At 35.2% G+C, this 114,345-nt stretch overlaps 8 protein-coding genes across 14 annotated transcripts; 2 read left to right on the top strand and 6 right to left on the bottom strand.

The window, feature by feature from the left end:
* Positions 1 to 573: 573 nt before the first annotated feature.
* On the bottom strand, positions 574 to 11,296 carry LOC128217122 (tubulin polymerization-promoting protein family member 2-like). 2 transcript variants are annotated; one of them, XM_052924034.1, is made up of 4 exons: positions 11,188 to 11,296; positions 6,140 to 6,343; positions 5,433 to 5,607; positions 574 to 1,439 (listed from the first exon to the last, which is right to left on the bottom strand). In XM_052924034.1, exons 2-4 carry the CDS (start codon positions 6,337 to 6,339, stop codon positions 1,257 to 1,259), a joined length of 558 nt encoding a protein of 185 aa, XP_052779994.1. In that variant the 5' UTR covers positions 6,340 to 6,343; positions 11,188 to 11,296; the 3' UTR covers positions 574 to 1,256. The 2 variants fall into 2 exon arrangements, with proteins under 2 accessions (XP_052779994.1, XP_052779985.1); XM_052924025.1 differs by having other exon boundaries at positions 11,134 to 11,288.
* Positions 11,297 to 11,588: 292 nt separating this feature from the next.
* On the bottom strand, positions 11,589 to 16,383 carry LOC128217118 (uncharacterized). The gene is made up of 4 exons (XM_052924014.1): positions 16,249 to 16,383; positions 14,917 to 15,130; positions 14,086 to 14,260; positions 11,589 to 13,910 (listed from the first exon to the last, which is right to left on the bottom strand). Exons 2-4 carry the CDS (start codon positions 15,111 to 15,113, stop codon positions 13,695 to 13,697), a joined length of 588 nt encoding a protein of 195 aa, XP_052779974.1. The 5' UTR covers positions 15,114 to 15,130; positions 16,249 to 16,383; the 3' UTR covers positions 11,589 to 13,694.
* A 136-nt stretch (positions 16,384 to 16,519) lies between these two features.
* LOC128225060 (tubulin polymerization-promoting protein family member 2-like) lies at positions 16,520 to 22,420 on the bottom strand. The gene is made up of 4 exons (XM_052935070.1): positions 22,325 to 22,420; positions 19,952 to 20,155; positions 18,796 to 18,970; positions 16,520 to 17,169 (listed from the first exon to the last, which is right to left on the bottom strand). The coding sequence occupies exons 2-4, from the start codon at positions 20,149 to 20,151 to the stop codon at positions 16,990 to 16,992; spliced, it is 555 nt and encodes a 184-aa protein (XP_052791030.1). The 5' UTR covers positions 20,152 to 20,155; positions 22,325 to 22,420; the 3' UTR covers positions 16,520 to 16,989.
* Positions 22,421 to 26,601: 4,181 nt separating this feature from the next.
* LOC128244685 (pre-mRNA-splicing factor RBM22-like) lies at positions 26,602 to 38,052 on the bottom strand. The gene is made up of 9 exons (XM_052962724.1): positions 37,992 to 38,052; positions 35,623 to 35,676; positions 35,030 to 35,192; positions 34,618 to 34,718; positions 34,091 to 34,263; positions 32,539 to 32,739; positions 31,083 to 31,333; positions 29,445 to 29,594; positions 26,602 to 27,382 (listed from the first exon to the last, which is right to left on the bottom strand). Exons 1-9 carry the CDS (start codon positions 38,043 to 38,045, stop codon positions 27,234 to 27,236), a joined length of 1,296 nt encoding a protein of 431 aa, XP_052818684.1. The 5' UTR covers positions 38,046 to 38,052; the 3' UTR covers positions 26,602 to 27,233.
* Positions 38,053 to 40,622: 2,570 nt separating this feature from the next.
* On the top strand, positions 40,623 to 56,954 carry LOC128246915 (WD repeat domain phosphoinositide-interacting protein 4-like). 2 transcript variants are annotated; one of them, XM_052965464.1, is made up of 12 exons: positions 40,623 to 40,751; positions 44,659 to 44,768; positions 46,360 to 46,434; positions 46,753 to 46,857; positions 47,201 to 47,300; positions 48,314 to 48,408; positions 48,866 to 48,939; positions 49,378 to 49,500; positions 50,764 to 50,849; positions 51,302 to 51,403; positions 52,054 to 52,172; positions 56,042 to 56,954. In XM_052965464.1, exons 2-12 carry the CDS (start codon positions 44,723 to 44,725, stop codon positions 56,146 to 56,148), a joined length of 1,032 nt encoding a protein of 343 aa, XP_052821424.1. In that variant the 5' UTR covers positions 40,623 to 40,751; positions 44,659 to 44,722; the 3' UTR covers positions 56,149 to 56,954. The 2 variants fall into 2 exon arrangements, with proteins under 2 accessions (XP_052821424.1, XP_052821414.1); XM_052965454.1 differs by having other exon boundaries at positions 40,635 to 40,769.
* A 1,670-nt stretch (positions 56,955 to 58,624) lies between these two features.
* On the bottom strand, positions 58,625 to 81,654 carry LOC128246899 (dnaJ homolog subfamily B member 12-like). 2 transcript variants are annotated; one of them, XM_052965443.1, is made up of 9 exons: positions 81,441 to 81,654; positions 77,136 to 77,313; positions 76,601 to 76,746; positions 76,187 to 76,318; positions 75,704 to 75,751; positions 75,440 to 75,495; positions 73,266 to 73,375; positions 61,702 to 61,865; positions 58,625 to 61,443 (listed from the first exon to the last, which is right to left on the bottom strand). In XM_052965443.1, the coding sequence occupies exons 1-9, from the start codon at positions 81,571 to 81,573 to the stop codon at positions 61,334 to 61,336; spliced, it is 1,077 nt and encodes a 358-aa protein (XP_052821403.1). In that variant the 5' UTR covers positions 81,574 to 81,654; the 3' UTR covers positions 58,625 to 61,333. The 2 variants fall into 2 exon arrangements, with proteins under 2 accessions (XP_052821403.1, XP_052821399.1); XM_052965439.1 differs by lacking the exon at positions 75,440 to 75,495 and adding an exon at positions 74,905 to 74,987 and having other exon boundaries at positions 81,441 to 81,653.
* A 1,494-nt stretch (positions 81,655 to 83,148) lies between these two features.
* On the top strand, positions 83,149 to 99,048 carry LOC128246871 (DNA-directed RNA polymerase III subunit RPC4-like). Of its 4 annotated transcripts, none has more exons than XM_052965378.1 (9): positions 83,149 to 83,215; positions 83,508 to 83,609; positions 93,353 to 93,454; positions 94,044 to 94,249; positions 94,885 to 95,018; positions 95,340 to 95,589; positions 95,897 to 96,006; positions 97,125 to 97,283; positions 98,641 to 99,048. In XM_052965378.1, the coding sequence occupies exons 2-9, from the start codon at positions 83,530 to 83,532 to the stop codon at positions 98,752 to 98,754; spliced, it is 1,155 nt and encodes a 384-aa protein (XP_052821338.1). In that variant the 5' UTR covers positions 83,149 to 83,215; positions 83,508 to 83,529; the 3' UTR covers positions 98,755 to 99,048. The 4 variants fall into 4 exon arrangements, with proteins under 4 accessions (XP_052821338.1, XP_052821349.1, XP_052821359.1 ...); XM_052965389.1 differs by having other exon boundaries at positions 83,159 to 83,235; XM_052965399.1 differs by having other exon boundaries at positions 83,161 to 83,215; positions 83,513 to 83,609.
* Positions 99,049 to 99,897: 849 nt separating this feature from the next.
* On the bottom strand, positions 99,898 to 105,928 carry LOC128246947 (dynactin subunit 5-like). The gene is made up of 6 exons (XM_052965529.1): positions 105,857 to 105,928; positions 104,549 to 104,617; positions 104,208 to 104,326; positions 102,851 to 102,962; positions 102,532 to 102,634; positions 99,898 to 102,087 (listed from the first exon to the last, which is right to left on the bottom strand). Exons 1-6 carry the CDS (start codon positions 105,902 to 105,904, stop codon positions 101,981 to 101,983), a joined length of 558 nt encoding a protein of 185 aa, XP_052821489.1. The 5' UTR covers positions 105,905 to 105,928; the 3' UTR covers positions 99,898 to 101,980.
* Between the last annotated feature and the right edge of the window lie 8,417 nt (positions 105,929 to 114,345).

Raw genomic sequence — 114,345 nt, forward strand, 5'->3', positions numbered from 1 at the left:
TGGGTTGTTTCTAGCTCATTGAAGTGTATGTGTTTCAAACAAACTTGAAATAATGCTATCCAACTGTCGCATGCGGTTTTCTCGATTTCTTTTACAATGATATATTTAATTACTTGCATACAATAAAAGTATACAGCAAATACAAACAGTTTGCGGTATGTGCCCCTTACTAATGTGTCTGGTTCATGAGATATTTGGAAATCTTTTCCTCGCAGAGGCGCATGTCCACGCGTTCCAGGCAAGCCAAATCCTTGAAGAAAAACCGCTTGTTCCGGCTAAACATGGGCGTCATAGTGGTGGGATCTCACTACCAGAGAGCTTATACGCCTTCATTAACTGTTTGTATATCCGCTCGTCCGCCATGTCACATGTCTAGTATGCCAGTCATTTAGTAGACTGTAGTCATAAGGTTTGCTATGGGGGTATTATACGAAATATAGAGTGGCGATATTCTTGTATACATAAAAGGTGCATCATTTCTATTTGCTAGCGCGTTGAAATGAAAGCAAAATCCTTGCGATATAAAATCTTAAGTCAAACCTTAAATAACAACATTCTTATACCAAATCATGACACAGCTAAAATAATATATTTCAACACTTTGAAACAATATAATGATACAAACCACTGTTTTCAAACATATGTAGAAATCATTTAACAACATCATGTGTCATACATGTGGGCTGCTCATGGTTGCTTTAAATTAAATTCAAAATATCGTATTCAACATCTCTTTGAAACATCTTACTTGACATGTCTTTGAAAAAAGCACTCGTGAACCATGCTGCTGGCTCTTTAAATAAATTGACTTGTTCCAGTTTTTACAGATCGCACAAGACTTTAGATTTATGTAAACGGAAAAGACGAAAATTTGGTCCAAGAATATTTATTGCGTATACTGTATAAAAACAAAAATAAAAAATACACACAGATAGTTTATATATTGCTAACCATTCCGAACCTAAAATTATCAGCAGTTATTCTGCTTGAAAGAAATACGTACTTAGTTAACATTAAATACTTAAAATAATATAAAAGCAAACCAATATTTGGGAGGAAATAAAATGCTTATTTCTATGCTTGTGTACTCGAATGGTAAAAAAAAATGGTTATCACACTAAAACGTTTGCCAAATAGTAAAAGGCTTGGATCAATAGATAGACAACCAATTAAAAGTGTGTAAGGCAAACAGCACTATTAAAACTATACAGCAAGATATTTATTATGTAAATCTCCCAGAGTAAAGTAGTTGTTAATTATTTTTTCTTGTCAAATGTATCCTTTCCCTTGTAGTTTCCAACATATCCGGAGTTTTCCGCAATATCTTCCCGCCCCTTAACCCCCTTTCCCTTCCCATCGGCGTCAAAGCGCTCCTTGTGTGCGCCAGTGTACTTGGAGGCGTCCGTCAGGCCGCCCACATTCCCAGTGGCTGATTGTTTCTGAAAAACGTAAATTAGGGAAGTACAGAAATAGGACACCAGAACCAGTCTGTATCTAGGAGAGCCATGCTACATTTGAAACGCCTGTTGAATATATGTTTAATTAAAATTACTAATACAACTATTGCAGCATTTCAGCAAATGTCAGAATGGCCTAGAGATTGAGTGTCCGCCTCCCGACAAAGAGGTTCCATGTTCATTCCTGGTCGAGTACGTTCTTGTCGCCCCTAACATAGACACTCGACCCAGTAAGCGGTCTCGAGAGTGTTTAAAATAAGCTGTATGCTTTCTACACAGTCGAGCTAAATTTATTTTGTATAAAGTATATGTCAGAATATAAACCGACATTGATGGTAGTATTAATAGAACATGAAAACGTAAGTGAACGCAAAGCATGTCTATGAATAATGTACAAGGCCGTTATGAGCCAGATTTGGTGATATTTCGTAAACAGATGCTGTAGAATACATGCTGTTCTTTGGTCACAGGCAATGAATCGTTAAATATTCATAACATTTATAACGGACAAATTACAATCAAGACTGTTAGCAATTGCTGTTATGCATGCTCAGTTATTCTTTATGTGCAAGATTCATTCAATATATAGAATACATTGCTTGTGTTAAATTGAAGCAAAAGAATACGTGTATGAATTATTCACACATTACTTAAAACATGAAATACTATATCTACTAAAAAGATATCCCTTATATATGTATTATATTGCTCTCAATTTTCCCTTGCGGACTATATATTAAATGAAATGAATGAATGACTGAATGATTATTGAAATAGTGTGGCGAAAGAAGTGGCGGGGCGAAAACACGTATGCGGCATATATTCGCCCCGACACGTGGAGCATTTTCCCTGCCACTTGGTACGTTTTCGTCCGCAACGTGGCGCACTTTCTCTTCGCCATTTGGCACATTTTTGTCAAGCCATGTGGCGAGATTTTACATTTTCGCTGCGAATAGCGAAAACACGAAATGGCAGAAATCAGGCTCATAATAAATCAGGCATCCTTTACGCTACTACATTACGGTACTAATCAGTAGCAAGGCTAGTTTTGATGCAAATCATTAATGACGCCGCGAATGTTTTTGAAACATGACTAAAAGAAAGCATATCCAGTTCTCCAGCATACCAAGTTTGAGGTACCTGAATACAAGCATTATTCAGTTATTGAACGAAATCGGTTTAACAGCTCAAGATCACCACGACGTTGACTTTTGACCAACTGACGTCAAAATACGAATAGTAAAGTACAGGTCATGTTTGAGGGACTTATACAAAGTTCGAGGTCCAAGCGTGTTTTGTTTTTCAATTATTGATAGGAAAGTGCGTGTTTCAAGCTTACGGTCACAACAACCTTGACCTTTGTCCCACTGACCACAAACGCAATATTGTTCATCTGTTTGTCATTACCAACCTACCTACAAAGTTTGAGGTCCCTTAGCTAAAGCGTTATTCAGATATTGAATGTAAACCGATTTTCAACTGAAGGTCACCACAACCTTGACCTATGACCCACTGACCTCAAAATTAACATCTCATTACATGACACGTTTAAACCATTGATACTTTTTGTAGCCATTCTCAGAAATATCTGATTGTGATTGCCTAGCCAAAATTCAAAGATTGTTTTTAATCTATACAGTATTTCGTGCATGTGGCTAGTTTCTTGGGATGCTTACTAATCACAAATATTTTCCAGATCTAGTCAGTTACGTTGGACGGATGTTATTGTTTGACATGGCTTAGCTTTAGCCCTGTCATTTTAATGTTCGCATATGGCTTAGTTTTCGTGCGATACTTAATACATTTCTATTTGATGTTACAAGCCCTATACCTGTCATCATCGCACATAATCAGATTTCGTACGTAGTCTGACTTTCATTTTAGAGGCCCTGAAAACCCATGCATTCAAACTCTCCCACTTCATTAAAATGCTCTTCTGTCACTCTTATCGAAAATTACGTTTTCGCCCAATTCCTATTCCTATCGCTAATTACTTAATCCAGGGGTTTCAAATGTCAACTCCCAACCTGAAATCGTGTTTTGATCATCCATACGTGGTCAAAAAAACACAAAAAGAAATTGATACAGGTCGGGTCAGGTGATCTCCCCTCCCTTTCAACATTTGCGCATTAGCCCCATTGGCTCCCAAAGAGGTAGCCAGTTAACGACTTTACTAATACAGATCTGCTATCCGTCACTAACAGTTCTTTCTACTGGAACTGGGTCAGGCTACTCTTAACAGTTATACGGACATTGATTCCGCTTTTCGCCTTATCCCCCTTCATCCCACTGATCACCATCTTCTTGGTTTGAAATTTGACGACAAATATTATTTGGATACAAATGGGTTTGTCTTCTCCATGCCGGATTTAGTTCTGCGCTCCACCACATTGCTACCACTGTGCTCCAGAGTCGCCACATGGATCATATTCTTGATGATTTTTTGCTAATGGGACCATCAAATTCTCAAACATGCCAAACAAACTTAAGACAAATTCCTACAATTGTGTTCACTCATATTGGTTCCATTAAACAAGAAAAAAACTGAAAACTGAAACTCTTGTCGTAACTTTAATGGGTTTAGACCTAGATTCTATGTTCATGGAGGCTCGTTTGCCTCGGGACAAATGATTTTTTTAAGTTACGTTTTCTTCTTTCTTCGGCTTTTATGTCCCGAAAAATTGCGCTCAGAGAGCTGCAATCGCTACTAGGCTTGCTGAATTTCTTTTGCCAGGTTGTTTGACCAGGCCGCTGTTTCTTATGCCGCCTGACTGATCTCACCAAGAACATTTCCAAACCTCATCACAGGATCACTCTGTCCAGGGAAAGCCGAAAGGATCTCCATGCTAAGCAATTATTTGTCGAACATTTCAATGACATCAATTTGCTCCTGCAGAGACGTAAGGTTACTACCGTTTCCTTACATTTGCACGCCGATGCATCTGGACTCCTCGACTACGAGGCTATTTCCCAGTTTGATTTGTTTTTGTACTTGACCCGCTCTTTGGCAGCCTTGCGACATTATCTCAAAGAACTAACTCCTAACTGTGTCTTGAAATTCGGGGCCCGAAACTGACCAAAACTATATAACACGTTTATAATAGTTTGATAACACTTGAATAAATGCTCCTTTTTCATGTAATCAACTTGTTTGTGTTTTTCCCTTCATCCATATATGTTCGCCTTGGACTGATTTCTTAGTTCGGGCAATATTTAAATCAAAGTAATACATGTATTCATTTATTTATCTAATTTTAACCACAAACATCCTATATGTTCAAAGTCCCAGTCCCAGTATCTTTTAATGTAAGGGCTGCCTTTAAATGCCATAAGTGACACGAGATCGAAGTGACAGCAATTCGCAGTCAAATCAAGACAATGGAGACTTTAATATGTCGAGTGAGATACAAGTGATCCGGGTGCTATTACCCAAGCTCTTAGTTCATTAACGTTTTCGGTGTAAAGCACCAATACGGATACAACTTACCTGAGTTGAACCAGTACCGGGTACACCATTTTCCCAGTACCACTTAACCACTGAGCTATCGGGGCGGGAAAGACCATTTACCATTTTGCTTTATATGATAATATTTATTTTTGATTTAAACTTTGAAGTAATTCGGTTTTTAATTTATATTTTTAATAATCATGCTTACACTATCTTAATTTAATATTTCAATTGAACGCTAAATTACATTAATTCGAAGGAAGGGATGTAAAAAGACAATGGTACGGCCATACTGTTCTACGTAATGAGTTGTCGCTGAATTTTCAAGTTAATCTCATTTACTCAAACATAGATTATTTCAAATAAGCAAAACATATTCCGAAACTTTTTTCTGAGCTTTGCGGAGTCCAAGTCTAAGGTTCGTAAACCTAGGGCTGAAAATTTAAGGTATGTGCACTATTATGTTCAGAACCTATTCATTCATCTATGTGTAAGTATTGAAGTAAGTATGACTTTTGGTGACATACCGTGGCTTTGACATGTGGCCCTCCGCCGGTAATACAGCTGCAGATGTCGGCCTTGATGGCTTCCACTTCCGGGTCGTTGTCGGCAATCTTGTTGTTTTTCGTCTTGCGCTTGGCGAGCTCGTGTGCTGTCTTTTGTACGAACTTGTCCACGTTAACTTTGTTCACCGTCATACACCTGAAGAAAAACACGCCAGTTGAAGATAGGGTTCAAACAAAGAGCCGTAAAACTATTTCTTTACTAAGCTTATTTCCAGACTGACAGTTTCACGTGCCGAGCCTGCTATTCTTTAAATTTTGAGGGATTGAAGGAGAATTCGGTACTGCCCCCTTCTGTTCCCAATTATCCTTCATTTTTTGTCCCAAACTGCAAAACTATTTTGAAAGTCTGCGTACCGAGTAAGATTAAATTTTACGTTCCGGTCAACAGCGTATCATCCTCTCCGAACACTCCTTGATAAGCCCATGAGTGCAGCATACCACAAGAGGGCTTTCTAGTATCATTGTTAGGCTATTAAAAGCGAAAATTATTTATTTTTTTAAAACGCATTTATTTGGAATATCTTGAATGCATGAATGTAAGATTTAATGGGTTCCTTAACCTTAAAATAAAGCCACTTATCGACCAGTTCTACGTATATGAAATGGTGTTTATATGACACTGTTGATACCAACCAATAAACAACCATAAAAGGCGTATAAATACATACGGTTTCCCTTTCTCCTTGACGGCCGGAAAGACGCTGGCATCACATATGGACTTGACGTCGTATTTCTTGTAGTTCTTCTCCAGGCAGTCCGCCACCATTTTGCCGCTCGCCTTAGATGTCATCTGCGTCTTGTCCTTTGAGCCGGCTAGCGTACAAAACTCCTGAAACTTGGCCACAAGGTCGTCACCGCCGCCTGCCATTCTTCTGTAAGCAGGAACAGGACATTTTTTAGCAGCCAGACAAAATTCCCCCGAATAACTATTTTTTGCATAGGCGGGCAAAATCCTCCCATATGCTATTCAATGTCAATGCTGTAGATGATTTTTCATTTGTTTTATTGTGGAAGTCAACTTAAATAAATGTTTTTCTATGTGTTTGAAAAAAGGTGTTGTAAATTACGCTTTATTTTAGCAAATTCATATAACTTACAGTCTCTTTAGTATTGCAAATCGAAATCAGGAATGTTAAAAGAATTCATGCGTTGGGTGACACAATGGGACGTATAATGGTAAACGGTTTAAAGACTTTATAAATTGTGTAATATTCTCTTTTTGAAGAGTTTTGAGGCTTTTAAAGTAAATAATATTTGAGATAATTAAGATAAACTACCTTTTGTTTCATAAAATTATATTTAAGTAAGTATTTTAGCTAAATGAAATAATATACTTTTAGTACCTGTGAACAGAATTGCTAAAGAAGTACTATCATGCTTTTCGCGCCTACATCTTTTTACGCTTACATTCTACAGAGCTGCATCAATCCTACTTGATGTCTTGTCGATGGCCGTAAAACTTGCGTTATTTTATTTCATATAATGACAAATTTTCCCGCGACTTGCGTATAAAACGTTTGAACATTTTGTTTTAGACAGATATACTATGCTTGTCACATTGACTTCCCTTTATACATAAAATAATTTATCAAAGATCAATACAAACGCCCTAGACATGAGGTTCATTTGATATACCTTTAGAATCATACCAAAAGCATAAACATTGCGTTGCAATTGACACAGATATTGAGGAACAACGGTCGACGTGTGGCAAATTTTAGCGTGACCTTCAAACTTCGTTCAATCAGACAAATGCACAACAATTCATATAATAATATGATAATTGAGTATCAGAGAGTTAATGTTCTCTTTAACCCACTCGCATGACATTTATATTATTCAGGTATTAGCCTTAAATGTGAATTGACAGTGCATGTCTATAGATAAGGTTTATTTCCGATATACCAATAATGGTGATTAAAGTCGGTGTTTACTGAAGATGTCTCGCTGTTAATCTAACGCATGTGAGAAAGCAGCGAACAAAAGTACACTCGTAACTCGAGTTCGACTCGATAACTTGAGTTAGAGAGCGGACAAATTAAGCCATAACTCAAAAGTGAAAGAAGCAATCGTGATGGTTGTAACACTCGCTTTAAATATTATGCTTATGAAGACTTTGGTGTTTGCACTTTTTGAGTGACAATCTAGGATATTTCAAATTTTGTGTTCATATTTTACGTAGATCGATTCTGACGAATGCACCAAGAATAGTTTCATAGAGTATAACTTATGTCAGTCAATTTTCCCACCCAGGCTAAATTGTTAAACTACAGTCAGTAGTAAAAAGGAGCATGTGATTGGTGTTTGCATTTTTGTGTTGGCCAATGGCAATCGAGGATGTTTCCAACAGTTTACGTAGATGCATAAACAATCACCCAATAAGTTAAACATTCCAATTTTGCCGTGCGGGCGAGGTTGCCAGCTCTATTGTATGCAGATGTCCAAAATGAAACTCTAACATACACATAGCAACGTTTTGTAAATCGGAACTTTAAAACTTAAAATCATATACAGCTAAATGAATCAAAGCTTGACGATTTAGGGGCATTTATCATCTGATTTGTATTTAAGCAAATTTGCTGATTATCGAACTCGTTCAAATATGAATATGAAAAAATGGTCGTATTTGTGAGTAACAAGTCATGAAATATGTGGAAAGGATCCGCCTGTCGCCCATGCAGACGTATTAAATAAACATAGGTTATTGAATTTCATAGAAAACAGGCATATAAAACAACAAGAATCGTTCGTTAATAGGACCATCTTTTTAATGCACGTACCGTATGATTGCTTTTCGAAATCGATATATCTGTGTAGGTGTATATGTATTTGTAAAAAAACTTAAGTCTAAAGTTTTTCGTTTAGGAAAAGTTTGTTTGGTTTACCGGATAACACTTCAACTTAATTTATGACATTCACTCGATATAGAACTGAAATTCTTCATCCTACGATATTTGTCGCACGCGCGTTGATACCAAGGCCCATAACTCAGATTAAAGCTGCACTCTCACAGATTTACCGTTTTGACATGATTTTTGGACTAGGGCACTTGTGGCCTAGTTCATAGCCATAAACGCGATACCTGCATTCTCAAGCCGCATCTGGGGATTCACTGACGTAATGTATTCATACGCTGTATTTTGATTGGATTGCGGTTAGCGAATTTGAATAATCAAAGTAGTACCAGAACTGATAACAATGAAAACATCCAATAAAAATAATTCTCCTAACAATTCAAGCAAACTGTATGTTCTTTTAATGAAGCACAAGAAATTCATACGTAGCGAGTGGGTTAATCGGGTTAACTACATGAATGTTCTTGCATACGGTCAGATTATATGCAATAAGAATATGAATATATTGGAAAATTACGCATCGATTTTTTTCCGTTCAATGCTCTGTATTGATAGACTGGTACCCACTTTCTCTTTTATTCGAAATGAAACCAGTATCAGCTAACCGCGGTGCCCGTCGCGCATTCGAAATGTCTTGTGAATTCATACGTAAAGCGAATAAAGCGTGCGGTCTAAGTAGAAAACAACCAGGAAAGTTGGTTTAAAAAAGTATTGTTATCCTTTGTATAGAATGTTGGTATTCCAAAGTCGGTCCCTGTTCTTTTTTTCGACATAATTTGCATGTTTCCGTGATATTTTCTTTTCGATACAAAGTTTTTTTAACTAATCATCGCATGGCACTTAGCACTTTTTTAAATACAATAGATTTTTGGTATTTATTGTTCAAACACTATTAATGTTGACTAAAAACCATATGCCGCGTACCTGTATAACTATATATTTTTTAGGAAAAGTAAATCAGGGTACCAGTCTACTTATTGACCTCAAAATGTACTCTGATCAGAGCGTCCGAATGATTCAGACATGTATGTTATCACTACTTCCGGATGCTGATGATGTGAATTTTATAGTGTTTTATTGAGGAAATATAGCCGACATTGAATGATTACCACCATCAAACGGATTTATTTTCATCTTACCGTGGGTAGCATTTTTATTTTGACACGTAAATTTTCAAGCAATACAAGTTCGTTTGAAAAAATCATGTGATTTCAATTTTGCAAAATGGAGATAAAAAATATCAAATATGCGCATACTTATTTATAGAGTTTCATTCTAAATGAAGCCAAATGTATTAATATGGAAAATTCCACCCAGTAAAAGTAAGTCTTCATAGCATAGTAGATACGACACTTCACTGCATTTTTTTTTTTCATTTTGGTATTTTATTTACAATAACGATATCAAAGAGTAAAATATTTTATTAAAAAAGTGTCCTTAGATTCGTTACAGGAAAAAAAAACTTTTTTGGTGCCAATCTGGTGTACAGTCCCTTTCGTAAACAACAAGTGAAACCAATGCTGTATTAATTTGAGACAAACAAAAAGAAGACAGCACAAAGCTCAAAAAGTGTGACTAATGCAGGGATAATTCTATGTCAGATTTTCAATGAGATAATTGCTCCCATTTGTCCAAAATTGGTGAGAGAATTTTAATTTCAGTGAGATTTTTTTATAATACTGGATAAAAAAGGTGACAGGTTTTCTATATAGTATATAATTTCATCATTGAAAATCTTCTCTGAAACTGCAAATAACAGACCTTTGATATAAAAGGACTTGATCAAATTAAAGAGGTATGTGTGCCAACCACGTAAATTAATTTGTACAAGTCTGATTTAACGACTTTGAGAAATTCAAAAGAACTATGACTTTATCTGATTTAACGCTTTAGCCCCCCCCCCCCACACACACACACCCACACACGCACACCCCCCCCCCCCCTCACTCTACGCACACTTAACTAGATTTTTCAAATTTCCTTTGCAGCTTGCAAGCAGTTTTAGTCTTAAGTTTAAGCTAGCCCATCAAACAGTGACCCCTTGTGATGTGAGCCGATTTTGTCAATGCTTAGAACATGGTTGTCAACATTCCCCTAAATGAAGCCCTAGTCCATCAGTGCTTTCATCACTTTGATTTTGTCTATGAATGAGCCAAGTCCTGCGTAAATATCTGCAAACCAGTGATATAAGCATGTTGACAAAAGATCAGATCGCAGATCTTCATATTTCCGTTCGAAAATAATTGTTTAAAGGCTAAAAGCGTTACTAACGGTTTAAGAAAAAAACACATAAAACATCATTTTTTTAACTAAATTATGAAAGTCTGCGGTCCGATGTTTTGTCAGCAGTCTTTTATCAGTGGTTTTCTTGCACTTTCGCATAAATTGGCTCTTTTGAAGACGAAAAATAAAACAGTTGTCAAAACGTTTAATCTTTGAGGGTGTAGCTTTAACCAGAATGCCAGATATTGATTAATTTATTACAAGAACGTTCGAATGCAATTCTGTAAAAGTTCAGTATATGATAGACGTTATTCATTTCGGCTGCCCCTCTTGTTATTTTATGGCATTTGTTTTTGTATATATGCTTATTTAAATAAGAATTACATAACCTTCAGACGGGATATATTCCGACTGCATCTCAGTTTTATTGTATATGCAACACATTTAGATGAAAATAAAAACTCATTTGAATAAAAAAACTTCCTTTTCCAAAATATGAAATTAAGCAAACTTAAAGAATCCAAACACACGTTCTCCTTTTTGCAGTAATAAATTCCTTTAATCAAATTACAAAAGAAACTTACACAAATTTGAACGTTTATATATATGCTTAAAACTTCCTTCTTTAACAAGCGCACCTTTCAAAAGCAGGGCAAGATCGCTATATCAGCTAGAGTTCATAGAATGGGAAATTGCGCTCGACAGTATTGGAAGATCCATTGTAACCAATGTAAACATCCCGGTTGCTACAAATAACTGTCACGTGAGTGAAAACACTTATTGGAGGTAGCTTGGCTCAATAGTTCGTTTTTATTCATAGCCAATGAATACATTATATTTACAAAAGTAAGTAAACATTAAAGCCTAAATTCTCTTCAGCTTATATGGGAATGCGTGTCTTTACAAGTAATTTTATTATCAGCGGGTCCTATTTCAATAACGTATTCATTGACAAGTTCAAGGTTATTCACTTATTGTATTTCATGTATTCTGATGACCCTCAGCTGGCCCATAACTCACTGTGCTTTTGTAACAAATATTTGCCACTTTCATTTATTCAGCGCATTGGAATTTCAAACGGAAGTTAACATATTTTTAAGAAGCTTCTTCGATGGCAGACAGGTGACAAAACGTATTATTTTTTATCTCGTTACAACGACTTTCGTATTTCGTTAAAAAACTTTGTATCTCGTTTAAACGACTTACGTATCTGGTCAAAACGATTAAAAAAAGTTAAACGACTTATGTATTTCGTTTAAACGACCAAGATATCTTGTTAAAATGCAAAATGACACGCTAAAACAACTAACGTATGTCGTCAAAACGACTTGGTTTCTCGTTTAAAGCTGCTTCACAGACTGACCATCTTAACAACTTTTTTATTTTGTCTTGGAAAGAGCAACTTTTTGCGTAAATATCTGCAAACCAATGATATAAGATTGCTGACAAAAATAAGATCGTAGATTTTCATATTTCGGTACGAAAATCAATGTATTATGGCTTAAACGGTTAAGAAAAATGCTTAAAATATCATTTTTGGTACTTAAATATAAAATCTGTGATCTGAATTTTGTCAGCAGTCTTATATAACTGTGTTTTTTTATGGATTTTTGTAAAAATTGGCTCGTTCCAAGACAAAAAAAAATAAAAAAAAAAATGTCAAAACGTTCAATCTGTGAGAGTGCAGCTTTAAACTTTCCTTCAACCCATTCTAGTTCGATTTCGGTGTACATAACGTAACTTTGATCTTGGACAATTATATAAAAACGTCTTATGTATCACGTTTAATTGATACTAGAATCGCCTTATATACCCGCGCATCAACATCGATGGAGTGTGGCTCTTGTATGTAATTCGAGTGAAATTATTACACAAGTCTGATTGTCATTGACGCGAGATGCGTTAGTCGCGTTTATCGAAATACGCAGTCGTTTGAATGAGTAACTTAGTCTTTAAAACCAAATACGCAAATTGTTTTAACGAGATTGAATAATAACACGAATGTCACATCATTGCCACCGTAAGCTTCAGATGCTTATGAAACTCGATGAAATATTTCTTTGGGAAATGAATAAACTTCAAGCATAAAGCGTTTTAATGATTTAAAGGGTGAACTTTAATATCATTACGACAATCAATACTTGAACATTACGACAATCAATACTTGACCAATACGACAATCAATACTTGAACATTACGACAATCAATACTTGACCAATACGACAATCAATACTTGACCAATACGACAATCAATACTTGAACATTACGACAATCAATACTTGAACATAACGACAATCAATACTTGAACATTACGACAATCAATACTTGAACATTACGACAATCAATACTTGAACATTAATCATAAACCCAAGCCCATATCTCACTGATCCATTCATCTACTTCAGGTGCAATATTATGGAAATCGTTGAGATACGATTTATTTACGTCTGTTTAAATACACCACAATAAAACCAAGTGCAGAACGTATGCACTATATAACTCAATCATTGACAATAGCTTATCGGTTACATGTTCAAAATGCCACGACAGTAGATCTATATAATCGATCATGAATTGATAGTCAGCTGCTTGTTTTGTATAAATAAAACCTTTGAAGACAAACCACAATGTAACAAGATACTAGGACGCCCTCAGATATTAGCTGCACTTTTTCATTGACTGATATTCTGATTAGAACCCTTATGGGTTGTTTTGTACGGATTTATTTTAGTTGTAAATGGATAAATGTAATCAATAGTTTGATTTAAAAATAAGTTGAGAAATAAAAAGGTTCCATTGGAGCTTCACAAAGTGTAACTAAAAGTGAGAACTACGTACAAATTTATGTAATTGTCCAAGGTCAAAGTTACGTTATGTACAGGGAAGTCGAACTAGTATGGATTGAAGGAAAACAAACACCGTTTGAATGAAAAACGGGCATTTATTAAAATGCCATAACATATATAGAAAAAATAAAACCAGTTTCAGTTTGCTATGCCTTTACAACTTCGATAAGTGAGCACGTCCAACGCACACTTTTCATAAACAATGTTTGTCCAAAGTATTTGGAAATCGTGTACAAAAATCGATATAAACACCTTTATATCATCTTAAAGTTCCAGCAGAAAGTGGCATTGCAAGAGGCCTATGACAGGTTCCCGTAGTCCCGCTTCGCAATCACAATAGGCTTCCCATGTCTCAAGTCAAATACGTGTTTCATGCCCTTGGGAAGGTCAGGCCGCCTAAAGCGGTAGTTCATGTTCTCCATCGTTCGGTTCGGCTCCGCTTTCTCGTGCAGCTTCGCCCCCGGTTTCCCACCCTTCCCTTGCACGGGATCTCGACCATCGTTAGGCTTCTCAATCTGAAAATTAGAAAGTGTGTAAATGTAAATGTAAATTAATTGTTTGAAGAGGTACGAAGAATTCTCTCAATCTATCATTTTTCTGTAAACATCCAAAATGATTTTAACGTCCTTCCGTAAAGGCATTTTAGTTCATTCTCACTAGTCATGTTGCCAAGTTGTACTAATTACTTACGGTTCCTGTCAGCATTACTTTTGTATTGCGGACGATGTTTTCCAACAACTCCTTGGTAACGGTAACTCTTGGATCGTCCCTGGGTAGTTTTGTATCGCCCCTCTTGATCTTCGTGATTTCGTGGGCGAGGTTTGTGATGTAAGCGTCAACATGAGCAGGGTCCACCCTAATGTGTCTGAAATAATGAAATATCGGAAGTATGAGTGTATTTATATACGTGTATGCCAACATGAAGTATTTTATGTTATCAGGGATGAACTGAATCATTCCAAGCTGGTTCTGCGGGTTGAACCGTCATAGCCAAAGCGTGGCTTATCAGCACACTAATTCAGTGATACGGCGACCAGAGATCACGTGGCCAATTGTTAGCCTTCCAGCGCGTCTGTTCTCATAATTTCTTCAGAGATATTTGCTTGCAAATTTAAAGCATAATTTTCTTCCATCCTCTCTGTCAACCACTACACGTTTTCATACAAAACAAGTAATGTATAGTACAGTATATAGTTTTTGACGGCATTTAATAAGTCGTCCTTTTCACAAATTGTGGTTTATTTTTCGCGTCCCTCATTCAAGCTCGAAGATGTCATGGCTTAAATTGTTATCACGAAAGAGGTTCTAATGCTAGCTACTACCCATCTATTAGATCCGTAAGTGTTTCAATCAAACTTGAAATCATGCTTAAACCAAAACGCTCTCCAACTTTCGCATGCGGTTTGCGCGAGATCTTTTTACACTGACATGTTAATTAATTTCACGTTGACCGACCATTGTAAATAAATTAATAAATGTATACAGCAAACATACAAACAGTTTGCGGTGTGTGCCCCTTACTGATGTTTTTTGTTCATGAGATTCTTGAAAACCTTTTCCTCGCAGTGGCGCATGTCCACGCCCTCCAAATCAGCCACGTCATCCCAGAAGAATCGCCGGATGTTCCGGCTACACATGCGCGTCATAGTGGTGGCGTCCTCACTTCCAGAGAGCTTGCACGCCTTCATAAACTGTTTGCAGACCCGCTCATCCGCCATGTCACCTGGCTAGTATGCTATTGTAATAAGATGACTGAATTAATAAGGTTTGCTATGAGGTTTTATATGAAATTTAGGGTGGTAATATGCTTATATATAACACGCCTCACACATAAATGACGCAACGCAATTGATCAACGACTGTCACGTGATGACCCCATATTTTTTCCATATTGAGTCACCAAATTTATATCGTACCAAAATGGCGTCTGTTTTCAGATTATGATGTATATTCCGATAAATAAATGAAACATTTAAACATGTTAAAGCCTAAGTCACACATTCAGGAGTTTTACTGCCGTCCTTGATAGGACCATTCCCGATTAAAATGTGTCAAAAGTCTGATCAAGATCCTGTGATTCGTGGCTGGAAATTCACACTTTTATTAAAATTTGTAAAAACATTTATTTAATCACGACAACATATTGTTCAGGAGGCGTCCCGATCCAGCCGTTTCCAGCAGAATTCGTCCCGATTATCCCGTTCTAAATCCGATTCTGATCCGATTTGTATCTGTCATGGTAAAAAACGACCGAATCTGTCACGACATAGTCACGATTGTAATCCGACTAGACAAAATCGGCTGAGTTTCCCGAATGTTACGGGACGCACCTAACTGTCGGGAGTGCTTGGCCGACCTCTCCGGACCATTCCCGATCCGTAGGACTCTGTTACGAACATATACGACTGCGTTCAGACAATGATAGGACATTCCAGATCAATGAGGATAGTAATCCGACTTTTTCGCTTTTCGTGTCGTAGCGCTGTCTGATCTCAAACGGGAGCCATAATCGGCACTGTGTGAACGCCGCATAACAGGTTGTCGATGTGATATATAAGTTATGGTTTTAGAAGGTGATTCGATATAGGATATACGAGGCGCAGGAACCCGAATAATGTTTCCTGCGCCTTTTATATCCCATATCGGGTCACCTACTAACCCCGTAACTTAAAATATATTGAAAGTGCATTATCGCGTAAAAATGAAAGCAAATCGTCAAGAAAGCAAAACTGATTATGCCTTAATTAACAAGATTATTATGATAATTTCAAACAATAAACTGTTCTCAAATTATGACACCATTTGATTAATATAATACATACAAATAGTTTGAAACAATATAATAGTACAAACCTCTCTTCCCTGAATCGGACCTGAATTCCACTTCAAGAGTTTCCAAAGTTGAACCACATGTATGTATCATTTCGCAACACCATACGTCATACATGTGTTAGCCATGATTGCTTTGTATCCAAACCAAACATATTCCTTTACATGCCTTAGAAACAAATGACCCGTTTTCCACGCTGCCTGCTTTTTTATTAAATAGACTTGTTTCAGTATTCACGGGTCAGACAACGCTTTCGATATATATATATATATATTTAGAAAGGACAAAATCCGGTACAGGAACAATATTTATTACGTTTATGTAAAAACAAATAAAAATAGCAAGGCACACAAATATTTTGAAACATGTTTGAATATTGCTTGCCTATTTTTTTTTCATTATATTTAAAAATATCAGCAGTTTTCCAGGTTGATCCAAATGCATGTACGTACAACTTAAAATAACATAAAAAAGGGTTGGCAAAAACGCGCACATGATTGTGTATATAAAACTAGAATGGTAAAAAATGGCTACCACACTAATACGTTCGCCAGTTAGAATAAAAAGGCAACCATTAGAAGTGTGCTTAGCAAACAAAATAAGCGAATTTAAAACTCTTTAGCAAGACAGATAATATTCCTGTTTGTAAATGTCATTGACGTCAGCATACATGCATTCATACATAGATATATACATACATGTACATACATAAATCGAATACTTAATTATCTTAACTTTTCCAGACTATAAAAGTTCGTTAATAATTATTTCTTGTCAAATGTATCCTGTCCCTTGTAGTTTCCAACATATCCGGAATTGTCCGCTATATCTGCCCGTCCCTCAATCCCCTTTCCCTTCCCATCGGCGTCAAAGCGCTCCTTGTGCGCACCAGTGTACTTGGAGGCGTCCGTCAGGCCGCCCACATTCCCAGTGGCTGACTGTTTCTGGAAAACGCAACATAGGGAAGTGAGTCAACGATGAGGTTGTATTGTACAAGCCTCTAAAATAGGACACAAGTCCTGTGTTAATCCAGGAAAGCGCCACCGGTGCTACATTTGAAACGCCTAAATATCGATATTTAATTAGATATGTACAATGCACCTTTTCTGCAACCGGCATCATATAAAACAACATTTATTGATCACTTCGACTTTGTGAATGAAACCATTAAGAGGTTGGTGTTACAACTAAATGGAAACGTGAGTGGATTCAAAGAATATCTATGAATAATGTAAAGGCCGTAATGAGAGTTTCACACCATTTGGTGATATTCCGATAACAGAAGCTCTAGAGAAAATGTTTGTCTTTGATCACAGGCTATGACGTGTTCAGTTAGTACTTAAATTTGTAAACAATAAAACTTAATAAAAATCTGGGAAATGAAGTTCATTGGCCGTGGCTGATTTTAATTTGATCGGGAGACTTTAAAGAACTACAAGTATTACCAGTAGTGTTATGAAGAACTACAAGTATTACCAGTATTGTGTTGTATGAAGAACTACAAGTATTACCAGTAGTGTTATGTATGAAGAACTACAAGTATTACCAGTAGTGTTATGTATGAAGAACTACAAGTATTACCAGTAGTGTTATGTATGAAGAACTACAAGTATTACCAGTATTGTGTTGTATGAAGAACTACAAGTATTACCAGTAGTGTTATGTATGAAGAACTACAAGTATTACCAGTAGTGTTGTGTATGAAGATCTACAAGTATTACCAGTAGTGTTATGTATGAAGAACTACAAGTATTACCAGTAGTGTTGTGTATGAAGAACTACAAGTATTACCAGTAGTGTTATGTATGAAGAACTACAAGTATTACCAGTAGTGTTATGTATGAAGAACTACAAGTATTACCAGTAGTGTTATGTATGAAGAACTACAAGTATTACCAGTAGTGTTATGTATGAAGAACTACAAGTATTACCAGTAGTGTTATGTATGAAGAAATGTTATTATCATAATATTGAAACAAGTAAAACTTGGTGGAAAGATAGACTGACTAAAATATGCTCTATGAAACTATTTCAGGTGCGTTCGTAAGAATCGATCAACAGTACGTAAAATAACTGAACAGAAAATTATTTTAAAAATCCTCGATTGTTATTGGCCCACACAAAACAGCAAATACTAAGAATCATTGATGGCTGATTCTTTCCGATATTTTGTGTTTTTGCCTTTTCGTGGTAAAGGGGCGAAAATTGAAGATGCGTTTACAGCGCTGGCCGGGTGAAAATGCGCTAAGAAGGGGACGAACATGCGAAATATGAATAAGATTTTGGCTAGGGCGAATGAAGATAAAGATTGTATATACTTTTTCACATGCAAGTGTAAGATATTTTATTTGCCAAACATATAGCAATTTTCAACAGCATAACAATACAATAATAAAATAAAGCTTTTCACTTATGTAACATGGGTGTGAAGCTGAGACTAAGAACGATAGAGAATTTGGGCTTTGTGGGTCGTTAAGAATACACACGATTATACATTTAGAACCTGTTTAATTTCATTCAGCGATTTGGAAGTTTAAGTTTCGAAATACGTATGACCTATGGTGACATACCGTGGCCTTCACCTGCGGCCCTCCACCGGAAATGCAGCTACACATGTCGGCCTTGATGGTTTCCACTTCCGGGTCGTTGTCGGCAATCTTTGTGTTTTTGGTCTTGCGCTTGGCAACCTCGTGTGCGGTCTTCTGTACGTACTTTTCAACGTTAGCCTTGTTCACCGTCATAAATCTGAAGAAAAGCACGCCAGTTGAAACTATGGTTCGTTCAGAAAAGCCTATTTTCCGTCTGACTTTTTATGTAAAAGCTTCACTCTCACATCAGTTGACAGTTTTGACCCTTTTTAATTAAATTGTCTCAGAATCAGCTGATTTTGGCATCAATGCCTTAAATTCAACGATAATAAAGATAACTCTGTCTTGTAAATTGGCAAATGCTCAATTTGTGTATAATATTTTTTCTAGCGAACAAATGTAAAAAACAACGATTTAATTTACAACATTTTTACAAACTTCAATACTATACCAAATTGTATTTTCCATGTACATAATGCTACTTATAAAATGTGATGTTTAAATTGTATGCTATACTTTTCAAGCGTGTCAACTAGCGGAGCCGTGCGCGTATGGACTGGCCGTGCAACCGGGAAAACTAGTTGATGTTATGATCTAATCCATCTTGCTTTTTCTATTTGTTTGCATGAACGTAATTAGAACCGACATCAATAAATACTTTTTTAATACGTTACCTATTTAAAACTCTTTGCTTTTATTTCTAAGTCACCAGACCAGTGGTAAGTTTTGTTATATTATATAATTATGTCTGTCATCATGTCGGAAAATAGCTTTTAAATGAAGATTATATTAACTTGTATCTTGTATCTTGACACAAACACGTGCCGTGCCTGTCTATAATTGTAAGTCAAGTTTTGCGTTTTGATGTACAGTGCACAAACCTCTCGAGTTCTGACCACTCATTAATAAGCCAATAAAATACTGCATACCAAATGAGGGGGGGGGGGGGATATTTTAAACCCGATTGATTGGGATTATCTTTAGAGATGAATGTGCATGAACGTGAGAGTGTATGGGTTCCTGCCATTTGAAAAAAGGCTTCTGGCAAGTAGACGAATCTGCTGTCCATACATGACACTCTAAACAGCAAACTTTAAACGACCAAAAAATACATACAATCAGTAATTTTAATACATACGGTTTCCCTTTCTCCTTGATAGCCGGGAAGACGCTGGCGTCACAAATGGACTTGATGTCGTATTTCTTGTAGTTCTTTTCCAGGCAGTCCGCAACCATTTTGCCGCTCGCCTTGGATGTCATCTGAGTCTTGTCTTTTGATCCGGCTAGCGTACAAAACTCCTGAAACTTGGCCACAAGGTCGTCACCACCGCCTGCCATTCTTCTGTAACATGGAACAATACACTTCTGTGGTTACGTATTGGCGGCAGACAAATTTCGCCAAAATACCCCAACCATTTTTTGCATAGACGGACAAAAACCTCTCATATGGCACTGATAATTTGGAATGTCATTTTCCATTTTATATTGTTTAGGTGGTATAGTGTTTATTTTGTTTCTACATTTAACCACAATTCTATTCAGTAACAAAGTAAAATATATGCTAAACATAAACATGTTAAAAATATGTTAAATGATACGTAATGCATATTAAGCTGTTTTTTGTAATTTCAGAAAGTCACAAAAGTAACAGTGTTTCTTAACTGCCTTATCTTACTCGATGTCTTGTCAATACGTCATTTCCTTTCATACATATAAGACGGTGTTTGACAAACTTTCCCGCGGTTTGCGTAAAAAACGTTGGAACGTTTTGTAACAAATCACACCGCCATTTTGTTGCGTTTTTTTTGCATATTCGCTATTTTTATATATAATTGAGCGTAGATCAATATAAAAGTGATAGACATGAGGTAAAGAACCATGCCAAGAACTTATACATTGCTTTGCAACTGACTAAGATATTGAGGAGCAATGGTCGACGTATGGCAAAATCAAACGTGACCCCCCCCCCCCCACACACACACACACACTTCGTTCAATCAGACGAATGCACAACATTTCATATAATGATATATAATAAGAGTATCAGAGAGTTATTTTTTATATATAGTTCGTACTTATACGCACGTTCATGACATTCATATTATAAAGGTATTAGCTTTTAAGTATGAAGTGACAGGGCATGTTTATAGATAAGAAATCCCAATAATGGTGATTTATGTGCGTTTCGATCTATTCTCAAAGAAAAGGCTTGGAATTTGAATAACAATTTAGATTTTAACCAAGATGAACTTTCAATACAATTGTATTTCGTTTAAAAAAGTGTTATAGTCCATTAATCATTGTGAATTGAAATTCGTGTTATTGAACATAATAAGTATAGGTTCGTGGCCTCGTTAAAATTCATTATGAATTAAGTTAACAAGGCTGCAAAAAAATGAGCACTGTTTATAATAGTGTACATGCGCGTTATAGACAGGGCCGCTCCATCAGGAGAGTTCCAAATACCGCTAATTTATACATGTTCGGGATGTTGTTGCTGTTGCTGTTGCTGTTGAGTTTATAAAGGTCTAGTACCCGTGCCCTATAATGGCAGCATAATGTCTTTACACCGTCACATTCCCAAGTGTGACTTAAGCACCGGTTGATGGGATATTCGCCAAAAGAGTAATTCTGTAACAAAAATGCCGCGAGACCTGCGACATATTCGGGATTGGGCCCAGGGTTTGTAGTATAAAGGGCGAAATTTCGGGGCGGATATAGATATAAAAAATTCACTTGGACAACTTTAGCCCCCCCCCCCCCTCCCCCTAAATCCGCTAGCATATTTCACGGCAGAAACGAATATTATAAATAGAGATTCAGAACCAAATGACATGCGTAGTACATGCACTATGTTGGCACACAGAGCATTTCTCTTGGGTGCTGCGTCACATATAAAATGTGAACATATATCACATAAAACCTCAGACCTGTACAGATTAGAAACAAACAAATCAGTTGACCTTCAAATGTTAGCTTAGGTTCTGTTGGTTAATTGATCCTATATTTTTCTTGGCTTCGCATTTAGAAGTAGGGTAATTTGGAAATAAGCGATAGCACTTAACATATCCCCACACCACATCTTAAACATAAAATAGCAATAGAGTTCAAGGATATTCGTTCGCATTTTGATCAATATGTCTGCCTGCTTCCCTGGGAGCAAATGTTGCAATTTAAGTATTGATATTACCACAACGAATGTTCTAACCTACATGCGTCTTTGTATAAAGAACATCTGCGAACAAGTAAATTCGGTCTTACACGAAAGCAATGCAGAAAGTTATTCAAGCATCTCACAGCGCAAATTCATTAAATTACATTTCATCAGATATTATAAAACGTTTATATTCAGTTTCGATGCGTATACTAATCATTGAATTGCTTACACAGATTATTATAATTTTGTCAACGATTATTATATATACATGTATTCTATTGCAGCATACAATGATACAGAACATAAGCATTCGATCTCAAATAGATAATTATATTATATAATTTCATAACATACTTGTCTTTTAATATTCCACAAGAGATTTCCTTCACAATATTCTCTCAGCACGCACCGTTCAACTGTGTTGGTTTCTGGGTGTGTTGGTTTCTGGTGTTTCAATGTGTTGCTACAGACTATTGATTTGGGAACTGGACATGTTATGTGTCCGGACTTAATATTATATACAACCCTGGGATTATTAGTCTTTCATGCCATAATCTCTCGCGAATTCTCTTGTTATATGTTTGTATAACCGGTTATTGAACTTGTCAAATTAAAGTCTTCTGACCACAGAGTGGACAGCGCAAATCGATCGTTAAAATCTATAAACAGACAACAACTGACAACTGTAATAAATTAACGATACATACCAGGGCGTGTCCAGGCTTAAGTATATAAGAGGATCGGAACTTTGAAGGGCGCAACTTTAGACGTGCCGCTATCCCCATCCCGACCCCTTTCTCCCCAAACCTGAAAGCTATATGGTTTAAGTAAAGTCTTATAAGTTAAGTGAAGTTTGGGGGGGGGGGGGGTCCCACCGTCGTTTCAATCTAAAATGATGAATTGTTGTTATTTCTCCGATATTGACGCAAACATATTCACTTGGACAATTGGGGGCGACTTTGGGCGCCCTCCAGAGCCACAAATGCATACCGATAATGAACAGAAACAAGATTACGGATTCAATTTTAAGCCATAAGCTGGGCTGATACGCACTTTTGTAAGAATTTGTTAAGATGTCTGAGCTTCATTTCTTTTGATGGTAGGTTTTAATGTAAGGACGTAAGTGGTTTTCCACCTTTAATCAATAACATTATTGGTGATTTGAAAGTGTTCACTAAACAAAGTATGGCGTGTTTGCAACAATTCGAGAATATATTATCATTTTGGTATATTTCTTGAAAATAAAGTTCACTACTTAAATTAAAATCAAATCACGAACGAAAAGTGAACTGTTTCCAGGACGGTTTTTTACGAATAAACCTATTAATATTGCAAAATCCCAGGTGCAAAGGAAGTTTTAACAATTCATAAGTTGCGATAGTGATCATTATTCATCCTACAGCCTCCGCCGTGTCAAATAAATCACCAAATGGTAAATGTAAATTATTCATAGACATGTTTTGAATTCCATCACGTTTCCATAAACATGCCATTGTAACCAAACACTTCCATGATTGAAAAATGGAGGCGACATTGACATAAATGTCAGTAAGAAAAGGCGCAATGATTTTAATTGAACATCGATTCTACCGATCCAAGTTTCAAATTAATATAAAATCGATTGCGCTTTCCGAAAAGAGTTATTCAAATATTGAAATGAGTGACTCAAAAACAAAGTTTCTTAAATGCAAGACGCAAGACTTTTAAGGCGAAGCATTAATTAAAAATGCAGGGGCTATACATGTTTGATCTTCGTGAGAAATTAGTTGTATTGTGTGTACATGATAACATCCTTCCACCAATCCTTGCAAAGGCGGACAAAATGCTTGCCCATGCACTTTTGTATGTATACGTAAGTAAAATATACGAAATAGAATACTGTCTAACTTGTATAATATAATATAATATATGGTAAAAAAATTGAAATGAAAAGAATGAATTTCATTTTCAATCATGTGTCATGTAATATGTATACCACAATTTAATTACAGTAAAGAGTAATGTAGAAAATAAATCAAATCAGTTTAGAGAATTGTAATGCAAATAAAGCTTAAATCTGATTGTTCAAAAACAAATAACAAAAGCCAAATGGATCAATATACTTCAACATGTTTCTCATTCTTTTTTTTATATTTATCAGACTTCGTCTTATAAATTTATTTAAAGATGGTTATTATTTTCACATATAGTTTAATTGCAGGAATTGTTTAAACTTTGATATTCATATTATAATTACTGATGATATTTTACAGATGCATACATGTTTTAGTGTTAAATGGGGATACCTTTAATACAATGATACACATGTAACAATACCACCATACCCATATAAGGGGCGGGGACTGTCTTGTCCTTGAAGTATTGCATTTCTCATCCGATTGCAGTTGAAAGAGCAACACTTTAAACTATTATAGCTTAATCAATATTGTATTTTATGTTATTCATTTTACAGATTAGAAATAAGTAGGCATTAAACGTTCAAAAATAACACAATAATTTGGGGTCACCAGGGCTAAACCATTAAACAATATCACCAATGTGTACATCGGGTACCTTACATGTCAATTCCCTGGTTACCTTTTCAGCAGGCGTATAGCTTGCCTCGAACAGGAAAAAACTGGAAATACATTTAAGTATTGAATATCGTATCAGATGTTGACGGCGTGCTCAAGCAGGTCAGGGAAGAATGTTGCCTGCTATTGACACACTAATGACGCAAATATTGGGTTGACAGCTCCAATTAAATACCAAGAAGGAAAGAAAAGTTTTGTTTACAAATTCATGTCCGTAAAAGGGCACTATATGTAATCATTCAAAGTCAATCTTATGGAACACTGATCACCCTCAAATGATCTTTCTTGTTTTTAAAATATCCGACCTTTTTGCCTATTTTGACAAAATGTCTCCTTTTATTAATTTGAATAGTTTCTTACTCTTCTGCTGAGCCGGTGAGCTAAGTGCTTAAGGTAATAAATTATACCGCTGAGAAGTGGATCATGCGTCATCCGAATACGTGAATAACAAATTCATATTAAAGCAGTGAATATTATCAACCACTACGCCAGGCTATATATCCATGTCCCATCTGATCAAAATAGACTGTGTGTTAGACAAGCATTAGAGGACATTACGCCCCGCAGTATGACCTTGAACGGCATGCTCGTCCAAGATTAATCAAAATGTAACACGCACATGCATGCGCTATTTTAACTTATACAAGTAAAATGTACTTTACTGTAGAATGCAGCCAAAGAAGGGTTTGGCTTTAATTGTAAGATTGTGTATCGACATTCAATTATCATGACACGAATGGGAACCTTACTCCGCAATCAGTATCGGAGGTTTTTTGTCGGAAATGGAGAACAGAGTGCGTTATACAACCATAGGACGAACTATACACCCTTAATTAACTGGTCAATGTAATGGTAAAATGAATAACAACTGTTTTTCCACGAGTCACAAGCAGAATTTGTATAGGCCGATGTATATGAGCCATGAAGGCCTTTTTCAAATATATCTTGATGAATGATGACCGTCATATTTTTTACTAAATAAAGCGTTCTTCAAGATACGATAATACGGTATTGTATCATGTGGACGTATATGCTTATACACAATGGGTCATCTTAAATAGGCTAGGACTGGGGTACAGGATCACTGTGGAAGTTTCATACATGTACGGGATGCAGACAGAAATGACACCGAGAACTGACATATATCTTAACATCAAAGCATTATTCATTATAACATAGGCAATGTTTTTCCCATGATAATGATGATCTTCCTATGGTTTTGACAAGTTTCCAATGATTTGCTTTTTAAACAACTATTATTCTTATATACCATGGTACACCTCCAAAGTATGAATAGTATATTATGAAATGTAAATATGATTTGACATAAGGAAATTATTACGTCTTTAAATTAGAATACCGGTTAATAGTTGGTTTATAATGGCTATGTAGAACTGTTTGTTGACTTTCTCACATTGCATAGTCAATCTTTGGGCTGAATTCATACAACCAATACACAGACGTAATGGGGATAAGCAAAATTTCTGTTGAAAAACATGTTTACAACATGTACATTAACTTCTGTTTACTGTATAGAGTGAAGTGAATGTAGCAATTTGCTATTAAAATGTTGAATATACTCGGATTTCTGTTTAGTTGATATCAAATGATCAAGTGCTTATTGATTTTCACTTCAGAATAAACTGAATAAATCAAGCCCAAATCATCATTAAATAAGAAACCCTGAAGTGTTTGCTAAAATGTCATTGAATGCCTGAAATCACAAATGACTGTGTTTATCTACCAAGCTCATTTTAGAGTGTATCTCCACGGGATCCAAGTGATCGCACATAACAAATGTCAGAAGACCTTTCCTATCAGCAGGACAAATGTTGAAATAACCTCACTAAATCCTCGGTAATAGCATAATCATAAATACATTTAATATATTACCTAAGTACAGTCATTGTTTATATAAAACATTGTTTTATTCTGCATCCATTTTATTTCTTGCAGAAGTATTTAAAAGTTTTACTGGATTTTTAGTCATTCATGTACAAGGACTTTCTTATTGCAGTGCCAGAATAGAATAAAAGCACACTCAAGTATATAGAGAAACACAGTTTAGGGTTTTATTTGACAATAGTTCACATTTTGTACAATATAAAACCAATGCTCATTTAGAAATACATCTCATAATTCAAAGAGAACCATTTTAATATCACATTAATTTACAAGAATGTTGACGGAAAAACACACTTATAAAATATTCATGTATTGGGAATTAAAATATTCATAACATAGTTGTATGCGAGTGCCTGAAATGTTAGCCCTAACCTGAACAAAAATATCTTCATTTCCTACACTTGATATTATTTTATTAAGTATTTTAGTTTATAACAGTATATTTAAAACACTATTCACTGTCTTCAAACTTACTGCAAATGGCATGCATAGTGTTATTTCCTTTCATTGAAATAGCACAGCTACAAGTCTTAAAACCACCATTTTAAATACAATATTTTTAGACAATGATAAATTACAGATCATACATTAGATGGCATCATTGCATACTTCAACACTTGATGCTTTTACATTGATGTTTCATCAGGACATGATCAAATGAGGTAACAACCCTTTTCCAGCCATGCCCAGCAGACCGGTGCACATTTGTTGCTGTGTTCACAGTCAACCACCTCTCCCATCATGTGAAGCATAATTTATGACCATTCATCCCCCTTGGTGAACCCCTATCCTATCTTCTGTCCCTGTGTGGTGGCCCCCATTCTGTTGGGGTCCTGCGATGGGTAATGCATCTGGGGCACATTTCCCCTGGGCATAATGCCTGGTGGGGGTCGTAGGGGCATCATTCCTGGGGGTGGTGGTGGCAGACGCACACCTGAAACAGGAAAGGACACCATACATATAAATACAATCAATGAGAGTAAGCATAGAATTAAAAAAGTTATAAACATATAATCACATTCATTCCTGCACAGAAATCTGACATTTGGAAAAGTGACCCATACATTGACATCAACATGTATTATCTATTAGCTCAACAATAATGTTGATTAGGCCAAAATAAAGAAATATTTATACAATAACAATCAGCACTGCTCAGAAAACCTGTTTTAAATTTAGCACAAGCACTTGTGTTATTCACACATGATAGAATTGTAGTATAGTCAGATGCAAATGCATGGCTTTCTACAAAGTCACCAACTTCAAAATTGAGATCTGAGAATTCTTAAATGGTGCAAACTTTCTATACAGTACTTAATCATTGTTTATTGGTCTGCCCGCAACTATTGGCTTCATTTAGGCTTGACCCCGCAGTGATACCATCGCAATTTAATGTTTTTGTTAAAATGCCATGAGTGACATGAAAGAAGAGACTGTAATTCCCAGTCAAATCCAGATATTAGGGGACTTTATGACTCAAATCCAGATATAAGAGGACTTGATGAAACAAGAGTGAGATACAAGAGATCTGAGTGTGATACCATAGATCTTTGCAAAGAGACGTCTTTGTTCTTTAATGATCTTGGTGTACAAGGAATACAACTTTACTGGGCTTAACCAATACTGTACACCATTTTCCCAGTACTACCCTTTTAATGCCGAAAGAAAGGCAAGGGAACTACTTGAATCATATTTTGACATCTTTAGGGTTAACTCAGTTTGTAACAGTGAACTATCATTTTTATTTCACTGATAATTCTCTATAAATTACCGAAAGCATATAATAAAAGTTTTTTCTTATAACCCAACTTGCTTACCCAATTTAAAAGCCTGACCACCCAATTGCAAGAAGAATGAGTGTGTTATACTGGGGATCAAAGGAAGACCAATACAGTCAAAAGCTGATTATGTATAGCAAAGGGAAGTAACCGCTGTATCGTGTTTAGACATGTACTAGTTAGTAGTGGTGTTTAAAACGGGTCACAGTAGTGACAAATATGGCAATTTTAAAACAATCCCTGTACCCCCAATTGGCAGTTTGGGCCAGAATATATCTCTCAATACCTGCATCATCCATGCTAATTGAAAGGGTTTTCAGTTTGGCTGGTATTATTGTAACAAAAAAGGGCAAGGCTAAACCCATCCATGGTAGACATGGTTATTTTTCTGAAGGACAACATGGCTCTGTATTGGTAATTTCTGCCTGCATAATTGATATAAGTAATGGCAATTGTAAAATGTTCTATAGATTTAAAGTTAAATTCTTTAAACGTTTACTGATGGTGTTGTTAAAATTAAAGCAGTTTCACAATGTTTTTACGTGACATTGTTATTGAACTTATGATATTAAAGGCATTTAAAGGCAGATTTCTTAGAATGAAAACATGTTGATCTTGTTCTGAACATCAGTTACAGTTATTGTTAAAATTCAAACAGCTCATACAAGAATCTTGTTATACACATGACTATGATTTCTAGAATAAGCATTCCGAGTCATGTTGAAATAACTGTAATTGAGTGAATTGGAACATTTTTCTTAAGATTCATTTGAATTTGCTAACTGTTAAAAAGAAAAATGTTTTCTGTTACTGTTATAGGCAAATGTTGTGATGTTTTTTTGTCAAAAGTTAAGAGTTCTAGTCAGTTTAATGTATATACTTTGTAGAATTTTCTTAATTTTTTCTTAAATATAAATGTTTATATTTTGTCAGAAGTTAGTGATCTCCAAATTAAAGACTTCATGGTTTATGAAATATAATTGACCATACATGACACCAAGAACCACTAAAACATATCTCTTTAACTCATTTATGTACTTATCACTATATTCATGGATTCATTTTATAAATCATTCACTTGTTCAGTTTTGATTATATAATCGATGATTGATCCAAATGGCTTGTCCAATTATTTTCAATGACCATTTACGTCTTTTGTCCATTTTTCAATTATCAAGACATGGATGAAGATTGAGCTCTGTTTTATCATGTACATACCTGGAGGTGGGGGTCCCCTCATGAAGAGGGGCATCATGTGTGGGGGTCCCCTTGGGGGCATAGGACCTCGCATCATTGGGGGCCCCATTGGGGGAGCACCACCCAGGTTGAAGAAGTTGTTGGAGATTTCCTCTGGGGGTACTGGCAGAGCTGGGGAAATTAAACAATGTATAAAAGCAAGTGTTTAATCATTCCTAACTTAATTCATTCAAATAGTTATATAATGAGCAACAAGTCTATGGTAACTTAACTCATTAATGTCAGCTTATTTATTGTTCACAAAACATTTAAACAAGAGCTGTCACAGAGACAGCGCGCTCGACTTTTCCGCCGCTTTTCAGTGTAAGGATTGAAAAGTTTTGGCAAAACATGCATGGATCACTGTTAGATTAGGTTTCAATGCAATACATGATGTGCGGAGATATTAACATAAATGTGGTTACATGCAAAATTTTAACCAGAATTTTTAAGTGTAATAATAAAGGGCCATTATTTGCAAAACACAGTTTTCTAACTTGATTATTCAATTAGGTTAGGTGGTTGAATACTGTTGTATAAAGTCTCAATGCAATTCATCCAGTAGTTGCTGAGATATTAACCTATGTGTGCTTACATGCAAAACCTTAACCAGAATTTCTGAGTCAAATAATAAAGGCAAGTTTTTGCATTAAATGCAAACTAGAGTTATCTAACTTGGAAAATTAAGTAGGTTGGATGGTTGAGTACCATTGTATCAAGTCTCAATGCAATACCTCAGGCAGTTGCTGAGATATTAACCTATGTGTGCTTGCACGCAAAACCTTAACCAGAATTTCTAAGTCAATGATAAAGGCCTATTATTTGCATTAAATGCAAACTAGAGTTATCTTACTTGGTTAAATAAGTAGGTTGGATGGTTGAGTACCATTGTATCAAGTCTCAATGCAATACCTCAAGTAGTTGCTGAGATTTTAACCTATGTGTGCTTGCATGCAAAACCTTAATCAGAATATCTAAGTCAAATAATAAAGGCCTATTATTTGCATTAAATGCAAACTAGAGTTATCTAACTAGGTCAGTTGAGTAGGTTGGATGGTCGAGTACCATTGTATCAAGTTTTAATGCAATACCTCAAGTAGTTGCTGAGATATTAACCTATGTGTGCTTGCACGCAAAACCTTAACAAGAATTTCTAAGTCAAATATTAAAGGCCTATTATTGGCATTAAATGCAAAGTAGAGTTATCAAACTTGGTTAATTAAGTAGGATGGATGGTTGAGTACCATTGTATTAAGTTTTAATGCAATACCTCAAGTAGTTACTGAGATATTAACCTATGTGTGCTTGCACGCAAAACCTTAACCAGAATTTCTAAGTCAAATATTAAAGGCCTATTTTTGGCATTAATGGTTAATTAAGTAGGTTGGATGGTTGAGTACCATTGTATAAAGTCTCAATGCAACACCTCAAGTAGTTGCTGAGATATTTACCTATGTGTGCTTGCACGCAAAACCTTAAACCAAGGGCCGACGCTTAGGTGAGTAGTATAGCTCTCCTTATTCTTCGAATAATCGAGTTAAAAATGCATGCACATTCCAGGATCCTCAGGTTATCACTAATCACTTTTTCTGAAAATTGATACCATATAGATGGTCATACCTCCTGGGAGCCCTGGTACCGGTTCTAGCCCAAGGTGTTCATCCTCCCTTCCCTCTTCCCGGTCTCCGCCCTGCTGTCCTTGTGACTTGCCCCACTTGATATTCAACCGCCGTCCATTCAGGATCAGCTTGTTGAATGACTTCTCTGATGCTGTCTCTGCTGACGATCTCATGGTGAACTGGACGAATGCACACTGCTGCTTCGAGACAACATTGATGGAACGGATCTCTCCAAACTGGTAGAAGTAGTCCCTGAAAATATAGTTTTTGTACAATGGACGTCCGTTTTAACAGTTCTGTTTCAAACAAAAGACAATTTGACCATATTTTTATAGTACAATACTCAAAAGCACTATCTTTATGAATGGGATGAGTTTTTTCGATAACTTGAATAATTTAGTATACTATGAAATCATTTATATTCGTTAACATGAAATTTCGTGGTTTGCCGAAAAATTACAATTTCGTGGGTACTTGAATTCGTGGTTTTTCATTTTTGAAAAAAAATCGAAACTGCGATCGTCCTAGATAGTCTGCGTTATCTCCACACTCTGGCCCATGATTTCCGTCTTCTATGTCACACGGTTTATGACACTTGCTATAATGGTACGACATGCCAATTAGTGCATATATACCCATGTCCATTATCGATTTAATTGGAAATTAAGGTCATAAAAGAAGATGTACCCTGATCATAAATACAGATAGGCGAAGCCATTGAATGCCAATTAGGAATTTTGCAAACTGTGAAAACACCAAGACGGTCCGTATATTTGAGAAAGCAATCCCAAAAGATAGCTGATGTTCAATATTTATTCACATGTTGTTTTTTTAATAAGTGTATTGAACGCGTTGTCTTGTACATTGTCATGTTGGGTGCTCAAAACCTCCAATATAATTGATTAATTGTTTCATTGAAGAAAAAAATTGAGAACTGACACTCATCACTCACATCATGTTAGCCTGGAAATTTTTAATGAACAGCACACGTTTAGGCACGCGCTTCTGTCATTTGGTTCATAAAACATATTAAAATGATTTGGTTTATTATATTTTAATGGCAGATATAATATATTAACAAAATGATGATAATACAATATACAGTGAGACGTATATTAACCTGTATACTGCGGCCTCTATAACGAAAATCTAGAGTATGTACGTAACATGGCAATTGAAAAAATGAATAAAGGGTCTATATTTTGTGGTATCTTGAATTCGTGGATCACCCAATCCACGAAAACCACAAACATTAATGCCCCACGAACATTAATGATTTCATAGTACTTGACATGAGTGTAATACCAAATGAGAGTTTTACCAATGGGCTCTCTTAAGACTCACTGGGCTATTTTCTGTAAATCTAAGGGAGTCTAAGGATAATGAACACTTATCAAAGAGCTGATCTTTTTAAATAATGTCAACATAGAACAGTATGGTTAATGAATGTTACGTACTTGAGGTCTGTCTCGCTGACCTTGTCCCCCAGTCCACCCACATACAGTGTGGTGATTGTTTTATCCTCCGGAGGTTCAAGCTTGGGCATGGAGCTGTAGCGGTTCATCAGTTTGTCTGCCACAGGGTCGTTCATACCGTAGAACCGGTCCTTAATGTTCTGGTCAGCCAGTGGATCATCTGGATCTGTGGGCTTGTCGTGTCTGAAACAAAAATTATCCTTTCATTTAAACTCAGGAAGTAACACAAGGTTCAACAAAAAAGCTAATTTTTTTTTCAAATCTTTCATTTTTCTCTGCTGTCATACAATCACTTGGAAATGGTAAAGAAACAAGGCTAGAACATAGAGTCAAAAATAACATGTAAAAGGATATGGGAAGATTTGTCTTCATTTGTGTCCAATTAAAAGTTTTCACCAAACCTTTTAACTTTCCCTTTCAATAAATTGACACCAATGAGTGTGTAAAAATGGCAGATATTAAACAATTTAAATACGATGAAGAAATACCTTGAAATGTTCTGCAGCAAAATTCCTCAGTGATCACCCTGCACTAATAAAAATCTGGTTATGTTTGGCAAACACAGGGCAATCATCCCCTCTATTGAACACAAGACAGAATTTATCACAGCCAGCGATACCTTTATGGGCACTCATCCTTTCCCTTGAACACAAGACAGAATTAACCACAGCCAGTCATACCTGTATGGGCACTCCTAACCCCTCTTGAACACAAGACAGAATTAACCACAGCCAGTCATACCTGTATGGGCACTCCTTTCCTCTCTTGAACACAAGACAGAATTAACCACAGTCAGTCATACCTGTATGGGCACTCCTTTCCTCTCTTGAACACAAGACAGAGTTAACCACAGCCAGTCATACCTGTATGGGCACTCCTACCCTCCCTTGAACACAAGATAGAATTAACCACAGCCAGTCATACCTGTATCGGCACTCCTTTCCTCTCTTGAACACAAGACAGAGTTAACCACAGCCAGTCATACCTGTATGGGCACTCCTTTCCTCTCTCTTGAACACAAGACAGAATTAACCACATCCAGTCATACCTGTATGGGCACTCCTACCCTCCCTTGAACACATGATAGAATTAACCACAGCCAGTCATACCTGTATGGGCACTCATCCTCTCCCTTGAACACAAGATAGAATTAACCACAGCCAGTCATACCTGTATCGGCACTCCTCCCCTCTCTTGAACCCAAGACAGAATTAACCACAGCCAGTCATACCTGTATGGGCACTCATCCTCTCCCTTGAACAAGACAGAATTAACCACATCCAGTCATACCTGTATGGGCACTCATCCTCTCTCTTGAACACAAGACAAAATTAACCACAGCCAGTCATACCTGTATCGGCACTCCTCCCCTCTCTTGAACCCAAGACAGAATTAACCACAGCCAGTCATACCTGTACGGACACTCATCCTCTCTCTTGAACACAAGACAGAATTAACCACAGCCAATCATACCTGTATGGGCACTCCTACCCTCCCTTGAACACAAGACAGAATTAACCACAGCCATTCTTACCTGTATGGGCACTCCTCTCCCCTCTTACACTCTCCCTTCACCCAGAAGGAGCAGATGTGGGGTCGGTTCCTTTTGTAGTATGGTGTGGTACGTGCCAGCTTGAGCAACATGTCGCTGGGAGCCATAGCCTTCCCGAGAGCCCCGGACGGGTTCACACCATCGTTTATTGCCATCTTAGCGATTGTAATAAATAAAGATGTGTATAAATAGTATGTACTTATTCAATGAAATTTTTACATTACGATCTAAGATTGTAGTCTGCTAATGTCTGTGTCTAGAGACACAAACAACCTTTACATGAAAAAAAAAACAAAATTGTTCCCTGATCAAATATTCCAAAAGTTGAAAACAGATGCCTTAGTTAGTTCTGTACAAGCTAACAAGTAGTTAAATTAGTTTCTATACTTTTTCAGCCACTGAATACAACAAACATGTAGCATCTTAACAGAACAAGGAATAGATATATAGATACACCAATTACACTTATAAAGTTTTATACTAGTAACTACACTGAAATTCTGTCCTACCTCTCTTTCCATATTCTGCTGGTAGTATTCTTTGTTAACATCAGATTTAGGCATGTTGTCTTGAATCTTCAATGCTGCATCTCTGACTTGCACAGGTAAACCTAGAAACAGATCACTTGTAACACTGGCAATTTACACATTTTTGTTTACATGTATTTCTCCTTAATGTTGATTGAAAAACCAGCTACTCGATGAGCTAGCTAACCGTTACAGCAGGAAAAACGCATCTCACCACATGCATTGTTGTATATATGCGCATAAGACTAGCACATTTATAATGAGAAACTTAAAGAAGGATAATATTTCATGGTTTTAACATGATAAGAAATGCTTTGAAATCAGCCGGTACAATGTATACACTATAAAAACACCTAGGCTTTTGTCATGAAACATACTAAGAAATGTAACTCACCATATTCAAGATCCAGCAAGCATGTCTGACACACATTCTTTATTTTAGAGCATGTTTGACAGACTTCTGTCTTCTTAAACCTCATTCTCGCCCCTGGACACCATCTGAACACTGTGAACGGTCTGGCACAAATCTTGCACTCCTTTCCATATGGCTCCTTCATCTACATTAGAGTATCATTCAGAAAATTACATAAAAATGATAAAATGACACATTTCATCTCTCAGATTAGTCAAAGACTTTGAACCAAAACAAATTCAAATCATTTATCTAAAAATATTTTTTTGTAATAATAATTCATCAATGATCATCATGAAACTTCTAAATGAATCAAGTACAACTAAATATATTAATTACAACATGATCGCAAATTCAAACAAAATATTTGCTTTTGCAACATGGACAATACAGCAGATATAAAATTAAAATTTCAGTAGGCCAATTAGGACCAAACAGCGTTCTTAGAATGTCTTCAACAGATGACAAAGACTGTGTAAGTGATAAAGAAGTGATAGGAAGCTGACACTATTGGGATAGTGAATATCATTCTTATCATCTGGATGATATATTATATAAACATGGAATACACTTACCATACGAAGGTATGGGTTGTCGCCAAGGCATGTCTGACATAAAATTGGAAATTCCTGAAAAAACAGAGTAAAATTAAACAGAGCAGTTAAAGCACTCATATTAAGTTTTGCATTATTACTACTTGAAGTGACTTATTTTTTTCAGCAAAATTTAAACTACATATTCTTGATACAGTTCCTCTTCAAAAATATGGCACAGAATAGGCAAACCATACAGACCAGTAGAGTTTAGTGTCAAATGAAATGCTCAATACCATATTTGCATCGATTCAAAATGACCAATATCCAATATATCATATGACAGTGCTCCAGCCAGGATTTGAAAAGGGCAGGGTGCTAGGTAAAAAAGGGCACTTTCAATGAGCCTTGATCGGGCACTTGCAAGGGCCAATGTTGAATTGTGTTTTTGTTGTAATTACTTTCAATCCTAATAGTTAGTTATGAATACCTTACTCCTTATCTGTTTTCTTTAATTTAGTGTCAAAACTATTTCTATTTATTATTTTCATACTTATTTCTGAAAATTGACTCTGTCAAACAAAAGGGCACAGCAGGGTGTAGTTAAGGGCAGCAGGGTGCTGGAAAAGGGCAGCAGGGTGCCCCACCCTGCTATTTAGGCCTAGCTGGAGCACTGATATGATGATTTTCTGGGATTAAAATTGGTGATGAATTAGGATTACATAATGGACAGCTTGACCTTTCTATTCCCATTATAGACATCACAGGTGAACATACAATCAAATTTAAACATCAGAGCAATTTGTTGTGAGTCCTGAGATGTGCATACAAATTGGATGTATTGCCACCCTTGTTTACCACAATTTTGGAACATATGATTTGCATTCTTGGTTCATTCATTGTATCTGCTTTTCAGAGGTGGCATATTTGCAGACAATGATGGGCACGACTCTTTTTGAGAAGAATTGTTCTCGCCATGCTTATTCCTAAATATAATTTATTTTTCACCGGACACAGTGAACTCCTCTGTCATTGTACTTGGTTTAAAAAGACTTAATGTGATGTACAGAATTCAAGCACTTTCTTGTCAAACTTAATTGATAATTACAACTTCAGTAATTGCAAAGTAGTGTTGACTTTGAACCATTATTTGGCACAATTTGCTTTAGAGCTTCAAATGCACTAGTGTTGTAGTTTCAAGTTAAATTTAGTTTGTTGTATAAGTTTTGAAGTTGACATACATTATGAACTTTCATTTACATGTACTTGTCAGGTGATGAAAATGCCAGCAGTACCTCTCTTAATACAGCATTGGTACGGCACAATATTTTGGAATGTTGTAAAATTATAAATATTTATCAGCCTTTAATTTTCATGGATATCGTGGGTTGGCATATCCACAAATTCAAGATCGCAACGAAAATTGGACCTTTAATTCTGAAATCATAATGTTTATGTAAAAGGGTTTAAATGTATTCACATGAATATACATGGTCACAGTATACAACTTGTAAGTACCTAAATCATTGTTTATTTTACTGTTAGTATGGTTTATATTATATATTATTTAACCTCATCGATAATAAATTAAAGTCAATTAAAACAAACTAATTACCAACCTCCTGTGCGGCACATGTAAAATGCTCTAATTATTAACCTCTAGCATCGCCATTTTTTTCTTTGATCAAATATTAAACGAAACACCCTAGCTATGTTTTCACAGTTTGTAAAGTCACGTGATAAAATTTGAACACTTGATGACTGATACAGTGGTGTTAGTCTTATGGTGATATTAAGGAATGGAATTAATTTATCTGTACACTGAAGCATAAAATAACTTCAGTAGGACTGTCATTAGTACTGTTTACACGGGGAAAATTGAAGATTTGAATTTGCTGTACTCTTTCCGACTAAAGAAAAACACGAGAATTGGACATTGAATTATGCTTGTTTGTCTAAAGACATTATAGATATACCATCATATCGCACACCATTTTAAAGGTAATTGACTCTTCTTTCCATGTCACTTATTTAAAAATGGATTGTTTTTATGTTGGTTGAGAAATTTGCATAAAACTGGACTCTACCGTGAAATCGGGTAAGTTTGACTTTGAGTTACATACCTTGTTTCTTTTTTGTATATCAAAGACACTAAATATCGTCAGATGTGTTGTTTATCTCATTGTAAAAATACCCAAAATGGTTTTAAACAACATTTAAGTGACAAACAATGACCAAGATGCCTGTGGTAGCAATGTTTTAGTTTCCCCACCCACTCTGAAACTAAATTTAAATGGGAACTAAAACCAACTTTTATTGAGTGTATCCGCAGTAAACATTTTAGTTGTATAAAGATCATATTGAATTAGTATAATGAATCGGAATTTACACAATCAATTATGTCATTTTACCGAATCTTCCCAATTTTGTCTGTTGTACGTGTTTGCTCCCTTGGCCGTCGCCATTTTGAAAACTATGACCGAAAATGATAAAAATTAGGTTATATAAAGTTATTAGATTTATTTACTTCTCCAAGCTTCTACTTTAAAATACTGCAATGTTTTATTTAAAAAAATGGTTTATAGCAATAGTACTTTTCGTAAACGATATAATTATGCAGTTTATATTTTGTATTTAAAACAAATTTCGTCCAAATATTGTAAAGCAGAATAATACGAAACAGTCAAAATTGCAAAATAATCTGTCGGTTGTCAACAAGTCATTCTCCTACACAGAGACCTCCCCCAACAATTTTAAGACCGTATATATATATATATATAAATACACACAAATGCAACACCGTCACAAATGCGAACGTGTCCTGTCCGGTCTAAGGGTATACCACATAGCATATTAGTCGACAAGATACTTTCTCTGACGGCCGGTGTATTTGTTTTAAATTAAAACAAGATATGAGAGTGCTTGGCAATAGTATAATTTAAGCGCATTGGCTCATCCTTGAATTTACAACTGTTTAAGAGCGTTCATTTATTAAATAATTCTAGTTTGGTATACTATAACCACAGCAATTATTATATTTATTCATTTGTATTGGTTATTAATTTAATTAGAAAATAAAACGGGTGCTGCTGCCCTCACACCCACCGCTGACCCCGTGTTTGTGGTACTGATTGCAATTCAAGCTACGTATGTAGTATTGGCCACAGTTGTGGGCACAGGGAGCGGATCAAACATATTCGCCTCTGGCGTTGACGTCACGATTTATTGTCTAATGGGATGAGCCGTTTCAAAAGCCATTCATAAATTATGCTCAAACTATGAAAAGGTGAAGATGAAAAAGTTTTGATTTTGGGTACAGTCAGCATTGATGACCAGAGTCGATGGGACAGCAACCGGTGGTGTTTACGACTGCGACAAATATTTATGCAAAAAGCCTCATAGAGGACTATATATAACGGTGTGCAAGGCCACAATAGGCGTTTTCATTCTTCGACACCATAAAATTGATACAGTCCTGCGTGATGACATTGTCGCTCTGGCTATTAGCAACACCGCTTGCCTCTGATATATATATGCAGGTGCGAAACTATCAAGACAGTCTCGTCTTCCGAGAGTGACGTTAAATGGGGGTTCCGGCCGTGTGACTCGTGTGCACGTTAAAGAACCAGGGTCTACTATGATCCAAAAACCTAAAATGACTAACAATCTTATCGGAGCACTCGCCGAATGGGCAAGGCCCGAGTGTGAGTATGAATTAGCTTACACACACTCAATGCAGTCTCCACACATTGAATGGGATACGGTTGTTGTCAACATTCTACACTTAAGACACTTATCCTGAACACAAATTAACACTGCAGTTCCTATCCTGAAGTAAATCTACATTGAATCTTTATCAACATTGATGCTGTTATAATCGAATATGTATATACCCTGCAGTTAATACTCGCGAGCGAATGTCGCCCGAGCGCGAGTATAAAGAAACTTACCGATTGATTATTGAACAGTAAGTGAAATCAAAAGATTTGCATTTTCTGCTATACGTGTGGTTTAATGATACTTTTTCGTGCATTATCACTGTTCCATTTTTAATTATTATGTCGGAATCGTATCCCTTACAAACATAACATACCTATACTAAGTCCGTAAACTATAATTTTGGTTAAAATTTACAAATGTTATTTAATATTTATCGAAATATACCGTTTGGTGAAAAAAGGCAAAACAATTCAACTTCAAAAAGTTCAACTTCTACGATGTTTAAGCACTAACTCGCAATTAAGCACTCTACTTGTAAAATACATATTGGCTAACCCGGCATGTTCATGATATTCTGTCATTCACGGCATCCCAGCGTATCATAATTATATAGGTTATGATACGCTGGGTTGCCGAGGATGGATATTCTGGATTGTATGTACACAAGTAATGTAGCAGGGCTTGTTAGTGATTTTGATGCTGTGCACAAATGTAAGAATTAGGACTTGTTCATCCAAAAGTCTAATTTCGATGACTGGTCCATGTTAAGTTTTAAAAGAAGACAATTTTAGCTCTCTTGTTTGGATCAATTAACGTATGTATAGCACGGCACTTTCCAGGTCAGTACTTAACAAATAAGTATGGAATAATGTCAATTTGTTTGCCGTGTCTGCACTGGCATATATATATGCGTTCGTATACTTTATACATTTTAACTTTTATGTAACTTACTGCTTGCTCATAAGTACCGGGTATCTACTTCTTCAGCTGGTATATCCTTCAAATGTAACATTAATTTTCAGATCCAAGGCTAATACATTTTCTAGATCCGGGGTAAACACGTTTTCTAATTTTTGGTGTCAAATTGCTAGAAATACGCAAAAGCAAAACCTCTCAGTAAAACATTAATCGTTGAGCAAGGGACATTATTTCTTTATTGCTAGGAATTTTTAAATTGCGTTGTTACTTGTTAAATGTATGTCGACATAAGGCTATACACACGTTATATTTTATCTGTACCAGTATGGGATGTATGTATAGATGTCATACGACAATAAGTTTTTACAGATGATGACTTGTGAAAGTGCTTGATCATTTCGGTGTGTTGACGTACTAAGAAGACAGTAAGGCGCAGATACCAGCAAAATTGATATTTATAGTATTTTGTTTGGTTAAAACGATAATTTTCGGTGACATCCATCTCAACATATTTATCCACTTTGGTTCTGAAAGTAAAAATGTGTTAGCAGGTTGAGTAAACCGTATGGTGGTGTAAAAATAATTTGTTCGTACCAAGATATATTCGTACCCAGTTCAGCTGTTTATGCCAATCAAAAATTATTAAAAGTATCGTGGTGACTGTAACATGCTGAAATGAATACATTTATTATTTTGGAAAATAATTTTGTAATAAAAAGGTATATTAGGTATTTCTTTGTATTGATCAGTTTATTACATAGATACACATTTTGATATTAAACTGACCCAACAAATTACTTGGAATAGCGGTGTTTCGGATTAACAATTTTCCGCAAATGACAGCGTTCACGAATTATAGATGACGTGAAAAACTAAGTCATGAAAATTTCAATGTCGGTTACATGTTGCCAATATGATATACTCAGTTTAAGTTATCTTTCGTATACAAAAATATTTGTTGAATTAGTGTTTAATAATTGACAAAAAAATCATTGTACATAAAACGTTTTAAACAAAATGACAGCACATACATGTATTCGAAACATAGCACAGTTTATAAAAAGCATGTTTAAGTAGCACTGAAATTACATGTTGTTTACTCAGTATCGTTCGGTCTATTTTTAGAAAATGATGTGATGTCACGCTGAACTCTCATTTTCTGGCATCGATGTTTGTAACATACGCATGTTCAATGTCATTCTTTAACAAGTGCTTATTGTGCTCTATTGTCACTTCAAGCCGATGCCAGAGTGCATTCGCAGTAAGGTGTGAAAAACTAGGACATGTTCGAGTTCAAAATAAGAATTGATAAATAGGTGTGAAATACTAAATCGGGATCGTAATTTTTACTTCGGAATATGGATTATTTAGGAATACCGATTTCAGATTAAAAATAAAAAATTTAGTTAAACAAAGAAGGAGTAAAATCGGGACCGAAAAATAATTTCGAAACGGTGTTCGGAATAGTGGTGTTCAACTCTACAACACTTACATGTTTGTTAAGGATGAAAAAATGGCTTTCTGATGCTAGTAAAATGCAGCACCTTGTACAAATAGTACATAGTGCCACATGGTTCATGTTAAAAACAAAAATTGGGTCTTGACTTAAAGGGACTGTACACCAGATTGGCACCAAGAAAAGTTTTTTTCTGTAACGAATCTCAGGACAATTATTTAATAAGGCCAAAAAAAAAAATGTCTTGTTTCTGGTCACATGCCTAAAAAAAAACAGGGTCGGTAGGTAGGTGTTTTTTTTTGTTTTTTTTTATTCAAACCTTTGGAATGAAATAGTATAGCGTTTGAAAAATGATGAAATATTGTCTGCCAATACAACATCATCAAATATGGCTTAAAGGAAACTGGACACAAGTTTATAACCATATTTATGTATTTATTAGTTTAACAGAACAACAACAGCACTATTACATGACAAGAAGCAACAAGTCCAAGACTAGAATTTGAAATAATCTCAAGAAACAATTGTCATTCTTTGTCAGAAAACAAATATAAACATGGATGGAAGAAACCGTAATACTGGGTATTTAAACATCACAGAGACAAAATATCATTTTATTAGATTCAGTGATTTATGCAATGCATAAAACTATGTCTGTGATAACCTTTAGCTGTATATTTTTTTTATGTTTAATATGAAAATTTTGAGTCAGATATTTATCTAAATATTTTTTTCACAGGTTTTATAAAAAATGATGTCTTTGTTCTGATCATATTTACACACACACACACGCACGCACGCACGCACGCACGCACACACACACACACACACACATATATATATGAAAATAATAATAAAATGACATGTGTTTATATGAATAAATCTATAAACATTTTCACCTGTTCATTATTCATTCAAGACATCCCCATGTCCCAACCCCATAATTTATCAAGGTATATATATATATATGCATTCATAGCCAAAACCTTCGTGCCAGCCAGAAGAATATTGAAGGCATTCAAAGTGGTGGCTATTGGTACCCCTTTGGTACTGCTCGTTTCATCTGGTGTTGCAGTTACACATTGCAGTTTCAGTGATTTGACAGGATAGAACCCCTTTAGGTCACCAATTGTTAGTTCTGGATCAATCTCGAATAATTCAGAATCTGGCCGTACATCGGTCTGTAAAAAAATAAATATATGCAGAGCTTCACATAAATCTCTTTTATATTTATCCAGCAAACCCTTTCTTCTATGTGAGCAGGACTAGTATTGCCTCAAAAAGCTGGGTGTTACAAGATAGGATTTGATGGATACACAAAGAAAATATTTATCATGAAAACACAAAATATGTTTTATATCTGGAGCTCTTTTTATCTAAATGACCACAGTTCCTACTTTATTTATTAAAATCAAACTGATCAAATAACCCAGATAAGAGATCGCCCCTTCATTCTTCTATCTGCTTTAATTATAGTATCGGGCACCTAACTAAGTGCAATGTCAATGGTTCTTCATACAGAAAATTAATTTTAATCCTTTAAAACATTAAAAACGAAGGTCCAAAAATGAAACGTTTTAATATGACGTTCGGTATTTGAGAGAGACGAAGTATTTAAATCCATTCACTCAGCATAATGATTCACGCTTCGTCGGCATTATTTTGCCTTAATTCGTCCGATTCAAATAAACCTTGTATATGTGTATAGATAGTCTTTTGAATTACGAAAATGTCGGTGCCAAAACTGTCATTCTTGGTCGAGGCATTATTTGTTTTACGATGGCCCTTTTACGATATCTAAACAACCATACAACTTACCGAACATTTAGCTTCAAGTCGGACATTTTCTCGCTCGCCATGTAAATCAATGAAAAGACTTTTTATTGTTGTTTGCGAATGGGCAACTTTAATGACACTACAACCGTCGAAGTGCGAACATTTGTCTATTTTTATGGCTATCAAATGCGTAACAGACGTCGTCTGCGCAGGGCCAGCCATCTTCGAGACGGCCGTATAAAAAACACGTCACAAATATAATATTACTGTCGGATAGCGCGGTTTACTCTTCGGCGCCGGGACCGGGAATCCCGGCTCACTTTACGCTAATTATAAAAAACGGTCTTTACGCTATAAAAAAAAAACGGTCGGGGGGTAAAAAGTAGGGTCGGTCGGGTGACCAGAAACAAGACATTTTTTTTATTTGGCCTAAAATGTTTTACTCTTTGATATCATAATTGTAAAAAAAATACCAAAATGTAAAAAAAAAAAATCGAGTCGGAGACTGGGTTCGAACCAGTGTCGCAAAAATTGCAGTCTAGTGCTGTATCCACTGTGCTACGAAGGCTTACCCTTTACAGTTGGTATATTTCAACTATATACCTAACTTGGTTATATCACGTGATAACATCGACTAGCTAATCACGCATAAGGAATTAATGCTACTAACTAGGAAAAATAACAAAAAAACTGCGAAAAATAAATTAATTGTAAACTATGTGGTACTTCAGTTAGTAAGTTTCAATGCATTGTACACATTGATACCAAGTTTATGTCAGTTTTCGACAATTTTCTTTTTTTCGCTATTTCATCATACGGAGTACAGCCCCTTTAAAAATAGTGTTGGTCGGGTAACTGGAACTGCAAAGTGTTTGCTTAGCCACAAGTCACAGAATTTTTCCAAATTTTGGTAGAGTTCTTTCACAAAATACTTGGAAAATACCCTGAAACCAAGAGGTTTGGAACCCTAAGTGCAGCTGTATACGAATATATTTTACAAAAAAAGTTCTCTTTATATTGAAAGAACTTATTTTATTTTTAAACATCTGATAAATGCTGTGTTTTTATGATCATTTTTTTTCTACTTGATAACAAAAATGAAGCATATATATATATATATATGTATGGCGCATTCATGTAATACGTTTTGATCACTGTTTAAAGGAAGCTATATATAATTATCAGATTGTTACTGTTTTCCATTGCAGTTTGAGTCTTTGTTCCACTAGATGTCACATCTAACTTGTTAAGTATTCTGTCAGAGGAGTTGATATGACAAGAAAAGGTGTGATTAGTCTGAGGTTTAATCAAGATCAAGGTGATTAAAATTTTATAATTATTAAGACAACTTAACTACTGGTGCATGTTTAATATGTGTTTTCAATGATACTGCATCAATTCTTACTACCGTAAATTAATGGGTATAAGACGATAGGGGGTATTAGACGCAGGGAAAAAAATATGTGAAAAATCCGAGAAAAAAACTTTTAATCTATGTTTTTGGTTAAAAGACGCATAGAAAAAATGTCAAAATCGTCAGGCATTTTCAGCCACCATGTTTGTTGACAGTGACAAAAAAAATTTTTTTCGTGAAAATGGCGATGGTTATCTTTAAAACCATACAACCATACTGTCGAGAATGAAAAGTTATGTTATGCAAAAAATATTTTGACAGTGCCCAACTTTGCTTTTTTATATGTAAGTTTGATTATTGTTTAATTCAATTTATTATTCAAAATAATATTGAATACCGTAATTCACAAGAGTGCGGACACCATAAATTAATTATTTTTTTCGCTCTCCGAATACATAGAAAATTATCATTTTTACATTTTATTTACATGTTTGTTTAACCTGCCTTTTTTCTTCATGTTTGCTTTTTACCACTTATTAATTTATCCGTAGTAATCAATGGTCATAAACTTATTTATTACGCCTATAAGTGTAAATCCTTCATGAAGTTAATTAAAACACCATTTTATACAAGCACTGAACTGAATAAACACATTCTATCGGCTTCAGATCAAAGAGTCACACTGTGTGACGTCACATAACTTACAGTTATACCCACGAGGATCTCGTGGAGAGCATGGACATTGCTATGCAGGATTAATGTATAACTGTACGAGTATTGCTTCATATAGTCTATAAGTGTGGTACAAGTTTAAAAGCTTATTGGCAGATCGTTTTACAAACATGCCATGTCGATGTTTTCTTAATCCCTTGATTGCCCTTGTTTGTTTAATCCTCAAATAAATATATCACACTTCCTTTTCAACAGGCAATAAATCGTTTAGGATGGGTAGTAACTAATTAAATTGTCTCAGTGGTGTATACGGTAAGGTAATCTAGCCAGGCATTGTAAAGATAAAAATCAATAATCTTCGTCTGTGAAACTTGGTAACTATGAAAGTTATGATTGATGTCCTTTGGGTGCCCGAAAATTAGGTACGCAAAATAAATTATTTTGGGAAATAATTATTAATTTTTTTTTATTTTTGTTGAAATTATAAATGTCTTACGATATGCCGTATCCCGATCTTCAACTACCGTTTTAACCCGTATATACTCGATCAATATGACGCGAGTAACATCCCTTTCTACATAAATCTAAACAAACTCTCGGCTTGAAATTGACCTCAGAAAAAAAGTTAAAAAAATTGTTACTGGGTATTATACGCAGGCATTTTTTTGCATCAAAATCTGAGGGAAAAAAGTGCGTCTAATACCCAGTCATTTACGGTAATAAAAGGATCATTTCCAAATGTAAACTTATATATTTCATTTTCATTAACATTGATAAATGCAACAGAATTAAGTAAATCAGTGTCTTGTTTTTGGTTGAATAATTAGTAGTATTATAAGTATTATAACAAATTCTATGTACAATATCCTTCAATCTATTACAGGTTGTTTTACGTGTGCCTCTGAATTTGGACTCAGAATATACAATGTGGACCCTTTAGTGCAGAAATTATGCTTGAGTAAGTAGAGTTAAAATGTTTCAGAAGAGGTTCTTAAAATTGAGGCTGCTTAACAATTAAGCTCATAAGTGGAATTAACTGTAAATGATGAATTGGAGAATTATGTCAAAGATTCCGATGAGTGTGTGGATGAAATACACAACAGTTGATCATAATGGAATGAATTTTAAGATTGAACAAAATCTTTTTCAAATGAAAGTTTTGGAACAAAAACAGTAGCAAAACATTTACTATGAGAGGTCTTGATGATAACTATACTGTAAGTGTTGTTAAATGGCACCCAAACCCAAACAAACATGATTTGCGTAATTGTTTTAGATACAGAGAAGGTTGGCAGTGTGTATGGTGCAGAGATGCTGTTCCGTACCAACATTGTTGCCTTGATTGGGGGTGGAAATGTGCCCAGGTTTGATGAAAAAGCAGGTGAGTGGCAAATATTCAGACAAGAAAAAAGGCAGGACATAAGTTATAAATAGTTCTTTTCGTATATTAACTATATGTTCAGAAACTGAGAATCTTAAAAAACCAGGATAAAATGAAAATGATTCAAATTTAGCAGACTACCATTAAGTATGTACTACATTTAAATAAACTCCTTTGAGCATTGATAAAAAAGTAACAGACACACATGAATAGAAAATGAACACTGTAAAGACTCACTAAATATTCATGTCATAATTACGCTTTCTTCAGCTTCAGATGACTTGAATTTTCACACTAAGGATAGTTTTGAAAATAATGCACATTCACATTTCTGTTGAGGTAGTTGTGATCTGGGACCAAAGTCGCGGCGATGCTACAAATTCGGTTGTACTTGACATCACATTTGCCCAGCCAGTCATGGCTGTAAGGATTAAAAAAGACAGGTACTTCAATTTTACTTTACGGCAGTCTAAGATAACATGAAACAAAGAAGAGATTTGTGTGCTTGATCTATTGTATTAGGGTGACAAACTTAAAGTAAGTAGTACTTTACTTCCAAAAAATATCTTATTTTTCTGACTTAAACTATCCAAGTCTTAGATGGACTGTATTTGGCATAAAATATTGTAACATGTACAACTGTTTGTCCTAGGAGCTGTTTGTGGATGTGAGGGGTTTTCAATGGTAAAGTTGCACTGTTAAAATAAGTACGAAAGGCTCCAAAGATTATTGAACAAAGGTTAAAGTCACACTTGTAAGCAAATGTTGCCTAATGGATTTCAGAAAAAACTTAATGTCTCAGTTATAATTATTAATTATTATATTACCATGTATTACATTTTGACCAAATAGAATTGTAAAGCACCATAGAAGGTGTATCATGCATTCTATTCATGTTGTAAGCTCAACTGGCTAAGTTACAGGTGAAGCTCAAAAATGCCTTATTTGGATTTCAAAAGTGTTGTACTTCAAGTCTCAACAAGAGTCTTCAAGTTACTTTTTATATCATTTTGATTTTAACTTTACAGAATTTTTTCACTTCTAAAATATTTCGTAAAAAAATGTGCTATCATCTCATTGGTCAAGGGCTGGAGGTCACACTTGGATGTCAATGTTGCTTAATTTCAATCTCATAGTAATATTTTGTTTTGCAATTATGATTTTGTGACTCTTTATGGGATTGCAGTTATCAGAATTGTAGGGTTCTATGGGAAGATGTGTCACACATTATATGTTAGGTCTCATACCAATTACTTTTTGTAACGTTCCTGTTACAGCTCCTGTTTGAATTATTACTTTTTTCATACAATTCTAGTTATAAGATATAAGATAAAAAAGGCATTTTCCTGTATTTTGTTCTGTTGTTTGTGATGAATTATTTTAAAACAAGTTTTGTGGACACTACTGTTATTGTTCAGTGAGTCATCATATAATGACATATTTGTATTTATTTCAGATTGATAGCAGTGTTAAGAAACCAGGTTCATGTTTTCACATTTCCTAATAACCCACAGAAAATACAGACATTTGAAACCAGGGACAATCCTAAAGGTAGGAGATGTATTACCTGGTCTTAAGTTGGTACAGTTCATGTCATAAAGTTCTGTTAATCGATGGAAAATCATTTGGAAATTACATTGTGATATGGTCTTGAATACAAAAATAATGTTGAAAAGACTGATTCACATTTTAAAAGCTCAAACATCAAACAAAATGAATGCTAGATGTATTGTGAATAAAATGCTTGTAGTACTAGTAGTTAATAGTTGTCATTGGAAGTTTAAATCAGTTGACCCTTCTCCTTCAATATTTTAGATTGTGAAAGACAATTTTTTTTGTATTTCCAAAAAGCATTAGTTACTTTAATACAGTCCCTTTAAAGTCTTCCTAGACTACAGTGTATATGTATGTCAAAATGACTTTCTGAAAAAAAAATGTTTTTCATTGTCAGTGTATAAGAAACAAATTGGATGATGTCTTCTGGGATGTATGTTTTTTTCTGTTGCAGGCCTTTGTGAAGTGAGTCCATATGGTTCCAACTTGGTATTCCCTGGCCATGTTTGTGGCAGTGTGCAGATTGTGGTAAGTTACACAAGAACTAGTAAAGAATAAAGAAACTTAATAGTGAAGGAATACATTGGGTAATTTCTCATTGAGCTAGTGTTTTCTATTATGTATAAATCTGATTAAAATTAGATGTTCTTCTGTCTTGTAAATTTAACTTGTTCCAATATTCATTATGGATTTTGTTAAATAGTAATAAATCTAGTAGTAGACTGTTAGTTCCTCTTGCCAAAGAGGTTGATGGCTTGCTCCCCACCAGGGGATCATTCCTTTGGCCTCTCAAAATGGCCACAGTTCTGGTTTCTGCCCAGAAAACAGACTTAAGAGTGAATCATATCAGCTTTGAGCTGTCTTCACAACCTAGCTAAAATAAATGAGTATAAACCAAAATCCAAGTTTTATAATGTTAAAACATAATTATGATTTTGTTATGAATTAATTATACATGTTTTCCAGAACCTTGACCGCACCCAGCCAGGTCAAACCACGGCTCCTGTTACCATCAACGCACACAAAACCGACCTAGCATGTATTGCCATAAACCAGCCTGGCTCTCTGGTTGCCACAGCCTCTGTTAAAGTGAGTATCAACGGTGTTGGAGAATCGCAGTCTGAATGCTAGTCTACTTTCTTGGCAATGGTCATAGGTCTTGCTATCCAAATAAATTATTCTTCATTTAGTTTCATGAATGTATGTAAAGAAGATCAGAATGTATATTTACCAGAAGAATAATAAATGTCATTAATGGTACAATGTAGATGGATTGTAAGTAAATACACATTATCATCTGAGAACTGCCTGGGTTTTTCCTTAGATATTATTTCAAAGGAAAGAAGAACAATTGGACAAAAGATTTTTCATTGTATTCATTACAAATTTCAAAATCGTAAAAAGAAATATATGTATGTGTTACCATGTTTACCCCAAGGTCACAGTAAGTTCATACATTACAATGTTTACCCCGAGGTCACAGTATGTTCATATATTACCATGTTTACCCCGAGGACACAGTAAATTCATATATTACCATGTTTACCCCGAGGACACAGTAAATTCATATATTACCATGTTTACCCCGAGGACACAGTAAATTCATATATTACCATGTTTACCCCGAGGACACAGTAAATTCATATATTACCATGTTTACCCCGAGGACACAGTAAATTCATATATTACCATGTTTACCCCGAGGACACAGTAAATTCATATATTACCATGTTTACCCCGAGGTCACAATAAGTTCATATATTACCATGTTTACCCCGAGGTCACAGTAAATTCATATATTACCATGTTTACCCCGAGGACACAGTAAGTTCATACATTACAATGTTTACCCCGAGGTCACAATAAGTTCATATATTACCATGTTTACCCCGAGGACACAGTAAATTCATATATTACCATGTTTACCCCGAGGACACAGTAAGTTCATACATTACCATGTTTACCTCGAGGACACAGTAAATTCATATATTACCATGTTTACCCCGAGGTCACAATAAGTTCATATATTACCATGTTTACCCCGAGGTCACAGTAAGTTCATTTATTACAATTTTTACCCCAAGGTCACAGTAAGTTCATATATTACAATTTTTACCCCGAGGTCACAGTAAGTTCTTATATTACAATTTTTACCCCAAGGTCACAGTAAGTTCATATATTACAATTTTTACCCCAAGGTCACAGTAAGTTCATATATTACAATTTTTACCCCAAGGTCACAGTAAGTTCATATATTACAATTTTTACCCCGAGGTCACAGTAAGTTCTTATATTACAATTTTTACCCCGAAGACACTCATATGTTCACATATTTCTTTTGTTTACCTGCAGGGCACACTAATTCGAGTGTTTGACGCGAACAAGAAGTCTCAACTGCTGGAGTTAAGGAGAGGGGCTGACCCTGCCAAGCTCTACTGGTATATATATGCTTATCTAGATCCATGGAAATACATGTTGGCATGTTTTTATGATGTCAAGTGCAAATTATTAGCAAAAAGTGGTTTGTAAACATCAATTTAAACTTGATACTTGATATAATTGACAACTGGATTTATTGTAAAATTCGACTTCTAACATATTTATTAATGTCAGTGAAATACAATACGAATTAACAGAAAAAAAATATATAGGATGTATGTGAATAGATAGAAAGACTTCAGCTGTGAAGTTTTGAAGAACGATCATTTTTTTTACAAGAGTATTTGCATTTAAAACCCTCTAAATTACTAGAATGTTGTATGTATTTCTATGTATATATATGTATATGTATAACTATGTATTTCAACATATTTCTTAGCTGAAAAAGCACACAAATAAAAGGTACATTCATACAAGAATAAAGCTAATGAAATGGCACCCATTATTTCAGTATATCATTCAGCCTGGACTCGGCCTACCTGTGTGCATCTAGTGACAAAGGGACAGTTCATATATTCGCTGTGAAAGAGACAGAGCTGAATAAAAGATCTACGTAAGCCCAAAATAATACCTCTGTTGAATTTCCTCTTTGATGTGGTGCATTTCAGCTGGTTATTATATTACTCCTTAAAAATTCCCAAAGGAGATGACCTTTACAAAATCAAAATTGACCAATTTACATTTGATTATAATTGAAAGAAAGAACAAAAATATTATTTCTGCGATAACTTAATTTTATCATGAAGGGCTTCTCCATCTTGAAGTGAGGACGTTATATATTTCTGATACATAACCATTGTTTTTTACTTTTGCTGTGATGTTATAAATTAAAAGCATTAAATTATACCTATGTTCTTTATGTATGTAGTGCTGTAAATCAAGTATTTTTTTAAGATATTGATAGACTATTACATTTGAGGTCTTTTACCATATTTTTTATTTAAGCTGTTTACTTAAATTGATAAAAGCTTGTCAACAGTTCCATTGAATGACCACTCATGTTATAGATAGCCTCCATCTACAATGGATTTCTAGTGATTGATTTTACATAAATGGTATCAGCCAGCAATACTTTTTTAAATGCGACCAAAATATCATAGGTCAGTATGCATCAAAAGCTAACATTATTGCCAACGCCTCAATACAATTACACTCTTAATATATCAGGTACCTTCAACTGTAGCTTGGACCTTGTATTGGCAGGTTTAAGAAGATGGGGTTTCTTGGTCAGTATGTGGAGTCCCAGTGGGGCCTGGCCAACTTCACCGTGCCTGCAGAGTGTGCCTGTGTGTGTGCATTCGCCCCCAACCATGCTGTCATAGGTGGGATATTATGTTGTACTGTTTCATTGTGCGTGTACATCTTTACAATTTGAAGCTAGTTACCTTCTGAGTCAGGGATTTTATCACTGTATCACTCAGGTTGTTGTTTCGAGTTTTGAAGAACAGTACGTCCCATTGGTGCAAAAAGGTACCAAGCGACATTTTCATACTTTCGAGTAAATTGAGTTTAAAGGTTTGGCGGTTCCTAAAAAATCAGAAAACGATTTTGCGACTTTGAATCTTTTATCACTTATCTCAAATGGTTTATTTAAATTGTTCCTTGAATTGCAAATCAATACAATGGATAATTAAGTTTAATTAGTTAATTGTGTATCATGGTACCTTCTTGCATAAGGTGATAAGGTAAAACAAATAATGTGAAAAGGAGCCATATGGCAATTAGTACCTTGTTGCATAAACCTCATTTGGAATAATCAGATAAATCTGCATGCTTTAAGGGGCCTTATGTCATATGGTACCTTATTGCTTGATATTTTAGGCATAAATGTCAAACACAAAACATTAGAAATGTTCATTGATCTTTAATATTGCAACATTTGGTACAATATGTAGTGATTATATTTATAGTATTATAGTAAGTTAACGTTATAATAATTCATTTATGGTGCAAACATTTGAACAATATTACAAAGAACAAGGCTATGTATCATGATTTTTAATTCCAGTTCAGTGTAAATGTACTAACGTTTATCATAATTATTACACATGTAAACAGTTTTGCATTGCACACTGATTATATGTATGCACAAGATAGTGTTCACTGTTTTCCGCACAGAAATTATACATGACTTGATCACAAAAGGAAAGCATTTTCCAGTATAAAAAAATGAATCTGTTCATTTTGCAATACTTAGCTTATTCAACATCAATATCTTCATCGTCTGATGACTGGCACAACATGTATGTTTGTTATGCTGACATTAAGTGAGAGGTGAAGAAACGATCTCCTTTGTGCAAAGGCCAACATTTCTGTCTACCTTGTAATGGTTGGTATAGCTATTTCTAGAAATGAGTCCATTTCAAACGAATAGTTCACAAATGTATTTTTGGGTGAGGATTTTCTTACCTAATCAATTTAACATGTAGCCACTTCCTGCGCATACAAGAGGTTGACAATTTTAAGTTTGGACAGTATTTTTCACAAATTTATTGTATGCTACCATATGGTTGTATTTGATTGAAACCACAACATACAGGTTTGTCTTTCGTGTAATCCATTGCCACGAACACACACAGACGTTTTTTGCTGTTTCTATAGTTGAGTGAACAGAATCACATTCCATTTGAGATTGTCCTGACACAAGAAACTTGTGACAAAGGGGTTTGAGTTGTGGTACTTGTAGGTGTGAACAGAAAGGATGACGTTACATACTGGTTTCTGTTTTGTCAGAGATGTACACAATCTCTTGCACATAACCTTTTTAACAAACTTACAGTGTTTTTATGAGACATGTAGCTACCTCGGAGGAGCCTCGTTTGCACTGGGTCTTGTTCCAAAGGTGACAAAATACTTGTTTATTGCACAACGAATAAATGGTCAAATGGTCACATAGTTTTATACAGTAGTTTAGCTCACTGACATATAAAAAGAGAGTTGTAAGGCCTAAGCACTGCCTTGTAAGTCCAACTTTCAACGTAAACACTACTGAAAGCTTTTGCTCTCTCTCTCGCTCTCTCTTTGACCTTTTCCGTCTCTTCTATTTCATTTACTTTATTTAACTGAAGTTCTTCGTATTCTTTGGTCAAGTTTTCATTAGTACTACCATCTGCTTGCTACCTTCTATATAATTCATACATGAAACATTGGTCCTGTTTTGGCTTGTAGAAACAAAGATTGTAAGATTGTTCTTAACATTATGATATCACTGGTGAACTGCGGTACCCTATGGGCTTGTTCAGTGAATAAACTGTTCACTGGTTTGCAATATAATGTTACACTGGTTTTTACTTCTTTCTGATACATCATCAGTTACAAATTGATTTTATTTTTCTTTTGGTGCTCTTTCCAAGTGGCTCTAATTGTTAATTTTATTGTCTGTTTGCATCTCTTATTTTGTGTTATACTGTTCATTAGTTTTTGATGGACATCTGTGTTCTTTCCCGCTTCTTTTATTCGAGTCTTCATTTGCTAGATCTTGATATGTTTTGGAATTTTCTTCCATGAATTTTCTCGCTAAAACCTGTTTTCCGTTTATTGTTTCCTAATACAGTCTCATTTTCTGCATCAGTGGAAGTTAAACGATCCTTGCTTGGTTTGTAAGTTTCATCCAGATCAAAGTCATTGTAACCTTCTTTACTTGGATCTATTCATTTTAATTTGACAGGTTACCTCAGTCCTTCACACCTTTGTATATCTGTTAATGAAAAATCATCTTCAGAATTGGAACTCTGTATAGCAGGCTCGTCATGAATAGTTCTGTTTGATGCTATAGTATCTCCACATATTGAATTTTGTGTAATTTCACTTTAATCAGCTATTGGCGTCGCAAATTAGATGTCCTCATCTTACCATGTAATCTTACTGAAACATAATTTTGTTATAACTACCTTACTAAATTTATAAAACATATTTAGATGTATATTACGCTAAATACACATTCCGTAATACATATCGCAATGCAAAATTAGAACGGATAAATCCAAAATACCATTACTTTACAGACTAATAATACATTCAGTTATATTCAACGGACTCCAAATAAAGTTATAATCATCATTACCTAACTCTGTTTTGTAGATGACAGAAAACAATACTTACATTTGTTATGGTATCCGTATCTCCCTTCTTAATCTTCTGTCCTTATGAACAAATTACACTTCTCGAATGTGAAGTCAACAACATCTGGTGTTTCTTATCCCACACAAAGTGACAATAACTTACCGGACACTAGTTACCTGATATCAAAGTTATCAGTGTTAATTAGTAGAAAATTGTGTATTGCTATCAGTACATAAAGGTACCATATAAACATCTATTATATTGTAAAATGTTAACATTTTAGTCTTAATAATTTATGCAAAAAAGAACCATATGCCACTTGGTCACTTATTGCACACTTTGTAAACTTATTTAGTTAAAATCATTTTATGCAAGAAGGTACCACAAGTCATATGGCTCCCTTTTACATCCCAATATGTATCTAATGCTTTAGAATCATTTCATGCAATAAGGTACCACATGCCACAAGGCTCCTTTTTGCATAAAAATATATATATAATGTGTTAAAATATTTCAATGCAGAAAGGTACCATGTGTGTTATAGCACCTTCTTGCATACACCAGATGGCATATGATACCTTTTTCCACCAATCAAAAGCACTAATTTCACTTAGTACCAAACTGCACGAACTCATATCTCAGTCAATATTCAATATTCAGGGGAGATCTTTTTAGACAAGGTAGAAAAAAAGTTATTTCTAACTAAAAATAGTGAAGTCAATTTTGGTCAAAATGTTGTTTGGTACCTTTTTGCACCAATGGGACGAGTAATCAAATTATATCCATTGTCAAATCACTACATTAATTCTTTTCATTAGACAATACCTGCACATGTACAATAAAAAGAGTCTTTGAGACTTTCTTTGTCTGACATATCTACATTTAGATTTGCTCTATGACTAAACATTAGCCTCAAGGTAGTTTGTGTCTATGCATTTATGTGCTGCTAGTTAGAGAATAACAAGTAAAAAAAAAAAGAAATATTTAAAGGAAATACAGCTAATGAAAAAGTATTTCTGTGTATAATAATATGATATGCTGCAATTGTGCAGATAAAGGACTTGTAGACTAGTGTGAAAAGTGTAAAGTTATCATAATAATAATAAATAGTCTTATGTTTGTGTTTCAGCTGTGTGTGTAGATGGGACCTTTCACAAGTATGTGTTCACCAAGCAGGGAAACTGTAACAGGGAGGCCTACGATATCTGGTTGGATATTGGGGATGATATGGACTGACCGGTGGGTGAAGGCTGGGGCATGGTTACTCCAGGTGCTGGAGAGGTGGCAATAGTCTGTGATAGTGCTAGATTGTTTCAGTACAAGATATTTTGTTGTAGATGTATCGTCTGTATATATGATTTCAGATGTTTCATCACTGGTGCTGAAGTCAGCAAGTTTATTTTAGGTATAATAACCACTGAAGTCAACACTGCACTTAGTAAACATTTTCAGCTCAGAAATAATTTCATATAATTTATATGTTTACGGCTACCATGTGAACCAGATTGAAAGAACTAAGAAAATTTACCTCGGACTATAAAGTTCTGAAACATTTCCTTCAGAGTTTAAGGTGGATGATATGATCAATTCAACAGCTTAAATAAGCACTTTCAGTTTTAGATGATCTTTTGGCAAGACCAATTCATGTTTGCTTAGTTCACTTGAGATGTTTAAAAATGATGGTGTTATAAAAATGGTAAGATAGTTTGCTGCATGTGCTCTTCAACATTCTATGATTTTACTTTGATGTAATGATATTTTGTATTGGGGACTTGTACCTCTACCCATTGTATCAAAGCTTGGAAGAATTCACTTTTTACAAACATGATGTGAACTTGTGAAGAATTGATGGAACATGAATCTGATGTTTTGTTCTTGAAATACCAGTAAGTCAGTATACCAGTAAGTCAGTATATGCATGCATGTTGATTTCTATTGTTGAAATTTGAATTTATGTTTTTATGCTATTTAATCATCCATTGAAGATTTTAAAGTACCTTGTTATTTTTCATCCATGATGAATAAATCAATCATTTATAAGTGTATTTGTTGAATATCAAATTACTCCCTTGAAGTATGACTTGAAAACTATTTGAGGGACTTGGTGAAAACTCATCAATTCCCTTCCCTCCCCTTAGTGATGATATAGGGGAGTGCTTACTCATAGAACAATTTTAATCATCTTTAAAAGTTCCTATTGCTGTTGATGTAGGGGCTGGCACCAGCGCTGAGGTAAAAGTACATTTCTGTTGCACGACTGTCCAACTTCGTTAATTCTTAAACACTATGATAAGGTTTTAAACTTTTTACAACTTCTGGACCTGCTGGAAGCAATGGATGCTCCCTAACTTCCATTTTCTATAAAAAGGCAGAAATTTAGAGATATGTTGGGCAGGATAATGGTTCTTGTGCACTACTCTCCCTCTCAATGCCATCTATCTATATTTTAAGCTTAATTTAAATCCCTTCAGTACTTTACAAGATGTGACCTGGACAAGTACATGATAGAATTAAGGTTCTTGGACAATGCATGTTCTCTCATTTCCATCTATCTTTATACCAAGTTTTATATCAATCTCATCAGTAGTTTTGTTGAAGTTATTATCCGGACAAGGGTGTGATAGACAAAAAGACAGATGGACAAAGCAGTGACTATATTCTACTCCCTTCCTGAAATCTTGTTCACAGTGTTTTAGAACATATTTGAGGAGAACTTATGAAAATGTGAAATTATGGTTAAAATATAAACACTAATAAACTAGTTAAACTCCCACTAAGACCTGCTTTGTTTTCTCTTAAACAGATGAGCATTTACTTTTATTTTGCACCAGTGTATTAGTGAACACAGAAGTAGTGTGTGTTTTTTAAAGAACATGGAACAGAAAATACAAAAACATTTATTTTTTTATGAATTAATTAACTTTCAATGAGAAAATAAGCAATGAAAAGAACGCTAGTTTGGAGTTAAAATGTATTTGACTTTAGGATTCACACGAGGTGAAAACAGGCATAGAATGATATCAACAACAATTATCTCTGAGAATACAATATATGCTAAATAACAAATACATTACAATAAAAATCAAGAACAAATCATACATTTCATCAAGACAGGAATGTGGAAACTGATGTTGAAGTTAGATTATGTTTGAGGTACCCAGGGGTACACTGTTGGTAAAGATTATCTGTATTTATATATGACATGTTTAGCAGGACAATATAATATTAAAACAATGTATGAAGGAATCATTTTTCAAGATTCAGGATTAAAACTTTGTATCTATGTATTCAGATATTAAGCATTATATGGCATGGGCAAGATAATATGTCTCTGATGCAAATCTTTATAAAAAAAATTAAACATTTTTTCAAACAGATTTTCGATTTTTTTTTAAACATTACTTTAAATTAAATTGCTGCTGGTCAACAACCGGGTGAATTTATTTACAATTCAAATTAGTGAAAAATCACACTTGCACAGTAAGTATGAATTTTATAAAGATTGAGGGCTGTATTCGTGAAATTTCAGATATATGTATAGATCTAAATGAATTTATTTAATGAATTCCAATTTCAAAGTGGACAAACACTACTTACTGCAAATTGTAAGGAAATGAGAAAAGGGGTAATAAAACTTCCTATCAATTTATGCTTTTATCAGGCATTTGAAGGGCACACAAGTTATATATATATATATATATATATATATATATATATATATATATATATATATATAATATACACACCATTCCAATCTTGTACTGTTTTAAGTTGTTTTCATGGGAAAGTTTTCTCCATTCATAATGTTCAATGACAGCTTGTCTGATTAGTATGGCTCTAAAATATACTTCAGGAAATATAAGAACACAGTAAGAATGTGAACATGCCATGTATAACTACCATACATGTATGAAGAAGTATGGTACCAAGAATGCTTGCTCTGTGATATCATCTCCTTCTATTACTCAGTGCTCTCAATTTCAATGCGGCTTTGTTCAATTCAATTCAAATACATGTGTTCTTATTATTCAAGTTTAAAAGGAAACTTAAGAAAGATTTTTTCAAGAGTTTGTGTTTCACTACAAAATTATGTACGATGAATTTTTACATAATTTTTTTTTCACAAAAACAAAATATTTTAAATATAACAATTTCTATAGCAATGTTAATAAATAACATTGTTTAGTCAGTGTTGCTTTTAAACCAGTTAAAGTACCTTAATTACTAGCTAAACAGAACTAAACAAATTCTTTCAAGCAAATATATGTTGATAGATCCCACACATTTTAGGGACAACAGCATAAAAAGATAGGGATAATTGTTTGTTTTATCGAAGATAGCAGTATATTTCATCGAGTGATCACCAAAAGCTATAATACTCAAGTTTGTGTCCTTTTGGTGTTCACATGGTAAGATAACTTGGAATCTTTTTCCAGCACTGCATGTTTATGTATGGTTTTCATAGTAAAACAGACAACGACAGAAACGGTGAAATCATATTTCAATATACTCACTGTTTCATATGGTGAGTTTATCAGAATATAACCTATGTTATTTTCAACATATCACAAAACATGAAATAAAAGAAATACATTTATCAAGTCAATAACCACAACTTGATGTTCATACACCGACTGTGTGTTTTATTTTCCTAAGAAACAGCATAAGACTGTTTGGAACTACTATATTCCATCCAGGTGGATTTTGGGTAATTCAGCATGTTCCATCCAGTTCAAATCAAGCTTTTTCCTTCTATATTTAATTAAGTTCACTACTCGTTTAAACACATGCTTAATTTTAAGTTTTAGGATGATGTTACTTTACAATATTACCAGTTCTTTTTCGAACAGTGACCCAGAAACATGTTTGTTTTGTTTGGAAGTACACAGTATTTGATATTGCATTTTTCACTTCATAATTGTAAGTTATGACTAATGACTATTGGGTGATAAATCTAGCGTGGTTTGTTAAACATATCGAAGATACAACACTAATATGGTTCTTTTTTTTGTACATTGTATAAGGAAAGAATAATTCCGGGTTTCCCAACCAACCACAATTTTTGTAACCTAACCATAACTTTTTGGCTATTGGACAAGTTTCTGACTGTTATTTTTTTCTGGGATACAGTTTTGGTAGTTTCTTTCGTGGAAAAGACATGTTTTGGCAGGAAAACATACAACTATTTTTGCCTAGTAATTAAAATTGGTTCAATAATGACTGGCACAGTGTTCAATTTCTAAATTGTCAAATGAGTCATTGAAAACAGTTACCTAAATGAAAAATATAAAATCATTTCATGCACTATATAAAAGACTGTAGTATTGCACTTCATGTCATCCTGGTATTAACAATTCACAAAATAATCCAGTTTTCTACAGAAATTTAGATGATCTTTTTAATTAAAAAGGAAGTTCTACTTAAAAAAAAGGCCAATTTTTTCCTTCCATTCATGGATGTATATAATATTCTTGTCGACAATTTCTATAAACATATAAATTTGTATATTTTATCAAAGTCCATCTACATGAACTTCTTTCAACAGAACCCTAGTCTAGTTGTCTGTATGTGCATTTGTATTAGAAATAATCAGTAAAATACATACGAGTACAAAAACATGACATCATACAAATTGTGAAATAAATTAAAACATTCTCTATACAAATAACGTATTTATAAAAAGCTGGCAAAATTTTAACTGGTGACATATTAGTATAACAATTATGTTTTCAAGTGCACACTTAAAGATAAAAAAGCATCAAATAACATTATGCATGATTAAAGTGTACAATTGTTAAACGGTTTATTGAGTGGCCAAAATGAGCACAAGCCCGCAAGCCCTGCACCGGTAACATGCTTTCAAGGCTGACTCGATTCTGGACTTTATAAAGTTTGGCTAGTTCAATGCCAAGCACTTGAGTGAAATTGTTGTTTATTGGCTTGGTCATTCACAAGATGAACTTTGATGACTGTCTATCATGCTTTTTCTGTTTAACACTACCTGGTCTATGAGCAGACTTTGTACATTGTAATTTGATGCTGCAATGTTTTATTAATTGCTTGAAATATTTCATTCCTCAAATACCAAAATTAAACAGTAAAGGTTGTTTACAGCAGAACAAAGAATGAAACAACCTGTCAAAGTGACTAGACCTTGATGCCACAACGGATTTTTCTAAAATGATTTAAAGTTGATGCATTCAATCATTCAACAATATTTTTCTACAGGTGGGCATATCCTTTCTACAGTGCTTCCAAGCCATCTGGTTGTCACCATTACTTTCTTCTGTACAAATCACTCAGATAAAACAACACACTGATACATTGTATCAGACTGACCTCACAATTAATCTAGACATGAAACCACTATACATTTGAAAACCAGTCTTTAAAATAAAACCAGTCTGAAATAAATCAATCACTATTTATACAAGTTCTGTAGTTGATCACAGGATGGGGTTTCCATGCTTTGCGCTCTTTCATATAATGCTGCATCTGCATAATTCCTGGCCCGCCATAACATGTTTTCCTCTGGAAAATTCATCAATACTTATTATTGTATATAGAAAATGATCAGAAAGAAACTTGAGAATGTATACAAATCATTTAACTCTTAAAGAAACTAGTCTACTTTATTTTCAATATGACTTATTGCAACTTTGCAAGCTAACTCTCACAAGTATGCCTTTCATTAATATTACAAATAACTATCAAATTCGATTTCGGAAAGAAAACATACAAGCATGTTATTTTTATTAAGTTTGTTGCTTGTTACATCACTGGACTTACTATAACTTCTTTCTCTCCAGCAATTTTGCCGTAAATTTGATACAAATTCTTCTTCCACCTGTCTTTCTATACGCCGTAAATCACCAGCAAAATTGGACACAAAATCTTGCTTTACATAATAGGGAATTTTCAAGTTCTGGCTTTTTCTCTGAGCTGAATATTTACTGAAACATGAAAAAACATTCCCATTAATTCAATAGAAATGAAACTAAGGTACTTCTGATCTGGCAAGCAATTGAAGGTTAACAAATAACTGGGATGTTTGAACCCTTAATATAATATGCATGCATTATGTGTATAAAGAATGTCTGAACCTTAAAGAATGACTGGAAATATTAATTTGATTATAAATAGAATACAACCTACATTTTCAGCCAATAAAACGACTCATCAGCATGTATTTAAGTACTGCACTTTATTGTTAAGAATGACAGTGTCAAAGAGGCTTTTCAAGCTCCGCGTACTCATATTCTATTTCAAGCTCTGCCTACTCATACACTATTTCAAGCTCTGCCTACTCATATACTATTTCAAGCTCTGTCTACTCATATACTATTTCAAGCTCTGTCTACTCATACACTATTTCAAGCTCTGTCTACTCATATACTATTTCAAGCTCTGTCTACTCATACACTATTTCAAGCTCTGTCTACTCATACACTATTTCAAGCTCTGCCTACTCATATACTATTTCAAGCTCTGTCTACTCATATACTATTTCAAGCTCTGCCTACTCATATACTATTTCAAGCTCTGTCTACTCATATACTATTTCAAGCTCTGTCTACTCATACACTATTTCAAGCTCTGTCTACTCATATACTATTTCAAGCTCCGCCTACTCATATACTATTTCAAGCTCTGCCTACTCATACACTATTTCAAGCTCTGCCTACTCATATACTATTTAAAGCTCTGTCTACTCATATACTATTTCAAGCTCTGTCTACTCATATACTATTTCAAGCTCTGCCTACTCATACACTATTTCAAGCTCTGTCTACTCATACACTATTTCAAGCTCTGTCTACTCATATACTATTTCAAGCTCTACCTACTCATACACTATTTCAAGCTCTGCCTACTCATATACTATTTCAAGCTCTGTCTACTCATACACTATTTCAAGCTCTGTCTACTCATACACTATTTCAAGCTCTGTCTACTCATATACTATTTCAAGCTCCGCCTACTCATACACTATTTCAAGCTCTGCCTACTCATATACTATTTCAAGCTCCGCCTACTCATATACTATTTCAAGCTCTGCCTACTCATACACTATTTCAAGCTCCGCCTACTCATACACTATTTCAAGCTCTGCCTACTCATATACTATTTAAAGCTCTGCCTACTCATATACTATTTCAAGCTCTGCCTACTCATACACTATTTCAAGCTCCGCCTACTCATATACTATTTCAAGCTCTGTCTACTCGTATACTTTTTCAAGCTCTGTCTACTCATATACTATTTCAATCTCTGCCTAACTCATATACTATTTCAAGCTCTGTCTACTCGTATACTATTTCAAGCTCTGTCTACACATATACTATTTCAAGCTCTGCCTAACTCATATACTATTTCAAGCTCTGTCTACTCATACACTATTTTAAGCTCTGTCTGCTCGTATACTATTTCAAGCTCTGTCTACTCGTACACTATTTCAAGCTCTGTCTACTTGTATACTATTTCAAGCTCTGTCTACTCGTATACTATTTCAAGCTCTGTCTATCCATATACTATTTCAAGCTCTGTCTACTCATATACTATTTCAAGCTCTGTCTACTCATATACTATTTCAAGCTCTGTCTACTCATATACTATTTCAAGCTCTGTCTACTCGTATACTATTTCAAGCTCTGTCTACTCGTATATTATTTCAAGCTCTGTCTACTCGTATACTATTTCAAGCTCTGTCTACTCGTATACTATTTCAAGCTCTGTCTACTCGTATACAATTTCAAGCTCTGCCTACTCGTATTCTATTTCAAGCTCTACCTACTCATATACTATTTCAAGCTCTGCCTACTTGTATACTATTTCAAGCTCTGTCTACTCATATACTATTTCAAGCTCTGTCTACTCATATACTATTTCAAGCTCTGCCTACTCATATACTATTTCAAGCTCTGCCTACTCATATTCTATTTCAAGCTCTGCCTACTCATATACTATTTCAAGCTCTGCCTACTCATATTCTATTTCAAGCTCTGTATACTCATATACTATTTCAAGCTCTGTCTACTCATATTCTATTTCAAGCTCTGTCTACTCATATACTATTTCAAGCTTTGTGTACTCATATACTATTTCAAGCTCTGCCTACTCATATTCTATTTCAAGCTCTACCTACTCATACACTATTTCAAGCTCTGTCTACTCATACACTATTTCAAGCTCTGCCTACTCATACACTATTTCAAGCTCTGTCTAACTCATATACTATTTCAAGCTCTGCCTACTCATACACTATTTCAAGCTCTGTCTACTCGTATACTATTTCAAGCTCCGCCTACTCATGTACTATTTCAAACTCTGCCTACTCATACACTATTTAAAGCTCTGCCTACCTCATACACTATTTCAAGCTCTGCCTAACTCATACACTATTTCAAGTTCTACCTACTCATACACTATTTCAAGTTCTACCTACTCATACACTATTTCAAGCTCTGCCTAACTCATACACTATTTCAAGTTCTACCTACTCATACACTATTTCAAGCTCTACCTACTCATACACTATTTCAAGCTCTGTCTACTCGTATACTATTTCAAGCTCTGCCTAACTCATACACTATTTCAAGCTCTGTCTACTCAAACACTATTTCAAGCTCTACCTACTCATACACTATTTCAAGCTCTACCTACTCATACACTATTTCAAGCTCTGTCTACTCATACACTATTTCAAGCTCTGTCTACTCATACACTATTTCAAGCCCTGCCTACTCATATACTATTTCAAGCTCTGCCTAACTCATACACTATTTCAAGCTCTGCCTAACTCATACACTATTTCAAGCTCTGCCTAACTCATACACTATTTCAAGTTCTACCTACTCATACACTATTTCAAGCTCTGTCTAACTCATATACTATTTCAAGTTCTACCTACTCATACACTATTTCAAGCTCTGCCTACTCATGTACTATTTCAAACTCCGCCTACTCATACACTATTTCAAGCTCTGCCTAACTCATACACTATTTCAAGCTCTGCCTAACTCATATACTATTTCAAGTTCTACCTACTCATACACTATTTCAAGCTCTGTCTAACTCATATACTATTTCAAGCTCTGTCTACTCATATACTATTTCAAGCTCTGCCTAACTCATACACTATTTCAAGCTCTGCCTACTCATATTCTATTTCAAGCTCTACCTACTCATACACTATTTCAAGCTCTGTCTACTCATACACTATTTCAAGCTCTGCCTACTCATACACTATTTCAAGCTCTGTCTAACTCATATACTATTTCAAGCTCTGCCTACTCATACACTATTTCAAGCTCTGTCTACTCGTATACTATTTCAAGCTCCGCCTACTCATGTACTATTTCAAACTCCGCCTACTCATACACTATTTCAAGCTCTGCCTAACTCATACACTATTTCAAGCTCTGCCTCACTCATACACTATTTCAAGTTCTACCTACTCATACACTATTTCAAGCTCTACCTACTCATACACTATTTCAAGCTCTGCCTAACTCATACACTATTTCAAGTTCTACCTACTCATACACTATTTCAAGCTCTACCTACTCATACACTATTTCAAGCTCTGTCTACTCGTATACTATTTCAAGCTCTGCCTAACTCATACACTATTTCAAGCTCTGTCTACTCATACACTATTTCAAGCTCTACCTACTCATACACTATTTCAAGCTCTACCTACTCATACACTATTTCAAGCTCTGTCTACTCATACACTATTTCAAGCTCTGTCTACTCATACACTATTTCAAGCTCTGCCTACTCATATACTATTTCAAGCTCTGCCTAACTCATACACTATTTCAAGCTCTGCCTAACTCATACACTATTTCAAGCTCTGCCTAACTCATACACTATTTCAAGTTCTACCTACTCATACACTATTTCAAGCTCTGTCCTACTCATATACTATTTCAAGCTCTGCCTAACTCATACACTATTTCAAGCTCTGCCTAACTCATACACTATTTCAAGCTCTGCCTAACTCATACACTATTTCAAGCTCTGTCTAACTCATATACTATTTCAAGTTCTACCTACTCATACACTATTTCAAGCTCTGCCTACTCATACACTATTTCAAGCTCTGCCTACTCATGTACTATTTCAAGCTCTGCCTAACTCATACACTATTTCAAGCTCTGCCTAACTCATACACTATTTCAAGCTCTGCCTAACTCATACACTATTTCAAGTTCTACCTACTCATACACTATTTCAAGCTCTGTCTAACTCATATACTATTTCAAGCTCTGTCTACTCATATACTATTTCAAGCTCTGCCTAACTCATACACTATTTCAAGCTCTGTCTACTCATACACTATTTCAAGCTCTGTCTACTCATATACTATTTCAAGCTCTGTCTACTCATACACTATTTCAAGCTCTGTCTACTCATATACTATTTCAAGCTCTGTCTACTCATACACTATTTCAAGCTCTGTCTACTCATACACTATTTCAAGCTCTGCCTAACTCATACACTATTTCAAGTTCTACCTACTCATACACTATTTCAAGCTCTGTCCTACTCATATACTATTTCAAGCTCTGCCTAACTCATACACTATTTCAAGCTCTACCTACTCATACACTATTTCAAGCTCTGCCTAACTCATACACTATTTCAAGTTCTACCTACTCATACACTATTTCAAGCTCTACCTACTCGTATACTATTTCAAGCTCTGCCTAACTCATACACTATTTCAAGCTCTGTCTACTCATACACTATTTCAAGCTCTGTCTACTCATACACTATTTCAAGCTCTGTCTACTCATACACTATTTCAAGCTCTGCCTACTCATATACTATTTCAAGCTCTGCCTAACTCATACACTATTTCAAGCTCTGCCTAACTCATACACTATTTCAAGCTCTGTCTAACTCATACACTATTTCAAGTTCTACCTACTCATACACTATTTCAAGCTCTGTCCTACTCATATACTATTTCAAGCTCTGCCTAACTCATACACTATTTCAAGCTCTGCCTAACTCATACACTATTTCAAGCTCTGCCTAACTCATACACTATTTCAAGCTCTGCCTAACTCATATACTATTTCAAGTTCTACCTACTCATACACTATTTCAAGCTCTGCCTACTCATACACTATTTCAAGCTCTGCCTACTCATGTACTATTTCAAGCTCTGCCTAACTCATACACTATTTCAAGCTCTGCCTAACTCATACACTATTTCAAGCTCTGCCTAACTCATACACTATTTCAAGCTCTGCCTAACTCATACACTATTTCAAGCTCTGTCTAACTCATATACTATTTCAAGTTCTACCTACTCATACACTTTTTCAAGCTCTGCCTACTCATACACTATTTCAAGCTCTGCCTACTCATGTACTATTTCAAGCTCTGCCTAACTCATACACTATTTCAAGCTCTGCCTAACTCATACACTATTTCAAGCTCTGCCTAACTCATACACTATTTCAAGTTCTACCTACTCATACACTATTTCAAGCTCTGTCTAACTCATATACTATTTCAAGCTCTGTCTACTCATATACTATTTCAAGCTCTGCCTAACTCATACACTATTTCAAGCTCTGCCTAACTCATACACTATTTCAAGCTCTGCCTAACTCATACACTATTTCAAGCTCTGCCTAACTCATACACTATTTCAAGTTCTACCTACTCATACACTATTTCAAGCTCTGTCTAACTCATATACTATTTCAAGCTCTGTCTACTCATATACTATTTCAAGCTCTGCCTAACTCATACACTATTTCAAGCTCTGTCTACTCATACACTATTTCAAGCTCTGTCTACTCATATACTATTTCAAGCTCTGTCTACTCATACACTATTTCAAGCTCTGTCTACTCATATACTATTTCAAGCTCTGTCTACTCATACACTATTTCAAGCTCTGTCTACTCATACACTATTTCAAGCTCTGCCTAACTCATACACTATTTCAAGTTCTACCTACTCATACACTATTTCAAGCTCTGTCCTACTCATATACTATTTCAAGCTCTGCCTAACTCATACACTATTTCAAGCTCTGCCTAACTCATACACTATTTCAAGCTCTGCCTAACTCATACACTATTTCAAGCTCTGTCTAACTCATATACTATTTCAAGTTCTACCTACTCATACACTATTTCAAGCTCTGCCTACTCATACACTATTTCAAGCTCTGCCTACTCATGTACTATTTCAAGCTCTGCCTAACTCATACACTATTTCAAGCTCTGCCTAACTCATACACTATTTCAAGCTCTGCCTAACTCATACACTATTTCAAGTTCTACCTACTCATACACTATTTCAAGCTCTGTCTAACTCATATACTATTTCAAGCTCTGTCTACTCATATACTATTTCAAGCTCTGCCTAACTCATACACTATTTCAAGCTCTGTCTACTCATACACTATTTCAAGCTCTGTCTACTCATATACTATTTCAAGCTCTGTCTACTCATACACTATTTCAAGCTCTGTCTACTCATATACTATTTCAAGCTCTGTCTACTCATACACTATTTCAAGCTCTGTCTACTCATATACTATTTCAAGCTCTGCCTAACTCATACACTATTTCAAGCTCTGTTTACTCATATACTATTTCAAGCTCTGTCTACTCATACACTATTTCATGCTCTGTCTACTCATACACTATTTCAAGCTCTGCCTAACTCATACACTATTTCAAGCTCTGTCTACTCATATACTATTTCAAGCTCTGCCTACTCATACACTATTTCAAGCTCTGCCTACTCATATACTATTTCAAGCTCTACCTACTCATACACTATTTCAAGCTCTGTCTACTCATATACTATTTCAAGCTCTACCTACTCATATACTATTTCAAGCTCTGTCTACTCATACACTATTTCAAGCTCTGTCTACTCATATACTATTTCAAGCTCTGCCTAACTCATACACTATTTCAAGCTCTGTCTACTCATATACTATTTCAAGCTCTGTCTACTCATACACTATTTCAAGCTCTGTCTACTCATACACTATTTCAAGCTCTGCCTAACTCATACACTATTTCAAGCTCTGTCTACTCATATACTATTTCAAGCTCTGTCTACTCATACACTATTTCAAGCTCTGCCTACTTGTATACTATTTCAAGCTCTGCCTACTCATACACTATTTCAAGCTCTGTCTACTCATATACTATTTCAAGCTCTGTCTACTCATATACTATTTCAAGCTCTGTCTACTCATATACTATTTCAAGCTCTACCTACTCATACACTATTTCAAGCTCTGTCTACTCATATACTATTTCAAGCTCTGCCTAACTCATACACTATTTCAAGTTCTGCCTACTCATACACTATTTCAAGCTCTGCCTACTCATACACTATTTCAAGCTCTGCCTAACTCATACACTATTTCAAGCTCTGTCTACTCATATACTATTTCAAGCTCTGTCTACTCATACACTATTTCAAGCTCTGCCTACTTGTATACTATTTCAAGCTCTGCCTACTCATATACTATTTCAAGCTCTGTCTACTCATATACTATTTCAAGCTCTGTCTACTCATATACTATTTCAAGCTCTGTCTACTCATATACTATTTCAAGCTCTGCCTACTCATACACTATTTCAAGCTCTGTCTACTCATATACTATTTCAAGCTCTACCTTCTCATACACTATTTCAAGCTCTGCCTACTCATATACTATTTCAAGCTCTGTCTATTCATACACTATTTCAAGCTCTGTCTACTCATACACTATTTCAAGCTCTACTCATACACTATTTCAAGCTCTGCCTACTCATATACTATTTCAACAGGTGTAGTTTCTGCCCTTTAATAACACATTTACCTATCATATTGTATATAGTTTTATTTACATTCATTCAGAAGATATTAATTTGTGTGTTCAAATCATGTTTTTGTTTAAAAATGGTATTTGTTTTTGATATACACTTAAAGTTTATTATCCAGAATGTATAAATAAACTGGGAAAATAAAAGCAAGCACTTATTTGTTATTTCAAATACCGAAAAAATAATGATCAAACATTCAAATCCTAAAAAGGCGATGATCAAATGTTTTATATACTGGGGTCAAGTTGAGCATAGCCTGATCATATGTTTTTTAAATCAAGATCACTGTAAACAAATGGAAAGACATCTTAACTGTTTATGCAGCCTTTTAAATACTTCCAATTAACAATTTTCTTCATATGCAATGCAACATTTTTGAAAGAGGCGCAAATATTAAAACATCACATTCTAGATACAGGAATGCAGAATGATCAAGGTTTTGTGCATGGAGGCTAATCAAAATGGTTAGGTTACATTCTAAGTCGGTTAGCAGATATAAGTAACAAGAGGGCCATGATGGCCCTGTATCGCTCACCTGTAGCTAGTTATTGACCGCAAATGACCCAATATCGAACTTGACCTATATTGTTCTAGAGATGATCATTCTGACCAAGTTGAATTGAGATAAGCCTAAAATTGTGACCTCTATTGTGTTCACAAGGTTTTTCTACTAATTTACCTAGTGACCTAGTTTTTGACCTGGGTTGACCCAATATGGAACTTGACCTAGCTTATGTTAAGATGATCATTCTGACCAAGTTTCATTAAGATTAGGCTAAAATTGTGACCTCTATTGTGTTCACAAGGTTTTTTTACTATCTGACCTAGTGACCTAGTTATTGACCGCGGATGACCCAATGTGGAACTTGACCTAGATTTTATAAAGATGATCAGTCTGACCAAGTTTCATAAAGATTAGGCTAAAATTGTGACCTCTATTGTGTTCATAAGGTTTTTCTAATATCTGACCTAGTGACCTAGTTTTTGACTGCGGATGACCCAATATCGAACATGACCCAGATTTTATAGAGATGATCATTCAGACCAAGTTGCATTAACATTAGGCTAAAATTGTGACCTCTATTGTGTTCACAAGGTTTTTCTACTAATTGACCTATTGACCTAGTTATTGACGGTAAATGACCCAATATCGAACTTGACCTAGATTTTATAGAGATGATCATTCTGACCAAGTTACATTTAGATTAGGCTTAAGTTGTGACCTCTATTGTGTTCACAAGGTTTTTATACTAATTGACCTAGTGACCTAGTTATTGACCGCGAATGACCCAATATCGAACTTGACCTATATTTTTCTAGAGATGATCATTCTGACCAAGTTGAATTGAGTTAAGCCTAAAATTGTGACCTCTATTGTGTTCACAAGGTTTTTCTACTAATTGACCTAGTGACCTAGTTTTTGATCTGGGTTGACCCAATATGGAACTTGACCTAGCTTATGTTAAGATGATCATTCTGACCAAGTTTCATTAAGATAAGGCTAAAATTGTGACCTCTATTTTGTTCACAAGGTTTTTCTAATAATTGACCTAGTGACCTAGTTATTGACTGCGTATGACCCAATATCGAACTTGACCCAGATTTTATAGAGATGATCATTCTGACCAAGTTGCATTAAAATTAGCCTAAAATTGTGACCTCTATTGTGTTCACAAGGTTTTTGTACTAATTGACCTAGTGACCTAGTTATTGACCGCAGATGACCCAATATCGAACTTGACCTAGATTTTATAGAGATGATCATTCTGACCAAGTTGCATTGAGATTAGGCTAAAATTGTGACCTCTATTGTGTTCACAAGGTTTTTGTACTAATTGACCTAGTGACCTAGTTATTGACCGTGAATGACCCAATATCAAACTTGACCTACATTTTATAGCGATGATCATTCTGACCAAGTTGCATTGAGATTAGGCTAAAATTGTGACCTCTATTGTGTTCACAAGGTTTTTCTACTAATTGACCTAGTGACCTAGTTATTGACCGCGGATGACCCAATATCGAACTTGACCTAAATTTTATAGAGATGATCATTCTGACCAAGTTGCATTGAGATTAGGCTAAAATTGTGACCTCTAATGTGTTCACAAGGTATTTCTACTAATTGACCTACTGACCTAGTTTTTGACCCCAGATGACCCAATATCGAACTTGACCTAGATTTCATAGAGATGATCAGTCTGACCAAGTTTCATAAAGATTAGGTCAAAATTGTGACCTCTGTTGTGTTCACAAGGTTTTTCTAATAATTGACCTAGTGACCTAGTTATTGACTGCGGATGACCCAATATCGAACTTGACCTAGATTTTATAGAGATGATTATTCTGACCAACTTGCATTGAGATTAGGCTAAAATTGTGACCTCTATTGTGTTCACAAGGTTTTTGTACTAATTGACCTAGTGACCTAGTTGTTGACCGCGGATGACCCAATATCGAACTTGACCTACATTTTATAGAGATGATGATTCTGACCAAGTTGCATTGAGATTAGGCTAAAATTGTGACCTCTATTGTGTTCACAAGGTTTTTCTACTAATTGACCTAGTGACCTAGTTTTTGACCTGGGTTGACCCAATATGGAACTTGACCTAGCTTATGTTAAGATGATCATTCTGACCAAGTTTCATTAAGATAAGGCTAAAATTGTGACCTCTATTTTGTTCACAAGGTTTTTCTAATAATTGACCTAGTGACCTAGTTATTGACTGCGTATGACCCAATATCGAACTTGACCCAGATTTTATAGAGATGATCATTCTGACCAAGTTGCATTAAGATTAGCCTAAAATTGTGACCTCTATTGTGTTCACAAGGTTTTTGTACTAATTGACCTAGTGACCTAGTTATTGACCGCGGATGACCCAATATCGAACTTGACCTAGATTTTATAGAGATGCTCATTCTGACCAAGTTGCATTGAGATTAGGCTAAAATTGTGACCTCTATTGTGCTCACAAGGTTTTTGTACTAATTGACCTAGTGACCTTGTTATTGACCGTGAATGACCCAATATCAAACTTGACCTACATTTTACAGCGATGATCATTCTGACCAATTTGCATTGAGATTAGGCTAAAATTGTGACCTCTATTGTGTTCACAAGGTTTTTCTACTAATTGACCTAGTGACCTAGTTATTGACCGCGGATGACCCAATATCGAACTTGACCTAGATTTTATAGAGATGATCAGTCTGACCAAGTTTCATAAAGATTAGGTCAAAATTGTGACCTCTATTGTGTTCACAAGCAATTGTGAACGGACGGACGGACGGACGACGGACGAAGAGTGATCACAAAAGCTCACCTTGTCACTACGTGACAGGTGAGCTAAAAACTTATTGGTTAAAAAGAGGGCTTGCTCACTCCACACTTTCTTATTCAGTAAGATTTTAATTAATATCTTTGAAATATTATGGACCAGCAACCACAGTTATGAAGTCTACTATAGCTTTGAGTTACTCTCTTACTCTGATCGTTGAAGGCTGAAGACAGGGTCGGACACAAACAGGCTGCTAAGAAGGGATATAACCACAAGTAGCAGGATGGGAGCCAACTGGAGAAACAATGTCCCACTGCCCTGTAACAGAAAGGAGATTACAGGTGAGTTGTTGTATGTGCAGCAGATGATAATGAATGATAAAAGTGTTTGATGTCTGACAGTCTGGATAGTGGCAGCATCATACAGGGCTTCCGTTAAAGCAAGTTTGGAAGTACATTACTCCCTATAAATGGGTTAAAACTTCCAAAATTGATTCTTTGGATGTACAAAAACTTCCATAATTTTGAAGAAAACTCTCAAAGTTGAAGTTTGGAAGTTCAAAATATCAAAACCTTTTGTCAATATTACTTTTATGATCACAATTTCAATCAGTTTAGCTGTTTTTAAGTTAAATGAATTATCATAATATAAGTCCGTGAATTTGGCAAGTTAAAAGTGCAAATTATTTGATTTTTAATATACTTGTTGAAAAATAGTTGAAAAAGATATTGTATTTGGGAGACTTAAACTTCCACATTTTAGTGTAAAACTTCCAAAATTGATTGACAGGAAGTTCATACTTCCAGTTTTAAATTCTTAATGGAAGCCCTGATCATAACTTGAGACCACATTAAGAAGCCAAAAATAGTTTTATCAACAACTCCAGAAGGGGTTTTGTAACAATGATGAACAATGACTAATGGCATATAGAACAGAGTTATGGCACTTGCAATGCATTTGCACATTGTAAATATATTTAGATAATTTACCAATTTCAATGAGATTTTCTTTAAATTTTGGCAAGGCAAACTTTCTGCACAACACTAAGGGTTAAGACAACACTGCTTCCCAAAACCACACCAAGCCAAAAAACAGATGAGTTAAAAACAGATTTTTGAATGATTCAAAGTTAACCTTCAATTGAATATATACCAATGTCAGAAATAACTGAGCAGGCAACCCCAGATAAGCCAATAACCAGATTAGAATCAGTGCATATTCGTGACTTTTGTCAGGCCACTTGTCTTTTTGTAAATTTTCTATTGTGGCAATGTCTATTCATTAAAATAGAATTTACATTTATTAAAAGAGAATACAATTCTGGTTTTATTGATGCATGAATCATAAAAGTTCATTGTCAATCATGATTAGAATGCACTGGTTATTTTCCAGTCTCGCTCTGGGGTCACTTACTTGGTGGCAGTATTAAATAAATCATAATTTGTTGGTTTAAAAATAAATGTGAGCATGTGGTCTAATATCGAGGTTAGTAATGCTAAAAAACCAACACCAAAATAATAAGCAAATAATGTAATGACTGAACAGAAGCCAAGTCTTCATTTTCAATTTAATTAACTTTTGTTAGTCATAATTTAAATTGACACTCATGAGCGACTCATTTTTCAACTGAAAGGAAACCAACGAAGTTATTATTTGCACATTAGGGTACATACATGTAAACTATGGTATACAACAATGACAAAGAAGGTTATAAGCAGTTGAGGCCAAGAATTCATAAAGATGATGAGGTATATGGGCAAATCTGTTTGAATACACATACAGTTTCTTCCTTTACAATCGTTTTTAGTTCAGGCATATATCAATCATTAACCCGGAATATCACTTACATCGCTAGAGGACTCTCTAGAAGAATATCTAAATTGCTGCCTGTGAATATGGGAGTGACGAGATCGTCGTTGGTATACATGCCCTGAATTCAGAGTAAGAGAGGTACATATTACATCAAAGCCACCTTGTACAACACCTAGCCTAAATGTCTTCTAATGCCAGTAAGGAACACAGGTTGAATCCTTTTACCACCATAATCTTCGACTTCTGCCAAGGAGAATGCCATTTTTCCCTCATAATTTAGACATCTCATTGTAAAATTGACACTATTTCTGATCTGGCATTAGAAAACAGTTTTAGCAGGATTTTCCACAGCCATTTGATTTAAATCTGTGTCTCAAAAGCTCTAACGATTTGTGAAAATTGTCAGTATCATGGATATTCAATATCTACTTGAAGAGCATGTCAAATAAAACATATTCATCTCAGCTGAAGACTCTTTTACCAAAGTTGAAACACATATATAAATCAAAAGGCTACAATCCTCCATGTCTGCCACATGCACAAGTTACCAGTTTTAACATGATACTTTACCTCTTCAGTGGCCCTAGACTGGGACCTGCGGTGCCTGTGTACACGACCTCCAAACCCTGACAAAATCAGCAAAACTTTCCAAAATTATTATTTTGATCAAATAAACTTCATTGTATAAGGTGATGTATCCATTTTTAAGTCTAAATAATTCATTGAAATAACTTTTATAATCATTCATTGTAATAGACTATTAAAGAGCTGAGCAAAAAAAAGGATTGCCTCTTTTATATAATTGTACATTCAGCAAATGAAACCTGTGTTTACCTGCACCTCCAAAAAACATGTTGAATAATTCTTCTGGAGATATATCACCTGCAAGTAAAAATGTAAGTTTCTTAGTGCTGTAATTTATGATATAGTTACTGCATCCGTTGTGGATCAGAGATTATATACCCTGAAGAGCAAGTGTAATATTTCAATCATAAGGGTAGTGAATGACATAACTGTTTTATACCTTGTTGTCAAATAAACAATAAATGATATGCAATTGAACAGCAATTAAATCATCAAACCAATCAACAAATTGGAACAATCAAAGTAACATATTATCTTTATTCACCACTGAATTTAAGTTTTGATTCAAACTGTCATCTCAGACTAAAACGTATCAATGAGAAAATGTTTTGTAAAGCTAGGAGTAGATAATCATAACTTTGTTAGAGCAGATGTTTTAAATACATGACCAATATAAAATTTCGTCAAATTTGGCTTCTGGCAATTATTCTACTAATTCATAATGCCACTCACCTTCAAAGCCGTGTGAGTAGTCATACTGATATTCGCCAGAACGACTACTGCGTTTTTCCTCATCAGGACCATACACATCATACTTCTTCCTCTTGGCTGGATCACTCAACACAGCATACGCATTGCCAACAGCTGAAATTTAAATGAAGTTATAGACATTTTTTGTGGAATGCTCATTCAAAATTTATTATTAGCATGAAGCTGAAGTTTCAAATCAAATACATGACACATATCATAACATACTTTTCAATTAAGTGAAGCCATATTAAACAGACATTTTATCCCTTCCCACGATATTATATAACGTATTCATCACTTTTCAAGTATAATATATTTCATCACTTGCCATACACAATGAATTTGATGAACTGAAATCTATTTAATAGTGCAATATATTTGATGCTATGGAGGTACCCTTAAAAGCTTCAGTGGCCCCTGGCGCCTTGTTCTTGTCTGGATGCATCTGTAAGGCGAGTTTTCTGTATGCTTTCTTTAAATCACCTTCACTTGCCTCTTTCTCAACACTCAGTACTTCATAGTAATCCTTACACTTTTGAACCCTGTAAAGTTTGTTTGACAACTGAGTTGACAAAATAATAATGCATATTGAACAAACTTATTTAATATTAAGGGCTGACTTGTAAGGCTTTGTAGGAGTAAAAAAACCATGTTATTGTTATGCATGCAGAAATGACAAATTGTACAGTTGATTTTCAATAAAATTTTGCACTATTACATACAATAGAATGATGCCCAGATTATGAATAATTTTGAATTTAATATTACATATATTTTCTTTAAAAACTATTTCTGACATTCATCACAGACTAAAGCAATATTCTCTGTTGTTTGTTGTTGTTGTTGTTGTTTTTTATTTTTTATTTTTTTGGGGGGGATAAAAAAATAATCAATTTATCTAAGATGAGAAATAGGAATTAATGATCCTAACCGTTTGACCAGCACAAGTTGTTCCTCTGAATACTCCTTCTCATGGACAACCTCGGTGCCACCATCTGTTGTGTCCCTACCCACACTACCACGCCTTTTTCTGGGACCATTCATTGTTGGCTCTGTCCCTCCTCCCTTGTCCGTGTTCTCACTCATGTTTTTTACTTCTTCAAGTAAATCTAGAAAGGAATACAAGAGTGATCATGAATGAACATTCAATATTGTCAAAAGATCTGAAAAACGAAGAAAAACTAGCATGGCAATCTACTAACAAACAATAACCAAGGCAATATGGATACCCATACACACAACACACTTCCCCATCAACCTTTTGCCATTTACTCCTGATACCAGTATGTAGAAAATCTGACAGTAAAAATGTGCCCTGTGCAGGGCTTGAACATATGCCACCTAAACTGTAAACTCTAGTGAAGGTTCTTTACCAACTAAGCTTCCCAGGTGGCATGTTATCATACAGTCAAACCTGGTTGAACGGTCACCTGCTCTAAAAGGCCACCTGCCTTATCCGGCCACTCCAAATTCCCCCCTTCGTTTTTACAATATAAAAGTACGTGCATAAAGCGGCCAACTTTCTAACGCGTCCACGGTACTTATGTTTTACTCCACGAAGCCATATAAACACTAATTAGCAGCCACTAATCCCTTACGACTGACACTTCTGTAAATAAAAATTACCAATACACAGCTTTAATTGCATACTGAAGATTACTGAAAAGTATGACAGCCTCAGATATTTCCATTATGAAAATGCATTTAACCTCACACGCCTTGCCATGCCTGTTTGCTTATCGAGAAATAATGTTTATAACATGTTGGTGAATGTTTTTAACAGATTTGGCACAATTAATGAAGACACTTAAAGGGGCAACATTCGCTGCCTCGGCAGCAAGTAAATGGGGAGTGGCTTATTGTAAATTCCCTCAGCTATGTACCTGTCTGTTAAACTCAGTGTTCTATCTTTAGCACACACAAGAGAAATGTAAACAAACAGGGCTGATCAGAGCAGACAATGTATTTCCCCACACTACAATCTTCTATGTGAAATAAAGATGACCAAGCCATCTTTAACAGATGTTTTCTTTGAAATGATCTTTTCTTGTTCCTGACTGGCATTTTGTTATTTCGACTAAATCTTTTTTTCTGTATGGGACATCCCTCTCAAATATTTAGAATCAGCATTCTCATTCCAGTCCAAAATAGCAAGGTTTATTCTAAGTCTGGAATCCAAAACTAATTATTTTGTCAACATACAATAATAATGCTTTATTGAATGCATCCACAACCCTACTAAAAATTAACCTTATTGTAAACGAGTTCAGCAAGGAAACAATTCAGATAGTGTTGACACCTTTAATTGGTAATTAAATGTCACTGGCTGGAATCTGGTTTGTGTATTGATAACTGGAAATCAAACGCACATTTTGAGTCAAAAAGGAGGAAACTCAAACACAGTTATACGTGAACATTTGCAAGACTTAGACATGGAACTAGGTACTGCCTTCCTTTAAAATAATAATATATATATATAGTTTACATGACTGAAGAACAATAGGAGATATTCATTTTACCTGGCTGGGATATAAACATTTGTAATGATGACAAAGCTTTTAATAGAAAAGCGTAGGAGCAACTAACATTTAAGCAATGAGGTTCATAATTATTTTTTTTTAAACGACAAATATGAAAACAATGTTACATATTTAAACCTGGGAAAGATTCACCAGACTTATTAATTATGTAACGCTTCAAAAGGAAAAAAGTGTTAATATAGAAAACAATTAGACTAAAATGTAGCATATGAAGCTGATGATATCTATCAATAATTTTGGGATATGCAGGTGGAATAAAAACTTATCAAGGTTTGTTCACTTTTGTTACTACTGTATTTGATAGTGAGGCATGTTGTCTGCTACAAGCAAGCTGCTAGGGATGTAAACACCAGCATGTGGTAATGTTTACAACCCCCAGAACACCAATTAGCCACTCCCCCGGCAAATTCAAATTTTCAATCTGACAGTTGGATTTTTTTCTCAAAGTCATGTTTCTAGTACTGCTTCAAAAACAAATTAAGGATTTTTTATTTGTGTAACCTTCATTCTACATGCCTGCAAAGTTTCATATCTCAACTTTTTGTAAGCATTGCATACATTTAGAAAAAGTGTCCCTGATGTGAAACATGCATACAATTATACAAAAGCTTGCCCCAGCGCCACCTGGAGGTTTATATAGTCCTGTTGCCCCTTCAAACAAACATTTTTAATTACCAAGTTGATTATCAAATACCGACAAAGAACACCATTTTTTTATGAATTCACAGTTTGCATTGTCACTTGACGCTATGAAGAGATTCAGAAAGAATAGAGTCTGAATCAGGAATATTCAACATACGGTATTGGACTGACTGATTTATTGTCTGTTGATGGCATCCCAATAAAAGTGACAAGATCAAACCCATCGGATTAAGATGACCATCTGCTTTGTTTTGCTATGATAAACACTTGATATATTCTAATTGGCAAACGCTTGTTATCGGTCCAAACATGTTGTTTATCACAGGAGACACATTTTGCTGCCTTAATAATTAAAATATTTTGAAAAAAAAAGCATCGTTTTATTTTATTCATGTCAGAAATAAAACTTACTTTTTCCATACAATAAGGCTTTGCGTATATCATGCAGACTTACTGGCATGTTTCCATAAACATTTCATTAATCAATTAATATACATTAATTTATCTGCAATCATCAATGGTTAGTTATTTCTCCCAATTTAAGTCCCATCAACTGCCATCAAAACAAAAACCTGCAAAAATTTAACTTATTAACACATGTAATGGTATGTGTTGGGTTTGTCGGCTGCAGATCAAACGGTACAATTTGTGATGTCACAGCACGAGCTGTGTAAGCATCAAAGGTGCATGGCAATGGTTCGTATTTAAATAGGTCAGCCTTTACCGTATGATACCATTTACTCACAAGATTGCTTCTAGGCTGGTTAGAACATACCATTTGATTGGAAAAATAATAATCAGTAATCCTCGTCTGAGAACCTTCAAATCATGGCCGATGTATTTGAGTTTACTACAAATATGAATGAACCTGTATGAAAAAATGATACTTTAAATAAATTATCAACCGCGTAACCTTCTTCTATTATTAACCTACCTCCACAGTCGAGAGTTCACAGTTCATATTAAATTGGTGATTTTCTTCCAAACAAATGTAGTTGATAATTGACTGTTTAGCTTGAACATAATCAGACACTTGGAGAAATTGAAGTGCTGTATTAGCTTCAAAAATCAACCCCGTCTTATAAACAATTCTAAACAAAAACACCAGATTTCATAGGCAAAGTTAGGAGTCGTCTTATAAGCGGATCGCCTTATAGTCGGGGAAATATGGTAGGGCCTGAAGTTAAGCAAACGAAAATGACAGGTTACTTTAAAAAGAGAACTTGTTAATGTAGTTGTCGACTGATTTTTAGTTTGTTTTCTTTTTGTTTAAAAATAATAAAATTTATCTACTGCATTGTATTTATGATTTTGCAACTGAGTAATTTTATCTAAGTTTGTAGTTAGTGGTTGTTTTGATATATAATCTATCTCTGTTTAAACAAAGCTTAAGTGGTGGAAATGTTCAAGCTGAATTAAGTGGCCACCTGTCTTTGAGTCAAGTCAAGTAATATTTATTAATAAAGTAGGGTTTAACATATGGAACACAAGCTCTAAAGAGCTTTTAAAGCCAGTTTTAATCTTTTCCCAGAGGTGGCTACTTAATACAGGTTTGAATGTACATATATTGTATATGTCAGTAACTGTTTTTTTCCTCTGCACAAAACAATAAGTTTCACATTAATTTTGGAATTTCATTCCCAAGTTATCATCCTCTAAAACCCTAAACCCTGAAGTTTAGAAAAATGACAATAGATTATGTGATAAATTACTAGTCAAGATGTACATTCCCCACTGTCATGATGATATAATCCTTCGTTTTGCTAGGCGATTGGGAAGAGTAAAGCCTATAGACTAGATTGCTATGTGAAATGGGTCTGATAGACCATACAAGGAGCAAGAACATGGACAAAACTTTTAAAATCTTTGGGAAGATGCCAGGATCTTGAATTAATTTAGCAATCAATACTTCGAATAATTTCCTTTAATAACTCATCACATTATACAGTCTGCTCTATGGTACAGTAATCAACGATTTTTTTTATTAAGAAATATTGGGTCTTCAAGTTCATGGCATATCCACTGCTTCAAAACTGCCAATCAAAAAATCACACCTTTTGCTTTTTGAGTGGGATAAAGTCTCTCTGCTTTGTTAAGAAATTTTATAGCCTTTTCATGGTCTCCAGATGCAATACAACCCTCTGCAATACGAATACATTTTACACTGTCGTCTTTATTGCCTTCCATTTTGTTTTCTGCTGAAGATGTGCATTTCTAATACGGGAACGATGATTGGATGATATATACTTCAGTAGGGATAAATTTGTCTAAGAGCCAATCTGCTTTCGTTTTACAAACATTTAGCTCTGACGTAGCTGTCAAATCATTCGGAGCTCCTCGGCCATTTAAGATAAAAATGACCGAGGAGTTCCGAATGCTGTAAAATATTTGACTGGTTATGTTTGTTGAGTTGACTGTTTTGGAGCATTTGTTTTAATATATATATGCAAAAGGCTACAGAAATATGCTCAGAAGCAAAATGTTCAAACATAAACCCGGTTTAAACGCCAAAGACATAGAACACAAAATCACAAACAAGAAACAGATATTAAGTAAAATCTGCTATATATATATATATATATATATATATATATATATATATATATATATATATATATATATATATATATATATATGTATATATAGTTGGTATGTTTATCAAGAATTGTTAGGTACCGCCTTGGAACGGTCAGTAAAATGTAAATTTACTGGGGGTTTAAAACCAGTTTATGTGCACAAACCTCACTCTTATCCCAACAATTCTTAATAAAGATATTAACGCAAAAGATAAATCTTATCAAAGTATGCATTTACTTGAGGAAACTTATTAATAAAACAAATAATAATAATAAAACGTAAAGGTAAACCCCAAGTACTTCAATCATTCTTCTCACTGTTACAGGGCAGTGGAATGCTGTTTCTCCAGTCGGCTCCCATCCTGTTACTAGTGGCAAACTGTCTGTACATGTATCTGACCCTGTCTTCGGTCCTCAACGCTCAGAGTGAGGCTTTGACATAAGACATTAGTGAGACGGTAATTTCCCCTGAATGGGTTAGCAGCTAGCGTGCCCTATTCTTAACCATTCAGATTTTACTTAATATCTGCTAATTGACTTAGAATGCAGCCTATATTTTAATTAGCTATCGAATTTGGCGCACACTCTTGGTCATGCTGCATTCATACATCTGGCGACTGTTGGAATACATTGCATTGCACCTGGGACCAATATTATAATCATCATTCTTACAGATTGCATTTGTGGTAAGCTGTAACAAATTTTGACTGACAATATACTATTTATGTTTTAACGTCTCTGGCTCCAACTTCCCGAAATATTTTTTTTATAGTAGGTCTAATATTTATTTTTCATTCAGTGAAATTAATTACTTGAACTTAAATTGAATAAGCTAAAAACAAAGTTGTTTTATCTGTATAATTAGTTTCCTTTTGAAGTCTCGGAGAAAAATTATATTAAACAATATAGCGAACTTTGCTTTTTTTGTTCAATTGTAAATTGTATGCATATATTTCACTCGTTTGCCTTTATGTAATATTTCTCATTTTATATCACTGACATTACTGTAATTGCATCATTTATCCAAGAAAGATTGACTTGAGTTCACAGTAGAGTGTTGTTATGTAGCCTGCTTACTGATATATTCCATATACCGATAACGATAGTGCATGGGAACTCCAGACTTAGTAGAGTGTAGCCACCTGGCAATATGTCTTTTCGGTAAATTTTGTTTATCTCTTGAAAGCGCTTAGTGATGCAGATGACATGATGTGAAACAACAACAATGAACATGGAATATTGACAATTCTTTGGTACTTTGACATGTCTTCTTGTATGTTTTCTTTTTTCTTTTTCTGTACCTGATGAATACATACTGGAAAGTCGAATATCTCTCTTACTAAGCGCATAATATACATGATTTAAACGTTGATCGAACATTCGGACATACTATTTCGGATGCTATCAAAGGCAAGGCAAATTCATCTGAAGTTTTACCACGATCAGAAAAATATCCTGTTTTGTCCTTGAATCAATCTTTCTTTATGGTTGCAGGAAAAAAGTTGTGATATTAACATTTCTTGTCAAAAATAATTTTATTCCTAGAATAGTTGAATAAATTGGAGTGATGGCATCTGGAGACAAGAACCCTCAGCTGCCTCGTGGCCTAATCGGCAGGACTGGGACTCCAAGTGGAAAGGGAGCCAGGTAACAGAGATGCTTTCTCAGTCAATTAATTGTAATGATTCTGGACTTGAAGTGATTAAAAAAAGTACTAGCAAATTTTAAGTGATATTTGTATTTAAAATCAATACATACACATGTATAACAAACATAAGCTTTGATTGATAAACCTTTTCTAAATAATGCATTTATAGAAAATATTACTGATAACAAGACCATGTTAAAAAAATAAAATGGATCATAAATATATTAAAGACAACTTTTCTTGTTAACAACTTTAAATTAGGACAACGAGAATGGTATAGTAAAAGTTTGCCATCAAAATTATGGAAGGGATTATCCGCCAGTTAATGCATGCTGCATTATGACAGTTCTCTTTTTAAATTGCTAGTGCATTCGTTCAAATCGTAAGTGCCTTCATGCAATTGCTTCGTTCGTGTTTGTAATGGACTACTGCATTTGTCTATATGTACAACTTTTAGTCTCCTTCATGTTATTGCTTAGTGTCTACGTCTAAACGATAAATGATATATGTCAAGTTTTTACTTTTAATTGACTATTGTGTACTAATTAAAATACAAGAGTACAATTAAACTTCTAATAGTATTACTAATAATATTTATGTAATGTAATAAGACCATTAAAATGCACCTTAATTAGACATCAATCAAACATAGCAGTATGCATTTACCAATAAGCATATAGACAATAGACGAATGCATTTAGAGACAAACGCAACTAAATGAATGGAATTAGAAGGGAACCAGTAAATATTGGTATCCTGCCACAGCAATATTAAATGGAAGGGAAACCAAATGCTGGTACCCTTCTTATCCACGGGAGAGCACTCTCGCGACTTTTGCTATGGTAGCAGGCAACAGTTTTCGTGCAGGAGCTGTCAAAATTATATCTAGAAGAGGTAATGTATGACATTACCTGGACCTAAACATTTAATACTGCTATTTGCAATTTTCTGCTGATTATTTTTTTCCTGGATGTTTTAATTTGGTACTGACACATATCCAAATTCACTGGCTTCAAGACAGCCAAAGCATGTATACTAGAAATCTGTTATCTGTTAATGAACGTAAATGTCAAATTTGTTCTCGAAGAGTTTCATTTCTTGTTAGAATGTACATTGTATAATGATTTAAGAAAACAATACATCATAAAATATTATTGGAAAAACCAAATGTACTGAAATTTGTTGAACTTATTGCCAATGATAAGAAAGCTACATGTAGAAAATTATCGATGTATGTACATAAAGCTTTTGAATTAAGAAATACGTTTGTTTATATCTAACATATGTGTAGTAAGTTTATATCTATATTACCTGCCACTGTCTCCTCACTGTAATAATATTATAGTATTATATATATATATATATATATATATATATATATATATATATATATATATATATATATATATATATATATTATAGTTTGAATTATATAATAATATAGTGTTAGTTATTGTAAAAAATTGTATCTATGAAATTGTATTTGACGACTGATCTATGAATTGCCATGATATGTGTATAATATGCATAATTCTTGTATGCTTATGGGCCTGGGTTGGAGGTTGCCCGCCCCCCTCCTATAAAAAAATTGGTTCTGAGGGAGGGGCGCATGTCAAAAAAGTTGCGCCCATATGTTATGCCCCCTTTAAAGTCAGATCCTGGATCCGCCCCCGAGGATATTGCCTAACAAATAAGCCCGGTTGAAAATTAAAAGTGTGACTTTCTTAATTGCAGTTGGATTGCAGCTCCCCACCTTTGGTTTAAGGTGTTGGCAGTGGTGTTTGTGGGTACTCTCCAAGATAATTTTAGCAATTTCTAGTCCGAAATGGTGCATTTTTGGCGCATTTTATTACTTTTTGTCTCAGATATTGAAATAAAAGTTAACTTGGACGATTTATAGGTGGGGGGCAACCTCCCACACCGCCCCCCCCCACCCCCACCCCCGTCCGGAGTCACTTGTGATGCTGATAACAGATTTCTAGTGTACATGCTTTGGCTGTCCTGAAGCCAGTGAAGGCAAAGAAATTGAAAATTTGAGTGAATGAGACACATGCATAGATTTCTATACATGACAGCCAGGCGTACATATTTTCTTGCGAATGATAGCACTATACTCATACTTGGATTTTTTTAATGGCCTCAGAAATTTCAAAACATGCATGTTATCCATCGAAAATTGGTCAACATCTCACCGCCTAGCAGACAACACATTTCAATTTCTTGCCGAAACGCAGATTAGAATTTGGATATGTGTCTAGCTATGTACCGAATAAAAACATCCAGAAAAAATATAATCAGCAGAAAATAGCATCAATCAATATCAAATTTTTAGGGTCAGATAATGTCATACATTACCTCTTCTAAATATATTTTTGACAGCTCCTGCACGAAAACTGTGACTGCCACCGTAGCAAAAGTCGCGAGAGTGCTCTCCCGTGGATAAGAAGGGTACCAGCATTTGGTTTCCATTCCCATTTAATGTTGCTGACGCAGGATACCAATATTTACTGGTTCCCTTCTAATTCAATTCGTTTAGTTGCGTTCGTCTATATGCATTCGTCTATATGCTCATTGACAAATGCATACTGCTATTGATGAATATTAATTTAGTTTCCAATGGTCTTATTACCGTATATAAATACTATTAGTTATTTAGTATTTATAGCTAAGTTGTAGTTTTGTACACGATTTAGTTATTTAGTTTTTTAAATGTAAGAACTTGACACATGTCATATGTCGTTTAGACGTTAACACTAAGCAATAAAGTGAAGGCAGCTTGAAATTGTATACATGGACAAATGCGTTTGTCAATAACAAAAAGGCACAAAGCAATTGCACGAAGGCACCTGCAATTTAGACGAATGCAATTGCAATTTAAAATGAGAAATGTCATAAAGCAGGATGTATTAACTGGCGGATAATCCCTTCCATACAAAATGGCTTTTCACGTTTCAATGATTGACAATTTATATGTCCAAAATATCATAATCTATGAAGATAATTTTTTAAACCATACTTTTGCCTTTGGCCAACAAAACAAAAAATTATTACCCTTATGTCCTCAGACAGCGGAAAAACTATGCACAATGTTAGTAAATATATATATCATGCATCTTTGTTAAGATTGAGAACCTAATTAAGTTAAAAATTTGATACTATGATATATAGTATACTTCTCTATTGACTATGTCTTTGCTCTTCACGATGATTTGTTTCATATGATTTATTTCATACGTTTTGCATTTTGGCTATGAATGTTATCACATTTAATGCTGAATAAATGTTATGTTATGTTATGTTATGTGATTTGATTGCCAATTAAAGGTTGTAAGTATAAAGTATATTTCTTTGGTGATAGAAATTATACCGCTGATAATTACAGGCCATAATTACAACTAATTAATGCAACCAAATTTACCAGTTTTAAACATCAATTTGCAAATATTACATCAAACAAACATCGTTCTTTAAATAAGAATAGAACAGACAGTTTATTCGACTTAAACATGTGTACATCGTCATAATAAACATAGTTATAAATACATATAAACATGTCACGTATCTAAACTTACAAACATAATATAATAAAATAAAATATAAGCAAAAATATTATGAAAATTGAATACCAGATAATTATAATGTTAACTTTGGCAGTGAGGGAATGTTTCATAACTACTATATCAAGTTAAATTATTTATAAGTGAGTTGCGTATGATAAATGATTCTTTAATATATTTACAAATATTCATAACTTCCTTTTTTTCGCATGATACCAATAATTGATGGAATTTGAATACAGATGGATTAACATAATAGCATCGTTTTATATAAGTTACACGTACTGACGTTAGCATGGACAAATACATATGAGGTGATATTCATCCTCTATGTCCCTACTATTACAACATAAACAATATCTTTCGTTACGAGGTATATTATTATGTGCATAATGTCCTGTTTGTATTCTTAAAGGGTGTACAGAAACTCTCAATTTAACAAAGTATAAACGTAAATTCTTTGGAACTAAATCTAAATATGTTTCATAATCAAAGGAAGTTTTGAAAATTCTATACATATTCAAAACAGAACTGTTACTAATATTACCATACCATTCTTGTTTAAATGTATCTATAATTCTACATTTAAATTCATTTATAAATACATTAACATGCACAATATTTGGGTTATCAAATACGTATGCAAAACCATAATCATTTAACAATTTTTTTACCTTAGAGACCCAGTTTATATAACCCTTATTACAGTCATCAATGGCCTGTTTATACACGGACTTTATTATAATGTTATTACTGTTGCAAATCTTAAACCAGTATTTAATAATTCTTACATATCGATTAATGAATAAAGGGTATCTACCTAGTTCTCCATACACTGTAGCATTACATGTGTTTATTTTAACGTGTAACAGTCGCTTACAAAATTTTAAATGTATAAGTTCTATTTCTTTTGACTTACTAAAACCCCATATTTCACAGGCATAATTCAATATTGAGCCAACAAAAGAATAAAATAGTTGACAAAATATTTTAGGTTTTAGGTCGTATTCTTTGCATTTATATAATAAAGTATTCATGGCCTTAAGAGCTTTTCCAACTAAATGTTCTTGATTCAATGTAAAACTTCCAGTGTAATTTATCACAGTACCTAAATAATTAAAGTTATCAACAACATCGACAGCTTGGCCATTATATGTCCAATGCTCGTTAAGACGTATTCCACCCCGTTTACGGAAAACCATTATTTTTGTCTGATGTATTTACATTTAATCCCCATGCTTTGCAATACGAGTAAAGAGTGTTTAAAAAAATTTTGGACTTCCTCTGCGATTTCCCTAAAATGGCCATATCGTCAGCAAAAAGCAACACAATTAATACAATGTCATCAATACTTAAACCGGAAGTGATGCTATCTTGCATATATAGTTCTAAGTCCTCTACAAACAGGGAAAAAAGAATTGGGGACATAACCTCCCCCTGGCGCAGGCCAACGGCATAACTAAAGTTTTCAGAGTAAGATGAACATCATTTCACACAAGATTTAACATTTTCATACATATCTTTCACTATTCTAAGTAATTTACCTTTTATACCAGATTTATTCAACTTTAGCCACAGAGCATTGTGATAAATACTATCAAAACACTTCAACATGTCGACATAAATAACATATAATCTTTTATTATCATTGATATATTTTTGCACAATAGACATTAAAATATAAATATAAATTGCGTCAACTGTTGAGCAACCTTTTCGAAATCCGAATTGTGCATCCAAAATAGTGGCATTAGCTTCACAAAATGACTCGATGCGCTTATTTAAAATAGTTGTAAATACTTTTGAAAAACAACTAACAAGTGTAATTCCTCTATATATATTTGACCTATTTCAAACACATCGTCTGTATATACTTTTTCGATGAATAAACGTTCTTCTTCTTCTTCTTCTTCTATAATTATTGACATCATTAACAGAACCTTTTTTATGGAGAGGAATGATGACACCTTCTGTCCACTTTTCTGGGAAAAAAAACAGATGCTAAAATGCTATTAAATACATCACATAAGTGGCTTGTTAATATGTCAGCGCATTCAATAAAGTACTCATTTAATATACAGTCGCTACCAGCTGATTTATTTCGTTTTAAATGCTTTATTGCGTTACGTACTTCAATAATAGAAACGGGTTGGTCTAACTCTGGAAATGTAGAGTTATCTTCATCAAAATCATTACTTGAACAAAACTGTTCAGCCTCGTCATTATTGCAATCAAACGTATTGTTGCTAAGATTTTTAAAAAATGTTTTAAAATCTTCCAAAGGGATATTACAGTTGTTAACTTTATTTTTTGATTTAAAAAATTTCCAAAATTCTCTAGGTTTATTTTTCCTTAAATTTTCAATATCCTTCATTTTTTGGCGATAAGCAAAGTTTTTCTTTTTATGAAGTAAATCTTTATAAGACTTCTTTTGTGCACACAGACTATCTGTATTAATATCGGTTTTATTCGAATTAGAAATATGTAAGGCTTCTTGGTATAATCGCCGTGCATTAACACATTCATTATCAAACCAATCCGCATTTTTCGTACAACTATCAATATCAAACAATGCTTTGTTACTGTAAGTACAATGTTTAGAAAATAACGGGTCCGCAACACTGCGGATTGTAGCCGTAAATCTATCTAAAACATCATTAATTGACAATCTATTTGAACAGTTTATATTATCAACAATATCATCGAACACAGGTAATTTTGTAATAATCCCAGTGCGAAATTGTTCACGTAGAGTATTATCCCATTTAAATTTAACGTCAGTGTATGTATCGTAACTATTTGAAAAATTATTACAATATAATGAAAACTGTATTGGAGCTTGATCGCTCCATTCATTGAAATCGCCAATAGTAAAGTCGGATATCAATGAAAAGTTACATTCATGGGTCAATAAGTAATCAATTACGGAAGATCTGTTATGAGAATAAAAAGTATGTTTACAACTGTCACCAATTCTACCATTTAAAATGCGAATACAAGTTGATTTACAAAGATCTAGCAATTTAATCCCATGACTATTATGTACATTTTTAACAGAGCCCCTTACAGAGGCATAATCAGGTACTTAGTCTAGGTCATCAAAAACAGTATTAACATTATCATGTGTAATAAAATCACATTTTTTGCCTACACCAGATAAAAATATTTTATCAAATTCAGAAAATATGTGATATCATTTTCTAGAATTTCAAAAAGATCTACGTTAAATGTATTGTAAACTGGCGAACCTTCGCCCCATATATAAGATGCACAAATATTTACATCCTCCTCAGTATTAAAGAAATTACGATCTAATTTTAGCCAGATAATGCTATCATAATGGTTTTTTACAATTTGAATGTCGTTTGCTAGATGGTCTTTAAAGTAAATAACAATACCACCGCTATTTCTACGTGCGTTTATGTGTTGAATTTTCTGTAGAAATTAAACGAACTATAACCGCTTAAATTAACGTTACTAGATGAATTTGTCCAAGTTTCATATAAAAAACAAATATCAAATGAACTTATCAAATAAGTAAAATCAGTATTGCTCTTTTTACAATCAGTTAAACCATTGATGTTCCATGACAGGATGGACACCTCAGCGCAGTTCCGTCGATGTAGTGGGTGTCGTAAGCTAGGTACGCCCTCTTACCCAGCCGCCTCGCCTCTTTCATCTGGGGAACCTTCTCTTCTGAATGACATCCGGGGGGAATTGTTCAAAAACTCGAAACTGGGTCCCATCAAGCTGTTTCCATGATTTACGAACCATTTCCCGGTCTTTGAAAAAGGAAAACTTTGCAATAATACTCCTGGTCTTATACGCAACTGGGGAACCTGGTGACCGGTGAACCCTCTCAAAACGAATACTGTCCGCTACCTCACAGGCGATCTTGAAGGTGTCCTGGAGATGCCGACGCAGCTTCCGCTCTGTCGCTTCCGCTTGCTCGTTCCCGTCGGTGTTATCCTCGGGCACCCCGTTGAAAACCAAGTTGTTTCTCATGGATTGAGACTGCAGATATGAAACTTCGTCAGAGTATCTCTCTCCTTTTCCAGATTATGCATCCGCTCTGTCAGGACAGCCGCGTGCATATCGACCCCCTCCACCTTGTCTTCGAGACGTATTACTCTTGCGTCAACTTTCATCCAGCGCTAACCACAACTTTTTTATGTCTACCTCAAAAGATGCCATTCTTTTTTCTAAGGATTCAATGGCCCCTAACTTTTTTTCTGTGGTTTCAAGCCTACCATTCACGGCATTCAACACATTCAACAAGTCCCGGTTTGTAGGTTCACTGCTGCTTTCTGCTATGGCTGTACTGACCTTTGTAACTCCACTTACTGTGCTTAAAAATACACTACCATCTAAATTCTCATCACCGTAAAGCACAGAATTAGTCCTGTTTAGAATGTCGCTTACAGATGTAATTCCAGTGTCTGAATCTCCGGACAGGCCTCTTTGTTTACATATTTTCCGGATATTGGTTTCATTGTCACTACTATTTCTATCTTTTCTCTTTTTATTTTTAGATTTAGTCATTATATTTCATTGTGAATGTGTTCCAAGCACTAAAATACATTAAATCCACCATTCAACTAATTATATAAAGCTTTTATTCTTAATTAATTCCAAAATTATTTTCACATTCAAAATTCGAGTGTTCGCACCTAGATCACGTGACAGGTGATAAGAATGCAGGAGTTGTATCTTACATCCTCACAACTTCTTCAGCCTAAAAACTGAAATGATCTAGACATATTACAATGCTTTGCGCTCGTTGTATTCACTGTTCTAACATTGAACGTTTGGAGTTTCATGGGAATTTTTCACAGTTAGTTGGAAGGCATTTGGCAGGTGTCTTATCAAAATGAGCATTCATATACAAGTATTTATTAAAATATGAAGATGATGAAGAGAATGAAGTTAAAAAAAACTGTTGATAAAATTATAAATCATGGTCCGTTATGCTTCTCTAGATGGTCCATAATGTTCCAAAATATGGTCCGTAATGTCTCCAAATATGGTCTGTAATGTCCATGGTCTGTTATTCCTATTTAATAGCCGAAAACGTGCAAATATTAAATGACTGGTGGGTCCTAAAAGATTTACAGTGACGAATTATTGTCGCATACTTTAGAAATGCCACGCTTTCTGCACCTTTCTTTAAAATTAAACGTGGTATCCTTCATAAGAACTATTCTTTTGATATTTATTCATCCTTTTTGGTAAATTAAAACACTTGGCCTAATTGTGGTACCCCATTTGGGAGTAAGAGTGCATCTTTAAGTGAGTGAAGAAAATGTCAACTTTCTAAACTTGAAGTTCACTCGCAATATTTTTGTTCACCCCTTTGTTTTTGGTAGGAAAATTTAATGTAATCAAAAACAACAACAATGCTTTCTGTGTCATAACAATTCACCTTCTAAAGCCATTACATTTGTAAACATAGGACACATATTGAGTTAGTCTGATTTGCAGTCTGCATAAAATATCTTGCAGACGTTCCTGTATTGAAGGTTAATTTTATGTGGAGTTTCTTCTTCAATTTACAGTTACAGTTTTTATGGACGGTTTATTTAAGTTTGGCTTCCATGTCTGATTAGTTTGATTATTGCCGTCAGCCATCATTGATTTCAAGTATCTGTGTGTAAAAAAAACTTGTATATGTCATTATTTTATGTGTGTTTACAAGAATATGAAAGTAGGCAAATTTAACAATGCTATTTTTTTTAAAGAAAAAGTACCTTAAAACTCAATTGCATTTATCCAATTTTCACTTGCATTTGGCTAGTGTGTGAGTGCTAAATTCGAGCTCTGTGTTAATGCAAGTACTTATTTATGGAGTTGTATTTAATGCATTTAAAGTTGTAAAATTGGAAAATCCCCAAACCTAATTCATAATGAAATCCTCTGGTCAATGGATCAAAATTAATGGTCTTTTGAGCTGAGCCATCTTTCAGTATAGCCCACCAACCTGGTCTGTGCCATGTGGATGGGCAATATCAAAATCAATAATTCTCATATAATATCACTTATATTTTGTAAATACATGAATCAAAATTGGCTCATTAAATTAACTTCTTAATCAAGTTGATTTCTTGGCAACATCTTCCCCTGATCAATTGAGTAATATTTCTTATTCTGATATAATATGCCATCTATCAAATATCTTTGAATTTTAGATTACCGTCTATACGAGGACCTAGGGACCTGACTCTTGGAGGTGTGCAAAAGAAGGTTTTCACCCCAACTATTCCAGTCAGAAGAGCAAAACAAGAACCAAGGTGTGTTTTTTTTACTAGAAACAAAAGTATGTTTTTCTCGAATATTCGAGGAATAAGGAGAGTTATATTACTCATCCTAGCGTTGGCGGTGGTGTCAGCCTTGGCATCACACCTCGGTTAAGGTTTTACATGTATAAAGCACCTTTAAGTCATTATCTCAGTAAATACATCATTCATTGCATTGAAACTTTGGATATGTATTCCCAACCACCTAACTTACTAAATTAATTAAGTTAGATAACAATTATTTGAAAATAATGCAGAAAAAGGGCCTTTATTATTTGACTTAGAAATTCTGGTTAAGGTTTTGCATGTAATCACACATAGGTTAAAATCTCAGCAACTACTTGATGTATTGCATTGAGACTTTATACACTGTACCCTTACATAAGTTTGATTGTCATATTTTATTATAACTTGATATAACAATCAACTCTCATTGAGCAACTTACTTGCAGAGACTAATAGATGTTTTTTTAGTTCAATTTAGGTGAAAATATGTTTATCAAAATAGAGGAATGTACATGTATTTGGTTTGAGTTTATTCTTTCTTTCTTTTATATTTTAATACCTGTGATTATTTTTACAGTGCATCTGCAGATCAACCAGGCAGCTCTTCGAACAGTGACAATAAGGAGAAGAAAGGGCACCACCCTCGTGACTGGGGTGGTCGAGGAGGTCCTGGGGGGCGTGGTGGTAGGGGGCGTGGTAGGGGGAGGAACAATGCCAATGTGATACAAACTCATTCATTGTTTGAGCAGGGACCAACAGAGAAATTACATAAACCAACAGGTGGTAAGTTCATGTTGCTCGATCTTATTGATTGTTTTTGCATATTTATAAATAGGCTCATTTTCTACATGTTTGATATTAGGTGCAGGATTTATGGGATAATGTTCACTGGTAATAACTTAATTTATTGGAATACTTACTAGTCATGCAATTAGAACTATTTCCTTTTAAATAGAATTAAAGATACATGCTTAACTAAAGTTCCTTGGGTAACATGAGATAGTTTTGTTTAGTTCAAAAGTCAGAATATGCCATTAATCTTTTATATATCATATTTTAGCAAATAAATGTTTTGTTTGAGGGATTATGGTTGAAAGAAATTGGAGTGAGGCGGTGAAATAAAATTGATATAAATTTAGTAAATATAGCAGAGCTTGAGTGTGTCAAAACATGACAGTTATTATTTTTCTAGTGATTGCTCTAAAACTGGTAAATCTGTAGAACAAAACACTAATTTAGTTTGGCCTTATGCATAAAAAAATATTATTTAAGCTCTTTTATCTAAACATCTTTGAAGTAAAAAAAAATTAGGTTGATAAAACTGTCCTTTATGTACATGTCCGAAAGGTTTTGCTTGTAAACATCTATGATATATAAAGATAAATTTTAAGCTTTCAACTTATTTTCTATAACTATAGGTTCAGAGTACAGTTATTCTGGAGGTGGAGGGGGTGGTCGTGGCGGCACTAGCTCAAGTCCCAGGAAATCCTTCAAGCAGGAGAAGACTGATGAAGAAACTAAAGAAGTCCTTGATCAGCTACTGAGAGATGATGTATGCTGCTTTACCTTATGTTTACATACAGATGTTATTATGCTAGATGTAGAGTGTAGTGAGGATGGGTATGCAGGGAGCATTGTGAAAAAAGGGAAGGGAGTGGCACTCATCTATCCTAATGAAGAAATAATGCTAAATTGCCTTAATTGATATTAAAGGATAAATTAACTTGGTAAGGACTATTTTGATGTATCTGACAATCTAAGAAGATAGTCATAAAATCAAAGAAACTCTCTTTGATTACATAGAAAGAGCATACAAATCTGAAATAAATACAAATGAAACTAAACATGTAGATAATTGGTCTTTCCTCTACAGTTTATATCTGGACCTGGCCTTGATGAGGAGGATATAACCCTGATGCCAGTAAAACTGCCTTTGGAGGTGAAGGCAGAGAGGAGCCTCAAATCTGGACCAGAGCCAGCAGTCAAGGAGGAGCCAATGGATGAGGGGGAGGACAAAGCAGACGTGGCCAGTGATCTCATGTCCGGCAAGGCCAACATATTCAGACACTCACCCACACTGTCTTCGACTTGTGGAGAACTGTTCACAAATCAAGGGAAATCAGGTATGGTTCTTTATATTGATATTTATACAATCATATGTATAAAAGTAATGACTCATGAAAAACTTTCTTTTAAACCAAGCCTACAAAACATTATCAACATTTCAATACATTTTCCCTTTGATAACATCCAGAATGATTTGTCTATATTAACTCAAAAAAACAACAACTTCAGCAGCTAAACATCCTTATTTTTGAAAATCAAAAAGTCAACATTGAAGGATAACATTTATCATAATACTGATTATCGTCATAACCTATGAAATATAGTGTATAAAGCTACATTGTACTATTATATATGATCCCTCAGATGAGGGCCAGCTATTGTACATTCAACTGCCAGACAGCCTGCCTGGCCTGCCACTCTCCACAGAGGAAGACTTCCAGAAGAAGAAAACAGATCAGGGGGCTGACAAACAGGTCTGTTGGGACAATTTAAATATTCAGCTGTGTCCTGCAGTGCTTACCTAGCAATCTCACTAAATAAGACACAGCCGCATGTATAAAAAGAGTTATACATCTCTCTTTGTCCTAACTTAACTGTTCAGAGATGAACTTTGTTTTCTGTAGTTCATTTGGTTTTCAACGATTGAAAAGTTATGAATGATGTGAAATTTTGCTTGTACAGTGGAAACTCACTAAACCGGATCTCCACAAAACCGGAATCCTGGGGATACCGGACTCTTTTCAGAGTCCCGGTTTTCCCCTTCTATTTTCAATGTAAAAAAATCCCTATAAAACCGGAACCCCGGAATTCCGGATACTGGACAAAAAATCAAGAAAATTTGTTAGTTGTCAAAGTAATTTTACCTCACAAAACAGGACGTTTATTTGTTCAAACGTGTCAAAATAATTTTGTGTATTAGGAATTCGCGAATCGCGTGTCACTTTGTTTTGACAACTGGTGCGTCGTTAAATATTACACCTGTGATGTTGTGGTAACTCGATAATCGATAATGATGATTGCGCTGTGGATTAACTCTCGCGCGATAATCAAACTTGTGAAAAGGAAATTGATTGAAACAATAATTTGTTTGTTGCAGAAAATAAAGAACTAGAAACGGTTATTTAGTGATCATTTTGGAGGGTTGTGTTATCTAAAGACTTCTATGATTCAATCAAATTAGAGCAGTGCATTAATTAAACTATTAAACATACATAGCAAGCATTAAATTACACGAGTTGTTTTATTTCAAGACTTGGAAAAAAGATGATTATAAAAACGCAGAAATGTTTAATTATGCTTATCACTTTTGCAAGTGCTTTAATCATGTCTCAACCTCTGTCTAAACGTCGGAGAATTGAACTGTCCCTAGAGGACAAAAGCCTTAGGGTTAACTCAGTTAATATTTTGAGTAAACTCACTCCGTACATCAAATCCTCACTAAACCGGAATCCTCACTAAACCGGACATTTTGCCCAGTCCGGACCTTGTCCGGTTTAGTGAGTTTCCACTGTACATACATGTAAATATAACATTTGATTGGAACCAGGTATTTAAATTGCTTTTGACTAATTGATAAAATTGCATTTTTCAGGACAAACACCTTTCTGACAAGATGAAAGGTTGTAACCTTGACAACTTTAATGAGGGTTTGATTGGTAAACTAATAGTGCGTAAATCTGGTCGGGTGCAGCTTAAGCTGGGTAACACCTGCCTGGATGTAAACATGGGTACTCCATGTGGATTTTTACAGGTAACATCTACATTTTAACTTGTCTGTTTCTCATGAAGAACATTTCTGGTTTGTCTACTTGACAGCATAAAAAATACAGAATACAGAAACAATACACACATGTTTAGCAAGGTTTATAACTCTTGCTTTAATAATAGTTATGCCCCTTGATTGATAGAGAACTGCAGACGAGGGATGGCATCTGCTTGAGGTGCTCCTGTTATTATTATGCAAACCCTTAACTGTTGGCCTTCAAAAACTTCATTTAAATTGTAATGAACTTTTAATTCTTATACGTCGTTCATTGAATGGGACATGTTTTACCTGCGACATAAAGGCAGGCAGATGGGCAAGCAGGCCAAAAGGACATCTTCCAGCCTTTGTCCAATCAATTGATTGATGGGTGTAATATCTCAGACAAGTTCCATAACCAGCCATATTGCTTTAGTCACTCAAGAGTTATCATCCTTTAATTATAGAAATGACCTAAAATCGGTCAGAATTTGTTAAGAATGTGTATAAGCATAATATCTCGGGAAATTCACATAACCAGCCATATTGCTTTAGTGATTGGAGAGTTATTATAATCACTCTTTTATTGTAGAAATTACCTAAAATTGGTCTTTTCCAATCAACAACTTTAGAATGCTTATTCCAGTCATCACCAAATTTGGCCAGAATGTGTTTGGGCATATTTTGGACAAATTCATTAACCAGCTATATCACTCAAGTCACTCAAGAGGGATGACCCTTTAATTATACTTCAAATCAGTCTTGTCCAATCAGCCTTTGTTTAATCATCACCAAATTTTGTGTACGCAATATCCCAGTCCGGGTCGCTAACCAGCCATGTCACCTCGGTCACTCCAGAGTTATGACCCTTGAATTGGCAATAACTTTATTAACAGTGTCTATCTAAATTTTGCTTAAGGTACAACCTCTTATCATCTTGGTGTTCTAAAAGGAGGGGCATATTTTGCAATAGTTGGTGCTCTTTTTTAACGATGAAAATAGGTTTGTCTATCCTGAAAATAGCGGGGGTTCGGTTTGAGTAAAGGGATTCAAACCCAATAGAGGGTAAAGGAGCTTAGTCCACTTCTGAAATTGTTTCAAGTCATTTATATTCATTTCAAGGTACTTCTTACTGTTTTTGATGCAAATGTAGGAGCAAAAAATAGTCTTTAAGATACTGTTCAATAGTCCGAAGTTGAAAGCTCTCAATTCTAAATGAAGAACCCCTTACATGCATTATGTGTACCATGCCTCATTCTGGCAAATAATTTGTTGAAATATGCCCCTTGTCCAATTGAGAAAATAAGACAAGTGTGACAACTTGATATTTTAAGTTTTTACTCTCTTGTTTTTGCATGTATTGCAGGATGTGGCAAGTGTACGTGTAGAGGGAAACAAGGGTGACATCTCCATTCTCGGCCATGTTGATCATAGACTTGTGTGTACACCAGACTTTGAAACCATGCTAGATGTCTCCTAGCAGTGGCAGTACAAGTGCATGATACAGCTAGTGTGTGTATCAGGAAGCAATCTACTGAAGAACTCATTGTTGTTGAATAATCATACAAAAAGAGTCACTCATTATCTGAGGAGTTGAATGGGAAGTCTGTGCTGTTTTGTAAGTGACAAGATGTTACTTTATGATTTGGACATAAATATACATGTTGGTGTGTTCTTTTTGGATAGTTTCTCATGTTTCATGGAATTTTCAGAATAATTCCAGGTTCAAGGAATTTTCAGAATAATTTTGTTAAGTTTTGAAATAAAATTAATCTCAACTAACCTTTGCCTTACTTTTGACACCCCCCATCAGAAGCAAATTTCACAATTTGACAACCACCTACAGATGCAAATTAGCGAAAAAAGACACCCCACCAAATATGATTTAAAAATTGCCATCCCCCCCCCTAAGTTATATGCTTAAATGAAATCGCCCTTACAAATTAACACATTAAGGACCTTGCAATGACCTTCAAGTTTGCGTTGCTGCTTTACCGTTTTTGCATGCAAGCCTTTATCATGCACAAATCTCATACTTCATTTGACCTCCTGCCAAGCACATAGATTTAATTCCAAACACTCAGAATGCTGTAGCCTAGCTTAATAAGTAAACTTTAGTTAAAGATAATCACATGAAACTTAATACACATGTTACCAGTGATGATATTCACATGTATACCAAGGTCAATTACTCTGGCTTTAGTTATCATGAGTACCGCTTTTTTGATCGAGCCAAAAAAAATCTTAAGCCTTGGCCATAACTCAAAACACTTAGTCACAAAAGCTCACATTTTATCAGTCCCAATATGACTCATTTGTGTATCGAAGCCTATAATCCTGGTTTCTTTTAATAACTTCTGCCTCGTGAACATGCAAAACACTTTGAACCAAGTATTGATATTATTCAGGGACAGATCCAGTTATTTCTGTTGGAGAGGGCACAACCATATGACATTGGTCCCTCCCTGCGAACCAAAAATGTTGGCAGGGGAATGTTTTTTAACATTCCTAGACTGAAATGTTGCATTTTGAAGGTATTTCAATACCTTTCTCCGATATTGTCATTAAAAGTTAACTACTAGGCCTAATCTGCTAGTCTTAACAAGAGAAAAAGCAACAACGATTTAATTTATTGTCACATTTATAGCCTATGCACACTTAGTTACAGTGAAAACATGTACAGTTTTACACACACAGCTGATAATGAGTAATAGTAGAAGTCATACAAATGTAGGTTTGTAGAGGCTTACAAACAATAATGAATGATAGCAGAAATCATAGGTTTGTTGAGGCTTTGTTTCAATTGAGTTTAAGTGCTCAATTGATTGTGACAACAGCGTGTACAGGAGAACTCGTACCAGCATGATTAACCGGTACCATCAGGAAGTTGCACACAATTTGGAGAAGTCATCCCGTGTATATCTATTGTTTCAATGTGAAATGGGAACAACATTTTCTACAGATGACGAGATCAAATGCAATATGCCATTTTTCTGGACTAATAGTTCATAATAAAACAGAATATATACTTACACAATCATGTACAAAAGATTTAACCTGTATCATCAGTAATACATAATTATGTAACATGTATACACGTATGGAATGAGTTCTCCAAATATGGTGTGACATGATAGTGGTAGGACTTTTTACTCACACTCAATCCCTGATAGGAACAAGTATCAACGTTCCCTCTTCAGAGGCAAAAAGAACACCTCAACTGGGACTTGAGCCTTCCACAGCTATGCAAGCATTACCATCATCACAATAAACTACGTACAGTGAATTTGAAATGTTTCTGGATATTAAATAGCACATTGCGCAAGCATAATTGATAAGTAATGTTATTATTCAATGACAACCTTTATTTATTGCATTGCCTATTTATATTGGTGATTACAAATCACAACAGGAAGAAGTTCATACATATCATAACTAATCAGTGAGGGTTATTATCATTGAAATAAGGCAATGACAGAATATTTTTTTAATGAATTAAATGAAAATATATCTTGAAATACAACTTTTAAATTCTATTATTTTACACATATACCGTAAATATTGCTGCTTTGTAAACATGGGAAGAAATAACATATTCTGAAACAAGATGACCCAGGCCAAGACAAAACTAGAAGCGCTGCAATGCGACAAGACCAAGTTTTCATTATGGGCAATCAAAAAATATTGGCAATTAATTTCTTGTATGAGTTAGGAAAAATGAGTAGCCTTTATCTTTACTTTTATCAAATATAGACGTAACAGAAAATTATTCTAGTTCAGTATCTTTCGTGTTTAGTGTCCATTAGTTTGAACTCAAGCTGTTGAGCAGAAACCATTTTTCTATTTTAAGTAACAGTGAGCTTGACCCCCTCAAAAGCAATCCCAAGCTAACTCTTTACATAACATACAAAGTCCTACACACCAACTTTAAATACTATCCATCAATAATACCTAAGTTATTGGGCAGAAACTAATGTTTGGGACCCGCCCTTTCAAGGACATCCCCATTCTAATAACTTGGTATTCGTTGAAAACCCGGTTAAAAATTAAGATATCTTGAGTTTCTCAGTAATCACTGGATTTATTCTACATTAATGAGTACTTTTATTTCCATTCATTTTCAATAATAATATTATTCAATGAAGTCAACAGAGAAGCTTAAAAACAGACATATATGGGTGATAATTACATGTTATATTTCACCACAAAGTTTGAAAACATCAGTTTGAATTAGAAGACATTTTAATATACATTTTAAAATCCACCCAAACCCACTTTCTGTGGAGCCATGTTGCATCAAATCATGCAAGAATGGTTTTGAAAGAGTACTTCATGAGTGTTAAATGGCATTTAATTGTTAATTAAGCTTTTTCATACCAAACATTAATAATACAGGGAAAAACAGTGTTTGCTTTGCCTGCTCCAGTTGCAAAACAAAATAAAAATGTTTTATTTTGCATGGTTGCTGTGTATTCTTTCACACAAATTGATAGTTAAAATAAACTCACATGGTGTGGCCTTAGAGATGATGAACAATGTTTATTGAAGCGTTGGTCTGATATAAGAGAATAATCCTTAAAATCAATTCAAGCAACAAGAAAGCAAAGGAAACTGCAAGGAGTCACAAGTGCACTCAGTCAAGCAAAATATTGTGTTGTAACCAAAAATACAGAAAATAAATAATAATGATATAATAATGTATTGCACTATTTCCCTTTCCCTTTGCCAGTTGGTTTAAAGTTCATGTAGAAGTTAACTGTAAAGTCCAGCATCAGATCTTGTGTACACTCAGGCAGCTCTCCTGTAACATGACCTGGAAAGGTAGCCAAACATGATTACCTTAAATGATCTCTTTAAGAAAACTTTTGACTGGTTCAAGTTTGAACAAAAATGGTCCTGTTTGTAATAAAGGTGAACAAATCCTCCTGAAGTTTTCTGACACTATGAAGCTAGACCTTTACTTACTAACATGATTGCAAATATCATGTTTCAAACCAAATTCACAGATCTCACGTCATAATTAAGTAAAAACCTCATTTTCCATTTCTGTCACCATACCTTATTCTTTTATAATAATAACAATGGTATTCATCATTTATAAATAATTATGTAATAACTGTGATCGCAAGCAGTTTGTGTGTTTTTCCATAGGCTTCAAGCTGTGGCATAAGTCAGAATAATAGGTGTTCAAATACATGTAAGGTTTTTATTTATACATCTTTTTACAAATACTGAGTGAGGTTCAGTGTATGTTTACCAGGTGATCCGGAGAACACAGTAAATGGAGGCACCACAGTTTCTGGGGGTAACACCGTGTTATCAGCTATTGCACAGCAGTCTTTCAACACACACCGGCGACCCTGAAAAAGACAATTTGTTTGCGTTTCTTCTAAGCATGACAATTCTCAATGAACATTTTCTGAAAGTTCATCCCTAACAATCACTCCTTTTTTTACTCAAAACACATTCATCATTGGAAGTTAACAATATTATATATTAATGATGTTTTGAAAATCGAACTATAAATCCCGGATAACCCATGTGAAAATAATCTGCAAAATTGTTGCTTGACTTACTATCACACAATTCTTTCCAATATGAACATAAGAGCCAACTTGCGCAGCATTGACTATGGCTCCTTCGTCGATAAACACATGGTCTCCAATGTGAAGTGGGAAGAAGGCAACTCTGAAAGTGCAAATACATAGAAACTTAATGATCATCATTTTCACATACTGGTAAGAGCATGTTGATAATGTATTATTGCACTTGTATCACAATCCTCATAAACAAGTAACCGTCATGTCCAGGAGAGCATTTATACCAATAAAATTGAGTTAATCAATTCCAACTTCAGCATGTAAATGTACAAGTGGATGCATTTCTTTAACTTGTTTTTACTTCTTCATATTTATTACAGACATTTCTTCACCAAGAAGCAAGTTTTGTATTATTTATAAAATAACTTATGGACAGAAGTATGTGGGTTTTCTATACCTAAAAGGCGCAAAACTGGGCCCTATTTACATTTCCAAGACTACTTTTCCCACAAAAGTGGTATCAAAAATCAATGACGAGAGAGGTTTGTCAAACATTATGCCCCAAAGATGGCCATGTTGTCAGACGAGAGATGTTTGTCAAACATTATGCCCCAAAGATGGTCATGTTGTCAGGATTATTTGGACATTTGAAATTTGCATGGACTGAAATGACAGCTGATTTGTCATTGACATTGGATGCCTTTAAGGCAGTTTTAAGATTATGACCTATATGTGAGGATGGTAGGTACAGTTTTTAATTATGTTCAGATGATGACTGATATTTGCAGATAAAAGTGTATCCTCTGAGCCAGGGTTTCCGCCAGAAAATTCATAAGGCATGTTGGGGACTCATATTCATCATTAAAATTTACGTCATATTTACTTATTCCCTGCTGTTAAGAGTCTTAGCAGCAGGGAATAAGTAAATATGACAGTAATTTTAATGATGAATATGAGTTATTTCCTTTGATTCTTTGACTCAAAATCCATTGGGGTCATCAACTGGCCACCCCCAACCTAAATGTCAAGTTTGAGGGCCATGGATTCAGGCATTGTCGAGTTATCACTCAAACAACCTTTTCGCATCCAAGGTCACTGTACCTTGACCTTTGACGCGATGACTTCTAAAATCAAGATGGGTCATCTACTGGTCAAGTCAAGTTTGATGATCATAGGTCCAGGCATTGTAGAAATATCACTCGAAGAAGCTTTGTTAACCATTTCACATTTTCGGTCACTGTGACCTTGATCTTTGGCCCAAAGACCCCTAAAATCAATAGGGGTCATCTACTGGTCAGGCCCAACCTCCATGTCAAGTTTGATGACATACTAAAATGGCAAGACAACAAGCTATAAGCCATAGGTTGACAGCCACTACATGAAGTTAGCTCACCCTTTGCTGAATTTCTTAAATGGAGGTCGGATGACTGCTTTCCTGCTGATGATACAGTGTCTTCCTATTCGAACATTGGCCAGGTCACCACGTATCACACAATCAGTCATGATTATACTCTGCAAAACAAATTCTATATTATTAACTGCTAAAAGAAATGACACTTTTCAAGTTCGCCATTCCTTATAAAAAAAATCTGTACACATCCTAATCAGCAACAATACTTGAGATTTTTAATTTTCTTTAACATGTTTTTGCTATTGAGTACTTTTGTTTAAAACACATGTTCTTGTATGATTTTCATTGAATTTGAGCTCAATTTTACACTTCTACCATCATACCTTTCCACTGATGACAATATTCTGGCTGCCACATAACACTGATGATCTGCTTACTTTATTTCCTGATGCCTAAAATGATATCAATGATTTGTAGCCAATAAATTGTAATATCATAGAAATATTGCTAGTTAATGGTGTCACTGAGTGATGTAGTGGAGAAACAATTGACCACCAACCCAGGGGTCAGAAGTTTGATCACAAAAACTAAAAATAACTAAGGGGTCAGAAGTTTGATCCCAAAAACTAAATAAAACTAACCATCTTATGGTAGAGACATTAAACCGGGTTCTTACATGTATGAATAGGAGTTCTTCACAGAATCAGAGCAGCTCTTACAAGGGTTGCATTTGTCTGTGCACTATACCCAACATAACAAGATTGGTACTCTCGCTTCATGCCGACAAATGAGCCTGTGGCCTTGTTAAAAAACATTCACCTAATGTGTTATATTACTTTCATTACAAACCCTTCAATAAAAATGTTTTAAATTCAAATGAACCTGTTCATTAAAACTGAAGTGTTTTTTAAGTAAGTACAGATTGCATTCAGACAGGGCTCAATTCCTCATCTGGCCTAGTTTGTATGGGCCAGATTGGCTGACCATACAGTACATCACAGACTAAAAGATCATAGGTTGAAAGACAAAAGGTCCAAGATTGAATCAAGACTTTATGGAATACCTAATGTTAGGTGCTGTTTTTGCACAGAAAAATGTTGGACCACCCACTTATATGTAGATAATTTTGGCAATATTGTCTGCCTACTAGGGATGTCTCATCTGTAAATCTTGGGGCCCTTTTTGGTATCTTAATTATTTCAGTATTATAAAGACTTGTTTAACATCAAACAATAATCAAAACATTGATACAATTCCATCGATGTAAATAAATATCACTAATTGCCACGCTTCGAGTTGCGAAATATTTTAGAAAAAAAAAGAAATGCAAATGTTTTAGAAAAAAAAGAAAATGCAAATGTCCGTAATTTTTCATCCGAATCTAAAAACATCAGACCAGTGCGAAAATTATCATCAAATTCGCAATTGTGTATAACGAAAAGTAGTCAGTCTTTAAAATTGCTTCTTTACAATACAATACAATAAGTTTTATTTCAAGTCGGCAAGACACAAACATATGCAACATAAGCTCTGATGAGCTTTTTTAACCGACCGTTAACAGGTGTATATGAGATCAACACGAGTAAAAATAGCTATAAAAGGAAAAAGTATTAGATATTTCTACATTATATATCATCTAAAAGCACACATATTATTCTTTTTACTTCTTTTTATTTTATAAGAATTATTACCGTTTCAATATACTCCGGATTATTGTAATATGTTTCAATTAACTCCATCTTTTACGATGGAGCAGGCAACAGATCATACGAAGACAAGTTACTTCCGTAGTTTCATTCGGAACTCCTCGGCCATTTTTTCAAAAACAAGTTAAGAGTGGATTTCACTTCTCGAAAACTGGATTTCACCTCGATTTCCGATCTATTTTCGAAAAATTGCTCTAACTTCTTCATTTTTTGACCAATTTCAATAAAATTTGAAATATAAACCCTTTATGAGGCACTTTCTAATAAATATACAAAAACAGAAAATTATTTATTAAAATTAATGAGTTGTGAGTGGATTTCACTTCTCGAAAACTGGATTTCACCTCGATTTCCGATCTATTTTTGGAAAAAAATGAAAAATTACTCTAACTTCTTTATTTTTTGACCAATTTCAATAAAATTTGAAATATAAACCCTTTATGAGGCACTTTCTAATAAATATACAAAAACAGAAAATTATTTATTAAAATTAATGAGTTGTGAGTGGATTTCACTTCTCGAAAACTGGATTTCACCTCGATTTCCGATCTATTTTTGGAAAAAAATGAAAAATTGCTCTAACTTCTTTATTTTTTGACCAATTTCAATAAAATTTGAAATATAAACCCTTCATGAGGCACTTTCTAATAAATATACAAAAAACAGAAAATTATTTATTAAAATTAATGAGTTATGAGTGGATTTCACTTATCGGAATCTGGATTTCACCTCGATTTCCGATCTATTTTTGGAAAAAAAATGAAAAATTGCTCTAACTTCTTTATTTTTTGACCAATTTCAATAAAATTTGAAATATAAACCCTTGATGAGGCACTTTCTAATAAATATACAAAAACAGAAAATTATTTATTAAAATAAATGAGTTATGAGTGGATTTCACTTATCGGAATCTGGATTTCACCTCGATTTCCGATCTATTTTTGGAAAAAAAATGAAAAATTGCTCTAACTTCTTTATTTTTTGACCAATTTCAATAAAATTTGAAATATAAACCCTTCATGAGGCACTTTCTAATATGTATATAAAAAATTTAAATTATTAATTAAAATAACTGAGTTCTGAGTGGATTTCACGTTTTGAGTGGATTTCACGTGAAATCCACTGGATTCCTGTATCACCCCGCACCCCAGGACGGGGGTGTTACCCAATTTACTTATTAGCCTCTGAAGTTTAAATCAAAGCACTGATAGTGCTGAAAGGCTTGATCGATGCACGATTTCTTCTATGTGATAATCAAATGAATGACAGCATGGCACTCACTCGCTCGCTCTCACGCCTGCTCGGCCTCACACCAAACCTGCCGAAACCCACTTACAACCCTTCCCACCCACCATACTGATTCGATCTATTCCATGAGCAGAAGAATAAAAAGGGAATCATACATGTAGCAAAGGGTGGTATTCATATTCAACTTAACTTTTATACTAATGTGTTATTCTATTATGCCTATCAACTTAAATTTTTAGAAAATGTGAGCACAACTGTATTATAGAAAATAATTTTTGTTCATTTTGTTTGTTTTCGTACAAGTATCTTTTTGTTTCACTGTAGAGGATTACTAGATATATAATTAAGTGTTTGTCTATTTTCAGATCTTGACCATTGTCAATAGAAGTTATTAAAGTGCTCAAGACAAGTAGAGGCATTCTTATTTATGATCAAGATCTAGCCACCGCTGCGTCACAATGCCGGAAGTACAGTGCCCGTTCCCTGGTTGTGAATATAAGACTGCTGATCTGGATGTACCAATCGTAGCAGCACTCATCACAGCTCAAAGCGTCGTTCATACAGCCGCACCTGTCGCACCTGCAGCAGCTCCTCCAGCAGCCCTTGCTAAAGTAGAGCGAGTTCGAAGACCTACCATTACCGCCGCGGGAACAAGCGAGGATTGGGCTTACTTTCAGTCACGATGGTCTGACTATGTCGACGCCACCAAAGTAGATGGTCGTGATAAGGTGATTCAATTACTTGAATGTTGCGATGAACCACTCCGTAAAGACCTCACACGGTCAGCAGGTGGCAGCCTCAAGGACAAAACTGAAGCAGAAGTTTTGGCTGCCATCCGTAAACTGGCTGTACGGGAAGAAAATACAATGATTGCCAGAGTGACTTTACATAATATGCGACAGGATCGTGATGAGACAGTGAGAAGCTTTGGTGCCCGTCTTCGCGGACAAGCTGACATATATAAATTTGTAATTCCGTGTCCTGGTTGTGATGCAAATGTGAACTATACAGACGCAATCATGCGTGACGTGCTATCTAGAGGGATCGCAGATCCAGAAATTCAACTTGACCTTCTAGGTGATAAAAATCAGGACATGACTCTAGAGGAAGTGTTTCAGTTTGTTGAAACGAAAGAGGCGGAAAAGAGATCTGCGTCGAGACTCCTGGATATCCATTCTGTGGAAGCAGCTAGCAGTTATAAGAGCACAAAACAGACATCCAGCAAAGCGGATCCAGATATTTGTTCATACTGTGGCAAACGCGGACATGGTAAGAAGAGCACAGCACGTATCCGCAAAACTCAGTGCCCAGCATATGATCATAAGTGTGAACTTTGTAATCGTGAACACCATTTTGAAAACGTTTGCCGAAGCAAAGACAATATAAAACGTACATCGCGCCCTCAAGCCACAAGACCACATGATCATGAAAGTGCTGTATTTGATGCCTTGTGTACGCTATCTGACCATTCTATGAACAAACAGAAGTTCAATGCAAATGATAAAGTGTGCTCAGTTAGAAAGAGTGACCACAATGTACCTATTGAACACCATGTGTATAACAGTCTGACTGATTCTTGGATCCGCCAAAATTCAAAGCCGCAACCATTTGTAAATGTGACTGTTCGAACTCTGCCTGCTGACTACACTGCATTTGGTTTAGATTCAAAGGTACGCCCTTGCATAGCTGTCATACCCGCAATGGCAGACACTGGATGCCAAAGCTGTTTAGCTGGACTTAAGGTTATTCACCGGCTAGGTTTACGTGAATCTGATTTAATACCAGTGACTATGCGTATGCATACTGCTAACAACAACGGGATCAAAATCCTTGGTGCAACGTTACTACGCATATCTAGCAATGACTCCGAAGGGAATGCAGTTGAAACAAGACAGATGACCTACGTGACTGATTCTTCTGACTAGCTGTTTTTGAGCAAAGAGACATGTGTTGCACTTGGAATTATCTCTGATGACTTCCCCGAAGTGCGTGTTCTGTCGCAACATAGTGCTGCTGTCACCGATGGAAATACGACTGCCCCCTGTGGATGTCCTGAACGACGACAGCCTCCACCGCTTCCAAGAGCCTTACCATTTCCAGCCACGAATGAAAATCATGAAAAGCTACAGGATTACCTTCTCAAGCACTATAAATCCAGCACGTTCAACACCTGTGAGCATCAGCCGCTGCCTCTCATGGACTGTCCACCAATGAAACTAATGGTTGATCCTGATGCCAAACCTGTGGCTCATCACACACCTGTACCGGTCCCCCTACATTGGCGAGATGCTGTCAAGGAAGGACTTGATCAAGATGTCCGCTTAGGTGTCATTGAGCCAGTTCCAGTAGGAGATCCAGTCACATGGTGTCACAGAATAGTGATTTGTGCCAAAAAGAATGGGAAACCGAGGCGTACTGTCGACTTCCAAGCTCTCAACACTTATGCTACACGTGAAACTCACCACACACCTTCCCCGTTTCTACAAGCACGATCAGTTCCACCTGGAAAAAAGAAAACGGTCTTTGATGCGTGGAATGGTTACCACAGTGTCCCAATCCGTGAGGAAGATCGCCACTTAACCACCTTCATAACACCCTGGGGAAGATACCGTTACAAAACTGCACCTCAGGGTTATATCGCGTCGGGTGATGGTTACACTAGAAGATACGACGAGATTATTGCTGATATTCCAAACAAGACCAAATGTGTTGATGATGCCTTGTTGTGGACTGACACCATTGAGGACAGTTTCTACCAAGCAGCCCATTGGCTTGATGTTTGCGGTCAGAACGGTATTATCCTGAACCCTGAAAAGTTTGTGTTCGGAGCAGACACGGTAGAGTTCGCTGGCTTTGAGATTTCTCCAGGTAACGTCAGACCCTGTACAAGATACATGCATGCTATTCAGGATTTTCCTACACCGAAGAACATAACTGATGTTCGCTCTTGGTTTGGCCTTGTGAATCAGGTCTCGTATGCGTTTAGCATGGCTGACAGAATGCTTCCATTCCGAAATCTTCTGAAACCAGGTACACCTTTTACATGGGATGACAACCATCAGAAACTTTTTGAAGAATCAAAAACTGTGATTGCTAGCGAGATTGTAGAAGGAGTTAAGATCTTTGACCCAACCAAACCTACTTGCCTGGCTACGGACTGGTCCAAAACTGGAGTTGGATTCTGGTTATTACAGAAATACTGTTCCTGTTCCAAAGTTGAGCCATTCTGCTGTCCCTCTGGATGAAAGATCACACTCGTTGGCAGCAGATTCACTCATCCAGCAGAGTCCCGTTACGCACCGATTGAAGGGGAGGCTCTGGCGGTTGTAGATGCCCTTGACAAGTCCAGGTACTTTGTCCTCGGTTGCTCTAATCTCATAATTGCCGTTGATCACAAACCGCTTCTTAAGATCTTCAACGACAGAGCACTGGAAGACATCTCAAATACACGTCTGCGAAACCTCAAGGAAAAGACTCTACGCTACAAGTTCCAAATGATACACGTCCCAGTGGTAAATAATCGTGCTACAGACTGCTTATCGAGGCATCCCATCAACGAGCCTGTTAAACTTGTCTTACCTGATGATGTTGCGACGGTAGATGCTGACTACTCTCATGAAGTTTACAGTTCCTCAGTCATATCTGGTTTAAGAGCACATGACTACGAGCCGCAGGATACAGAAGAGTGTGTAGTGTCAGCTGCTACCACGTCCTTAAACATCCTTAGTGTAAAGTCAGTCACATGGGATAGAGTACGCGTTGCTACTGCTAGTGATACGGATTTACTTACTCTGACTGAACTCATTGAGTCTGGAATGCCAGAATTCGCCACGAGATGCCAGAAACACTGACGGATTTCTTCCAGTTTCGTAATGAACTATCCACGGTTGATGGAGTCATCATGTACAAAGACCGTGTCGTTATTCCATACTCTCTCAGAGACGAGGTTCTGGAGGCCCTCCATGCAGCCCATCAAGGAGTTTCGTCCATGATTGCGAGAGCTGAATTCTCAGTTTTTTGGCCAGGTATCACACCTGCAATTACTGCTCTTCGTGCCAGTTGCAATCAATGCAACCGTAGTGCTCCATCGAACCCTTGTGCTCCTCCGATCCTGCCTACAACCCCGGAATATCCATTTCAGTGTTTGTGTGCCGACTACTTCACTTACAGAGGACACAATTATTTAGTAATTGTGGATCGGTATTCCAACTGGCCCATTGTTGAGAGGTCATTCGGTGGTGCCGAGGGACTCGTCTCTTGTTTGAGGCGAGTATTTGTTACGTATGGTATTCCTGACGAGCTTGCTTCAGACGGAGGTCCTCAATTCACTGCTACTATCACACGTCAGTTTTTACAAGACTGGGGTGTCCATCATAGCCTATCTTCAGTGGCATTCCCTCACACCAACTGCAGAGCGGAGATTGGTGTCAAGACAGTCAAGCGTATTCTCATGAATAATAACACAGAATCTGGCAACATCGACACAGATGCATTTCAGCGAGCAATGTTACAATATCGCAATACACCGGATAGGGACACAAAACTATCCCCAGCCATGTGTATCTTCGGCCGCCCTATCAGAGACTTCATTCCGATTCCTCCAGGGAAATACAAACCACACGAGACTTGGAACTCAACAGCCATTGCCCGTGAAGAAGCACTAAGAAATAGACATATGCGCTGTGCTGAACGACTGACTGAGCATACTAAGAGACTACCACCCCTTGCAGTAGGCGATCAAGTCCGGATTCAAAATCAAATGGGTTCCCATCCCCGGAAATGGGACAAGACAGGCATGGTCATTGAGGTCCGCCAGTATGATCAATATGTTGTGAGAGTGGATGGTTCCAGACGGTTTACACTGCGCAACAGAAAATTGCTTCGTAAATACTGCCCACTACAACTTCCACACACAGACTTACAATTGATGATGACATAGCGATTCCAACAGCTGTTCGGAGCCCTACAGGAAACATCCGTCTGCCTCCCAAGCCCGAGGAACCCAACTGTTCTGGTAGAGTTCAAACCCCAGCCGAAACTCAACCCATATCAACGCCTATTATACAAGAGCCAATTCAGACACCTTCGGTGTCTAAGCCAGATCAGACGCCCATCACGAACCTCCAGAAGTAGCCTGCAGCCCAGCATACTCGGCGCCAATTGACCTATGGTAGTACACCCATACCAGAACTACCTGACCACTAGTCCGTATTCAACATGTCAGGAGCAGGCCATGCCGTCAATTGACCCGCCTTCAACACCTAGACGTTCTGACAGGACAAGGCGTGCACCACAGTGGCAAACAGACTATATTATGCCATAGAAAAACTCTGTTATTGTGTAGTGGAAGAGACTATTTTATGGACCAAGTTTACGTGATACCAGATAATAATTATGGGAGTGAATTATTAACATAAGCATCCTCTTGATTTAATTGTAGTGTATTTACAAGTTACAAAGACATTGTTAATAACACTGACAAACAGGACTGGTGTATTCTTCCACGTATAGAGACCGCTGACATAGTTACTACGTATAGTTATAATTTGTGTTTGTTCTACATTTTTTTTATATAAAATCAGTCTTTGACACTCTTTCATCAACATTTCAGGCCTAAAGACTTGGGGGGAGATAGAGGATTACTAGATATATAATTAAGTGTTTGTCTATTTCCAGATCTTGATCATTGTCAATAGAAATTATTAAAGTGCTCAAGACAAATAGAGGCATTCTTATTTACACTGTGTTTACTGTACTTATGAATATCAATTGTTAATCGTTGTCATAATTCACCTCTAATATGCAGGAATAAAATAGTCATCTATCTATCTTTTATAATATAGGTTTATTGTAGGGACATGCCATTCATTTCCTATTCTTTGTATTGTTGTGTGCCCTGAAATAGATTTCATGCATATCATTTTCCTATTCTGTTCTAAGTCATGATTATATATATATATATATGAACTGTATAATCATGTATTATTTGTTATAAATATGTTCCCGCCGCACCACTAAAAATACAGATCGTCTTCCGATAGGGACGTTTTAAATGGGATGTGACAGTGCTAAACACTTGTAACGGTCCGCTGTAGGCGGTTGTGCGTTCATAGTATAACATTCCGTTATAGACGGAAGTACGTTCATAACTTACGTATGTTTACTTGTTTGGTAATATGCAAAATAGCAAAGCTCGGGCTCCGTGTTGGTTGAGAATTTACTGTATATAAAGACCAGTCGACCCCTTAAGGGTTGCGCATGCTTTTTGAGCATACTTTTCTCTGAAGGGATCTGTCGGCCTTTTTGGCCTCGCACGTTTCACACTGATGCACGTTATTAAAGAACAAGGGTAGCTCTAACAAGGGTCCCTTTTGTCTGTGCACTTTTCTCCAAAAACCTAAAATGAATTAAAATCTTATCGGAGCACTCGCCGAATGGGAAAGACCCGAGTGCGGGTAAAAATAAGCTTATTCACGCCAGGCTAATTCTTTTAATTCAAGATCGGAAAAAAATGCTCGAAGTCAATATTTATATGAAAAACTACAGAAACAAGCTCAGTAGCCGAAAGATTAAACATAAACCCCGTAAAGGTCAAAGTCAAACAGCGTTTATTCTCTCATGCCATAATATAGGGCAAATGAGATATAAACAATGTATCCTTTCACTTGCATACAAATAGGTGCAATAACAAGATGTCGTGTAAATTTTAGTTTATTATGATAGTAGACTACGTGAAGTTTATTTACAGTCAGAAAAAAGGACTTTTTCTATTTTGATATGTCAGAGAAAAACACAAATGATGCTTCAGTATCTTATCAATAGTCCGCCAACAACTGGCCTCAACAATCACTCGCCCAGTTCAATCACTCTGTATAATAATGACACTGGTAAACAAACGTCCAAAAATCTTCATGTGCACTTATCCCATCCGCAAATGCTGAAAACTGTGCACCATGCAACGATAGTTTATTCCATCTCTGTGGTGAATGACAAAATGTAATTTACAACAGAAATTAATGATCTCTTTGCCGGTGCAGCTCTAAACATCCAACACTTTATTTTTTAATATCAACATGAATTAAATACATTAAACATGTGGCGATTGTGTGTTTAAACACTCGTGATCTTGAACAATGGCCCGTGTACTGTAGTACACATGTATGTGACATGCGGATTATATGTTATGTACATAATTTAATAGATAATGTTTGGTGATTTATCCATGT

Source organism: Mya arenaria, chromosome 2 (genome assembly GCF_026914265.1).
Source record: "Mya arenaria isolate MELC-2E11 chromosome 2, ASM2691426v1".
NCBI lineage: Eukaryota > Metazoa > Mollusca > Bivalvia > Myida > Myidae > Mya > Mya arenaria.

Coding starts and splice junctions, on each gene's coding strand:
- LOC128217122 (XM_052924034.1), bottom strand. CDS start 6,339: ATGGCAGGCGGCGGTGACGACCTTGTGGCCAAGTTTCAGGAGTTTTGT. Junction 5,608..6,139: donor GTCAAGGAGAAAGGGAAACC/GTATGTATTTAT, acceptor GTTTTTCTTCAG/GTGTATGACGGTGAACAAAG. Junction 1,440..5,432: donor GGCCACATGTCAAAGCCACG/GTATGTCACCAA, acceptor TACGTTTTTCAG/AAACAATCAGCCACTGGGAA.
- LOC128217118 (XM_052924014.1), bottom strand. CDS start 15,113: ATGGCGGATGAGCGGGTCTGCAAACAGTTTATGAAGGCGTGCAAGCTC. Junction 14,261..14,916: donor CTCATGAACAAAAAACATCA/GTAAGGGGCACA, acceptor TCATTATTTCAG/ACACATTAGGGTGGACCCTG. Junction 13,911..14,085: donor AAGTAATGCTGACAGGAACC/GTAAGTAATTAG, acceptor TCTAATTTTCAG/ATTGAGAAGCCTAACGATGG.
- LOC128225060 (XM_052935070.1), bottom strand. CDS start 20,151: ATGGCAGGCGGTGGTGACGACCTTGTGGCCAAGTTTCAGGAGTTTTGT. Junction 18,971..19,951: donor ATCAAGGAGAAAGGGAAACC/GTATGTATTAAA, acceptor GCTTTTCTTCAG/ATTTATGACGGTGAACAAGG. Junction 17,170..18,795: donor GGCCGCAGGTGAAGGCCACG/GTATGTCACCAT, acceptor TGCGTTTTCCAG/AAACAGTCAGCCACTGGGAA.
- LOC128244685 (XM_052962724.1), bottom strand. CDS start 38,045: ATGGCGACGGCCAAGGGAGCAAACACGTACAACAGACAAAATTGGGAA. Junction 35,677..37,991: donor GACAAAATTGGGAAGATTCG/GTAAAATGACAT, acceptor CTGTTTTTTCAG/GAATTTCCAATTTTATGTCA. Junction 32,740..34,090: donor GGAGAGGAGTGCCCATACAG/GTAAGAATGGCT, acceptor TTTTTGTTTCAG/ACACGACAAGCCCACAGATC.
- LOC128246915 (XM_052965464.1), top strand. CDS start 44,723: ATGACAAGAAAAGGTGTGATTAGTCTGAGGTTTAATCAAGATCAAG. Junction 46,435..46,752: donor AGTGCAGAAATTATGCTTGA/GTAAGTAGAGTT, acceptor TAATTGTTTTAG/ATACAGAGAAGGTTGGCAGT. Junction 48,409..48,865: donor AACCAGGGACAATCCTAAAG/GTAGGAGATGTA, acceptor TTTCTGTTGCAG/GCCTTTGTGAAGTGAGTCCA.
- LOC128246899 (XM_052965439.1), bottom strand. CDS start 81,573: ATGGAAGGCAATAAAGACGACAGTGTAAAATGTATTCGTATTGCAGAG. Junction 73,376..74,904: donor CTAGAGAGTCCTCTAGCGAT/GTAAGTGATATT, acceptor TTTCTGTTACAG/GGCAGTGGGACATTGTTTCT. Junction 61,444..61,701: donor CTGGAGAGAAAGAAGTTATA/GTAAGTCCAGTG, acceptor TGAATTTTCCAG/AGGAAAACATGTTATGGCGG.
- LOC128246871 (XM_052965378.1), top strand. CDS start 83,530: ATGGCATCTGGAGACAAGAACCCTCAGCTGCCTCGTGGCCTAATCGGC. Junction 94,250..94,884: donor ATTACATAAACCAACAGGTG/GTAAGTTCATGT, acceptor CTATAACTATAG/GTTCAGAGTACAGTTATTCT. Junction 95,590..95,896: donor CACAAATCAAGGGAAATCAG/GTATGGTTCTTT, acceptor ATGATCCCTCAG/ATGAGGGCCAGCTATTGTAC.
- LOC128246947 (XM_052965529.1), bottom strand. CDS start 105,904: ATGGAGTTAATTGAAACATATTACAATAATCCGGAGTATATTGAAACG. Junction 104,327..104,548: donor ATATTGTCATCAGTGGAAAG/GTATGATGGTAG, acceptor TTTGTTTTGCAG/AGTATAATCATGACTGATTG. Junction 102,635..102,850: donor TTGGAAAGAATTGTGTGATA/GTAAGTCAAGCA, acceptor TGTCTTTTTCAG/GGTCGCCGGTGTGTGTTGAA.